The 124,456-nt window shown below is 46.1% G+C and overlaps 14 protein-coding genes across 17 annotated transcripts in view; 8 read left to right on the top strand and 6 right to left on the bottom strand.

Annotated features, from left to right (window-relative positions):
* Positions 1–9,094: 9,094 nt before the first annotated feature.
* On the bottom strand, positions 9,095–39,291 carry gcgra (glucagon receptor a). Of its 2 annotated transcripts, XM_076144148.1 has the most exons (14): positions 38,957–39,291; positions 17,838–17,970; positions 17,162–17,255; positions 16,458–16,565; positions 15,970–16,064; positions 15,655–15,749; positions 15,374–15,566; positions 14,804–14,963; positions 14,659–14,719; positions 14,099–14,168; positions 12,476–12,564; positions 12,202–12,346; positions 11,223–11,264; positions 9,095–11,126 (listed from the first exon to the last, which is right to left on the bottom strand). In XM_076144148.1, the coding sequence occupies exons 2-14, from the start codon at positions 17,889–17,891 to the stop codon at positions 10,770–10,772; spliced, it is 1,563 nt and encodes a 520-aa protein (XP_076000263.1). In that variant the 5' UTR covers positions 17,892–17,970; positions 38,957–39,291; the 3' UTR covers positions 9,095–10,769. The 2 variants fall into 2 exon arrangements, with proteins under 2 accessions (XP_076000263.1, XP_076000264.1); XM_076144149.1 differs by lacking the exon at positions 38,957–39,291 and having other exon boundaries at positions 17,838–18,570.
* LOC142993578 (G-protein coupled receptor 183-like) lies at positions 34,774–53,970 on the top strand. Its single transcript, XM_076144363.1, has 2 exons — positions 34,774–34,841; positions 52,686–53,970. Exons 1-2 carry the CDS (start codon positions 34,774–34,776, stop codon positions 53,605–53,607), a joined length of 990 nt encoding a protein of 329 aa, XP_076000478.1. The 3' UTR covers positions 53,608–53,970.
* A 67-nt stretch (positions 53,971–54,037) lies between these two features.
* On the bottom strand, positions 54,038–56,844 carry LOC142993589 (zinc-binding protein A33). The gene is made up of 6 exons (XM_076144386.1): positions 56,031–56,844; positions 55,628–55,723; positions 55,309–55,539; positions 55,197–55,219; positions 54,989–55,107; positions 54,038–54,893 (listed from the first exon to the last, which is right to left on the bottom strand). Exons 1-6 carry the CDS (start codon positions 56,481–56,483, stop codon positions 54,355–54,357), a joined length of 1,461 nt encoding a protein of 486 aa, XP_076000501.1. The 5' UTR covers positions 56,484–56,844; the 3' UTR covers positions 54,038–54,354.
* Positions 56,845–58,098: 1,254 nt separating this feature from the next.
* On the top strand, positions 58,099–60,768 carry tubb4bl (tubulin, beta 4B class IVb-like). The gene is made up of 4 exons (XM_076144181.1): positions 58,099–58,302; positions 58,931–59,039; positions 59,221–59,331; positions 59,447–60,768. The coding sequence occupies exons 1-4, from the start codon at positions 58,246–58,248 to the stop codon at positions 60,502–60,504; spliced, it is 1,335 nt and encodes a 444-aa protein (XP_076000296.1). The 5' UTR covers positions 58,099–58,245; the 3' UTR covers positions 60,505–60,768.
* A 193-nt stretch (positions 60,769–60,961) lies between these two features.
* Positions 60,962–65,415, bottom strand: crb3a (crumbs homolog 3a). 2 transcript variants are annotated; one of them, XM_076144180.1, is made up of 5 exons: positions 65,112–65,415; positions 64,807–64,907; positions 63,896–64,089; positions 62,031–62,077; positions 60,962–61,936 (listed from the first exon to the last, which is right to left on the bottom strand). In XM_076144180.1, the coding sequence occupies exons 3-5, from the start codon at positions 64,065–64,067 to the stop codon at positions 61,727–61,729; spliced, it is 429 nt and encodes a 142-aa protein (XP_076000295.1). In that variant the 5' UTR covers positions 64,068–64,089; positions 64,807–64,907; positions 65,112–65,415; the 3' UTR covers positions 60,962–61,726. The 2 variants fall into 2 exon arrangements, with proteins under 2 accessions (XP_076000295.1, XP_076000294.1); XM_076144179.1 differs by lacking the exon at positions 65,112–65,415 and having other exon boundaries at positions 64,807–65,105.
* Positions 65,416–66,032: 617 nt separating this feature from the next.
* asf1ba (anti-silencing function 1Ba histone chaperone) lies at positions 66,033–68,857 on the top strand. The gene is made up of 5 exons (XM_076144395.1): positions 66,033–66,201; positions 66,311–66,430; positions 66,990–67,105; positions 67,415–67,591; positions 68,065–68,857. Exons 2-5 carry the CDS (start codon positions 66,322–66,324, stop codon positions 68,254–68,256), a joined length of 594 nt encoding a protein of 197 aa, XP_076000510.1. The 5' UTR covers positions 66,033–66,201; positions 66,311–66,321; the 3' UTR covers positions 68,257–68,857.
* A 588-nt stretch (positions 68,858–69,445) lies between these two features.
* Positions 69,446–82,064, top strand: prkacaa (protein kinase, cAMP-dependent, catalytic, alpha, genome duplicate a). Of its 2 annotated transcripts, none has more exons than XM_076143972.1 (10): positions 69,446–70,217; positions 77,327–77,388; positions 77,695–77,823; positions 78,061–78,159; positions 78,250–78,332; positions 78,417–78,543; positions 78,654–78,749; positions 78,841–78,963; positions 79,077–79,241; positions 79,400–82,064. In XM_076143972.1, the coding sequence occupies exons 1-10, from the start codon at positions 70,172–70,174 to the stop codon at positions 79,523–79,525; spliced, it is 1,056 nt and encodes a 351-aa protein (XP_076000087.1). In that variant the 5' UTR covers positions 69,446–70,171; the 3' UTR covers positions 79,526–82,064. The 2 variants fall into 2 exon arrangements, with proteins under 2 accessions (XP_076000087.1, XP_076000086.1); XM_076143971.1 differs by lacking the exon at positions 69,446–70,217 and adding an exon at positions 74,284–74,675.
* A 1,529-nt stretch (positions 82,065–83,593) lies between these two features.
* On the top strand, positions 83,594–90,763 carry samd1a (sterile alpha motif domain containing 1a). The gene is made up of 7 exons (XM_076144324.1): positions 83,594–84,098; positions 86,711–87,077; positions 87,334–87,473; positions 87,591–87,651; positions 88,683–88,764; positions 88,872–88,986; positions 89,141–90,763. The coding sequence occupies exons 1-7, from the start codon at positions 83,724–83,726 to the stop codon at positions 89,285–89,287; spliced, it is 1,287 nt and encodes a 428-aa protein (XP_076000439.1). The 5' UTR covers positions 83,594–83,723; the 3' UTR covers positions 89,288–90,763.
* A 765-nt stretch (positions 90,764–91,528) lies between these two features.
* On the bottom strand, positions 91,529–95,746 carry tecra (trans-2,3-enoyl-CoA reductase a). Its single transcript, XM_076144276.1, has 11 exons — positions 95,579–95,746; positions 95,207–95,258; positions 95,061–95,105; positions 94,807–94,910; positions 93,090–93,205; positions 92,742–92,847; positions 92,518–92,590; positions 92,375–92,418; positions 92,185–92,242; positions 92,011–92,099; positions 91,529–91,702 (listed from the first exon to the last, which is right to left on the bottom strand). The coding sequence occupies exons 1-11, from the start codon at positions 95,744–95,746 to the stop codon at positions 91,529–91,531; spliced, it is 1,029 nt and encodes a 342-aa protein (XP_076000391.1).
* A 2,012-nt stretch (positions 95,747–97,758) lies between these two features.
* Positions 97,759–101,385, top strand: dnajb1a (DnaJ heat shock protein family (Hsp40) member B1a). Its single transcript, XM_076144224.1, has 3 exons — positions 97,759–98,289; positions 98,937–99,520; positions 99,605–101,385. The coding sequence occupies exons 1-3, from the start codon at positions 98,079–98,081 to the stop codon at positions 99,833–99,835; spliced, it is 1,026 nt and encodes a 341-aa protein (XP_076000339.1). The 5' UTR covers positions 97,759–98,078; the 3' UTR covers positions 99,836–101,385.
* Positions 101,386–102,422: 1,037 nt separating this feature from the next.
* gipc1 (GIPC PDZ domain containing family, member 1) lies at positions 102,423–105,516 on the top strand. The gene is made up of 7 exons (XM_076144059.1): positions 102,423–102,618; positions 102,994–103,521; positions 103,610–103,795; positions 103,884–104,064; positions 104,195–104,307; positions 104,400–104,481; positions 104,660–105,516. The coding sequence occupies exons 2-7, from the start codon at positions 103,222–103,224 to the stop codon at positions 104,809–104,811; spliced, it is 1,014 nt and encodes a 337-aa protein (XP_076000174.1). The 5' UTR covers positions 102,423–102,618; positions 102,994–103,221; the 3' UTR covers positions 104,812–105,516.
* A 1,294-nt stretch (positions 105,517–106,810) lies between these two features.
* Positions 106,811–109,435, top strand: LOC142993377 (E3 ubiquitin-protein ligase TRIM35-like). The gene is made up of 6 exons (XM_076144058.1): positions 106,811–107,341; positions 107,776–107,871; positions 108,030–108,260; positions 108,354–108,376; positions 108,463–108,581; positions 108,876–109,435. The coding sequence occupies exons 1-6, from the start codon at positions 106,811–106,813 to the stop codon at positions 109,433–109,435; spliced, it is 1,560 nt and encodes a 519-aa protein (XP_076000173.1).
* Positions 109,436–109,528: 93 nt separating this feature from the next.
* LOC142993380 (C-signal-like) lies at positions 109,529–111,436 on the bottom strand. The gene is made up of 6 exons (XM_076144060.1): positions 111,257–111,436; positions 111,132–111,183; positions 110,840–111,027; positions 110,579–110,734; positions 110,311–110,421; positions 109,529–109,712 (listed from the first exon to the last, which is right to left on the bottom strand). The coding sequence occupies exons 1-6, from the start codon at positions 111,398–111,400 to the stop codon at positions 109,599–109,601; spliced, it is 765 nt and encodes a 254-aa protein (XP_076000175.1). The 5' UTR covers positions 111,401–111,436; the 3' UTR covers positions 109,529–109,598.
* Positions 111,437–113,637: 2,201 nt separating this feature from the next.
* The window catches only part of kcnt2b (potassium sodium-activated channel subfamily T member 2b), a 34,542-nt gene continuing 23,723 nt past the window's right edge, over positions 113,638–124,456 (bottom strand). Inside the window, exons 14-29 of the mRNA XM_076144057.1 lie at positions 123,048–123,156; positions 121,796–121,948; positions 121,345–121,601; positions 120,905–120,957; positions 120,633–120,829; positions 120,279–120,384; positions 120,006–120,178; positions 119,494–119,565; positions 119,274–119,408; positions 119,067–119,178; positions 116,853–116,954; positions 116,665–116,748; positions 116,448–116,576; positions 115,525–115,873; positions 115,250–115,334; positions 113,638–115,090 (exon numbers count right to left, since the gene is read on the bottom strand). Of these exons, the coding sequence (XP_076000172.1) occupies positions 114,970–115,090; positions 115,250–115,334; positions 115,525–115,873; positions 116,448–116,576; positions 116,665–116,748; positions 116,853–116,954; positions 119,067–119,178; positions 119,274–119,408; positions 119,494–119,565; positions 120,006–120,178; positions 120,279–120,384; positions 120,633–120,829; positions 120,905–120,957; positions 121,345–121,601; positions 121,796–121,948; positions 123,048–123,156 (2,237 nt within the window). The 3' untranslated portion in view covers positions 113,638–114,969. The remainder of the gene's footprint in view (positions 115,091–115,249; positions 115,335–115,524; positions 115,874–116,447; positions 116,577–116,664; positions 116,749–116,852; positions 116,955–119,066; positions 119,179–119,273; positions 119,409–119,493; positions 119,566–120,005; positions 120,179–120,278; positions 120,385–120,632; positions 120,830–120,904; positions 120,958–121,344; positions 121,602–121,795; positions 121,949–123,047; positions 123,157–124,456) is intronic.

Below are 124,456 nucleotides of genomic sequence, written 5' to 3'. Positions count from 1 at the left end.
ACATTCCTTCATTGCGGCGACATAACGTCCGCTGGTAAATGATGGGCTGCGTGCCGTTGTAAATACGGTCTAATGGTGGCGTGATGTAAAAGATGAGAACGAAGTGCCGTTGGAGATTTAGCACGTTCTCTCTTCTGTCTGCCGACGATGGATGATCTCCTCCCTAAAAGTTATCACAATAACTCTGAGAGTCAGTGGCACGGCAAGATTCACTGTGAGCCCAGAGAATAAATAGATGTTAGTGGTTAAAGTGGATGTTGTAATGAAGAAGGTTGAGGAGTAGACGTGATGTTCTTCATGCTCCAGGCACCAAACCACGACTATCAGCATAACTTGTGCAGGACGCAGCCCACCTACTTTCCATCAGACTTCTCCTCCTCCTCCTCCCTCTCCTCTTCCTCCTCCTCCTCCTCCTCCAGCCACTCTGAGTCTGCGGTCGGTGTCTTTGCTTCGCTGCAGTCATAACCTGATCCTCCCTCGGATAAACACACAGATAAGTGCTGAGACGGAAATGAGTTTGTATTGATGGAGGTCATTAACAGATGTGGTTGTGCTGAGCTTTACAGCTGGTTTAACTTTGCTCTTCTACCTTGCTCGCTTACAGTTCCGTCCTCAGAGCCTCGATCGGTGACACAAAAGATTTTTGTTTTGAGGGTTTTTGCCTCTCCAGCTCATTTTTAGTGCTTTTTAAATCATAACATTGGCTCAACATCAACCATTAAGTGATGTCCAAACCCATTAACTCTTGATTTAACATTATCATTTGATTTCTTATTAAAAATGCAATCTCACACACACACACACTCTTTTCTCTGGCTACACGTTTAGCAACCAAAAACATGTTGTTGAGAATTAACTCTGGAGTGTAAATCCCCTTTGAGCAGACAGCAGTGAAAGGTCTGTTTGAAATACAACATGTATACGACCTCTGCCCTCTCAGAGCATCTCAGGCTATCGCTCCCTGCAGCTGTGAGCGCCGGCTAAAGTGGAGCAACCGGCACAGAGGATTTAATGCTCCCCTGAACTGACACATTTAGTGAGGATTAATGACCAGCGGGACATCAAAGCGGTCTTTTAACCCTAAAATACCATCTCCGGAGACGAGGAGACCATCCTAAACAAACGGCGCCACGGAAACGCTTTGAGGGTTGTGTTGTGGTTTGTTTACGTCTCCTCGTGGGGTTCGAGTCCTGCAACAAAGCCAATCGCCGTGTTATTCGCTCACCAGGCTGCCCAGTCAATGGGAGTTATTGAGCTCAGGGGAGAGCCTCAATCTCTACGCCGCAGACAAATCGGCTCCATCAGGCTCCTTCAGGCTCGAGCTGCTGCAGGTAACACAGCAGATTGATGCTGCTGCACTAACAGTCACACTGAGGCACACAGGCAGAAGACAGACATCACATAAATAAGATAACTTATGAAACAGCACCAGCACCTGACTTTCAGACTGCATTGTGTCACCTTTTGAGCTGAAAATATGCTTTGTACAGTTTCTATAAGAGTAATAGACTAGAAAATGTAAACAAATGACAGTAAATCACCACTAGAGGGCTAGAGGAAGTTGTTACTGTTTAACGTGTCAGTTAGGGCAGGACATGTTCCCTTGTTCAAACATGTTAGGACCCTCACACACCTGCTTTTTAACGCTGCAAACACCATGTACATGTACACATGTGTGTGACGTCACGCCTGGTGCGTGATTTCGTGAATTACCCCCATGGCGTGTCGTCTCATAATCTCCAGTCAGGCCATCAAAGCGGCCATGAAACCTTAAGCAGGAAGTTACAGTGGTACAGTCGGTCCTCCAGGCAAAAGGCTGGAACGGATGAGGAAGACTGAAAGGTCACCGTGTGGTCAGAGAATCCCTTTAAGAAGGTCACACAGGTGTTAAACTGTCCACTGCTGCTCACCAGGCTCATTGGCGGTGGCGAGAGAGAAAATCTATTCGAGTCACGGCGATGCTGTCGGCTTCTTTATTTTACTGTGATTTGTGCTTCCAAATGCAATTCAAAGCTCTTAATGACGTAACCCAGATAACAAGAAGCTGAGCAGTTTATTTTTGCTGACATACGAGTCTCCAAAAATTCAATACCGGACGGCTTGTGTCTCAACGCCACACAGTCGTGAGCGCCAGATAGCAGCCATCATTGACTTCTATCTGACAGTTTATTCAGACGTTCTATTGACAGTTCTCGTCCTTCTCTTCCATTTCCTGCATTTATCTTTGAACGTTTCTCATTCGCCGCCCAGGCTCGCCGTTTTTAAATGACACTTTTATTATCTCAGCAGGCTCAGAGTAGTTAAGCCTGTCTAAGGAGTCTGAGGAGGCAGATAACACATTCAAATAGTGAAATGGATTGATCTCTGGTACCTTTAACCCTCCCCCACATTTATCACAGGACGGCTTTGTCTCCTTTTTGTTAGGTTCACGTGGAACTTCAGGCTGTTTAAAAATAAATTAAATGCTTCATCTGGCAGTAATTAAGATTGTTCCCTGACAAACACTGAAGCACAGAGTCGCTTTCCTCTGTGCAGCTCAGTGAGAGACGTAGTGCTACATGTCCAGCCTTTAAAACAACCTTGACTTAAAGGATTCAATCTGATTCTATTGGACTGAGAGCTTCTGCTGTATGTATAATGTATGAAAGGAGGTTTACTTTCTAATGCAAACCTAATTGAATCAAAACTTTGCCTCATAGTGTCGTTGTAATCTTTCTTGCAAGTAAATATGATTTTGTGACGACGTAAAAACATCTCTGGCTCGATTGTCCCGGGAGTCTGAGGCAATATTTCAAATATGGAATTAGTTTTTTATGACGGGCGCCCTTTTGAAATGCGCAAACACAAACTTGTGCTTTAAAAAAAGTACTAATACAGTACTTTTAAAATCTAATTTAAATCCAACAGTTGGTGTTTGTATAGATGAATTCATAACAACTTTGATTAAATGCGTTATTGTTTCATTGTATTTCCCATCTGTAAAAATACGTGAATGTGACGTTTGACATTGGAAACATTTTAACTGCAAAATTCAAGATTAAATCCAGGAAAAAAGGCAAATTCTGACCAAAATTCTGTGTTTACATGACTGCAGCTCACACCTCCCTGTCCCTGTCTGGATCAAGAAAGTGGACTGGCAGCTGTAGAGTTGCCAGTTTGCCTCCAGGGCAGCACGGGTGGTGCACATGAGCAAGGCACCAAACCCCCAACTGCTCCAGAGCCATTACATTACATTACATTACAGCTATTAAAAGCATTACTGAATTACTGACTCTTATACAGATTTAACAGCCATTTATCACTATATGACGTAACTTTCAGCAGATAATCGAAATGAAGTGGAGTCTTTCAAACAGGGACCATGTCTAAAATTGCCTTTCTATCATTATCGTCTTTGATAATGGTGGTTTGAGGCCATTACAGCTGCTGCATCTCCAGCCATTGTTAGATTTGAACTCTAATCTTTGCTGCAATTTCATTATATTAAATCTATTTTAGCTCCTCAAATTAGCATTACTGCTGTCAGCTTAGAAGTTAAGTTAAGAATGTAAGTTAAGTGACCAGAACTACTTAGAAAACTTTATTACTCAAAAATGAAACGTTAATTTACTGTTAGGCAGAGACCTTTGCATCAGTTTGGAGCAACGCTGTCGAGCTCGGACCATAAGCTGTTGCCCTCCATCTCCTCCTAAAGCTTTGGCTCATCACGCTCCCATCCAGAGGCCGAGTCCATCACTCTGCCTCTGTGCTTCCGCTATCTGTAACTGCAGACACCATCACACTGTCCCGGGTATTAGATTTATTGAGCTTATTTTCTGATTGATGGCTCTAATCTGATTCTGCACACAGTTGATTTAATCTGCGATGTTAGCGGCCAGTCCATGCAGGGGTGTTGACAGAATATTAGGCTGAGATGAGAGGGATCACTTGAGGCTACACGTCGATGTGTCTGAGTGTGTGTGTGTCCCTGTGTGTGTGTGTGTGTGTCCATGTGTGTGTGAATGTGCTGAGAGGGTCTTCACATTACACACGAATGTAACATCGGTGGACTGGTTTGCTCTGACCCTAAGTGTGTGTGCCCAGGGGACTCTGCTCTGCCTGCCTTGCAGAGAAGATAACACACCTCTCAAACGCCGCTAATGAGCTCTAACAACGGCACTGATGACGCTCATGCATTAACCAGACCGATGAATGTCTTTGGCAGAAACGATGTGGCACTCGTCCCTCAGCCAAGACGAGTGTGACGTGAGAGGCGACACTATCATCCTCTGAGCGGAGTCTGCAGGGGGAGAATATGCAAATGTGATCACGTCTGCTTGTGGGGTTGCCAGGTTTCTTTGTAAATCTGAGAACAAACATCATTAGCAGAAGGTGAATTTAGAAATGAATGACCAGGCCACCAAACTGGTGTCAAACTTACACTGGCATCCAGGTGCTGAACTGAGCTGAACCTGAAAAAGCAGTCAAAAAGTGTTGCAGCATTTGAAGGTAGAAGTGGACACTTTTTTTTGCACATTTAAGCAAATGGATGTAAATGAGACACTGACATTAACAGCAATATTCTGTGTCATACCAAATATGCACTTCAGCAGTTGTAAACAATAATAGTGTTGTTCTCCGTTCCCACAAAAACTCGTTTGATCATAATTCACTCCCAGGTTTAAGTCATTTAGTGATATTCACAGAGGGCATTTAGCCATATGGGGGCTTAAAACAGTGTGTTGAGCTGAGATACAGGCATGTTAAATATTCATGTACAAATGCTCACCGTCTGTGCATGTGGCCTCTTCAGCTGTGCCGTGCAGTGCATGCTGGGAAGTGAGAACCGAGCTGCAGCACTGTGTCAGTGGCTTCACGATGCAGCCACGTGAAAATCCGTCTGTGGATATGAGGTGGTGAGCCTGGCTTAAAGGCTCGAGGCAGAACACACAATTACTGCATCCATTGACCTTTGACCCCAAACATTTACCCCCTCTGCAACATCCTCTCTCCTATCCTCCCTCTCATCCTTTCCATGTTCCCTCTCATCCTCCTCATGTTCCCTCTCATCCACCCCATGTTCCCTCCTATCCTCCCTCTCATCCTCCCCATGTTCCCTCCTATCCTCCCTCTCATCCTCCCCAGGTTCCCTCTTATCCTCCCTCTCATCCTCCCCATGTTCCCTCCTATCCTCCCTCTCATCCTCCTCATGTTCCCTCTAATCCTCCCCATGTTCCCTCTCATCCTCCTCATGTTCCCTCTCATCCTCCCCATGTTCCCTCCTATCCTCCCTCTCATCCTCCCCATATTACCTCCTATCGTCCCTCTCATCCTTCCCATGTTCCCTCCTATCCTCCTTCTCATCTTCCCCATGTTCCCTCCTATCCTCCCTCTCATCCTCCCCATGCTCCCTCCTATCCTCCCTCTCATCCTCCCCATGTTCCCTCCTATCGTCCCTCTCATCCTCCCCATGTTCCCTCTCATCCTCCCCATGTTCCCTCCTATCCTCCCTCTCATCCTCCCCATGTTCCCTCCTATCGTCCCTCTCATCCTCCCCATGTTCCCTCCTATCCTCCCTCTCATCCTCCTCATGTTCCCTCTCATCCCTCCCATGTTCCCTCCCATCCTCCTATGACCACTGGTGTTTCAACTGGTTCATACTGATATACAGTGGGATGCGAAAGTTTGGGCAGCTTTGTTAATTTTCATGATTTTCCTTTATAAATCATTGGTTGTTAGGATAAAAAAAATCAGTTAAATATATCATATAGGAGACAAACACAGTGATATTTGAGAAGTGAAATGAAGTTTATAGGATTTACAGAAAGTGTGCAATAATTGTTTAAACAAAATTAGGCAGGTGCATAAATTTGGGCACTGTTGTCCTTTTATTGATTTCAAAACCTTTAGAATTAATTATTGGAACTCAAAATTGGTTTGGTAAGCTCAGTGACCCTTGACCTCCATACACAGGTGAATCCAATTATGAAAAAGGGTATTTAAGGTTTAAGGTGTAAGGTTATTTAAGGCAATTGTAAGTTTCCCTCCTCTTTGAATCTTCTCTGAAGAGTAGCAACATGGGAGGCTCAAAACAACTCTCAAAAGACCTGAAAACAAAGATTCGAGGTTCGAGTCCCTGCCGAGGTGCCCCTGAGCAAGGCACCGAACCCTAAATTGCTCCCCCCTCTGCGAAGGGTGGTAATGTAATGTAAGTCGCTTTGGATAAAAGCGTCTTCCAAATGATCGTAATGTAATGTAATGTAATGTAATGGTTTAGGGGAAGGATACAGAAAGCTGTCTCAGAGATTTCAGCTGTCTGTTTCCACAGTTAGGAACATATTGAGGAAATGGAAGACCACAGGCACAGTTCAAGTTAAGGCTCGAAGTGGCAGACCAAGAAAAATCTCGGATAAACAGAAGCGAAGAATGGTGAGAACAGTCAGAGTCAACCCACAGACCAGCACCAAAGACCTACAACATCATCTTGCTGCAGATGGAGTCATTGTGCATCGTTCAACTATTCGGCGCACTTTACACAAGGAGATGCTGTATGCGAGAGTGATGCAGAGGAAGCCTTTTCTCCGCCCACATCACAAACAGAGCCGCTTGAGGTATGCTAAAGCACATTTGGACAAGCCAGCTTCATTTTGGAATAAGGTGCTGTGGACTGATGAAACTAGTTATTTGGGCATAACAAGGGGCGTTATGCATGGAGGAAAAAGAACACAGCATTCCAAGAAAAACACCTGCTACCTACAGTAAAATTTGGTGGTGGTTCCATCATGCTGTGGGGCTGTGTAACCAGTGCAGGGACTGGGAATCTTGTTAAAGTTGAGGGACGCATGGATTCCACTCAATATCAGCAGATTCTGGAGACCAATGTCCAGGAATCAGTGACAAAGCTGCAGCTGCGCTGGGGCTGGATCTTTCAACAAGACAACGACCCTAAACACTGCTCAAAATCTACTAAGGCATTCATGCAGAGGAACAAGTACAACGTTCTGGAATGGCCATCTCAGTCCCCAGACCTGAATATTATTGAAAATCTGTGGTGTGACTTAAAGAGAGCTGTCCATGCTCGGAAACCATCAAACCTGAATGAACTAGAGATGTTTTGTAAAGATGAATGGTCCAAAATACATTCAACCAGAATCCAGACTCTCATTAGCAGCTATAGGAAGCGTTTAGACGCTGTTATTTCTGCAGAAGGAGGATCTACTAAATATTGAGTTAATTTTTTTTGTGGTGCCCAAATTTATGCACCTGCCTAATTTTTTTTAAACAATTATTGCACACTTTCTGTAAATCCTATAAACTTCATTTCACTTCTCAAATATCACTGTGTTTGTCTCCTATATGATATATTTAACTGATTTTTTTTATCCTAACAACCAATGATTTATAAAGGAAAATCATGAAAATTGACAAGGCTGCCCAAACTTTCGCATCCCACTGTATGTCCCACTGTATGTCCAGCCATTCATGGGGATAGACTTCCTCTGGGTAAGGAGAGTAACTACCCCCCTTCCTAGTGCTACGGCGCCTTTCAGTGGACAGTCTGGGCTCTGCTCTTTACGTCAGCGAGCCTCAAAGTCCCCTTTGTTATCATTGATTTGGATTTTTTCAGTCATTTGTATTGTAGATGATGTTGACACAGCTAAATAAATCTCAGATATCCATCACATAATTGTGTTTACATGACGATTAATCAGAGCGAGATGGAAGTTTTAACGAGCATATAAATAAACTGAACGATGTAATGGACTGATAAAGTTAATAATAGCTTTTGAATGAGCAGATAAGCCATCTGGGTTTGTATGGGGTATGTATGGGTGTAGGGCTATACTGTATGTTCTCTACCGGCAGTGCAGCAGTGAACAAATGTCAGATGTCAGCAGCAGCAGCTTAAATTAAATAACTCGGGTGAAGGTCGGGGTGTTTCCAGCAGCAGCAGCAGCAGCAGAGGAGACAGGCACTTGGTGTGAATGTGTGTGTGTGCGGGGTGTGATGAGCAGCTATGGGGAGCTCTAACGATTCCAGGCTCCTAACAGAATTGGCACCTTTGGTCTGCTACCTTAACACTTAATTATGATCTTTTTGCTAAGTTTCTTTGCTGAGCTGTGCAAACCGAGGAGTTTAGAAAGGAACACTGTGTGCTAATGAACAGCAGCTGACATCAGGGTAGGATGGAAGACAATACACCCCGCACACGCTTTCTCTATTTTACTTTAACCTTGATAGATGTACAGGAAGACAAAAGACAGCAAATCAATGTAATTCACATACACAGTTATTTATTCTATCACCATTTGGACACATTTCAGTAGGCAGACACAAACACTGAATCCTATACAGCTCAACACAGTCAGTTTATGTCCCATGGTTCCTCACAGCAAATCCACTGTACACACCACCTGTGAGCGACTCAGGATCTGGGCCTCATGGAGAATACATTCAGACAGAACCACTTTGGTCCAGAGAGGGGAGTGACCCAAAGTTGCTGTTTTAAAAAGAACAAAACATACATGGTCGTGGTCACAGCTTAGAAATACACACATCATTTTGAAATATAACTAATCTACCAGTACACCAGTACTTTCCATTGCTTCTTAGTATGACAACGTTTCACCCTGATGTGCAAAACAAGAAAAACACTGAAATTCACACCCAGCAAAACAGCGGCGCCTCGAGCTCTCAGCACCATCCTGAGCACCTCCCCCATTACAATCCCAAGGATGAAAAACAGTCTTTACATGACGCAGCAGAGCAGAGCGCCTGGTTGAAGTGTAAATCTAAAGAGCAGAGGGGAGAAAAAACGGGAGCAATTTTCTGAGAAAACAACTCGGAGCTGCTTTGCTGTAATTTCACTCGGAGGAATCACGGCGGCGGCGGCTTTGGGAACCAGAGTGCCATATGTGGGCGCGTGTTACTGGAATGTCCCGTGGTATGATACAAGCTATGAAGGGAGCGACTCACCATGACCCCTGACCTCTGTGCACTGTGCCAAGCCACTTGTTTGGGTTTATATCAACTAATGATTCAACTCACTGTAACGCATCATCCACAAAACCTGCAATACTGAAAAAATACACACGTTCTTACACACATGCACAGACACACAGGCATGCATGACCATATTGACGGAAATCAAATAAATCACTTGTATAAACACACACACACATATATATGTATATATATATATATATATATACAGACAGTATTTACCAATTATAAATTAACAATGTGCAAATAGTCATACATACATACAAAGTCAAGTTAGTTCTGCCAATACTCAAAGGATTTCACATGAGCTTGCCCTTATTGAAAAACCAGTGAAACTAATGTACCACTGACTGTTTTGAGTTTCTTTGTCGCATTCCGGCATCGTTCGTCATCGTTTTGTGTATTTCTCGGAAATATCTGAGAGATTTTGTTCTTGGTTTAGTTCAGGATGTCTGCAGCCTGCGAGGACAGAATAACGCTGAATTTGGTGAGTCTGAGGGAGACACAGAGTCATTAGCGACATCTGTCTGACTCCCAGGGACTCGTGCAGAGAGAGAGAGGACACACGCATCTACGGCCAATGAATCAAACAACTTGAGCTAGATAAAGTCTGCTCAGCCTGCAGGCACAAAGCCAAAACAAGTTTATTTAAAGAGGCTGGAGCCAGAGGTGACAGAGGTTATTCTCAGTCACAGTGTTGGATTCATACTTAATGCATGTGCCTTTACAGCTCACGTCTATACGCTGCGTATTTATATCCTTGACTTAAGTGCAAAGTTTCCCCTATCAGCTCTGGGTTGAGTGGTCTGTTGTGTAGAAGTTCATACAACATATCCCGGTCAGACAACGCGTCAATGGGAAATGGGAAAAAAGGGAATTTAATGGCCGAACTGCAACCTTTCCGCTTGAAAACACACCCGGCACATTTACACGGTTACAGTTGGAGCACTGCGGTATTCAAGGTTTGCAGTCTGTGTTGAAAGGAACAGTGGTTATTGTGAAACATCTGAGTGGAGCGACGACCCTTTAGGTTATCTATCATTCATCCCATCCCACCTCTCGACCCTTGACCTCTCTGCATGTCCTTATGTAAGTCAGGAATGTCCTGGTGAGCAGCTGCCAGTTTCCCATGAGGCCTGATTGGGCCACTTCAACAACTTTACTATCTTTACTACGCCGTGTACAGTCAACACCAAGTATTCATTCCTATTCTGTACATTTTTGTCAAAACATCAGAGACAAGGAATCCCTTTACACACACCATCTTGTTTTATGCGACTTGATTGGTCTTTTTTTCTCTGAGTGTGTGTGTGTGTGTAGGCAAGATTGCTTCAGTGTCCAGTTTGTCTTTTTAGCTCCAGTACCACAAAACACACATTTGTATACACGGCACGAATCAAAGCAGAGGCTCAAGCAACATTTTGTTTTCTGCTGTTATTATTTGAGGTTTCCGGGGTTTTTCTTTTTCGGGTTGTCCTATTATTTTACATGGTTTATGAGGACTTGTGATGCGGTCACGGCACTGTTTTCCTACACAAATCCATTCCCAGCATGTTAGACGGCTCTGTGAGGACGTCTGCCGCATTGTTCTCCCTTCTCAGGCTGTGGAGAGGGCTGAGTGCTGCTCGTTCTCCCGGTGACGCCGATCCTGGGTGAAGACCTCTCTGACAGATGACTCCATCAGCCAAGCTCTTCACAGCCGCTCAGGGCAGTGTGTCGGAGCCAGACGAGAGCTGAAGGCCCTGCAAATATCCTCCCAGGGGGGTGTTTTCTTTTTGCAGTCGCTTTCAGAGGTGGCTCTCCACGCTCTCTCTTTGACGCTCGCAGCAACGCACCTTCTCCATCACACAGATATCCTCCACCAGGGTGCAGCTGCTGATGCTCCCCTCGTGCAGCAGGGAGGCGCACTGGTCGGCCCCTTTGATGCCGTTTTGGCAGTCGGCCACGAGCACGTGCCTCTCCTCGGGGCTGCAGGCCGGAGTGGAGTTTTTGGCAATGTCTGGGAGGTGCGGCAGTCGAGAGACGTGGTTCACAAGGCTGCCGCTCTTCACGTTGGGGGTGTTGCTGTAGGTGTGGCGGTACTCCTCCTCGATGTTCCTCCCCAGCTTCCAGCGCTTCCACTTTTTCAGGATCTCAGACTGCACCTGAAGACAGAAGGGGGCCGAGAGGAAACCACTCGAGAGATGTTCTTTTCATCAGGATTCCGCAGAAACGGGATATCGTGCGAATAAGAGCCTCACCTCTTTGTTGACAAAACAGTACAAGATGGCCACTAGCAAACCCTGTGGACACAACAAACTCTGAGTCCATTACAAGTCACATCTCCATCATGTGCCTCACTTCAGCTTAGTGTAATCAAAGTGTAGCAGAATGTGCAGAATGTGCAGAAAGGTCTCAACTTAAGTTAAGCATCCAAGTTTGTTCTCTTCTGTTTACATGCAGACACTGTTTACTTGCTGTGTTTACAAGCAATGCTTCATTTTCAAATTTGTGATTGTGTTTACGTGCTAGAATGCACTCATTGTTTTAAGCACTTCATATATTTATACCCAGAATTTTCTCAGTAACTGATAAACTGTTTACACACGAGAATCACAGAATATTCCAAAATATATAAACAGATGTTACAGAACTCCCTAAGTCCTTCGGCTGCGCTCTCTGTTTCGCTCTCCCCCTCTCTCTCTCTCTCTCTCTCTCTCTCTCTTCAAGGCAACCCCCCCTCCCCTTTAAACTCGACATATGTCAGCTGTGTCCCTTCAGCCCAAAGGTCAAAGTCATTATGTCACTGTCTGACACAGCCAGTTAGCTGTTTTGACAGCACGTTAGGTTAATGTTATCTGATCTGACACAGACGTAAATACAACACTTCTCTGTTGCCTGTAGAGGGTAAACTTAATATCCATACAACAGAATGTCTTGAACAAGCTGCTGCCTTCTGGAATGGCCCTTACTGTGTTTTCAGGCCTGAAGTTTGGTACTTTGTTCCAGTGGTTCAGTTTGATTATGGAAAATATATCAAAATATACATTATTATACCAGCTGGAGCCATGTGAGAATGGTTCCTCTGGGCAGTGGTTACCAGCAGTAAATGCCTCATTTACACCTCAAACCAATATGTGCGCTTGTTATCCGTATGTGTCATGCTGGTAGTGAGGTCTAGTGTTCATGCCAGGTGTAAGTGTTCACATGCATGTGGGAAAAGTCATTTTTGAGCCAAACCTGGAAGGAGGAGAAGAAAAGGTCGATGAAGAGCTTGGTGACGCGCAAAGGGATGGTGGTCATGGTTGACTCATCTGTCACGAAGATAAAGACAACGTGATGGATGCCCAGCAGAGGGATCAATGTCAGGGTGGACTTAGCCAACCTGAGAGAGAGAGAGAGAGAGAGAGAGAGAGAGAGAGAGAGAGAGAGAGAGTGAGAGAGAGAGAGAATCAGTGCATATAAAGAGGAAGACGTCACAAATGTAAGAAAGAGTCGTAACATTTGGCTTCACCTGAATTTGTAATCTGTGTATCTCATCTGATGTGCTCGCAGTTTTGACACGAGAATTTTAATGATGTGGATAAATATGAGGAAGTTGATCTGCGAAAGAGAGAGAGACACACACACACACACACACGCACACAAACACACACACACACGCACACACACACACACACACACACACACACACAGGTGTTGGTAATAATATCCCTGTTTCCATGACAAACTGAAAACAGATTATCGTAATGTGATTGCATGCAAACAGCAGCTCTTTGTTTTCGGGGGAACCCTGTCAGCGCCGCTGGCATTTCACTGAGCCGCAGGTGTTCACCTGACGAAGATTACTTATGATGTGACCTTTTTATATTCACATTGATATTGTTCATGTTCAGGTACCTGGAACCTTGTAAAGTACAGTTAGGACCTAAATGCACGTTTAATGAACATGTGCTTCAATACAAAATGTACTAGCATGATGCATATGTGATGAGAATGTATTACATTAACATTCCTTAAACTCAGCATCAACATACAAGATTTGATTGATAAGTTCTGAGCCCAACACAGAAGGAAGTGATGGCTTAAACAGGTTTCAATGAAGAGAAACATAAATTCTTTGGCGGAGATAATCTGCATTCATTTCATTTTAGTGGTTATTACTAGAAGGTTCCCAAGGCATCCGAGGGTCTGTGGTGGATATGGAGTGATTATGTAACTGCTGGCTGCCATCCATGACTGTAGCTTTGAACTATACACCCTGCTCGCCTCATTTGCCAAATCAGACTTCCATGCATTCCCAAAACATTGAAGCTAGCAAAATCCTCCTCAGCTGTGATGACGTTTCCCCAGCCAAGAAAAGGATGTCTGGGATAAAATCCCCCCGTACGCCATCAAGGTGTAACGTCAATTATGTTGAAGAATTACCAGCGACGCCATTCCATGCTTGGCTCAAAAGTTATCAATCAATTCTTGCAGCTATTACACTGTACGATGTCTAACTTGAACATAAGGGAAGTGGTGAAATGAGGCCATGCAGGAACCAACACTGCTGTCCCTGCAACAAATCAAACACAGGAATTCCTGTGAGGTGCAGGCCACTTAAGGGAACGCTTAACGCCTGGAAAATCCTGCCATGTCTGTGTAACCGGCCTGACATACGGGCGGTGACTAATTGGATTTTTACATAAGCTAAGGACTGACATTTACAGTGCACACCTACAACAAAGCCCCCCGGTCACAGTCAGGATAAAATTTCAATGCTCAGTATGACCTGTGTTTTACTGTGCACATGACCAATAAACTTGATACTTGAAACTTGACGGAGGGCAGGAGCCAAGAACCTTCAGAGTCCCTCACATGTGTCCTGATAGCCTCTTACGCCTCATGAATAAATCAGTCTTTTTAATATTTAACAGCGTATGGAAAGAGAAATAGAGGATGAAAGATAAGATCTGTCAGTGGAAGTGCAAAGCTGACAGGTTCACCTCCAGCTATTTTGGGCTGAAAGCATTTTTTTTTTTGCCTTTTGCACTGAAATTGTAAACACCTGACAGAGAACGTTGGCCTCAAGTGGAATAAAATTGAGACGTTTAGATAGAAAATGAGGCGGAGGGAGGAAGAGTGTGAGTGTTACCACGACTGCCAGCAGGATTGGAGAGCGGATGATCCACCAGTAATTCATGTTCATATTCTGCACCCAGCACCTTTGAGCAAAAACGCAGGAGAAAAAGCAGCGATCAGCTAAATAACAGAGTACAATCATCCAAAAATATATAGATATTCCAAATATTCCCTAATCTCCCTCTTTTCCCATGTGTGTATCACCTTGTTTTTGCAGAAGATGGGAATGACAAAATGAAAATTGGGAAATCAAAAGAAATAGTCATTCAAATTAGAGAATCTAAGTCAAACATTTGCTTTATTCCTTCAGTTCTGTGAGTTCTCTGTGTCCTTTACTTTGTCAAACTCTTCAGGTAATGTGTCACATGTGTTGCACCTTCAACCTGCAGCACCACTTTAAGGACTTTTATACACTAAAACAAGGTGCCAGTGGTTGGGAGAGTGTAGCTTTAGGTCCATTTGGCTCCACTCTGCTGCTGGAGTGACTCATTAGAGCGAAACAGGCTGCATATAGAAAGTTTGAGGACTTTGGAGGCATTTTGAGTTTTGAGAAATTGTACGACATATACTTACTCTTGATTTTCATATAAGTATTTTGTTATCACCCAGGGCACGAGGAATATTAATGGAGCACCTGTGAACAAACAAACAGCCATGGATGTAAAAGTAAATATCTGGTCTGACTTCATTTACACACACACACACGAGCGCGGCTCACCCCAGCCGATGCACAGGTAGATGTTGAAGTAGTTCCTCTCAGTGAACACAGTGATCACCAGCAGGTTATGGAGGTAGATGCCTTCCACCAGCAGCCAGTAGCTGTTGGCCATAATACTGTACTGCATCATCACAAAGGCGATGCGACAGCCGACCATGATCTACGACACACACACACACACACACACACACACAAACGATGAAATATATCAAATAGCTTCACGTCAAACTGTATTTAGTGGTGAGAGATGATGGACAGAGAGGTCAGAGGTCGCTGTGGCAGACTGGAGCGTCTCTCTAACTGCAGCCATCAAACACACAGACAGCTGTGACACCCTCCAACACACACACACACACTCTCGCTGTAGGATTACTCTTAGGGACATTATATTGACTAATACAACAGCTTCTTGTCTAAACCCCAAATCATTCTTAATTCTGATGGTGTGTTCAAGGCGTGTAGTAAATGAGAAAATTGTCTATCGTACAAGTTGGTTATTACAAGCAAAGTCGTACTAGAAAGATATAAACCTTTTGTGCTTTGTAAAAACCCTGACAGATTCCCACTGACCTCGTTGTTTACCATCATCTCTCCTGGAGACATGGAGGCCATGGGGAAGCCCGACTCCTCCTCGCTGCTCATGTCGTGCGTTGTGAAGTTGTTGGCCTCCATCAGAGCGTCTTTGATGAGGATGGACAGCGCTCGCAAGATGAAAGAGGCGAAGAGATTCATGTGGATGTTGTTCCTCATGCAGTGTAATTTCCTAAAGGATGAGGGGGTGACACGTTTTTGAATGATATACAGTATGTTTCATTCTGACACTGAAAAAGAGAAGAAAAGAAGAAGATTACCTGAAGAAGATTAGGATGCCAAGAGCCAAAACCAGAGCCACAAGTGATAAGGAATAACCCACTGTGTACATGATCCGGATCTGACCATAGTAGTGCTGCAAAGTCAAACACACACACACACACACACACACACACACACACACACACACGCACACACACGTTAAGATGTGTAACAGTGTGCATGAGATTCATACTTTCAGATTTCTTTAAAATTGAATACGGTTGAAAGCTCCTCAAACTGGGATCTTGTGTGTGTTTATTCTGTGATTTTTGTAAACTGCCACCCAAACACAACGTCCACATAAATATTCTTACCACACTTGAAACATTAGAGTCACACTCGCTGGTATTCTTCATCGTCACCCACTGCCCATTTGCGTCACATTCCCGATACACCATGCCGTGCTGAACTACAACACACACACACACACACACACACACACACACACATGCACACAAACTGTGATTTATTTCTAGAGTTATGGTAAATGCCAAATCAGGGTCAATCATGAACAAGCTGCAGGATATCACGAGCGATTTGGCATCAGTGAGACTCACACACTGTGTACACCACAATAATCTCCATCTAATGAACCTCAGCGTCTGTTACTGACAAATAGAATCCTAACAAAGTGTTCAAAAAGAAATCAAGAATTGAGCGTCGTTTTGTCGATCTGGGTCATTACACCACGTTTAAGATTAACCCCTTTTTTAAGGAAGCAACAGAGAAAATAACACTTTTGAGGCTTCAGTTATAGACATTATTCAGATGTTTCTATGGTGTTAAGGTACCAAACTCTCACCTTTGTGGTACCAGGGCAGGTACCACGGACACGCCACACTGACCGTGGTGTTCGGGAGCCCATCAGGCCAGCAGGCGTATCTGTTCGACGACCTGTTGCACACGAGACCTGAGGAAGGAAACACACATCTCAAGCTTTGACTCCTGAGCTGCAGGGGGATGATGTCATGTTTCACAGCGAGGTGACGGCTGCTGCACACATCGCCGCCTTTTATCTTCACTTCAGAGCAAGACAACGCGTTCTAATTAAAGCCCTGAATGACCTTCATCTTGTACCCGCTCTTTTATTTTCTCGACAGCAGATGTAAACACCATTAGTGTGTTAGGGCTAAGATACTGTACGTCTCTGTGAGAAGTTTTATCGCAGCTGGAGGGGCAGAAATTCACCGTGATGTTAAAATAGGCAGTGTTACATTAATGCACCAGTATGGAGCCAGAGTGCAAAGTGAGCAGGTGAGAGCAGTGATTACATGACGCTCTGAGCAGGCAGGGGCAATTACTGCACACACACTTACGCACACACACACACACTGGCCCACACACACACACACACTGACGAACACACACAAATGATGGTGATACGTCCATGTTTCATTATTCTTGGGACTCTTGTTTGCCGAAAACAGACTGACTAACTTTATTGCATCATATGCAGGGTGATGTCAGCGGTGAGAGGTCAGAGGAATGTTAGGTGCTGGGGCTCACCGGTGCTCGGGGGGTCCCGGCTGTTGTTGCTGCTGCACTCGTCCATGTAGAGCTCCCAGCTCTTCGTTAGCTCTTCCAGGGTTCCAGCAGCAGCCTGGAAGAGGAACAAACAGAAAGTACGTTTACTCCAAGTACTCAAGAACTTACTGCTGTGATAGTAAGAAACAAAGGGGCTAACACACACACACACACACACACACACGGCTGAATGAACCATACAGGAATTCATTTGTTTCACTTCACCTCACATACTGTTTATACACGACAGTGACACACACATCTATCCTCACGCTGTGGACAGAATCCATCAACACCACACCTCCACACACACTCTTATGCATTGTCAGTCCGGGGGGGGGAGGGGTGTGTGTGTGTGGGGGTGGGGGGGTTCGTGCTTCTGTATGGAGGAGCTGTCACATTGGCCTGAACACACTCATGTTGTTCACACACTGAAGTGAGACGTTTGTTTGGACGTTAACGCTGCGACTCTCTGGTTTGTTTCACGAGGCAGCAATGTGAAGGCCAGCGGGGTGTGTGTGTGTGTGTGTGTGTAGAGTGAAAAAAGGACCTTGTACTTTACTTGAGTACTTTTATTTTGGAATATTTTTGTGAGTCTAATACGTCTCCCACCTGTGTATTTGTGTGTGTGTGTGTGTGTGTGTTGGGGGGCACCTACCTGGATGCTGGAGGAGACGATGAGTACGGCCAGAAGGAGCAGCGCCCGTGACATCCCTTATACCTGCTGTTGGTGCTGGGAGGGGGAAGGGTTCTCACCTCATAAGGGGGCTTATCTACGCTCTGCACGCTGCCTGGGTGACACACAAACACACTGCCATCAAACCTCACCGCAAACACACACCGCATACACGCTACCTCAGTTCAACTTAGTCATATTACACACACACAGACACACACACACACACACACACACACACACACACACACACACACACACACACACACACACACACACACACACACACACACACACACACACACACTCTATCCATCTATCTATCTAGAGACGTGTCACCTGAACACAATGCATGCTGGGATGTATGCTGCTGATAATATCTGGTCTGAAAATAGAAACCACACTTTTGTGACCCGGCTTGACATTGGCGAAATCGCTCAGGTGACTTACATCACCTCCATCCTGCTGTGAGGGCCCATGTGATTCACGTGAACCCGTACATGTGTCGAGTAAAAGTTGTTTATCCGGTCAGTGAGACAGCTATTGGCTCACACTTGGATGCTGTCCATCTTCCTCCTCCAGCCTGTCTGTGTTCCATTAAGCATGAGTGGATGCGTGCCAGAGGTCACTCACCTGAGCATCGATCCAAAGACACACAACTCCACAAGGGATCTGATCGAAGTTGGAGAATGGAACGAAATCTGAAACGTTTCTGCAAAAAACACCTTGACCGTGGAAACATTTTTGGCTAAAACGTTTCAAATTCCATTCTGTTCTAGTCTCAATGCAGGCAGGAGGATATGCAGCAACGTGTGTGTTTACTGGTGTGAGTGTGTGTGAGAAGGAAAAGAGCACAATGCCTCCTGACAGATGTGTGTGCAGCATATGCTTTAAAAAGAGACGATTATCTGCCTGCACTCCGACGTGTCAACACGTCTGCTAGAGTCTGAAAGGTTCCAGTCTGGATGTAAATGTCCGTCCCAGATATCAACGAGCTTTTCTGGAAGTCAGAGTGATAACATCTGAAGCAAAGCTGCCTAAATGGCCCGTTCACTGTAATGACCACAGGATGCAGTTAGCATTAGCTCCAGCACAGACGGGCGCCCGAGGGGTCCCGGTCTGACCTGACGTCGGGTCGCTGGCGGCCTGGCTGAGGTCACAGCGGTGAGCAGGGTGACGCATGCTGACGCATGCTGAGGTCACTGGTGACTTTGAGTCTCTTTGTACGGCTGTTAGAGTTTAAACAGTGAGTCTGTAACAGCCTAGTGAGCCTGTGAGCAATACTGGACCTTTGATGCAATATCAATACTGTTGGAATATAACAAATAATGTCAACACACATATAAGTAAATGCAGTACCTGAGGTTAATATAGTTACAAGTAACCAAACGGCTGGCTCCGGGAAAGTCTGGTGATGGAGTTATACATACAAGCATTTACAGCTTCTCTATCCAGGAGGGCTAGATAACACATATCTGCCAATAAGTGAAGAGGTCACAGTATCACTTTATCAAAGCTTCAAACATCTGTGGTCAGGAAGAAGGAAGAGAGGGGGTTAGCATGGACGGGCAGTCAGGGGGAGCTTCTTCAGATCAAAGGGCTAATTACACTATACTGTTGTTCTTTAATTTACACAAAGAGAATTCTACTTTCCCCCACAGACATCTGTTCATCCCTCAGATTTGAATCTTAGCGCTGCCCCTCTTGAAGCTGGCTGACCAATAGATAACAGTTAAACTACATTCAGTCATCAGTGAATTAGAATATTATGTAAACGCCCTGTATATGCGGGATAAATAGGGAAGCACGGAGATATTTGATTGTCCTTCTTTGATGCATGCGAGAGTTGGAACCAGCGCTGTCCGAAGTCTTATTCCAGTAAAGCTCTTCTGAAGATTCCAGTTCATCTTTGCCTCATCTTTTCCTCTTGATTCACCACAAACGAACACGCAGAAGAATATCAGAACGATTCTTCAATAATACTCAAGAGGGAAATAATGGAGAGTCATTTCCAGGTCACATCAATGAATATGCATGTATGAATATGTATGTTGTTTAAGTTTTATTTTTTATTATAATTTGTTTTTTAACCCTACATCAGTTTGATGTAATCAGAAGTGCACAATAAATGTTTTACTACTACAATACTATAACAAAATCATCTAGAACTCGTCGGTCTGTGATAAAGCAGCATTTTCTGATCATCAGGCCCTAAGCGGCAGCTAGACGATGTCGTTCCCAGCAGACCCGGCGGTGAACTCCACCACGAGTTGTGTCGGTTCTTACCGTGTGGGAGCAGAGCAGCTGATATGCATGCGTGCGTGCGAGCACATGCTCTGGGTTACAGCGTACGTGATACGTTACTGTGTGACACTTTCACAGGGATTTCCCTCTTTCGCTCTCCACAGACACACTTACTGACCCGGGCTCCATCTTCTGCAGCCCGGCAGCGAGAGGCAGCAATGATTAACCCGACTCAGGCCGCATCCACGCCACGCTACACCTAAACACGCCGCTTTCAGCTCTTGCAGGATTCTGCAGTTCAGCAAGTGTGCATGACGTGTTGCGTAATGAGAGGTGACACACTTACACATACACGGCAAAATGGATTTATGATGAGTAACAATATTCAACCGAGCGTATTATGATTTATGCTGATTTCACAAACTAAATGTTGTCTTAGTGTGGTGGTGATGTCACTGCTCACTGCTCAGTCTGTTCTTGTTTCACCTTTTGGGAGATAATAACCAATCACCAAGTGGGCCAAGAGGGCAAACAGTCCCAGCCCGTGACTCCTGTGTTATGTTCCTCGCTCAAAGTTACATAGAAAAGCCATACAAGTTTTCTTTTATAGCAGTTCTCCCTGGAATTGGCCACATTTCAGCTCTAAAAGTCCTCAGCTCTTTATTCTGAATATTCTTATTAGGAGTGCCAAATATAATTATATAATGCAAATGAAAATAAGTAATAAAACACAATTTCCTGCCACGGGTGATGTCAGACACAGATGTTTAAGCATATTTTGATATGCCTCTGCCTCTCTCAGATGAACATTCCCCCTTCTGTCGCGCTCAAGAACGTGTCTTTCTAACAGATCCACCCTGAAGACATTCGCTCCAAACTCTCTCCGGCTTTGTTACATAATCCCGTCTGCTCGGATGCGGGATGACAGAAATCACTTCGGCCATTTGTTGGGAGCTAAAGTGGAACTAATGTGTGGCGGAGGTGTGAGGCTAATTAGGCCCGTCAGGCCGGCAGCTCCACGGATCCTGAACAGCCAAAGCCTTTGTGGAAACGTGTTGTTTGGCCCCGGCAGCTCTCACACACCTTCACACACCTTCACACTGTGTTTTTTTAAGCTGTTATTATGTCTCACCTCTGATTTCAGAGAGGTGGCCGAGGAGAGCCGGAGAGCTCTTAGCTGTCATTTTGTGTTACACATTTGTAAAGTAATCACCTCTCCTTTGTTTCATTGTTGGTGTATTTATTAAATCTGAAACATAACTCGCTGCTTTGCCCATAGATACAGTAAAGTTTCATTCTTTCGACCACATCTAAACTTCAGCCGCTTACATGACGGAAATGTTTGTCTTGATGATGGAGATTCTGTATTCTCTGTTCGTTTTCAACTGCAATCCCTGTTTCTCACATTACACAACTGTACCTTTAATATGAATCCTAATTGTCTGAAGTGAACAAAGTGTTGTGTTTGAATAGACTAATTTGCTCTCTCCGGCTTTATTGGAATGATGCCTGGTCATTTTTATTCATTTGTCCAACAACAAAAAAAACACGACACAATGGAATGAGTCAAACTCCCAGAACCACGCAGAATCCGCTCTGTGTTCAAGTAGACGCCGGCTGGCACAACGAACAATGACAATGTTGTTTGTTGGAGAGTACTTACCTCTCATTTGATTACAGCAGATAACAAATAAAATTACATGGGGGGGGGGGGGGCATGCGTGCGTGCGTGAATGCAGGCAGACGGGAGCGCTGAGATTTAAAAACAAACCTCTTGGAAAACACAATGACTGCTGCGGTACAGAAAATGCCCCCGAGCTGCGCCCTGTCGCACCGCTTTCCTAAGTATGGGCGCTGTTTTCTGAGACGGCCAGGCATCACCCTCAACGCTTACAGCTTCCTGCAATTTTCTCCTCCTCTGACGAGCCCAATGTGGATCCTTCATGGAGCTGCTTTGTGCCTCTGCTCTGTTTTGATGCAATACCAAATTAGGATTAGAGTAGCAGCAACGACATGATTGGATGATGGCTGCAGTGTACGCAGTCGAGCTCAAGTGCAATTACAGCCGGGCGCGTTGAAGCTGAGGCCTAGGCGTGTTATGCTGAGCATCATCGTCGTGCCGCATGAGAGAAGCCTATCGGTCCGATCACGGGGTGAGGCAGAGTTCAGTGGAGATGCTGCGACTTGTCCCAACACGAGAAGCAAGACGGGACATCGCTCACATCCAAGATGCCTCGACGGCGACTCAGATCACACAGTTTGCTTCGGCTTTTTGGCCTCTGCGACGTCTCAACCATGCAGGAGATGAACGATAGATTAAGTTCTGCTGAGATAAAGACCTGAACAAGCTCAGTGTCTCTCAGCAATGTTTTGAATTCAATAGCGTAACATAAATCATATCCTGGGATAATCCCTCCCTGGTATGCATCACCGCCGTGCGATGTGCGATGACCACCTGTCTGCTTCTGGCGAAACCTCACAGGTGCCACGAGCTGCTGACCTGGTTTCCACGAGAGGAAGATGACGCCAAGCAACAAACGTATCAGACGCCAAACAGGAAATCGATCTTGACAATGCAAGCGTCCTGTTTCTGTCCTAGTTCACTCAAATACATGTCAGTAAATACTAATTAAAAAGCAGAAATTACTAACCCTAACCCAAAGCGGAAATGATTTGATCTGAAGCTGCAGCTGCAGCCACAAGTGCAACTATTACAGGAAGCTTGAAGCTCAGACTGAGACTGGAGTTTCCCCTCAGACATCAGCGAAACAGACCAAAAATCCCCATATCGGATAAATACAATGACAAAGACTCAACCAACAGTCTGATGAAGATTTACAACTGGACTGTTTAAAGTTAAATAGACGTTCAAAGATTTCAGATTTGATGAAGTTTGACTCTGCTGATCAGTGTTATTGTAATTGAAGAGTTGTTGGGATCAAAGGTGTTCAAGGAGCTGGGTGATGAAGGGGCTGAATGTGTTTAGCTCATAGCACTGCGGCTACACACACAGATACACTCCCTCAGGTAGCAGGTAGCACTTGCAGCTGTGCATACAAAGTAATGAACCAATTAGCTTTCCAGGTTCCTGCAGTCTAAAGGAACGTAAACTGTCCTGTGGCGTCTCTGTATTTAATCTGAGTCTCAACTGGACCTGCTGCTCTGCTTGTATTCTGCTCACACAGCACCACACGGGCCTGCATGCAGATGAAAACATCTGATAGGTGATGTCATCAGCAGAACATCTGAGCTCAGAGGTTTACAAGGAAGAGTAAGCGAGAGTTAGAATGTGTCTGTTTGAGGGGAAATTCTGTCCAAATTACATCAGTGACATTGAAGGCATCGTGGAGATATTTGACTTTCAGTGTGCAGCCTGCAGGCCTTTGTTAGGACTCTTCTGGATGCCCCATGCAAGCACAAAGACATCCCGCCACAATAAAAGCCAAACATATCTTGTGGATTACTGAATAGAACTGCGCTGTGCTTACAATGGCTGTACCTCCCTGTAACATAAATCATCTCTGGCATCTCTTTTTCCTCATAATCCCCCTGCATGTGCTGTGTATCTCCGCCACATTCAAATGGGGGGGGGGGGGGGGGGGGGGGGTGGGGGGGGGCACGACTGCAGCCACCGGGAAGGAAGTAGAGTAACGTTTGGAACCGTTCCCGTGCGGTAGATGGTTGTGAGGGGCCGACCAGTGACCAGCAAAAAAAAAGGGAGGAATAATCCCCAGAAAACACATCTGGAGATGGTATTTCTCCCAGTATGGCCGCAATAAAGCAAAAGCTGCATCCAGAGATTCACAGTCAAACAGCAGATGCAGCTTCCTCAGCACATACTGTGTAATTCATGGCGTGACTGGAGGCTTCTGACCACCCGGCAGCATTCAAGCGGCGGTTTCCGAACAAAACCCAGCATCTGTCTCTTTCTACATAACCCAGAACATGTCTGTGCAGGGTAGCGTCCCTTTGGGAAGCGTGTTGCGTACACACGCTACAGCTGCGGACAAACCCAGTGGTCTTAGCCTAATTTGGTCAGCTTGTCTTTGGGACGCGTGCTGCCCGGCTAATCGTTTGCTAGCCTGCTGCTGTGTCTCTGCTGTGAAGTGTTTGGAAAAAATGTGGCAAGACAAAGCTTTGGCCCGTGAGCCTCCATCTGTGGCGTTAACATCACACACGTCACACACCCTCCTCACACGCACAGTTTGCCTTCTGTCCATCCGCCCTCGCGACCCTCGTCAGTATGGTCATTTGTTGATAAGAGTTGATGAGATGCTGCTCTTCATTTGAGTGTGCAAATCCATTTATTGTGTCATGTTATTGTGTATCCGCCTGTTTATCCCTGAGCGCTCGCTTTGCCTTCATTCTCCAGTTTCTGGAGATGTTTGCTCTGCAGGGAGGGGGAGGAGTTTACAGCCTGCAGTCAGGATGTAACGAGGCACCTCGCAGGAACAAACACCTCACATTACATCCGTCCACGTTAAGGTGACAGGAGCTTTGGCGTAAACAGCGCCGGTTGACATTTCAGTCGTCGGATCGCGGGGCTGACCTCTAAACCTGAGTGAAATGTTTGTCTCTGACCCGGTTATGGCGCAGATGTGGTGCGTGGCGTGAGGTTATTCGTATATTTTAGGAACAAATCGCGTTTTCCTGTTCGGAGGTCAGGTCACGTCTGTTAGATGCGAGCAGGAGTCTGTGACACACTTGGGTAACATCTGATGCACCTGTGTTGTGTGTGTGTGTGTGTGTTTGAGTGATTGTAGGAGTGTTTCATGTGGTGTTCATGACCTTGCGTGTGGGAAGGTGTTGTCTGAGTTCGGCATTGCGAGCATGAACAAAAGTCCTGACTCAGTTCAGCTCCAAAACACACGCACGCACGCACGCACGCACGCACGCACGCACGCACGCACGCACGCACGCACGCACGCACGCACGCAATTAGCACGCACGCACACACACACACACACACACACACACACACACACACACACACACACACACACACACACACACACACACACACACACACACACACACACACACACACACACACACACACACACACACACACACACAGCAGTTAGACCTACAGGGAGGCTCATCAGCGGCGCACCATCCTTCACCATTTCTGCTCCAATAGAAAGAAAGTAAACAAATAAATAAATAAATATGAGAGGTATTTCATCTAAAACCTGACTTGTAACTTGATTATGAGCAGAACTCGTAAAAAAGCCGGAGATACGATCACAGTCGCTGATTAATTGACCTCAGATCTGGACACAGCCACTAACACGTTGACTCTGCGGTTATATTATTTGTTTAATGATGGTGGCAGGCAGATGGAAGCACTTTGATCCAACAAAGTGGCGTTTGTTTCCCGCCTTTTCCCTCCGTGTGCCTGCAGTGTTTTGGCAACTGTTCAGGGTTTAGAGGCGAGACAATAAAACATGCAAGGCAATTTTGCTGGATTGGCAAAAACAAATGGCGTGTTGCCTCATACATCAGTGTTTCTTTCACCAAATCAAAGATTCTTCAAAATTCAATCAAATCCATCAAGGAATCAACGCAACAGCAGCTAACTTGTTGGTGGGCTTCACAATTTGAAGTCACAATCCAAATGGAAAGCAGAGATGCAGACGAGCTGATCGACCCACTGTTACCTCACTCATGTCTGCTGGCATCATGAAGACACATACAGACATGATCTTAATGAGGTGGGATGAGGAACGCAAGGTTATTGGCACGACATCATTAATGAACCCACTGACATGACTCCTTTGATCTCTGTTAACTCTTTAATAATTAATTATGCACAAAGCTGGAAATAGAAACACTCGTCTCCTCTGACTGCCGTCTCAGCTGAGATCATTCAACTCATTTCCCTCATGATTGGTTCTCAGCCGGTCCTCAAGCGTCACAGCGATACGTAGTTACAGTCCTCATACTTGATTAGATAGATTGCGTGTGTGTGTGTTCACATGATGAAGAGTCGGTGCTTCTCTGATCATAATTAATTAAATACATCTGGTATAACAAATCAAGTGTGTGTAGAACAGAGAGGGAGAAAGAGAGAAAGAGGCTGTTCAGGATTAAGAACCACTGTCCTACACACATAAACATGTCTGCTAGAATGTAAAGGAAATGTGTGTGTTCTCTGCATCAGCCTCCCTAAACTGCTCATTTAGGTTTCTGTACGTTCACATCAAACATGAAACACTTTCAGAGATTCTGCAGCTTCCTACTAAATGGCCCTTTTTTCCTCCCAGGAGAATGTTTGGTGGAGGAAGAGGCCTGAGCTGTCCCCTCATCACACAAGTCTCCAGACACAACACACACACACACACTGGAAACACAAGGCAGAGCTGCATAACTACAGAGCTGTGAGCTGAAAGCAACAAGTCTTATTTTCTGCAACAAATGCAGTACTGCAGTGGATCGATTTCAATCATCCCAAATGCAAATCAATGATTTTGAAGAATTGCCAATCATGTTCACTTATTCTTGTGCAGCAATCTGCTTTATTTGAATTTCTTCCATGCCTCTGAAGGGCATTTCTCTTAGAATGAGGTTAAACTCAATAAGACTTAGAATTAATTGTTCAGAGAATAAAAAGGTTTGAGTGTTCAATAGACAAAAACGACTTCTGGAGCTATAAAATAATATTTTTTGAAGTGTGGCATCACAGTTCCTGGCTGTGCTGTGAATACGGCTGAATATTAGCTGAATTTGACATGCTAACAGTGTCATTATAGAGAGCAATTATGGGCTTTTTCAGCGAGGAGCACGACCTGTTCTGCACATGGAGTCGGTGGTCTCACACTAGGAGGAAAAACCCGGGATGGACTTCACACAAACGCAGCTTTTAAATATTTCCTCTGTGTATACATGCTGAGATTCACTGACCCATCTGGCACAGAGAGAGAGCGACAGTTTATCTGCATCTCATCTGAAATGTTTCTAGCAGTGCATTCCATTCCCACGGCAATGACCGACGGAACCTGCACAGGGGTCTCAGGCAATTAATGCTTAAACAAAATGAGCATCAAGGGGGCAAAAGCAGAAACAGATGGTGAATGAACCTGTCAGTCAAAAGGGTTAACCTATCATGGGGGGCGTGCCAGCAGGTTAGGTGGGTGCCAAATCATAGCTTTGTTGGCTGGTCAGTTTGTCGGAATGCTGGAATCCCGTTAATTGCATCCATGCAACCCAAACTAGGACGGAACCCGAAGTCTCCTCCAGCACACAGCACGGCTTCATTAACATAATGACCAACTGAGTTTGGATAAAGAGCGGTGTCACGACGATAAGCCTCATCTTGCACCCTGAGCGGCGGTGACATTCATACTGCTCGCCTTTCAGAGATTTGGTGTAAACAAGCGAGCGACAGCAGGCGGTGAATGGAAACAGTCGTTACCGTGACATTTTACTGCTTTTAATGCCACAGTAAACACACAGTGGCCAAAGTGTTCCAACAAGTATGGAAAGGGACCGCAATATGACCTGATGTCATCCAGACTGACCTTTGCATCCTTTTCCAGGCGCTTCGGTTCACTTTCTCATTCTGCTCTGGCAATGGAGGCTTTCATTTAGTCCTAATAAGGGCCGGAGTTCAGGGATAGGAGTTGCTGTTATACAAACAAACAGCTTTATCAGAACCGAGTCTGCATGATAAACGACCTAATTAAGTCCAAAGAGGGACCGGACCAAAGGAAAAATAACTAAGTTGCGACCTGAAAGCATAACAACAACAAAAATTCCCCTTTCTGGTAACTGCTCTGACTCAGGACACAGATTGTCCTTCAGTAAAGAAAAATACAAAAACAGAATGAAACACATCAAAGAGACATGGAGTCACATGTGACCCAACAAAGCAGAGACACGCTGGACACAGATTGGCACCGAGCCATTATTTACACTAATGAGGCTCTGTATAGCGGCTGGTGTTTGATATCAATGAGACTGCAGGAAAACCACAACACAACCAGTGAAGTTGTAAATGAGGAAGAACAAAAACATGCATATGCAGATGGAAGAGAATACAAGGAAAACACACAAAAGGATTCCGCTTACGTGATATGCAGATACGGTTCACTCTCATCAGAAACGTGTGTGTATGGCGTCTGACATCGTTACATGGTGTTTAATGTATGACCGCAAACCAGAAGCTCCGCCCACAACAGTCTGTGTGATGTTTGTCATATGGACCTTTTTATTCTTACTTTTTAAATGTAAATTTCCAGAAATGCGTGGGAGACGTGTTTCTGTTTTGTAATAGTGTGGTTGCTGAAAAGTATGACAAAGATTGTTCCTTTATGAAAAGACGAAGAGGAATGAGTTTAACAGCAAACTCTGCTGAATACGAGATGTAAATGCCCGGATGAGTTTGGTATAAGTGTCTTTGCTTAGTGCAGGAAGTCACGTTAACTCCATCGCCCATATATGGATACAGTATGGAGGAAAATAAGACAAAACATGTGAAGTGATAATCGCTTCACTACTGTCAAAAATAATAACTTAAATATGGGAAAAGTTTGTAAATTTTGTTAAGTTACTTCAAACTTTCTTCTTCTTTTTCACTTTTGCTACATCAGACGACTATTTTTTTTTTTACTCCAGATACAGATTGGTAAGCAAGAAAGGCTATATGCAGGTCAGGAAGGTCTATAGCAAATATATAGTAGGGAGGAAAAGCTAATTCAAACTTTGTGGGTGCAATATCAGCACATCCTCAGATTTCACCCCTGAACATATTAAAAAGATGGAGCTGATTCATCTCCACGTCATTTGGCTCCCACAGTCCCAGTTCCTCATTTGTGTAATCTCACTCCATTTCCCCTTTCAGTATCTGTATCATCCTTAATCTAAATGAACTAAATTTCTACTACCACTTGGCAGAGAAAGCAAAGCAACTTATCAGCTCCTCCATCTACTCAGTTATACTGCATGTGTGTACACATTATGCTCTGCCGCACTCCCTATTACGTGAACATGAATGCATACAGGCAAACACACACAAACACACACACACACACACACACACACACACACACACACACACACACACACACACACACACATACATACATGCTTTGATGATGATTTGAGCCATCCAGTGCTCTGTAATGTTCCAGAAATAAGAGGTGTGTCATTAATGCAGACGTCAATTTATTTCATGCATAGATTTTCTCTCCGGCTGCTTGTTGGCAAAAGGAAAATGAATGCATCCTCCTCGTCTCTCATCTTATTATCCACCATGAAGCGGCTTGTTTCTGACACTATACCAACTGTAAACAGGCCAGGAGCGACACTGACTTTCCCATGAGGGGTGATTAGTTCACGTGTCAATGATGACCCCATTTATGGCTGAATTAACCACACAAACGTTCAAGATCAGAGGGAAGGACGTTATCTACAAACACAAATCACTGAGCTGAAGCTAAACAGAAAAGAAATCCATAAACATGCGCTGTGTTTCCAGGCCTGCTTTGTTTTGAACACTCTTGTTAGACAGCTTACACCAGCACTAATTAGCATTTCCCATGTCTGTATGTTTGGGTTTAGTTTTTTTGAACTGTAAAATAACACACTTCTGCACTCATTACAGGAGGACTGACACACACACACACACACACACACACAGAGCAGCATCAACATCCTTACTCAACGTCATTCATGAGAGAGTTGGCTGCGAGGCAAAGTAGATATTACAGCAACACGCAACAGTGAGCATCAGAAGAAGACAGGAAACAAAAGCTGCAGCATAAAGGAATATAGGTCAAGATGACGGCTGAAGCTGCAGTCTGCATGCTTCAGGCGTGCAGCCACGTCAGTGTGAGGACATTAGAGATCAGTGTGTCAGAGGACATTAGAGATCAGTATTTATTGTTAATTGTGTGAGGAAGAAAATCTACGAGTTGTTGTGAAAGATCCCTTTTTAAAAAAGCTCCTGGGTTTCATTAGACCTGCATTTGCATATTCTGATGAGTCATTAATGAAGAGATGAAGAGTTATTGGCCTAAAATCACATCTGCAGTTGTTAAGTTATTAATTTGGTGATTGATTATTGTCTGGATGCTTTGCAGCTCGACTAGGGGATTTTCATCATGAATTAAAGCACTAATTAGGCAAAACAAGTAATTTCTACTTGAGTCAAAAGGATGTTTGAGTCGAGATGCGATTCTGCATTTAAAAAACAAATTACCTTTGATATTACAAACATGAAGGGCCAGTTTAAGAGGTGAACATGAGGAGCCTGTGGAGCCGACGGTGAGGCATGTCACTGCCTGCCTGCCTGTTAGAAATGTGTTCCCACTGTGTTAATGCATGCAATTCAATCAGCAAACAGAGACTAATAAGACAGTGCAACAGATGTGAATCTACACACCTACACACTCACACACACACATACACACATACACACACACATTCTTGTATTCCTATCACTATGGGGACAATCTGCGCTCACATGTCTAAACTTGTTCTTGATCATAAATCTAAATGTTACTGTACCTGGTTTCTTGAAGAAGCACAGAAGAAGGGCTACACGCACACACACACACACACACACACACACACACACACACACACACACACACACACACACACACACACACACACAGAGAGAGAGGAAAGGAGAGAAGGCAATACCAAGTACTTTTTCAGACTCCTGCTTTTCTTCCCTTATTGGACTCAATTTAAATCTGTTCATTTTTCACATGTTTAGTGACATAAAAAGGCTACATTTGAATCTGATTTTCACACTGACAGTGAACGCCTCAGTCAGACGGATGCCGTTGGTTCAGACGGAGACAGACACTTAGCGATTCATAGCGAGTCCGCCGAGAGCATGAATAATAATCCATAACAACAGTGTGTTAGTGTGTGATGAATATTTGAGGTGTTTAGTTTGTGACAGCGCGGAGCAGCGGAGGGGAGGAGAGCGCACTTAACGGCAGCCGAGGAGCGAGGAGGTCTGAGGGGACGGCGATGAATCACTCCCAGGGATAAGAGGCAGGCCTCCAGGCAGTTACAGACAGGTGAGCGAGGTCGTAATAGAAAAGTAAATGGCCTCGCTCAGGGTTCTACGAGCGTCTGTGTGTCACGTCGTAAAGCACCAGCAGAGGGTACATCTTCCATCAGCTCTACGTGTCACTCTGCTGGGCTCTATGAAGCCCTGTAAACTCTATGTAAGTGTAAATCTGCTGGCAACAGCTTTTAGTTTTCTGTGCGATGGAAAAGCCAAAGACAGAAGCAATGAAATGTTGAGAATTTCAACCTATTTCAGCCAAAAACTCAAACTTCTGGAGCGATACTGTGTACCTAATTGTGTGTGTGTGTGTGTGTGTGTGTGTGTGTGTGTGTATGGGAGAACCCTGATATGCTTTGGGAAATTGATACAAAAGATTGAACATACACCTGCAGAGAAAATTGCTGGTAAGTCACAGGGGAAACAGGAGTGAGTTCCAAGATAAACACCTTGAATAACACAAATATAGGCCTGATTACTGAACACACTACAGTCACACACACGTCAGATTCTATGTCAGATTTCACTGTGTCACAGAAAAATGGATTTCCCAGAATTTCTGCATTTTCATGTGATTTTATTTTCCCAAGCATGTAAAAGTTGTTGTTTCCTGCCCTCACTAACGTCACGTTCAAATAGTTTAATAAACAAGGTCGTCTGTGGAGATCTGCAGGGAATAGAAAGCAAACAACAACAACATGCAGTCTATTTATCACTCTGACTCACGATAACCAATGTCAAGTATTTCCCCTCATTTTCCCCTCATTCTTAACATTCAAAGTAAAGTCAGACACAGGCATCGCGCTGGTTGTTGTAGTGTGAGGATCATATTTTTAAGTGTGTGTGGATGGAGGTCAACGTCTCCGGCTGTGTACACAGCATCTGGAGGCCCAGGTCCAGCCCTCACGGGTCACAGACACACTGACATCAGCAGTGTGTCTGTGACGCAGGTGGACAAGTTGTTTTTCAACTCCCATTAACAATCAGTGGAAAGTGAACAGAAAGGCCCCATTCACCAACAGGTAACACACATACAAACACACACACACACACACACACACAACCTCTGGAAGTGTGACTTATTAGTCAAATTAAATCTTTTCACATCCCCAACCTTCTGGTCAGTTTGACATCAGTGAAACATTTACATAAACCAACTAATGAAGCTCATTTTTAAGGCTGAAACGTTGTATTGTACATTAATCATACATGTTTGACTTAATGTAACTTTGATGATGTCGGTCTTGGACTTGTATCACCAACATGGGATGCTGGATGGATGAAGAGCTTCACTGACAAATCATTTACCACAACAAGTGAACTGTCATGGATTTCTCTGGTTTGTGTTTCATCAAATTTTGTAAATTCTTTAATCAGTTAGTCTGGTTTTATTATTGCAGTTTTAGCCATTTTTGCATTTTTTGTCTTTGTCCATTTTCTCTTAATCATTTTTCTATGAATCACTTGCTGACGCTGTCCACGTCTATCTTCAGGTGTTTTGCTCTTTCGGTCATCTTTGAATAATTTTTACTCAATGTGACCGAACAATCAAAATTTGCTTGGATGACCAAATGTGCCCAAGAGTTCCTAAGGTCCATACACATGAAGGACAACAAAGGGTTAACTGTTTGTGTTCATGTATGGCAGAGGAATGGCTGCAGCGCTTTCCAGTTGAGCAGTCATGGAGATAAAGCGAGTGTTGTTTGTGCTCTGTGCTGTGATAATAGGCTGCGTCGGGAAGCAAAAGGACCCACACTTGACCCTCGACCCACACATGTTGCAAGGGAGGAGCGTATTTTTAGTGGCTCACCAATGTGGATCTGAGCAAACATGAAACAGCTCGATACGTTTATCTCCTCCAGGGTTTACAAAGCAGATCAGAGAAAAAGCAAAACCCTGTTGTGTGTGTGTGTTTTTTTTAAATCTCCCCGGACTTTTTCCGCTCGCTCAGGCTCCTATCGATTCTTCTGTGATCTCTCTCTGTCAGCTTCCATCTCCACACGGCCAGGAAACGCCTCAGAGCAACGCAGGGATAACGTCTCGTAGGAATAACAGCGCCGTCGCGTTAAATCTCTATCAAATCCGCCTCGCGCCATGACCAACAGTAACCTTAGAGGAGTCACATGGCCCCCGTGGAGGTTCAGGTGTAGGTGTCTATTAGTGCATAATCACATAAACCATGTGGAGACTCATCAAGTCATTAATGCCGCGGCCACGCTGGAGTGAGTGATGCCTTTCCATCACGGCAGCCCACTGCTTCTCTTAAGCCAACATGACTTATCTGTGTCTACATAGATTACGGCAGTCGTGACCTTCTGAGTACACACGCATAACTCAGTCCATGTACAACACCCCAAGCTCTAATAAAATGCAAATGACACTTTAAATGTCTGCACAGTGTCATACATCGCATACCAGGCATTCTTAGAAGGTAACTTATCTAAGTATGAACATATGGGAGGGAGGAGGAAAAGATTACCACTTCACATCTGTTCAGGTCAAGTATCAAAGAGGGTTTGTTGGTTTTTTCACTCTCACTCCCAGGCTTTCTTCATTTCATCATCACTCAGGGTTTAGATGTTTTAATATAAGCCGGTGCCAGGTTGTGTTTGGGGATTTGATTTAGTCGTAATGTATCATTTTAGATTGAATGATAAAGGAAAAAGGGGTTGAATGGTTTTTCCCCAAATCTGATTCGAGGCGCTACTCAGACACGATTTCTACAGAGAATTCCATTTATAGACATAAGAAGGATTTCAAATTCAAGAAAAACTTTTAAATTGAATACTGTGGCTTGAATGTGCACACACGTTGGATCCCCCGCTGCTTGAGTGACAGCAAGCTATTTTAGGTACTGTCTCTTTAAGAATGAGTGTGAAACGCTTCCCAGATGCTTCGACAGTGTGTCTAACCAGGTGTGTGTGGGCCAGCACATTTAAACACCTTACACGTCGGTGTGTTACGCAAGTCAGGGACCAAGAATATGAAGCTTTCAGCACAGCTCAGCACCTGGCTCAAGACAAAGGCTACAAGGCAGTGTCAAATATGATACAATCTTAAATAATGAATCTATGAAGTGTCAAAGCTTGCCTTCAACAGATTGGTTGAAGAATCATCAAAGCACGTATTGATTAAAGATAACAAATGAATAAATGACCCCTAGAGTGTCAGTAAGCGCGCTAAGATGCTCTACAGTCCCGAGACGTTTCCCTGTGGGACTTTAGTTGGCTATAGACAGGAAGGATATAATTTAAGAGCTTTCAGTGTCTGGCGGATACCCAGAGGCCATGTGGGGAATCTTCGTGCTGAAAGGCAGAAATAGTGAAGCCCTGACAGAACCAAGTGTTACATAAACCGGCGCACTGGGCCGAGATTTCAAATCGGCCTCTCGGCTTTGCGGCTTTGCGTTTGCCAGGAAAAGAAACGTTGTAATTGTTATATATGTACAAAAGCTCGTCCGTGTACACTTAGAACACAAACTGAGAGTTCATTATGAGAATCCACAAAGACCTGATGTTCTAATCTCCAACGTGATGACAGCAAAGTTTTCACACCCTCAGGCTTGTCCTCCACTGCGGGGACTTACTGCTCCTTTACCAAGTCAGACTGATTAATCGCCGCATTTTTATTTTTCCTACGGCGGGCAACATGAAAACGGGGTCTGGATTGGTTCACAGCGGCAAGAAGGTAAAGACGCTGGCAGCCACCCAGACACGGTGAGTGAAGGAATGTGCTGCGGCTCATATCTGATGCTGGGGTCATGTAATAGGGGGAGAACAAGGAGTAAAAAGGCAGCAGACACAAGCCAGAGACCTCACAGCACCCAGAAACCCCAGAGACCCCAGAGAGCCAGGACACGGCCTCAGACAGGCAGAGAGGACATATGATGATGTCACAACCTCTCAGAAGGCCCAAATATGGCTCAAATTTCAGATGTACACACTGTTCGGACATTGTTTCTTGATGTTTGGTGTGTGTATTATCTGTACCTGTTCTCCCTTCAACCAGTGTTTTGTTCTGTTGCTATAGCGTTCTGTTTATGACCCTATTAAAAGAAAATAATTTAATTTCCCTCTTCAAAGAAGTTTCATTAAGGGAGCTGACAGTTGCTGTGCGACTCACACACTCGGGTCAGGTGCACTTGGGAAGATTTAATAAACTCTTAACTTATCCGTTTAAGGCTGCACGTGCCTGAGAGGTGGACGGCACAATCGGCTATCAAAGTGTGGGCAGCAGCTACATAGGAATCGATGTGTATTCAATAAGAAGTACATGTTTCCTACCACTGACAGGAAGGGGTTGGATCTGATCCTTCCTGTTCAATTGTGCAGAATAAACATTGTGGTTGCGTGTGTGTGTGTGTGTGTGTTTGTGTGTGTGTGTGTATGTGTACGTGTGTGAGGGAGAGCCGCTCACACAGACTTGGATTTTCTACCTCAGTCATCATTTGTGACCTTGTGTTTGATGACCTGCTTCTCCCTCAGTCCTTGTTCTCCCTGTTCTGTTGATCGTGACCTCAGTGTTTATTGCATTTCAGCGTCCTGCAATGTTTGATGCTTGTTACAAACATTGCCTATATGAAAGATAATTGCCAGTGTGTTCATGTTTCTGCGTGTGTATAAAAGTGTGCATACCTACTGTGCAATGTGTGTGTGTGTGTGCGTGTGTGTTAGTCTGCGTGTGTGTGCCTGACATGCTGCTCTATGGGAGCCCAGCAGCAGCATCAGATCCTCTTTGTGTGTGTGTTAAAATCCACAGTGACAGCTCATTGTAGTGTGAACTATTCTTAGCTTTGGTGTGTGTGCATGTGTGCGCGTGTCTGTGTGCGTGTCTACGTGCGTGTCTACGTGCGTGTCCATTGCGTTTGAACGAAGGTCTGCAGAGCCACACGGAGGCCAAACGTGCTCACTTGATGGGCGGTGACACCATCATTGCTCCTCACACCTGCTCTGTCTCTTTCTCTCTCTTTCTCTCTCTCTCTGTCTTCTTCGCTCTTCCATCTTTCACTACCTTTCTCCCTCTCGCCCTCCTTGTCTCTCTTCCTCTCTCTCTTCTTTCCTCGCACCTCTCTTGTGTCCTCTGCCTCTCTCATTGTCCCTCTCTCATTCTTTGAAAACGTCTCCATATCTCTGTGTTCTGTCTTCATCCGTCTGCATGAAACCACACAGAGGCAGGGATAAGTGCGGCTCTTATTCTCTCAAGCACACAGTCTGTGTTCACCTCACCTCTCTTTAACCTCAGAGAGCCTGCAGAGCTGAATGCTTGCAACCACACGTAAAGCCCACACAGCCATTTGACTGAGGTTGCATCATCACTTTGACCTCAATTTGAATGTGTGACCTTATTTCAACATCTCCACCTACAATTATCACTTAAATAATTCAATTACTGCCTCTTAAAATCATGTTTTGTGTAAAAAAGAGGCTTAAAGCTGCTAATTGGGTGGTTTCATTCTTTCTTTTTTTATAGAGTAAGACAGCAGTTTTCTTTGGTGAACAGCCTTGATTTCTTGTCACAGAGGCACAAGCTGCTGTTTCTGTGGCGATATTCAGACTGTAATGACAGCTGAGAGGTGAGATGTGACCAGACCACAACATGACCACATCATCACATCACATCTAAAGACAGACAACCCTTTTCTTACGAGAACTCTCATAAAAATCTTCAAGCAATACTGATGAATTCCTGAGGCATGCACACACACACACACACACCCACACACACACACACACATATATAAAAGATATTTGTATGGTGGAGCTGCTTTGCCTCAGATGGCTCACAGCGCTGTCATACAGGCCTCTGGAGGTTTGTGGAGATCAGAAGGCGCCCAGTGCTCTCCATTTTTGTACCCTGAGGCTAGATTCCATTGTGAGTCTTTTACCCTGAGGGCCTTTTCGAAATGTGTGCATCATGCATATAAGGGTCAAGCCGTAATCTATTAACAAATACATCCTCTAACCCTGAATTATCATTTTGCGTTTCCTTCCGCATACAAAATGCAACTTCTCCAATCCCCTGGTGGCTGTGTAACGTTCACCCTACTGATCGCTGCAGTACTTAGAGAGCAAAAAAAACACTTCATGCATTACCAAACCACTCTAATGTACATCATGTATGCATTAAAGCAACTGCACTCCTTGTTAATTTGTGCTAATGACTACTAAAGACGACACACGGCGACTCATCACTCATTCACGCTGTGTGCACCTGGTAGCACGGCGCTAATACAGCGCTAATACGGCGCAGACAGCGGGGACGTCCGTCTCTTACATCACAGCAACAGATGTGTTGTCGCAGCAATGAATATGTTTGCTTAGTTATGTTTGCATGGGGTTTACTGAACAATACGCTCCTTCATTAGCGCCACTCTGCGCAGTGGAATAAGCACAAGGGACCGGGGGACCACATGTTGTTCTCCTCCCTGTCGTGATCCTGCACAACTGGGTTGAATTAGGATCGAATCACTTTCAGACAATTCATCCCTCTAATGATTTAATTTGTATGTATACAGAGTTATGATAAGTATCCAAACAGGTGAACTCATTTGACTTGCAAGTAAAGAGATTAGATGGGAAATTGGAGCATCTCTTTCTGTCAACCTGCTGTGGCTTTGAGAACAAACTGCCGCTGCACTAAAACTGCCTCCATTCCAACAACACTGCATTCTGAATATCCTGCATTCTAACCTCGAGCTGGAACTGTTGACCATGATTGGTTTCCACAAATCATGTGTGTGTGTGTGTGTGTGTGTGTGTGTGTGTGTGTGTGTGTGTGTGTGTGTGTGTGTGTGTGTGTGTGTTATGGTCCTGAACATAGTAGTGTGGCTCAGCTGAGATGGGCTGTCAAGGCAGCAGGTGGACAGAAAAAAGAGAAAATCCCCCACATTGTTGTCTACAAACACACTGTTTTGCCCAGATGTTCTTGTTCTTGTGTTCGCTCCTCACACAGTTCTCTGACCTCTTCTTTGCTCAATCTTTGCTCAATCAAAATCCAATCATTAAAAGCCTGGATCATTCATTTACCCTCCCAGACTCCTGACTTTGCCCTTAAATTTCCTCTGAAATTGAGCAAAAACACTTCTTCCCTCCTACATCTCTCCCTCCAGAACACCTGCTCGTCATGAAACATCCCAGCCTTCAACCTGGACTGAACCGTTCCATCACCACAAAGGAGATGAGATGATAAAAAAGATAATAATAATAATAATAATAATAATAAAGATGAGAATGGTAAAGATGTTATTATAAAAATGTACATAATTTTTAGCTTCACATAATTGGGATCTTTTGGACATTTTTCTCATCTTAACTATCTATTTAGTCAGAAACACAAATATACTGCATGTGTATGATGGGACGCAGACACAGGACACAGATTTATACAAACAATTATGAGAGTTATGGGTTTGCTTTAAGCTTTAACATTGGAGGTTTAACCAGCACACACACGTCACATTCACACTCATAAACACACACACTTGCGATAAGTTTCTGTTTGCTCTCTGAGGTGACTGAGGAGTGAGCACAGGAGGAAACACAGGAGTGAATATAGGAGTGAACACAGGAGTGAACTCCGTCGTCACTCTGCTTCTTGTCACTCTGACCACTTTTCCTCTCTCTGTGTATAATAATAATATTCCTCCTGGAGTTTGCTACAGTTGTGCGCGTCTCGTTGTGTCACATTGTGGTGGAGCGGCTCACAAACACACGCACATACACGCACACACACACACACACACACACACACACACACACACACACACACACACACACACACACACACACACGCACAGCTGATGGTGTAAACACAAATGCAGATGAAGATTTACCAGCTTTACGTCCCGCTGATCGCCGGTCGCCTCCTCGCTGCGGCTCATCTTCATCTGGCTCACACACACACACTCCCAGTGGCTCCTCCGCACTCGAGTGTGTCCGCCGCGAGTAATCCAACTTTCAACATTCAGCGCGTAACGCTGTGTGCGTAAAGCGGCGCGTCCTCCTGTCTGTCTTAACGGTAAAAGGGAAAAAAATGTAAAAACGAAACAAAACGCCTTTGCTCCTCTCTCTTCCTTCTCTTACTCTCTCTATATCTCTCGGTGTGTGTGTGTGTGTGTGTGTGTGAGTTGTTGGCAGTGAGAGCGGAGCCCACCGCCCCTAGTTGCGCTCCTTGTACCCGCATGACGTCACTGGCAGCAGGAGGGTGTGTGTGTGTGTGCGTGTGTGTGTGTGCGTGTGTGTGTGTGTGTGTGTGTGTGGTGGTGGTGCTGGTGGTGGTGGTGGTGGGGGGGGTGGTTGATCCCTGACCTCAAACCCTAAACTCACCATCTTACTTATCACTCTGGAATGTTCCAACAACTGGACTTGAGTATGTTTTTTTTATATGCATTTGGGTCGTGACCTTTGCTTCCAGCCGCTTGGCCGCATGGTGGCGCTCTAATATACATTTTTATTTAACATTTTGTCATGTCTCGCCATGTTATAGTTTGGTTCATGTGTTTAATATCTCGTCCTTGTCTCACATTATGTTAAGTATGTCTTGTGATCGTCTGCCTCGCCCTTGATTGTTGTCACCTGTGTCTCATTACCTCATGTATAAGTAGTCCATGTCTCCCCTTGTCCTATGCCAGTTTGTCTTGCAACGCCATGTTAAGTTGAGTGTCAAGTCCAAGTATCAACGTCAAGTCTAGTTTTTGGCCTCATGCATATTTTTGTAAAGTCTAATGATTTTGGAGTAAAGGATATTTTGCTATTTGAACCTCGTCTTGGAGTCGTGCATTTGGATCCAGTGTTTTTGTGCCATGGCTCCCTAACACATTTCTAAGGTTATAATTTGTCAACCAAATGTCAGATTTAGGATTCTTCCTATCCGTGATCGATATCCATAATACAGGCTGCATTTTGAATTTAGCTGAATTGTCACAAAATGTTAACATGTGAACCTTTTTACCACAATTTATTGCCATGGGTGATGAGTGTTGTGCACGTTTTCGCTCACTTATGTCTTATATGCATGACAATAGAAACATGGGCCGACCTGATGGTGGCGCTGCAGGCACATCAGCAGGTGCAGCGTCTCTTTCTCATCTGTAGTCATTCATGTATTTGACGGTCTGTTTACATTATTTTTAACACTATGTTGTCACCTACATGGCTGCTGACGTGTGTGTGTGTGTGTGTGTGTGTGTGTGTGTGTGTGTGTGTGTGTGTGTGTGTGTGTGTGTGTGTGTGTGTGTGTGTGTGTGTGTGTGTGTGTGTGTGTGTGTGTGTGTGTGAGAGAGAGAAAGAGACGAACAAAAAGTCAATGTGATATTGATTTTTGGGGATTAATAATGTCTAATCTCTTGGCTTTACTTCATAGTTTTATGTATCACTGACTTGTGCTGTGTGTGTGCGCGCGCATGTGTGTGTGTGTTCTGGGTGGTATAGGAAGTTCAGTCCGTCTATCCAAACTCTGTCCTTTTTCATTAGTACTTCATTAGTTGAGTGAACTTTGTTCTTGTCCCTCTGGAGCTCTTATGTGTCCGACGTGCTCACAGTTGTGATGTTGTAACTCTATGAAACGTCCGTGTCCTTGGCAGCAATTTTTCATTTTCTGAAGTGAGCGCAAAAGATGATTTTATTACGCCGTACGAGGCAGGAATAGCCTCCCACCGCAGATGAGGCTTGGATTTAGTATGATTGCTCCCAAAAGTGCCGAGATGTAATAATTCCAGTCTGAATCATGATTTATGTTTTAAGAGCAGACACTCAATGTAGTTGTTGTGGCGTAAGGTCAGATTCAAGCTTTAACAAAGGATTCGTCTTAGCAAGTCATTGGAAACACACTAAAAAATGCCAGTCAGCATTTTCAGAACAGACGGGCGACTTTTACACAAACACACACACACATACACTCTCCTTAAAACGAACTTTGCCCTTAAACAGGATTCAAGGCCTTTCTGGGGTGAGTCAATACAAACTGTTTTGTTTGGAGCAGAAGAAATCAACAGAATCCTCCAATATCCTGACGTTTACTGCACCACTGAGTATCTGAGGTTTATCTGGATTCTTCTGCATGAACAATAGATTTCACACATATGTGTTCTTGTAACCACGCAAGGATTATACCATTATTGCACATGAGGAATAACCTTTGACCTGTTCAGCCCTTTTGCTTTTTAGAGCCGTTTTTAAACAGTGGCGGCCTTTATTTGCTGACCAGAATAGCCGCAAATGCCCAACAGCAATGGATTGTGTCAGCAGCTTTACACTCACCGCATATTAGAGCACCCCACTCCTCCTCCTCCTCCTCCTCCTCCTCCTCCTCCTCCTCCAAGCTGTCTGAAGCTACAGTATCACACATAATGTTACCGCAGCATTACTGTTCTAAATCTGGAAGAAAAGATACAAAGTTCAATCAGGAATTGGTTATATTTCCATTAGCCTCCAGGCACGGTGCATTTAATAGGGTTACATCTGAATCCACATAACAATGACCTCCTGCCTAAGAAATCCTGGATCGTAGCACCATCTGTATCTTCTTTTCACGCTCTATAAGCTGTTAAATAACAAGAAGAAATGACTGATAATTTAATACCAACAGCACAGACGTCTTCCTCCCTCTTTGTAACGTTCCCTCAGGGTGTAGGATGGAAAACACATTAAGTCTATTCACATATGCAAGAGTTCTGGCTGAAAATAGCAAAAGCCTTATAGTATCAACAAAATGACTGCGTGTGTGAGTGTGTGTGGGTGTGTGTGTGTGTGTGTATGTGTAGGAAGAGGAGAGGACAGGGGAGGAGAGGAGATCTTCAAAACATCCAACAGGGGGAGACAGCAAAACATACACACCTCTGATCCTTATACTGAGAACTATACTCTTAAATATAAAATTTGGAATATCGATAGAAGTAACACACACACATTGTTTCTGCAGGCTATTATCTCTTTTATTCTGGTAACAAGAAATGCACACACACACACACACACACACACACACGCGCACACACACACACACACACACACACACATTTGAGACCGTCAGCAAATGCATACAAAGTAAATATTGGATTAGAGTTCAGTGATTTAAACAGCTGAGACATAAACATAATGTTGACAGCTTTAGGAATATGTGTAGCTATACAGAGCAAACCTAAATATAAGAAGTGAGGGATTTTCCAGGGTGATGGTTCTATGGTCAACCAGAGCTTCACTGTTCCTCTGAGATTATGTATCATTCAAGCTCCAAAGTGATTGGATGGACGGACAGACGGACGGACGAATGGATGGAACACATCTCTCCCTTACAAATTTTGAGATTCTGAATAGAGCAATTCTACTCTGCAAGCAGTGTGTAGATGTAGCACAAGGTCAAATCTGGCAAAACTCCATCATCCATCTAAATCCAAATCAGAATCAGAATCGCTTTAATCACCAGTTAAATTAACACTTAAGAGGAATATGCTCTGGTCCTTAGTGCGTACAAATAACATAAAGAGACAACACAAAACAACATTTAAAACAATATAAATATACACATATAAATCTGTAGTTTTGCAGCTTTAAGAGGGACTCTAATGACAAAACTCCCATTTATACATTTCTATTGGCATAAGCAGAACTAGCCAAGATGAAAGGCCAAAAACTGGGCCTCCATGGAGCTCATTTATATCTAAAATAAGTCATCATTTTCTTAAAAGCAACTTTGTGCTGCTGTTGTTGGAACGTCAGGAACAACTGTGGCATTTAAATGTAATTATGAAATCATTTTCCCGTCCATGTTTGGATTAGAATGAATTTGGTGTGACTAATGCAGCGCTGCAGACACAAACCCAAACAGTCAGTTCAGTCATGTCACAGTGAGATCCAAGCAGTGTGTTGAGCCCCCGGGTCCCTCGGGGGCCAGTGAGATCAGTGAGCTGCAGTGCCACATCACAAACATAAAATGCCCTCAGAGTTTTGAAGATGATTAGATGGTTCTGATAATGTGACTCTGTTCTGTTCCTAATCCACAGATTGGCAGAACCTGACGGGTTTATGCTCTAATTGATGTAAAGTCGACTGCTACTGTGATGAAATATGAAGCAAAGGACACTAAAGAATCACAGCCTACAGCATTTTCATGGTTCCCTTCATCTTTAATCGCCTCATTAGAATCTATTCAACCAATTAATCATTCATGTTTGATCTGAGCCCAAACACACCAGGCAGAGCAGCAGGAAGTATATTTCCTTTATCTATGCTTGAGCTATGATTTAAAGAGTCAAGAATAGCTTTGCAAAGTCAGGAATTATTCTCTAATTATTATGATTCATGTGATTTGAAATTCTGGGCTATTGACAATTTTAAGGGGTTATTTAGACTTTCGGTGGTCATTTCCGACTTATACCTGTTTTTCCTTTTAAAGCTTAACTTTGTAGTTATTCCAGATTTGAGTAATTTTCAGGAATTTTCTGAAATTTGTAAACATTCCAAATTCTTCCCAGTTATTCCCAATTTATACTCTTTTAAAGGCTTTTTAACAGTCTTGCCCATTCAGAGGCAACTTGAGACTAAATTGACTTTGACCAGTTGACCAGTTTGAAAAGTATTGGAGCCCAAACTGGAGGTACTTGAGCGACAGTGAAATGACACGAGTGGTGCAGCAACACGTTGTGGAACATCACACACGCATTCCTGCACCAGCTAACTTTAGGCAACATATGACCAGCCATCAGTGTGTGTGTGTGTGTGTTGCAGTGTGATCCACGTTCTGCTGCCAGGTCTCCATCAGCGAGCGGTGCAGCGTGTTCAGAGAGGAGCTGATGGATGTACAGTCATGCTGAAATGCTATTAGCTCCGTTCTCACCTCTGCAATCTGTGACAGCACAGCTCCCCCAGAGAAACGCCGCCGTGACTGATGTGGGCTGGACATCTTATCAGACGTCAGCTCTGCCTGCAAGGGGTTGAGTAAAGCTCAGCATGTGTTCATAGCTAGTGACATTCGAAGAGCTCTGGGGACGGACGAAGAGGCTCCAGCAGAGCTTTTGATAGTTTCACTTTGCACTTTGCACACTTCAATTTCCCGCTCAAGAGCCCATTGCTTATCGATGCATAGGTGCAGTCCCAGACCTTTTTGTGGGCATAGGTGTACCTATTGGTAGGGGGTTGCACAGTTTAAATTACATTTGCTGTAAATGGTGCAACACAAACTGAAACTAAGGGCTACAGCTCCAATAACAGTGTGTGCTTCAAGAGGCATGACACTATTGGCATCTATTTTTGGTGACCTTTGACATGGTGCATTGGGTTTACGACATCTTGCTTTGTTGGCCATGATCTCATGAAGCCACACACTGAGTGATAACTTCAAATTTCTGACATTAACGTTCCCTTATGATCTGTTCTCATATTACATGAGTTTTCGTGCCTTTGCTTGACAGAAAGTGTGCGTTCACTGACTCAAACAGGAGTGTGTATTTATTCTAAAAACAGTGGCAGGTGCGTTCTCGTGTGGACCGCTGATGCACAATAGAGACCAGCAGCTCATGTCACAGACCCAAACCACGTCCCTGAGTGTAAAAATAGCCTGTTGGCCAGAGGTGTTATCGCCCCATACACACTATGCTGTGTACTTAAAGCTCTGGTATACAGTAGATCTGTGAATCTAGAAGCAATATGGCAGTCAGAGCTCTTAATATAAGAACTGGCAATATGTCAAGACTAAATATATGGAAAATGACTGAAGTGTTTCATTTTCTTTTGAGCTTTTACATTTGCCAACATCCAAAGCTATGAAACACTTCCAGCACAGCAGAGTCCACAGGCAAACCTTTCCCAAGTGTCCATAGATTTCCCATCACGGGGTCCACCCAGTCTCTTTCCAGTCCATTACAGGCCATCCAGCATGGAGTTTGACATTTCGAGCCAGAGTGAGTAACTAGAGAGCAAGCAACTGTAAAGGAATTCTTTAGTAACATAGTGTACACTTCAGTGGGAAATATGAGGCATGAAAGGACAAATAGAGGTTTTAGGTTCTAAACCCTGCAAGATCTTCCAGGAGCTGTAGTTTTTCATGACTAGAGTTTATCATATTTATATGCAGGATGACCCAAAGCCCCACTGGTACAACAGAGAAAACAGCTAAACTCCTTCATGAGCAGCAGTTTTACACAAATGCAAAAACATTCCATCTGGGCCAAAAGGTGAACACGGACTCAAAGGTCACAGAGCAACCAGGGTTGTAAAACTAACACGTTGGCAAGTCAAATGGTTTACATTCATTGCATTGAATTCTTGAGTCAAATACAGTTTAATACATCTAATATAGAAGAGTTTATTGCTGTGATAACTTACTTTCACCATCTTAAACGTTTTAATTCTACATTCATTGTTTGGGTCTCAGTTAAATCACTTCCTGAATTTGTGATGTAAAGTGAGTGTGTACAGCGTATGTTAGGTCAGAAGGTTTGCAGGACGATGCAGTAAAAACCAGTTCACTCCCAGCAGGATCTGAACCTGGTTCTTCCATGGAGCTGATGCATGTGCTGCCATATTACAGCATAGGAGTTTGAGAGGTTACTACTACAGCGCCCCACAGTGAAGACATGACTGGTTGGATCGACATTAGTTTGTCTAAGACTATCGGGCGGACTGATGCTGAACTCAAAATGAGAGAATGTGAAAGATACTAACAGGCTGTAGACAATGACGTCATTTGTTAAAGACGAGCCTAATCTGTGCTAAATTTAACTACTTGGATGAAAATAATTTGACTTGTGGGGACACAAATCAAATTGTTGCAATTTTAATGTTCATTAAAAGTCAAGCGCACATGTAACTCGTGTTTGACCAGAGCCCCGTTAGCCAGCTCCTCTCCAGCTAAGTCCAGACAGCTTTGTCAGGCTCAGCCAGCAGAGCTAGCCGTCATCATCCTGTCTGGGCTCAGCTGGACTCGGTCTGTTTCCACTTCCCACGGCGAGGACGAGGGGTTGGATATCTGGGAGGCCCCGACTCTACTCTACTCTACTCTACTCTACTCCACCATTACCAGAGGGTTAGGGTTAAGGTTAGGGTAAGGGTTATCTTATGGCCGCCGGTATATTGCGCACACACTGCTGATAATATAAATCCCTGCGGTAGTGCACTGCGGTAGCTTCTTGATACTTTCTGGTACATAAACCATTGCAGAAACATTTTTCCAGGCACTTCACGCGCATTGGCAAAGAAACAAGAGAATGGAGTTCAAATAAAATGGCAATGGTTTCAGTGGTTGTTTATGTTAAACCCTGGACAACTACTACTTTATGGGGGAATAGCATCAGCATCAGCAATCATACGTTCCCTTGTTCTGTGTGTCTCTGAATGGATCTATAATTGTATAAATTGTGCCAATTCTGTTCATATTTCTATTCCCACCTGCAGCTGAAAAACAATAACACTAAAACAGTTTTGAAACCGCCGCTGCACATCCTGTCATCAGAGCAAACCAAGCAATCGGCACATCAAGCAGCAGTCATATTCTATATTAGTGCAATATGTTTTTATATTTTTGCTCCAGAAGTACCACACAGATCGAATTGCTGAGAAGAATAAAATGGAATTCATTCAGAGCTGTTGTTGTTGTTTGGGTCGGATCATATAAGGGAAGTATCTGACACGTCTGAGACTATGAGTATGCTAAATAAATGAATAACTGAATGATTATCTGCCCTTAAATGGCAAACAGAGCAGAGGAAAAGGCACAAACAGCAGCAGATTGTGAGCAGTCATGGCGACCATAAAAGATTACCTTTGGTGCATATGATGATAGATTTTTAGATATTGATGTATTTTAGATAAACCAGTTGTGGCTCTGGGGTCATTATCGCGTCTACTGAGCTCTATGGCGACGATCAGAAACACATTTAGCCGCGTTATTTGCGAATAAGCACACGGCTCTGCCTGAGGCGGAATACAGCCAACACACATGGTCTGACCCCACCGACCTTCTTTCTTATTGCATTGGTGTTTCCCCCGTCTTCATAATTTATCACCAAAGAGCATCGTCTCATTACTATTCTACAGGTGTTCATGTATGAATGAATCCATGTTTCCTTTATACCTGAGGATCAAAGCGGCACACTGACTCCGTGGGGGGGTTACACGATGGTGTCAGGTGCTTTTTTTTCCGCATCAGTTTTCTGATATTGAAGAGTTTATGCATGAATGTGATGGTTGTGTTTGAAGCTCTCTAGCTGCTCATTGGCTGGGTCGCCGTCTTGTTATATTGCATGGTTCTCTCCTATTAAATGAAGCGTGTCATTCCATGTCCCACACTACTAGTGAATGGAAGCAACAACCATTTTATTATTATGACTGCACTTCTCAGCATCAGGCATAGAGACGCTGGTTACTGTGGATACGACAGGGAGGGAGGGATCGTAGCTGTGCTGTTGTTGAATTATATCTTAAACTACGTCTAAAAATGACCTTTTACTCACATGATTTGGCTGCAGTAATAGTTTAAAGTCACATAGTTACTGTGTGTATCCATCAATCAAGGGTCCAAGACAAATTCGCTTTGATTGGATCTTTATTATGTCAACTCACATCTCTCAGCTGAACATAGTCGTTTAGTTTTCTCATCATAAGATTCTGTTCTGGAGCTCGGTTGTTCTTCTCTAAGGTCAAACCCAGGTCAAACCCTGTACAATCTATATGTGCAGCAATCACAATTGACAAGTGACAATAGTTTTATTAGTTATTTTGATCTGAATGTCACAGGTGAGTAATACTACAAACACGAGGCTCTGCTCTCATTAATACCTGCCAGAAATTTATTAACTCCTGTAAAGAAACATCTGTAAATATTTAAATCTTTGCTGAGAAAAATGTGACAGGGGTGCTGCAGGAACACACTGGTAACATAATTCACACGGCCAGGATGACACATACTTCATCAACCCGACGTGTTTTATGTGTGGATCCTGCTCTGCTTTTCATGAGGCAGCTTGGATTCTCTTTATTACTGAGCATTGTTACCCAGGGACGCATTTATTTGTCCTCCTTTTTTTCTCTACCGCTGCCTTGTCAAGTGTGGCTGACCTCATTGAATTCATTTTGACTGTTGTGTGGACGCTTGTATCCTCATCTGACACTTTGCCTCTTCTTCTTAGTCGTGATCAATTGATTATGAACACAAAGTTCCCACTTTTGTGCACATTAACACTTGAAACATCTTTCAACACATCTTATTGTTTTTATCTATAAATAACTCAATAGAACTGTTTGCTAAATGAAACCGAGCCGCTGGTTTGTTTGTTTGGTTGTTTGTTAGCCGTCCACGGGCCTAAACAGCCTTAATTACAGTAATTACTGCATGTTTGGATCTGCATAATTGTAATAAGTGGTGCAAAGCTTACAAGCGGCTCATTGTGCATCATCTTGGCCAAAGGCTAGACAGTTAGTTCCACTGTACGCTGCATGATCCCATTAAATTAGCGCTCAGATGGTTTTCAATAAGTAACTTCTTTCCAATAAACACGTCGCCCTTTGGGATTTTTAATGATCAAAACCCTTTTTGTTTGTTGGTTTGTTTGTTTGTTCTTCCTTGAGAATATCTATACTATCCATCAACAGCTCACTCATAATCGCCCTTCTGACTTGATTCTCTTTCATTTTACTGTGATTCTTTGTCCATTCACCTCTTTTCTTCTTCCTCTCTTTGCTCCTGTGTCATGTTTTCTTCTTTCACATGTGTCTGAGTCGACACTCTTTTTGATTGATGATGTTTTCTTCCATGGCTTTTGCTTTTACAGTAATGTTTCTGTCTGTCTAATTCCAGCTGCGATGACGCATTTAGGATTCTGTAAGAGTCAATTTCATCTCTCACTACCGTTACGCAGACCGACAGGAGGAAAAAAAGCTTTCAAAACAGGGCACACTTGTGTTATAATTTTTCGGATTCGACCTCTGTGACTGCAGGAGAGTGGCAGCGCTCCACTTCCTGTTCGGCTGTTTGAATTTCTTTTCACTTTCACTCAAATTAATTCAACAATGGGCTACAAAGAATACAACACCAGTGAGTCAACAGCAGAGCTCTGGTTTAAGCTGATTCCGTCACTGCCTCACAGTATGTGGGGGTGCAGATTGACTCTGGACGCAGTGGGAAAATTGTGGCCAGTGGGAGAATTCAGCATATTTTTGTACTGTGGCGTCAATCTCCACATATAGACTTGTGAATTGCTTTAAAAGTAATTGAACAATCTAGATTCTTGACTGTGGCTGTGCGCAGCCTGTGTGAGTCTTCAGTCCAGCGTCCTCAGCCTGTTCTCTGAGCTTTACAATCAGCTGTTTATGTCAGCGAGGTCGCTTCCCTACGGTCACGCTGCCATGGTGACCAACATCTGCCATGATGAAAAGTCCAGGAGCAAGAAAGTGAACCTCCACAACCTCCTACATCCTACATCCTGGTAGGAAACAAGACAAATAGAGTGTAACGCCTCCTACTGACAGAATCTGATTTGGGGCAGAATCACTGTTTCTATTGTTACATTTGAGTCAGTGAAGTGAAGAAAGCTTTTTTTTGACAGGACACAATCAGCAAAAACACAAAGTCATTTCAACTCTATGCTGAATGCACCATAAGTGTGAACATTCAAAATCTTTCTCATGTTGCTTCTATCTAAAAGGGCAAGAAAATCCAAGCAAAAGCATTAAATTGATGTCATCTCGAGTGAAACGCTCTGCCAGAAGGTGGACCCAGGAGACAAAAGCAAGTGTGAATAGGAAACCGAATGAGATGCCCAGTTTGTGGGAATTTTAAAACAGTTTATTGAATGAGAGAAAGGAGCGCTGACAGCTCTCAGACTGTGCTGGAGAATCCAATATCATACAAACAACATGTCAGGTCTGCAAAAGCTTCAGGTTCTTCATCATCCAACAGTTCAGAGTGAAATACAGGCCGCTACTGCCCCCCTTGACCAAGCAGAAGCACTGCAGCCCTCTCTCCACTCTCTCTGCAGTTAGTGAACACATCAGTAAGACATGGATCAGTGTTTATCTTTGTGTTCACATGGGAACAGAACATTGGGTTCTCCTCATCCCACCAGAGGCTTAAATGCAATTAACCGGCCTGTGTGATGATCACTCCTGATCCATCCTGACGCATACTCACACATGGGTTGTGCAGCTCAGAAGCACTTTTCCCTCTCCGATCCCTAAGTAATGTTGTTACATAGCTGGGTCTCACGTGTGCCATTTCATTTAGTGAACACAAAACATTTCATGTGTGAAAGTGATTGAAACTGTACCTTAGATAGCGGTGACATGAATGTTCATCTGGGCTGGTGCTGTTGTTATCATACGCCTGCGTTCAGTGTCTCCGATGACGGGAGGACGGGATGAAGAGCTGGGTGAGGGCGACACATATCGCTCCAGGAAAGCAGAGCCGATCCATCAGATGCTCACTGATCCAGACGTCAAACCTAGAGTGAAGCAGTTGACGGACGGGCAAACACACCAGGTCTCTGTGTCAAATCCCACATAGGAGATATATGTCCCCTTTTGCTTCATCTTTGGTGGAAAGAAGTATTGATGCATGTATAAATGTGTCCTTGAAGTCAAGACGTGTGTTTTTGACCCTTTTCTTTGAGGCGTTTGATGGAGGTCACTGTTTCCACCAGAAGTTCCTCCCTCACCATCAAATCCCAAAGGCTTCCGAGAACTTATAAATCCGAGCAGACACACACACACTTGTGTCTAACACACACTGCATGGCCCTCTACAAAAACAACTGAAGGACATTACACTTTGGTAAGTATGTAAACATTTATCCATTTGGATCAATATACAAAGAAAATACAATTTAGAAAGCATTGTGGGTAACTTCCAGTGTGTCAAGTGGTTATACTTTGTTTAAAGCGTTCTAAAGAAGATGTTACAATGAAGTCGTGACCCGGCGATGCTGCGACAAATGTGACGCAGTGTTTGTGACTAGATTATCTGGAATTTTAGGATTATTCTTAAAGGGATTAATCCTGTTTATCAAACATGCAAATTAAAATAGTTTATGGAATTTGTCGTTTTAAAATGATCTGTGTAAAGTAAATGGTAATAAAAGATTTGTAATTTGACATGGAATAATCCAGGAAAGTCTAACTTTAGTCAAGTAGTATATAAAATAGAATAAGATAAAATAAGATGTTTTAGTGAAAGACAGACTTTCACTAATAACAGATACAGTATATTAATTTTATGACATTATATCATTATTATTATTACGTATTGTATATTATATGTCTTAAAAGTTGAATTGTGCTTAATCTGATATTTCCCAGAATAACTATTACATATAACACTTCTTACACTTTATCTACTTAAATGTAATAAATATTACAAAATATTCTGTTTGGTCTGTTCCATTTATAGCAGAAATGCCCGAGGAAAAACATAATTGATTTAAGTCTGACATCTCTGGACGAGCGTCCCCCTGTGTGTGTGATTAGTCCTGCGGGAGTGTGTGTGTGCCCTGAGGTAGAGCCAGTAGCAGAGGGAGGTAAGAGAGGTAATCCACAGGGGAGGGGAGAGGGAGGAGAGGTCCACTTTGATCAAGAACAGGCCCTTTGATGGCTCCGCAGGGGCCGAGCGTAGCCTCCGGCGGTCGTCCGTCTGTATACTGGAGGGAGCTCAGGTGCGCTGGATGTGAGGAATCTGGTATTTTCAGATGAGGAGGTCACGCAAAATCAGAGCCACTCTAAAACGTCCCAGAGCCCAGAACAAAGCTTAGACATTATGGGCCCACATTAGAGAGATACTGCATCCATTTGTGCTCCTTCTTTGAGGGCCCGTATGGAGACACAGAGGGCAGCTGAGGAGGTCTTACTTCATGTCTGACTCCTTGGCAATTTATATTCCATCAGTGCAGCCATTATTACATTAATTTTCCAGGTTATAGTCCTTTCTTTTCGTCATATGATAGCTTTAGGAAATGCACAATGTCAGAAAAAGACATTTAAAAGCACAAAACTGCAGACTTTCCACTGGCTGACCTGACTCACAAACATCTCCAGCTACATCGTCTAGATGCAGAATGCCAAATTTGCCATTTTAATTTTGCGGCTGCCCTTTTATTCTGCCATAAAGAGGGTGGGGCTGTTATCATGAGTCCCTTAAGTGGATAAGATGCCCGCTGGTACACGAAGTCAAGGATCCCTGAGGAAAGTCTACACAGACAGAATAACAGAAAAACAGCCTGAGGAGAGGCCCGGACAGTGTTTGTACTCTTCTCTCGCCCTCCAAATGTCTCATTGTAACTCTGCCGAGACTGCAGCTGATTAGAAATACGGACTCTAATGAACAACAATGCGTATGGCGTATTTACGCCAGCTAGAAAACAAGCTCACGACACGCAGAGAACATGAAACTAATGGAGAGAATAATGTTTATTCCAAGAGTCAGTCCATCAAATTCAGACAAAACAGGTTTCACTTTACGCGGTGCAATAACCCTTTGAATTGCATATTTGCAGTTATATTGTCATTCAAATAGTAGTTGGTTAGATGAGGGAGTGAATGACTGAGTGCTGTCATGACGATAAATCTGTGTTTTTGCTCCAATCAGATCCATGGCGGAAAACTCGACCTCCATCCTCAACGGCACGTCTGACATCAATGCCACAGTCAAACCCTTCAGCGTGATCGACGGCTGTGATCACATGCTGGAGGGCGTTCACTTTGACCTGACCATCCAGTGCTTTAACGTGATCGTGGGGATCCCCGCCAACTTGCTTGTCATTGCCATCCTCATTCAAAATCGCAAAGAGCCCTCCACGTCTGACCTGTTCCTGGGCTGCCTTGCCTTCTTGGACGCCTACTTCGGCGTCATGGTGCCCCTCAGTTACCTCAACCTCTACGTCTGGCAGAGTAAGAGGGTCTGGTCCTCCATTAAGTTCTCGTACGGCGTGAAAGACACAAGCGGCCCCCTGTTCCTGTCCTGCGTCTGCCTGGACCGTTTCGTGGCTGTCGTCTTCCCTATTGCGTTCGGGCAGCTCAAACACATGAAGTATAGGTTAGGCCTCACGCTGCTGGTGTTTTGCCTCACTTTTGCCTACTCTGCAGCCAAGACCGTGGGGGGTCTCCCCAACTTTGAGAAAGTGTTCACCGGTGAGATCCTGGTAACTTTCTCATGGATGCTCGTGTGTAACCTAAGCATCCTGTGGGCCCTGAAGAAGTCCCGTGGAGCAGGGAAAGATGAGATGCACCCCATGAAGAAGAAGGCATTCAAGGTGGTGCTTTCCATGACTGGTATCGTTGTGTGCAACTACCTGCCACCCGTAGCACTGTTTCCCTTTGAAGACCACTACAACCCTGAAGTGTTCCGCTGCTACGTGCAGCCTGTGGGCTTCGCCTTCCTCAACATCAGCAGCACCATCCAGCCGCTGGTCTACCTGTCGCGCTTGGAGAAGATTCCTTTCCTCCCTGATGCCTGGGTCAAGAGTTGCTGCAACAACAGAAACCCACCAACACAAAATCCACCTGCATAGCTTTATTACAGAATACATAAAAGAGCATATTGAGCCCTGTGGATACCATGTGTGTCATTTATGGCAAAACAGGTGTGAGAGTAGAAACTGGATCATATGAATACTGAATACTTTGCTGCAATAGGAAACACATATATAATTTTTTATTCAAATATGCATAAAAAAATGGAAGATTTGAATTGCACTTCCTCCTTAAAGTGTGTTGTGATATTTCCTCTTGTAGCTGTGCTGAGGTTAAACGCTCCCGAATTAGTTTGACTTTGGCGCCCTCATGTGTACAAAGAGAGAAATTAAGTCTAACCCCTCTGTTTTAAACTTGCTGTTCTTTGGTTTCTTTGCTGGAAAATTGCACTTCTTCTTTTTAGAAATTGCACTTCTTTACACTTCAAATTTCATTTCTCCTTCTTTTCTCCCCTTTTTCCCCCCAAAGCAGCTCAGGTCACATGTCAAACATCATTACACAAAATGTTAAATTAAAAAGCAATTACAAAGGTTTACACATTGTACATGTGTGCGTTTGACATACTGTGTGTGTGTGTGTGTGTGTGTGTGTGTGTGTGTGTGTGTGCGCGCGCGTGCGTGCGTGCGTGCGTGCGTGCGCGCGTGCGTGCGTGCGTGCGTGCGTGCGTGTGTGTGTGTGTGTGGCAGAGTTCCAGTGCAGTAGCTTATTGGTAATTTAATACAATGAAAGGTTTCATAGAGGAATGGATGAGGAGCCAGAGTAACTGGGGATGAAGAGCTTTCATCTCATTGGCGCAGCATTGTGCTAAATACCTTTTCTGGTAAGATCCTGATCGGACTGTTGCTTTGTGTATAAAAATATGGAAGCAGTGTTTCTTTGAATGTGTGTGTAAACTTAAACAGGAGTGTGTCATCAGCATGATCAAAAAAAGACACACTCCCCTTGTCGTAGTCCAGCTGCACTTTGACCTGGTTGAGTTTTCTTGGCACTGTCAGTGGGGTGGGTGGGGAGGTCATGGCCCTGAATTCGCTTTCACGGAAACACAATGTCCAGAAGCCATTTTCAGGCCGAGCGGCAACCTCTGCATTCCGGGGTATGGACACGGAGGCCACGCCCAGGAGCCAGTCCTGATTATTTCCCGTTTCCACCACCCAGCGGTGACTTCCTGAGCCCAGAGCACTCATGCCGACCACCTCAGCGCTGATGTGGAAGCGCTCCGGGTTGTCTGGGCAACAGCTGGGCTGCTTCGAGTAATGGAGGGAAGTGAGGTCGTCGGACAGGATGAGGCGGGGGTGAGCTGTGTTTGGGTCCAAAGTCACAGGAGCTAACAGACAGAAAATTATAGACCATTTAGAAAGTTGTCGACGTTGGACATGGTTTGGATTTGTACTCACTTGCATAACGCTTCAGTGTACTCACTGTACTCAATATGGTCCAGCATTTTCTCCCAGATTCGATGCTTGAGGTTGCAGAGATGTTTGGACACATCGATTAGACCTCCACACATGTAGTCTGAACCAAGTTGTGTGCTGTTGCATCTGTGGTCACAACAGATTCTACACTGATCATTGGTCTCACTCATGCTCACATGAATGCAGCCATAAAGTCCATGGTGGTGCCAACATACCTGTCCTGAGTGGCTTTGAAATTCTGGAGAAGTAGAAACAACAAGTCAAGGTTGGAAGGTTTTGATTCAATCACAGTGATGAAAAGGTTTGAGTGAAGTGCACAGAACAAACCTCCAGCAAGACCATGTTGTCTTCTTTCAGGTCCTCCTGGATCACTGAGATGGTCTCTGAGATCGACAGCATCTCTGCTGAAAGCTCTTTGATCTTATCCTTCATTCCAGCCATCTTCTCGTCTTCTTCTTTCCTCACAGCTGCTAATCTGGCTGACTCTTCTTCGTAGAGGACCTGATGCAGCTGCTCAAACTGGTTCTTGATCTGTTTCTGTGTTTCCAGGGCCTGATTCTGAGGGGAGATCATTGCAAAGTGGTTTCAGTTGAACTCATTTACATTGAAAAGTGAAGAAAGGTTTGTCCTCCTCTCGGTTGGTTACCTTGATGTGATTGAACAGGTCTGCAGAGGTCCTGTGAATTCTTTTGAGGTTGTCCAGTTTATCCTGCAAGCTCTTGAGGGACAGCGAGAGTTCATCCTGCAGGTCACAGGTCGCACACACACGCACACACACAGACAAAAACACAACCACACCTATCAGACAGCATTGTGGAATAATGTTTTCATATCCTCTGTATATTTATAGGCTGTTACTCATCGCTACAAGAAAACAGTGTCAAGCACAGTCAGGACAAACCTGAGGAGCAGCATTCTACCAGGACAGGAAGAATCCAGTCAACCGACCTCATGAAAACGTATGTTTTAAAAACAAAATTACACCCTGTCAGCGCAGCAGGCTCATGTTAAAGTCTAATAGATGGCCGTGTTATGTTCGTCTCTCTCACCTTGCAGTCCAGCACTGCCTCCTCTACAGGGGAGCAGTCGTGGGTCTTGTGTTGTTTGGACGACTGGCACACCACACAGATGGGCTGTTTGTCCACCAGACAGAAGAGTTTCATCCTCTCGCCGTGGAGGTCGCACTTTGCCTTCTCTTCCACCTGCATGGAACTCTGACTCCTGGCTTGCAGAAGAGCTTCACACAGATTCTTCAAAGCTAAATTGCATGGCGGAGTGGACTTGGTGGCTTTCTTCCTGCATATGGGACATTCGCGCTGCCCTGTTTCCCAGCAGCGCTTCAGACACTCCTTGCAGAAACTGTGGCTGCATGACAGCAGCACGGGGTGGGTGAAGATGTCACAGCACACAGGGCACGTCAGGTCCTCTTCTGGGAGCGACATGTTCATAAGCTTTCCATGCAGATGAGAAAAACTCCACAGTCCTCCGGTGTTAATGCTCATAAATCATTCCACCAGCAAAATCATGACTCAGCCGTCTGGACTTCTCCCTCCTCAGAGCTTCAGAGCGCACTGACCGCTTTCCTATTGTTCTTGATCTGAAGCAGTGCCCCTGGTTTCCCTGTGCCCTCTGTGGGAGTCACTAAGATCATGAAGCAATGTGAAACTGCACTGTATGTGGAAGTGCTGAGAAACAGGAAGTAAATCCCCATTGGCCAGTGTTGGGTAAGCTTAAAACTGGTTAGTAACTAACGCTACAGGTTTGGAACGTAATAGTTCAGGATGTTGATGTGTACATGACACCGAGGCAACCAAATGATTCTTCTGTGGTTTGCCGCATGAGCGTCTTGATAAGATATTTTGATCCCTGACATGAAGCAAGACGACACAGGAAGTCGTATCAAGGGTGATTCCAATACTGCGTCTTTAATCGTTGTATTCAATGACTTTGGCTTTGTTGCCCAACCCTCTCAAACAGGCTGAACCAGCTCAGAGCACCCCGGCAATTACACTGTTTTACTACTCTAACCAGTCTCTCTCCAAGATACAGAGAATGTGGTTTGTCTCTTTATTTCCTTATTTTTTGGCATATCTTTTCATTAAAAAACTTTTTTTGCAGAATTTTTAATAATATGGGACGTGACATGCGGGATCGATAGTTTTTGTATCTCTGTTTAACATGGACACACTTTGCAAATACAAATTAATTGACTCAAAGTTGTCATTTATTCTAGTATGTGGATGCATGATTGCTTTCATGAAGAGAAAATAACACAATATGCAGAATAAACATGATTAATCAGTTACATTTATGCATGAAAAGACTTTACACTCCTACAAACCCCCCACACGATGAAATATGACCCTGATTAGTTTTCCAGATCTCATGGCAATAATTATGTTCATGATTGATCTGTGGATGTTGTGTTCTGCTTCACCTTTTGTTATTGTGTTGTTGCTGTGTTGATTGATATGAGCAGCCTGGTGGAACACAAAGGATTCCATAAACATAACGAGTCCTGTGCCGTGATAATAACAATCTCATGGCACAGAGCTTCTTTGGAAGGGAAAAACACGGTGATGCATTTTATGAGGATGTTTTTTTAGTGTGGCAAATAAATTGTTCCTGTTCATTTTTATACACATTAGAAGGTTTCATCTTAACATTTCGGGGATGAAATACCAACAGCTTTCTCATTTTGTGTACAAAATATATCAAGTAGTTTCCTGCTTTTGTCAAGAGAATATATAGATTTAGTGGCACAGAGCTCATATCTTATATCTGATGTGTGTTTGTCCTTTGTTCTGTCTCAGTTCTGCAGAGATCAGGGACCCCAAACTTCAAATTCTGGGTGATGCGTTCAATGTCGTGCCGAGACTGTAGTTTTCCCAAACTTTTAGGGGAACGCATCATGAGCCACGATGCGTCACAATCAGTGTGTAGCTACAGGCCCTCTGTGTGTGCATGTGTGTGTGCATGTGTGTGCGTGTGTGTGCTCCTTTCCTGATGATCGACGCTGCTCCCCGGCATCCTATCCGCCATTTCCACGGCTCTTGGTTCCTCCCTCTCTCCTCCGGTCTTTGGTTGCCATGGCGATGACGTCAGGTTGCACCACCGCCTCTGCCCAGTAGACGCTCTCAGAGGCGGCGCAACGATCCCGGACACTTTTTTTGACTGCAGGGGAGCCGCCGTCGTCCCGTGAATCTCCAGGCCGCATCACTTTGTACCAGCAACCCTCGACTCTCATCTCGTCCATCCCGAAAAATGCGCGAAATTGTGCATTTGCAGGCCGGTCAATGCGGAAACCAGATCGGAGCCAAGGTACCTCACTCTGCCCTCTGCACGCCGTACACAGGCCGCTCACACCCGCACACAGGGAGCTTCAGGGGCGCCTCTCATCTCATCCGTCATCCGATCAACAAATCTTCATATTTTCACAATTTTTGATACATTTACCTTTGCGCGATGTAACGTTACTGAAATGTAAAACCCGCAGCCTGTTTCTCTCCAGATTAACACGCGAGGACAGATTTGCATGCGATTACGCAACAGCCCGGACAATAGCTGTGTACCGTGCAGCTGCGGGGTCATCTGGATACGTGGTGACCTTTGGGGTTTCTGCGTTGTTGCGTCGAGTTTTCCACGAAGTTAAATGCTCGATTGTGTATCATGATAACATTAATCTGCATTCATTGTGTATTTTCCTCCCCTCCCCCCTACCACACACACACACACACACTGTCCCGACCTACTCCCCCCCTTGCTGCCAGCTTGATTCCTCCTGGGACTCCTGTGTCTCTGACTAATGGACTCCTGTTATGACCCGGATTCAAGCCGACAATAAATAATCTGACAGGCCTAATTCATATTTGATCAGTTGTGGAGATGTCCTGTGTATTATGGCTCATTCTGTCTTTGTCTGTGTCTCCCTCCCTCCTGTTTGTCTCAGTTCTGGGAGGTGATCAGCGATGAACACGGCATCGATCCCACCGGCGCCTACCATGGAGACAGTGACCTGCAGCTAGACAGGATCAGTGTCTATTACAATGAGGCCACAGGTGAGCTACACTCTCAGCAGGACAAATGCAACACGCTGTTTCCCTCCCCCGCCTTTCTAGTGCTGCTGCTTTGCAAAATGATTTCCATAGCGAGTATTTACATCAGAAGCACCGCGCTAAAGAAGCTCCTTAGATTTACAAGTTCTTTGAAGCTATTGTTGGTGTCTTTGCCTGATTTCAGGTGGAAAGTATGTGCCCAGGGCCATACTGGTGGACCTGGAGCCTGGAACGATGGACTCAGTCAGGTCTGGGCCCTTCGGACAGATTTTCAGACCCGACAACTTTGTCTTTGGTAAGAATGTTGAGCAGACACACTTACCTGTCATCACATTAGAGCTGACGTCATAGATTTGTATGGTTAATGGTGCTTCCATCAGCTCAATGAACTGTGACTTCTTTGACCACAGGCCAGAGCGGAGCTGGAAACAACTGGGCCAAGGGCCACTACACAGAGGGAGCTGAGCTGGTGGACTCTGTCCTGGATGTGGTCAGGAAAGAGGCCGAGAGCTGCGATTGCCTCCAGGGCTTCCAGCTGACTCACTCCCTGGGTGGTGGCACCGGCTCCGGCATGGGCACCCTCCTCATCAGCAAGATCCGTGAGGAGTATCCAGACCGCATCATGAACACCTTCAGCGTGGTGCCTTCACCCAAGGTGTCCGACACTGTGGTGGAGCCCTACAACGCCACGCTCTCTGTGCACCAGCTGGTAGAGAACACAGATGAAACCTACTGCATCGACAATGAAGCTCTCTACGATATCTGCTTCCGCACGCTGAAACTTACCACGCCCACCTACGGAGATCTCAACCACTTGGTGTCTGCCACCATGAGCGGGGTGACCACCTGTCTCCGCTTCCCAGGCCAGCTCAATGCTGACCTCCGTAAACTAGCTGTCAACATGGTGCCCTTCCCCCGCCTGCACTTCTTCATGCCCGGCTTCGCCCCCCTCACCAGCAGGGGCAGCCAGCAGTATCGCGCCCTGTCTGTGCCCGAGCTCACCCAGCAGATGTTCGACTCTAAGAACATGATGGCTGCCTGCGACCCACGTCACGGCCGCTACCTCACCGTGGCTGCGGTGTTCAGGGGCCGCATGTCCATGAAGGAGGTGGACGAGCAGATGTTGAATGTGCAGAACAAGAACAGCAGCTACTTCGTGGAGTGGATCCCGAACAATGTGAAGACCGCCGTATGCGACATCCCGCCCCGCGGCCTCAAAATGGCAGCCACCTTCATCGGCAACAGCACAGCCATCCAGGAGCTGTTCAAGCGTATCTCCGAGCAGTTCACCGCCATGTTCCGCCGCAAGGCCTTCCTCCACTGGTACACCGGCGAGGGCATGGACGAGATGGAGTTCACTGAGGCGGAGAGCAACATGAACGACCTCGTGTCCGAGTACCAGCAATACCAGGACGCCACGGCTGAGGAGGGCGAGTTTGAGGAAGAGGGAGAGGAGGAAGTTGCCTAAACTTCAGCCTGTCCACCTGCCAAATCATGTTTTACCCCTGAAATCATCCCTTAGATTCCTCCTCATCTCACACTGAAGGGTCACGGTCATCTAGATCGCTGTTGTTTTAGTTCTAGACATTGGTAACTGATGCTAGTGATGCTTTTTGGTTTAACTGTTTTTGTGTTGTGAATGCACTGAATCATGTCCATCCTTACATCCATCCCATCATTGCCTTGCCAAGCTAAACAGCAAATGTAACTGTGAAGCCTTGAAATTGGAGAATGATTCAAATCAAGTATCTGATTAAAAGGCTAAGTAACTTACCTGTGTGTTTGCATTGATTCATTTTATTTTGGTTCTCAACCTGTGGGATGCTGCAAAGGGAACAGTAGAAACATGTTGTTCAGTAGATAAATGTACTTTTAGGAATAATGAGAAATTTAAGGTTTTAAATACCAGCAATGTCATTACGATATACAGTACAAAGTTTAATATCTTATCTATCTACAAATATTTCATTTGACAAAAGCATAGATTGTGTGCCACTGTAAAACATAATTACAATTACCAGTTGATCTGACAGGAAATGAGAAATTGCAAATACATCACTTAAATTAGCATAATCATATGTTTTTAAGACCTTCAAGTGTAAACAATGATTTCATTTAGCTTGATCAAATTTCCCGGTGTAACCTCATTTGAACAGCAGGTCTTGGTTGATGGTTTGAACAGACTCTTCATCTGCTTTCCCTTCAAATGCAGCGGACACATCCTCAGTCTCAGTGGTAATAGTAGTTGGTTTAGCTTGTGAAAGTAATTGATACAATAGCAGCTGGAGTCTACACAGGATGAGGCTGCAGTGAAGTACAGCACAAATATGGTAAATCAAATGGTATATTAGGCAGCTGAAAATGAAAACATTTCTAAATCAGACATCAGTGAAGGTAAAATACTGTAGCTTCTGTTTCATTTGAGCAGAATAATTCTCTGTGGGATATATAATTGTTAGAAATCCATTTGTTGCTTGAGGATTCAGCCCATCCAGTTTCATGCAGGAACCTTTGCTTGTTGAAATGCAGTGGTGAGTAAGTGAATGCATCACGATGTGTCCAGGAAATGTTTTTTTTTTCAGTTCAACAGTCAGCTGAACCTCGTCATACAGGAATGCAACCCTGCACGTGTTTACATCCCAGGTCCTCACAATATCTAATGTATAACGTGAACATAGAAGTCCAGAGGTTCAAATGAGTCTTTCTTCCTTTGGTAACTTGAGCGCATCTGGTGCTGCAACACTGTGCGTCCCCGACTGTTCCTCAGCACTGGGTCTGTACGTCCCCTCGGTCTGCCTCTTCTTCTTCACCACGAGGAAGAGCCAGGCGAGAACAGCCAAGACGATGGCCAGGACACCCAGCGTGACAGTAGGCGCGACAATGGCAGCAATGTTGTCTTCCTGCAAAAAGAGAAATTGTAAACTTTGATCCATTTGCCGACACTGGAACTACCTGATCTTACTTACTGAACGGAGCGTGAGCATGTTCACTTACATTGGTGCTGTTAGAGCGGGTGCTGCTTGTAGGAATGGTGGAATTTCCTGTGAACAAAGCAGAAACATCAGTAACGTAGTCACAATTACAAACACTGTCTCAAACGTGCCTCTCCATAGTTGGCTGAATGCCTTTGGCTGTATGTCTCTGCAGGTACAGGATATGAGTTTTCAAAGCATGGAGAAATGTATACAGCTCCAAGGAAGCCAAAGCTGTGCTAAGAGTGCTAAATGGTATGCAGTATATATAAACATATGCTACGTGTATAGATAGTATAGATCATGCCAACATTAAACATAGACTTTCTTTCTCAATTGACTTAGACCAAATTGACCAACTAATGAACTAAAGAATGGTGCAACTGGTAATTTTAAAGTAAAGTTGTTGTCCATTCAACTCCTGTACACATGTCAAGTAACTAACTATTCACTAGAGGCAGATTCTAACTAGTTAACTAGTATATTTCTAGGGAGCAAAGTAAAGCATTTACTGCTGTGCCATTCCAGTGCTTTCCCCACCCATGTTACCCATGGCCACCCATGTGAGTATTCAGTGACATAATGAAACTACATAGTAACTACTTGACCAGGAGGAGGAGGAGGAGCAGAGGCTCAGGAATGCAGCTTGTAACGCACTACACACAGTCAGCAGGGTCAATCAACGTGACCTACAGTACTTAATACTGACAAATTAACTTTTGCTATGTTATTCAATGTTATTTCACTACATTTGTTTCATTTGAATGTTTTATATTTGAAAACTGGAAACTCAACTGTGCCGTGTTTCAACTCTGTCAATGATTCACTAAGGTAAATAATAAACACAAGGACAAAAGTACACGTTGATAACACAAAGTGGGGGTTGGTGTTTCTGGTCAAAAAGGAGACGTTTACGTAAACTTTGTAGCACAGCAAGACACACACACAAGGGCACCTACAAAACGTTTCAAAGATAGAGCACAAATGACTTTCTCACTGCTTTGTGAGAGTTCACCTGGTGAATTTGATACGGTGAGATGGAATTCCTTTGTACATGAGATGAGTGATAAGTCGGAGACTGGATATAAATATACCTCTTTGTCATATGAATGGGAGCATAACCTTTAATGCCCTGGCTAGTACAATGTTCTTACAACATGCCGGCAAGCCTGTGCATGGTTCAGATTCTTTGAGTTAAGTTTGTGGTGGCAATTTCTTTATCAACACCTCTTAGTACCAACAATACTTCATTCTTAGTCTGCCGATGACTTTATTAAGCAATGGCCCATACCAAAGGCAGATCCCTGAGGTATGAGCCTGTACACCTGTTTGAGCACTCTTTTACACACTTAACAAACAAAAACAAAGCGATGTCATTGCATTAGTACAATGATGTCAGAATAAAAAGTGGACGTCAAACTAATAAGGTGTCGTCCTCGAACCAACAAAATAAAGTCATCTTCTAATATACAAAAAGTAATGTCAGACCAAAACCTGTGACTTCATTTCACATCATGACATGAAGGATGTTTGTCATTCACTTATAATCTCATTATGAAAGGTGTCATTGACAACATAAGGACACATAAGTTCATTTAAGCAACAACATAGCCTTATACATGCTTTATCAGAACATGTCTTACTTTTATATTTGTCCTTGCATCATGAAAGCAGCTGAGGAGTATATGTGTGTGTGTGTTTGTGTGTGTGTGTGTGTGTGTGTGTGTGTGTGTGTGTGTGTGTGTGTGTGTGTGTGTGTGTGTGTGTGTTCGAGTGAGTGAGTGTGCGTGAGTGTGTGCGTGCGTCACTCTGCCTGAATTTGAGTAGTCTTAAGGATGGTTTGTTTTGTGTGGGAGGGTGAGCATGAAGGGTTGGCGACTGACTCACCCCAGGCAGGATTACTGCCCAGTATCAGCAGTAAAACTCTCCCAACCAAGGTACCAGGCATGGCCGGCACGTCCCGAAGCATCTCTACCCTGGACCAGCAGGGCCGAGCGAGGCCAGACTGGCAGTGGGTCTGCGGGGCATCAGCTTGGGTCCATTTCACCAGGTCCAACATTCATTGTGTGGATTCATCAACCCTTTGATCAAATTATGATACAACTTCCTCAGATAAGCAGCAGATAATGTGGAGGCACGTACGGCCCGGTACAAGAGGACTAGAACATCTTTGACCATGCTGAAACTCATAATGCCTCCTTTCAAGCTGAGGTGGAGTTGGTCAGATAACAACAAATACAGTCACTGAGTCAAACAATCTGCCTGATGTTGAATCACCATTTCCTTTATTGTAGAGTTAAACCTGCTGAGGAGTCATAAGCTATTGATAGAACTAAATACAGATACTTTGTTTGTTTGGTTATTGAATTTTTTATTGTTTGCCTCTATATATTTTGATGTAATAAGAGACCCCTTAAAACTGTATATTTGACAATCATGTGTGAGAGACTTAAAGTATTTGTGTTGATTGTAGCAGTGATCTGTTGTTGTCATGTTCTTGCCATATGTCAATTTCGAATACAGGAGCAGGTGGATTGAAATTATTCACATGTAAAAATCCAAAAGCCACAGTTAAAACAGCAAACATTCAGTCTGTACTTTGATATTTTACTGTCCACTTAGTTATGACAGATCATTTATATTTAAAATATGAGCAGTCGGTTATCAACAGCGGCCACTGTGACACCTGGGAATAGAGCAGGGATTTCATAACGTCTCCACTTCTGTATTACAATGATAAACTAGTCCTCCTAAGTACATAATCGAGTAATGCATTATTCTGTAAAGTGTCTACATACCTCTGATCAGGCTGTGTGCATGTGATCCAAGCAAAAAGGAGGAATATCGAGCAGCTTAATTTCTCACGAATGAACGTTGCTTCCGGCTCACCTTGTCAAAACTGAAAAAAAGTGTTTGTTCCGTTGAATTGAGCAACGATCATCTCCGCACACTGAATGTTTGGCGTCTTATCTGCCGAAAGGAATCCGCTGCTGTGCGAGAGGCAACATCCCACACTGAGCCAGTCGCTGTTCCATGTAAAGCAGTTTTTTGTCTACTCTTCACATCGCCATTGGTCACATGATTGAGTCTCGTGTTACATTACCTGAGCGCAGTTATCCACCTGCAGCGCAGCACACAGATCCTCCTTTGTGCTGCGCCTTTACGCACCAAAGTCCAGGGAAAACGCGGCACTTTAGTAAAGCAGTGGACCAGACTCCATTCCTCCTATTACCGTTATAAACACTAAAAAGAGCACCTTGTGTTTTAAAGAATAACTCATTCGTTTTAGCAGTGTTTGCACATATTTAGTATTGGATCAATAATCTAAACTAAAATGTTCTAATAGTCCATCTGATGTTAGTTTGTGCTCTGTCCTGCTGAGAGGGCAGCGCTGTGTTTGTAATCTGTGGCCAGCGTTTACCTAGCAACCTGTTTGACGGTGGCATGAAATAGCGCCTCCGTTAGGTTTCATGTTTCTCAGCATGAGAGAGGAAATCAACATTCCTGAGATATTTGAAGGATGAATTCAGGCAGCCAGCTGGTCCACTGAGTTCTAATCCAAACCTAATCTCCCTCTCTGAGACGCACAGAAGGGGAACTTCGAGGTGATTTCGAGCCTCAGAAAGTTCACATTTATGCTGCGTAAGAGTGAGGAATTTTTATTATTTATTTCAGTCAGGGATTCATTTTTGTCGACATCATAACATCCATTTTAATACAGATACACGTTCCTAACTAACATCCCAACTATGAATTTGAACTACATATATTTAAATGTTTACCTGCCCCAAAATGGTTCAAGTAAATGTACCCAGAAAGTTAACAAACAATTCTCGTTCCTAGGTTGGGCATGACATTTTTTTAAGTCTTAAAAGTAGGACTGGCAAAAGGAATAGCATTAATATCCAACATAAACTGAATATATGGGATCGACAGAATGTAGAAATACTTCACAGTGCCACTAGGGGAAGCAAAGAGCAAATTTGCAATGTCGTCACTTTCGCTTGCCGTAGGCGCGGTGGATTGTGGGTAGGTGTAACAAAGCGGCGGGAGAGCGTTGTGTCGATACTGTACTAGACACTAACAGCTCCGGAAAGTGATTATAAATTCAGCGCAGCGTTTGTTTATTATCATTGAAGGAAAGCTGGAATTCCGCCTACGTGTGTTTTGCTTAAATAATAACGCTAACGCCGGTAATAAACACACCCCGTTCCTTGTTTTAGCGCCGCTTTTAAAGCGTTTCCCGGGAAATTGTTTTGAACCATTTTTGCTTTCGGCGAATCGTTTTTTCCTCTTCTACAGCGTCCGCAACAATGGCGAAGGTTCAGGTGCTGAATGTGGCGGTGCTGGATAACCCGAGTCCATTTGGAAACCCCTTTCAGTTCGAGATCACCTTTGAATGTATGGAAGCCCTGCCCGAAGGTAGGTCCAGTGCAGCGGCGCAGCGGCTGCTGTCATTTTGTGCCCCTGAGCCTTCTGTTGTTTCCGTCAACATATTGGAAATAGCTAACGGCTAAGTTAGCCACAGGGAGACAACTTTGATTGGGAAAGTCAACAAATGAATTAAAGTAAATGTGTCCACACGCTAAAATTCGCATCACATTCACCATCACATTCAAGGAGTTTCGAGTGCATTTTAAACGCCACTACACTCGACTCTAAAATTGCCATAGATGTTGAAAATGTTTCCAATATAAGCCACTTGGAAGAGATCAAAGAGATTGATTTGCTGTTGGTACCAAAATGTGCTTCTTATTCTTACCATAAGCCAGAAAAGGGTAAATTATTTTACCTGAGTCAGTTTATGTGTTTGAGATGATGGCATTTGAATAAATTAATAAATAAAACTTAAAAAAAAAAATTAAGCTTGGTCTTACTGGTATTATAATTTTCTGCTTTATCAACAAGCCTGTTGCATGTTCCATTTTATGTGGAAACATGGACTGAATTTATTTTCCTTCCTTTTGCTTTGTTTTTCTAGACCTGGAATGGAAGATCATCTACGTTGGCTCAGCAGAGAGTGAGGAGTACGACCAAGTCCTCGATTCTGTTCTGGTAGGCCCAGTACCAGCTGGGAGGCACATGTTCGTGTTTCAGGTGAGCTTATTTTTTTGAGTCACTAAGAGAAAGCCGGTCTCTGGCACTCATGTAGGCTCAGTGTTGGAGCTTAGTTCACAAATATCTCAGGTTGGTGATGGTTTAGTATGATGGAATGTGGGTCAATGACTGAAACTGTTGCTTGTCAACAGTAAAGTCCATCCAGGTAGGCAGACACACCTCACTAAGATGATATTCGATAACATAGCCCTCTGTGCTTTGTCATATAATCAATCATATCTGACAGTGTTCATTTATCCAAGAACTGAATGAATATCTTCATAAGTGGTCTGCTTTTTCTTTCAACAGGCCGATGCACCTAACACCGGCTTGATTCCTGAAAGTGATGCTGTTGGTGTGACTGTGGTGCTGATAACCTGCACATACCGTGGCCAAGAATTCATCCGGATTGGCTACTATGTGAACAATGAATACACAGAGCCAGAGCTGCGAGAGAATCCACCAGTCAAACCAGACTACACCCAGGTGAGATGTTGGTAGATCTCTGGATGTCCTAATGGAAACATGATGAGAATGAGGAAACATATTTTCAGGAGTTCTGAGTAAGATTCTGGTAATACTTCATGAGTTTTAATTGACAAAGCATTGGTCACACTCTTTTAAGAACAATGATCGTCATTGAACTGCATGTTCCAACACATTTTGAATTTTTTATACATACTTTATGCAGAGAAATAATCAATCAATTGTTAGTTTTATCGTGATGTCATAAAGGATCTTAGCTGTTTATGCCATATACACGTGCGTTGTTTGAGATAATAAAACGTACTAAAATATTGAGTTAGTGCTTGAATGATTTAAATAGCTTAGTTGATTAATATCCTTTAAAGATCTGAGTTATATATCACAGTATAAACTAAATATAAAAGGTGAGAGGCACGGAAGTTCCCTGATGAGTACATTTACTTTAATTTAAAATTTTTGTTTTTCACTTTCAGCTCCAGAGAAATATTTTGGCATCAAACCCGCGTGTTACCAGATTCCATATACACTGGGAAGGCAGCGCAGAGCGAATGGAAGACTGTGAAAATGTGGATCCTGCCTCAAACTCCATGCTCCCTCCATCCTGTCTCCCAGGCAAGGCCCCGCCCATGGGTCTGCTCCCAGATAACTCCATGGACTGCTTATAGGGACACCGTCTGCCTGAATGGTGATGACTCACAGCACAATCCCGACTTTTTGAAGAATGCCTGTGGACATTCTAGCGTTGATGTACAGAGGGCATTGCCTTACAACTGCCCCCATTTACCTGAAGCTCATTGTCAGACATAAACCCTCAGTTTGGGATTCATTTGGTTTTTGGTTCCAAGGAAGACGGAGCATCTGACTGGAATAGTAATCTGAATGGGAGGGGAGTTCTTTGTCATGACATTACGAGCAATACTGGAGTAGTGTGTTAACTCAACTGAAGTCCGTGGAAGGGAAAGTGGCGAATAAGAAACAGCGGCTGAACTGATCAACCAAACTGAACAAAAAAGCTGTGGTGTGATTACCTTCCTTCCTTTGGTTGATGCAGAATTGCTGTGTATCCATCTAATAGGGTTTCAGCACTTAAGCAATAGGCAAATAAATTACAACATTTTGCTGCCCAAGAATTTCATCACCTGCCCTTATATTTCTGTTTATCCTTTGGCACTTAAAACTTTTCCCATTTAGGTTGTGGATTTTTGATTTTATTATTTCACTTCTTTTGTCTGCTGTTTTGTGCTCAGAATAAAAAACATGGTATTTGTTAAAGTGTGTATAACTTTGTGATATTGGGGATTATGTTTTAGCAAACAGAATGGTTAATTGTTTTAGCTTTACTTGTTTGATAACATCAATTACAAAATCTAGATAATTTCTCTGAACACTATATGCACGCATTTAAATCTTAATCCAGGGCCAGATTAAACATCACAGAGTGGTACCACTGTATATCAAGTCTCTGTGAGTAGCCCCATATATTTTCACATTTTTACTAAAAATAGCCCTTGTTAACGTCACAGCCAATCACTGATCGGCAGGGTAGGAGGGGTGGCTAAGCTACAGGACTGACATCAAAAATGCTGCGCTGCAAACGGAAAGATGCTTAAAGATCCGCTCCTCTGAGCCGCTCCGTGCTCCAGGCGGGACGGGCTGCTAAACACAAACACTCAGTCAATTACGGCGAAAAGAGAAATAACTAATAGTTCTGGGCGTATTGGCGAGTGGCCAGCGTGAGGGGCGGGACAAAGGCCTCTGACTGACAGGTCACATCACCGTGCTGATTGGATAAACGTGTGAACAGCCAATCATCGGATGATTCGGTGTTTCGTCCTGCGTGTTCGCGGCCAATCAGCGTCGGCTGGGGGCGGGAGCCGCTGGATGGATGACTGGAGTTTCCCTTGCGGTCTGAAGATTAATGGAAGGGGGCTGTTGATTTTAGGAATCGACTATCAGATGGTCACTTCCAAGAAAGCGCCGCAATTGACGTCTGGTATTTGGAACGAATGGCCTCGTGTCTTTTTGATATAATCTACAGCGCCGCGAACATCAGCGTGTAACAGCAGCGCCACTGTCCGGGTCTCAGCTGAGGGGCCTGCTGGACTCACGGAGCACCTGGTTAGCTCGGGCCAGGAGGCGCTGGAAGCTAACGGCGACCTGCTCGTTTAACGCACGGAAAACCAGCGTTCGGACATAGTTCCTGCTCTGGATTTGGAATAAACACACACACTCCCGTAAGTGAAGGATAAGCAGCTGGCTTGTCGATTTTCCAGCGCTGGCTCGTAGATCGACGAGCTAACGCTTTCTAAGCTAACACCCCCCCCCCTCCCCTCCTAGCTGTCATTGCTAGTCCGGTTAGCCTAGCTGAGAGCAGAACGTTAGTCTGAACCGCAGACTGGCTGCACACTTAGGGAAAGCAGCGGAGAACCATATTTGCACACGAGTAAATAATGGTAGCTGTTAGCTAGGAGCTAGCTGTCAGCTTTCAACGGCCCGGAGTGACAGCGAGACCGCGCTGCCATCACCCAGAGACACAGAGGCAAAGAAGCTCGCCCAGGGACCCGCGATCAAGCTGCCATCATGGGCAACACGCCCACCGCCAAGAAGGGCAACGAGATGGAGAGCGGTGAGTAACACACACACACACACACACACACACACACACACACACACACACACACACACACACACACACACACACACACACACACACACACACTGTTTACTCTACGGCTCTGTGGGCTTTATTACGAGCTCATTTCCTGTTTCCCAGCGCAAAAAGTCACCAAACCCAGAGAGCACAGACACGGAAACACACCCAGCCTCTGTGTTCAGTAATGGAGGTGATAAGTGGTGAACATTTTGAACTTCTTCTGCCACACTGAGCTGTAATCCAGCTTCCCAACAGAGGAGCGCGTTGTGCCCAGCTCGTGATGAGGCCCCGGGCTGCTGTGTGAGGAGGACAGCAGCCTCACACTGCACTCAGGCTCCTCTGTGGCTCAGAAGCTTCTGAAAAGCCTCGACGAGCTGCAGTGAGATCAACAACTGAATGATGATGTTGGCTGCTGTCGAGTTATTTAGAGTTTTTGCACTTATTAAGAACACAAGAGTTGAGAGTTCCAGAGGAGGAGACGTATATAAACAACATGACTCCCTCCCGTCTCTGTTAGAGAGAGCGGAGGTCTGGCCTTGTTTTGCTTCTGGATGTTGTTGTAAACTGTGCGATGCTTGTAATGCACGGTGAATCCAAACCTGGAGTCCCACAGACTGTGTTTGACAGTAAGTGAGTTAGTTATCCAGAGTAGGAAGCCTGAGCCACCCGTGTGGGGTCATATGATGAGGTTGTGTGATCCTCTCCAGCAAGAAGTTGGGAGTTGAGGAGTCTCCTGAACATCATGTGATGAGCCGCCTTCATAACCAGAGCGTTTGTGTGTGTGTGTGTGTGTGTGTGTGTGTGTGTGTGTGTGTGTGTGTGTGTGTGTGTGTGTGTGTGTGTGCCTCTCACAGAGAAAGAGATGCCCAGCCTCCCTGTTAACGTGGACCAGATCATACAATTATCTTTAAATATTAGGCAAAAAATATTACCACATTTACTGCAGATTGTTTTTTTTTAATGTTATGTTTCTTAATAAATGTTGGTAAACTCAGTCGGGTCTCTTCTGTAGCAGTCAGGGATCACTGGTGTAGAGAAGGACTCCAGAGGACACTGTGTAGTGTTTTCATCCATAACACACCGTAACGTTCAAATGTCCACAGTCTGAACAGGTATTTGTGAGCCGAGCATCAGGTTCTTGTTGATGTTTGAGAGTGGGTGTGAAGAGCGGCCTCCAGGCCCTCTGTGATGGTAACCACTGGCTTGGACCCACCTTTTTTTTAACTCTCAAAAATGTATGGAAATGGAGTTATTAGTAGTTTAGTAGTAGGAGGTTTGCACAAATGTCACAGTTCACATCCTCATCAGCTTGATAACTGTGGACCCTCCCCGGTCACCAGAGATAGGTCTGCACACCGCGGCTCTAGAAGCCCCACACCAAGGAACAATATTCTCCACACAGCGGCCCAGAGTGTTATGGACAAACGTGGCAGCTCAGTTTGAGGTTGGCAGTGAGTGCTTTAGGTTTGATTCAGGTGCGCAGAGATGATTTCTCCTGACATTCGCAGCTTGGAGAAGTGGAGCGGAGAGCAGTGGCAGTAATATGCACAGTTAAGTTCAGGCCCACAGGAAGAAGCAGGGCGGACGGACAGGCTGAGCTGCAGCAGGAAGTGGAGGAGCAAGGAAGGTCCAGCCCAGCCGAGGCTCCGCACAGTTCATCATCGCCACTGCACTGTAAACTAAACACAATCGACTTGGAGTCTTCGCAGTTAAGACTCGGGTTGACGTCACTTTCTGGATTTTCCCACCGGCTCCAACCTCTTTGGACGGACTGTGGTGTTGAGACTCGACACAGGCGCTCGACTGCCTGCCTGCCTGCCTGCCTGCCGCCTGGCACCATGTCTGTCCTGCACAGGCTGGCGGGGCGGCTGCTTCACCGTGCGGGCCCCTGTGTGGCAGAGGAGGGCAGACGCTGGCAAACCCAGGAGGAGCTGGAGGCCTGCAGCTGGAGTGAGTTTGGCTTAGGGGTGGAGCCCGGGGCCACACTGGGCCCGACCTCGAGGCTTTAGGGTGTGATTGTTATAGATTCGACAGATATCAGGTATTATTTTTAGAAGTGTGTGTGTGTGTTACTAAATTTATCTCCTGACCTGATGAGTGATCTTTCATCCTGGCGGACTTTGGTTGTATTGGTATTTATGGCCTGCAGCCCAGAGTTGCGTGTCTGTACACACACGCACACATGCAGGACACACACACACACTCTTGTTCAGCCCGCTGCTCCTCCGTAATCTCCTGTTTATTGTATACCAGCATTGTTGAAGGTCCAAGGCAGATATTTATCAGCGACTTTGGAAGGTGCACAGCTCAACATTATCAGCACCAAACTGTTCCAAAGTTTGTTTGAACAAGCTCCTCGTGTCACCGTCCCTCTCTGCTGTACAGCTTTAGGAGCTTAGTGAGTCTTAAGAGGTGCAAGGCCGTACTCTTCATACTCTTCATACTCGTTTGTATCCCGTCTGTTTAAATTGGCAAACGTAAAAGTGTGACCCTGTCAAAGTGCAGCTCACTCCGACTGTTTGTTTGGTTCATGTTTTGCTTCCTTCCACATGTGTTGCTATGGTTCCCTAAAGGATCACGAGTGTCAGCCCTGTGATTGGCTTCATGAAGGCTTGTATATGTGGGATAGATAGTGTTCAGTTTGGGTAAAGGCTCCATGCTGGAGTGAGGATTGGGGCATAATTCCTTTTTGCCCCCATAACTAAAATCCTCAGACATGCTTATGAGGCTGAGGTGGGAGGTTGTGCTGACACGCCGGCTGACAACAGATTTGAAATGCAAAATAAATCGTGTGTGTGTGTGTGTGTGTGTGTGTGTGTGTGTGTGTGTGTGTGTGTGTGTGTGTGTGTGTGTGTGTGTGTGTGTGTGTGTGTGTGTGTGTGTGTGTGTGTGTGTGTGTGTGTGTGTGTGTGTGTGTGTGTGTGTGTGTGTGTGTGTGTGTTCCCCATTATTAATAATCATCTTTATGAATTATAATATGATTTGTGTTATTGTATTTGGGTCCTATTGGCTTCAAACTCAGTGGGCAAAGGTGTTTCTACCTGCCGAGGGACCTCACAGGGTTTTCCTATCCACGTTTGAACCAGGGGTCACTGGTGGAAAGTGTCAGAGTCCAAACAGATGAGGGAAGATATTTAACAGAATAGATCCTGGTTACTGTAAGATAAAGAGTCCATCCTGAGATCATACAGCAGCCACACAGAGGATTTCTGTGGCCAGTGTGTAGTAATGATAGCACACACAAACACGCGTCCTGAACTCACACGGCTATTTAAAACAGAGGCAGACGGCAGAACGGCCTTGATGACAGTTCACCCGATCCTTCACTGAATGGGTTTGTAATGTAACACGGCAGGATTCACACTAACTTCCCTGTTGTGGTTGCAGCTGTGTGTGTGCGCTCTCTCTGATTGACAGCACAGGGTTGTAAACTCGTAGGCAGTCTGAAAAAGGGCCCTGTGTGGCCTGGGACCTGGTTTGGTGCGACATGTCGGTCAGCAAACCTGAATATAACCCCGCTGTTCCCTCGTCTGACCGGGCCATCGACGCCCAGGGGAGAGATGTAGCATTGATTTCTGCCGTATCGATCCAGGGCGCTGGCGTGACACACCGGGGTGTGTTCGGGCTCTGCTAGAATCTCCAGGCAGCCACTTTTCTGTCTACCAACACCCAAATCCACTCCAAAGTTTGAGCTGCAGTTGTGACGGCTGTTAAGTTCAGCTAATAACAGAAAGTCTTGGTTGCTTCTATATTTCTGTTTCATCTGGAGGGCCATTGCTGAGGCCTAGTTTTTCATAGGACTTCCTCTTTGGCTTAGATAATTATAGCGTCCAGTGTTGTAAGCCCCTCCCCCTGGTGATCTTCCCCCTGTTTAGATCAATAGAGTGTGTGTGTGTGTGTGTGTGTGTGTGTGTGTGTGTGTGTGTGTGTGTGTGTGTGTGTGTGTGTGTGTGTGTGTGTGTGTGTGTGTGTTTTGACATGAGAGGGAACAGCAGCGAGAACTTTGTGTGCAAAATAAATATTGATACAAAGCAGGCAAGAGTCCAATTGATCTGCGAGCGTAACGGGCGCTGCACTCTGTCAGGCTGCCTGCTGGACATGGACACTGCTGTCTCACAGTGACCGACACAGGAAAGACTGGAGGACACTACGCTGCCGCCCAAAGACCCAGGACTTGATTTCTGTGGATAAGTGGGGCTGCTGATGTGATCGGATTGCTCTCAGGGGGGAACAGGTCATGAGTCAGTGGCTGTGAGGAAGAGGCCGAGGAGGAAGAAGAAGAAAAGGAGGGAGACTTTGCAGGGCCAATGTGTGACAGGAAGAGTTCCAGAAGGCATGCAGGGAAGAGGGAGTCGTCCTCGCGCTCTAGTGACCCGGGGTCACGCCCGGCGGAGGCCTCGGCAGCAGAGGGGCCCGCGATCGTCCCGGATGGTAAGAATATGGGGCTAGAGAGAGAGAGAGAGAAAGAGAGAACCTGCAGCCGCTGTTCATTTAGCTGCTGAACCTCCGTCTCATCCACCTCCTTCCCCTAGACAGACTCGGATCATGATCATGTTCCCGTCATAAGTTCCACATGTGGATCTCGCTCGGGTTGGAAGTGGGAGTTGCGCAACTTTCATGGGAAATGTTTTCTCCCCGGTGAGCGCTCTGGTTCTGCTGCTCTCTGTGGGAGCAGCAGAACCCTCGACATGTTTATGTGAACTTTGCTCTCTGGCGCTGCTGCTGGCTCTCTCTCATCCTATTGTTGAAACCTCTGCTGCTCTTTAGAGAATTGGCAGGAAACTGCAGTGGTTGGAGCTCTGTGCTGCAGCTCTATGCTACAGCTCTGTGCTGCAGCTCTGTGCTGCAGCTCTGCTCTAGTTGTGAGCGTATGTGTGTGAGGCGGGTTGAGCACACTCCATTTGAGTGGCAAGTTAAGATGCAGTATTCATTCAGTTCTTCAATATTTTATCAACTAGAATAGTTAAAAACATATTTTTAAGAATTTATGCCTTTTATTTAAAGATTTCAGTCAGTTCAATTTTTTTTAATCATTTCCTCCAAATCTGAATGATCCAGTAATCTGGCCTCTGATGTTTGCTGCTTGAGCCTCACGTTTCACTATTTGATCCTCATATTCCAGCTGCTTGATCAGATTAGATCCTAAACCCCTCCCTTTTTCTGACGTGTCCATTCCAACAATCGAAGCGGGCAAAATCTTACCAATACATAAAACAGCACTTTATTGAGCAGCAGTTGTGCGTTTGTAACCTTGAGCCACACTGACAGAAGCCATAATGGCAGAACACCGCTAGGAAGAGGAATGAGGAAGGGTTGATTATCTGCATGTTCCCACAGAGCGCCGTGATTAGCTCCATAAAGATAAGAGCTGAAACATGACACACACACACACACACACACACACACACACACACACACACACACACACACACACACACACACACACACACACACACACACACACACACACACACACACACCTACCTGGAGGGGAGAGTGTGAGTTGAGTCCGGTCCCAGGTGCTGTGATCTAAACATTACCACCTGTCCGTTCAAACCTGGAGGATCTGTGGCTGTGTGTCATAAAAAAAATCACAGATCAAACAAGCGAACAAGTCCACTGGGCGGACGCGCTCCATTTTAATACGCGTGTTACTTTGAAATGTTGTGCGTGTCCCCGGAGGCAGCGTGAGCATGCGTGTGTCACCGCAGGAAACGCTGCTTTGCACATCGGGGCTGATTTGCATCAGGTGCAGTTCCAGCGTCAGGGGGAAACGTTAGACGAGCAGCCGACCGCGGGACTTTCAGTTAGCGTCAACACACGTGAGGTCACGCCCGTGGACGTCTGCGTCACTCTATTGTCAGGACGTTTGAAAGAAACACAAGCCCTCGGGGGGGGGGGGGGGGGGGGAGAGAAGGATGTTTGTTTATGTTTTGAGACCGCCATTTTCCCTTCATTTTGGTGGACTCATTGATTCAAGACAAATCTGTTTCCCCCCTCCCGTTCCCATCCTCTTTCATCAGCTTTAGTTGTTAATGTGTTTTTAATAGCCAGCTTGCAGGCGTCTGCACGTCCTCCTGCGTCCCAGACGGCTTCTCGGCCTGAAGTGTGTGTGTGGGCTGATGTGCAGCAGGTGTGAGATCCACCTGCTCCACTCAAAGTCACCTTGCACTTGGCTCCTGTCCAGGGTTTGTCATGTATTTCCACGCAGCCCCAGTAATGTAACTCCCCGCAGAAGCACGCACACGCACAACCCTGTTAGTTTGACACAATGCATTCTAAAACAAGGTGCAATTAAATAAGATTATTGTTCACATCCTTAATCTGATCTGGCAGTACAGCAGCGTGTTGTCTCTGGCTTTGTTCCTCGCAGATATAGAGGCCTGTGTGGTCCATGTTGTGTTTGTGTGTGTGTGTGTGTGTGTGTGTGTGTGTATATATTACTCCAGCATAGTGGTGTGACATCACATCAGGTTACACGGCGTCGGGCGGCTGGAGTCCATAACTGCAGGGTTGAATTACAGCGCTGGAAAAAGGTGTTCAGGGGTGGAAGGGAGAAACGGTTTCTCATGACCCCATCAACTCCTAAGTTTATGATTGAACTTTAGTATTGGTGTTGTTCTCATGACCACCACTAGGCCTTCATCCTCCATGTTTGCCACCGTGTGTCTGGATGCAAATGAAGAGGACATGTGACTCCATCTTTACTCGAGTGTGTTGGTAAACAGTCGTGACGTGATGGATTCATTGATAAGACTCGGATTCGTTTGGAGTTAACAGTTTGAGCTTATTGATTATCTGTCCATTGATTTACACGCCCCTCCCTCCCCCCCATGTTAAACCCCTCCCACGCGGGGGAAAGAGGTCAGTCCATGCTAAGGTCACGCTCACAGAGGGCTGCTGTGCACTCAGACGTTACCTTCTCCATTTCATGCCTCCGAGTTCTCCTCACTCGTGGAGTCATGTGAAGTCTCTGGACGCGCTCCTCTGTGACAAACGTCCCTCTTTCTTTGTCTTCTCCAATTTGCAGCCGTTGAGACTGTTTCACTGTCTAACCCCTGTTCATGTTTGTCTCCTTACAGTGAAGGAGTTTCTTGCCAAAGCCAAAGAGGATTTCCTCAAGAAATGGGAGAATCCAGCACAGGTGAGAGCAAAAGGAAGGCATGAATCCAGCTGCTTCAGGTGTTCACTCATGTGGGGGGGTCACGCCCAAGAACAACTCATTCCCCTCCTCTTCTACAGGGGGTGCTGCGCCCTCTGCTGGACAAGTGGGGAATGAGTTTTATGTCATCATTAGCCAAAGGCCTTTTTGAACATAGACGCAATGAACAAACGCCTGGTTTGACATTGTGGCTTAATTGAGCTAATATGTTTTGAAGTGTGTGTATATTTAGGCCCCTTTGTGGTCGATGTTGCGGTTGTCTGACTCAGATGTTCTTCTCCCCTTCAGCAAACTGCGGCGTTGGACCACTTTGAGCGTTTAAAGACCCTAGGCACCGGTTCGTTTGGTAGAGTCATGCTGGTTAAGCACAAAGAATCGGGCCAGCATTACGCCATGAAAATACTTGACAAACAGAAGGTACAGTACTCCCAGTCTTTACTGCCTGTTGATAGGTCGCATCAGGTCGGTCAAGGTTGAATTTTGCTTGAGGACAAAGGTCTTTACACACTCAAAGGACCTGAACAGCCCCGGGACCTCTGACTAAGACACACACTGTTTACTAGCAGTCCTCCATTTTCCTGTGTCTGATGTATGTGAAAGTCATTTACCCAACCCCGGCTCACCTGACTGAGCTCCTGCCCCGCTCTCTTCCAGGTGGTGAAGCTGAAGCAGATAGAACACACACTGAATGAGAAACGTATCCTGCAGGCTGTCAGCTTTCCCTTCTTGGTGCGTCTGGAGCACTCCTTCAAGGTGACGCAGTCAGACACACACTCTCCGTCTCCTCCGCACGCTCAAGTCACCTCCCGCCTGTGCTGACTGAATCCCTCTTCTTCTCTACAGGACAACACAAATCTCTATATGATAATGGAGTATGTACCAGGCGGAGAAATGTTCTCACATTTAAGGAGAATTGGTAGATTCAGGTAAGTGACTTTGGCTGCTTGCTGGTGGACGGTGACAGTGACGCGCCCTGACTGAGGTATTGACCCGCTGACCTGTTTTTGCAGTGAACCGCACGCCCGTTTCTACGCAGCCCAGATTGTACTGACCTTTGAATACCTTCACTCGCTGGATCTCATTTACCGAGATCTGAAGCCGGAGAACTTGCTCATTGACCAGCAAGGTTACATACAAGTGAGAAAAGTGCACATCATCACTATTTGATTGGGCTTCAAAGCTTCAAAGCTTCAAAGCTGCTTGTCAGTCTCTGGTCAGCGCTCACAGCCATGTACTCTCGTCTCTAGGTAACAGATTTTGGATTCGCAAAAAGGGTGAAGGGCCGAACCTGGACACTCTGCGGGACTCCGGAGTACCTGGCGCCAGAGATCATCCTCAGTAAAGTACGTGTTCAGCTCAACCTCGCCACAACGTTGTACACCTGTGAGTTTGTCCTCAGGTGCTGGTCTGAGCGTCTTCCCTCTCTGTCCGCAGGGTTATAATAAAGCGGTGGACTGGTGGGCGCTGGGCGTGCTGATATACGAGATGGCTGCCGGCTACCCCCCTTTCTTTGCTGACCAGCCGATTCAGATTTACGAGAAGATTGTATCGGGGAAGGTGGGTGCACCCGAGGCTTTGCTTAAGTAGTCCGGGATTGATTCCGGAGATTAGTACGACACGGCGTTTAGCGTTTTCCATCTCACTCAGCTACTGTACCCCCCCCCCCGCAGGTTCGCTTCCCCTCCCACTTCAGCTCCGACCTGAAGGATCTGTTGAGAAATCTGCTGCAGGTGGACCTGACCAAGCGCTTCGGCAACCTCAGGAACGGAGTCAACGACATCAAGGGCCACAAGTGGTTTGCCACCACTGATTGGATCGCCATCTACCAGAGGAAGGTAAGGAGGCCTGGAGGGGTTTGATCACGGAAGACAGTCGCTGTTTGGTGATTCAATCAACTCTCTGACGTTCATTGTACCCAAACTTAATCCCTTCAAATGCAAATATCCATCTTTTAATCTCCTCACACACGCTTTGCTTGTCCCGTGTGTTCCAGGTGGAGGCTCCCTTTATTCCCAAGTGTAAAGGCCCCGGCGACACGAGCAACTTTGACGACTACGAGGAAGAGGAGATCAGAGTCTCCTTCAACGAGAAGTGCGCGAGGGAGTTCGCTGAGTTCTAGACGCCGACCGGGAGTGGTGGCGAGAGACGGGGATTTAGAGAGGAAACGGGGGTCCGAAGGGAGGAGGAGTTAGGGTGGACTGCTCACGTGCTTATTTGTAATGACGACAACAATGTAAAATTAACCCCCGCACCCCCCACAACCACCACACACACAACCCCCCCCCCCCCCAAGCGGAGAGACAGGCAAAGTGACGAATGATCCAACAGAACCAGCAGTGTTGCCTTTTCTGATTGTTTCTCAACTGTTACCTTTTCATTTGATTTATCCCTCTATGCGTGTGCGGCGGGGGCTCGAGGGGAGAGAGAGAGAGAGAGAGAGAGAGAGGGCCAGAGGGCGAGAGAGGGCGGGTGGGTGCGGGGTCATGGCCGTTCAGATAGTTTTGTATCTTTCTGAAGGCGTAATGACACGTTTTCAGCCTCTCCCAGGTTGAGGCATCGATTTTCCGCTGAAGGTACGGAAGCCGCTAAGCTCCTTTTCTGTTATGTTTGTGTGTGTGTGTGTGTGTGTGCGCGCGCGCGTGTTTGTGCTTTTTTTTTCGAACAGGCCCTCTTCAAAGCCACAAGCAAAAGAGCGACCGTTGTTAACTTGGCGCCCCCTCGAGTCCCCCCCCCCCACAGCCTCCATCCATCTTCTCCATCCAGAATCTGTCCAAGCAATACCAAGTCTAACAGACGTGCCTGTCATAACGCCAACTGGTTTTTGCGAAACGCCGCGTGGAGCAGCATGGGTGCAGAGGTTTAGGCTCCTCCCCTCACCGCCCTCCTGCCCCCCCCCCCCCCCCCCCCCCTCCACTCCCCCCTCGCGGCTCAGAGCTCCACTCTCTCTGCACCCGCCTGCGTTCCCGGGCTAGACGATGCATTCGCCGCTTGCTTGCAGCTGGAGCAGCAGCGGCGGCGGGCGACCTACCGACCGACCGACCGACCGCTTTGATTGGAAGCGAAAGCGATTTATCACGGCAAAAGTCATCTAGGTCTTAACTCTTCTTTGGAACCCTGTGAGAAAATGGTATACATGAGCTCTGCATTTAAGTCTGTCTTTCTCTTAGCTGAATTTATTAAGAGTGTTTTAAGAATCCTATTGGTGATCATTTTGTCCTTTTTATGTCGATCTCTGTGCTTGTGTGTTATTTAGTGCCGATGAGTGGGTTTAAACAGCTGTGACTCAGCAGCGACTAACATTGTGGTCACACTCCTGACTATTGTTTATTTAATTCATAGTACATTTATACATGTATATTGATATATATATATATAAATATATATATGATAGAAAACGTGAACTACCCATCTTTTCCATCGCTCTCTCTCTCATGGCTGTGAAGCTGAACTAAGAATTCATTGACTATACATTTACCAAATTTGCAAAACTGACAACACTGCAAAGTTTTCTGTATGTAACTATGATGGTGGTGGATTTTAATACGCAAAAAAAGTAGCAAAATGTTTCAACAAATTGTGCATGTTATTTTTGTACAATATCACTTTTAAAGAGACGGCAGACGACGGGGTTCATGTGTGTGGAGGTACCTGAGGTCGTGGAGGACGTATGTGTGTGTGCGCGCGTCTGTGTGTGTGCGCGTTTGTGTGCGTGTGTTCTATTGGAACAGGCTCAGCAGCTCCGTTTGGAAGCTGGAACCAGATGCAGTGGGACATCTTGGGCTCCTCTGGGCTCCGTTCATGTTTCACTTACAGGGCGGCTGTTTGCCCATAATTGTCACACGTCATCAGTTCTCACCTTAGTCCCCCTCCCCTCCCCCCTCCTCCCCTCTCTTGTACATACCCTTACCTTCTGAGAGATTCGCAGTCTTACCGAATTTTTGGAGACTGTTGGAGTGTTTTGTTTCCCATTTTCCAGCTTTGTGTATAACAAATTAAACTAAGGAAGCTCTCTCAATCTCAAGCTGTCCCCTTGACTTCCCTTTTTGCCAAGTTTATTTCTGTGGATGCAAGACAATCGCAGTCCCAAATCCTTCCGCTGGTTTGCCGACTGAATACATTGTTTTGGTTTGATGAAGGATGTATGCTTTCGCCCCCCCTCCCCTCCCTCCTTCCATAGGCCCTAGGTGCTAGACTCTGTCCATCTCACTAAATGCTTTCTGTGAATTGTTTGATGTGCATCAATCTGTCATAAAGTCTTGTAACATAACTGATTTTTGAGAATGTTTGAGTCAAAAATGATACCGGTGAGCTTCAGTAATTACTTTTGGCAGTGTCTTGATGTAATTGAGATAAAAATGCAGGATGACTTTGAATGTCTTGAATTGTCTGGAGATGTTTCACTGCTGTTTGGAAACATGATGTGTATTTTCTAGGATACCTGTTTCTCTAATGAGCTTGGTTTTTCTTGCATGTAGTAAAGCAAAGCGATGGCGAGAGACACACACACACACACACACACACACACACCCCCAGACCTGTGGCACGCGCCAGAAACCGCCCGCGTTTCTACAGCCGACAGTGTGATTGCTATTTATCCTTTTTGGTTTGTTAGAGCGTCACATTGGACAGTGGAGTGGATCACCAACCGACTCGTCCAGTCTTTCGCAAAAAACAGAAGCACACGCCACAAAGTTTCAAAAGTCCCACTTAAAAGTTATCTGTGCTAGTTTGTATTAAGTGGAACATTTAAAAATGCAATGTGATGTTTTGAAGAGAGCACATGTAATATTCTGGGTCTAAACGGCTAAATCATGAGTTGGCAGGGTGGAAGGCGAAGCCGCTTGATCCATTTGGGACACGGAGGACATCAGTGTCTTTGTCAGTCGTCTTTCATTCTCCTGTCAGCTAAACACTATTAACCTCTCTGTGCTCATTGACTTGTTCTCCCGTTTGTCTTCACTTTTCTTTCACTTTCCACACACTCTTCATTCAGACATCACACTTTTTACATCTGAGATGTTTTGCGTTCATATTTTCTAATTGTATTTTCAGAAAAATACAAAAACACAAAAACAAAACATTACTCTTCCTCATGACCTGGGTACAGTGATTGTGTAGTCTATTGTACCTTTTGGGAAACAATACTGTATATCCCTGCCTTTGACAGTCTTAACTATCTTACCCTCTGGAGAACTTGACAGATACCCTTAGAACACAATGAGTATGATTAAAAAATATATACATAAAGTAATATTTTGCAAGATGTATCATTCCAATAAAGTTTTACTTGTTAAGACAAACATCTCTGGGTTATATGTTAGCTCTTGTTTATCTTGTACAAGGACACAAGATTAGAGAAGGAAATTAATGTTTTTATGAACTGAAATCCAAGGAAGATCTTCTCTTATGGCGATTTGACGGCTACATTGCGGGCTCAGCTGGTGGACCATAAGGTTTGGTAGGTGATGGTGGATGTCAGCTTAAATAGGAACATGTGGCAAGCAGGAGTGACTCAATGCTGTAGTATTTTGTTCACACTGTCACAGTTGCACATCAAACCCGGTTCCCTTCACTACTTTTGTATCAGTATCAGACATGTGGAGGACCAAGAGGAGCCAACACAAAAGGCCTGAAACAGCTTACAAATAAGTAAATCACACTATAAATGGTATAATAATAATGAAAAACCCACACAATTGAGGCTTATTTAGTAATTTTTTACCATAATAGTCTGAAGAACAAGCATATTGTGTGTTTCTTGCCTCATCCTAATTGAAAATACAGGCTTATTTTGGGGGCAAACAATCATTACTGATACAGATGATTCTGTAACAGCTCCTAATTGACTTGACCTACTTAGAAGTGTGTTTCCTTTTCGAAGCATGGATTCATTTTTTTTTTTTAAACTTAAACGTGGATTGAACAACAACTTTTATTGTTCCATCTACGTGTTGGTGGCGCTATTGATCTGATTTACGTTGTTTGACTTAGGCTCCGACTCGTACTTAATGTTCAATAGCTGCTTAACTATGTTTACATTGAATTCGGTTCAGAGGCCCGACCACCTTCACGCACATGGGAGATGCGTGAGCTCGTTTCGGGGCAGCAGCGAAATTCCACCTTAAATCCCTCTTGTGGTGAAACTTTTCCTCCTAACTTGGCCGGTCCACCTTAAGCGCACAAGCAAACGCAGGCAGACGTACAGCGAGGTTTCCGCTTCTCGGGCTCGGACCGCGGCTCACGAAAAACACCGTGTAACGTACAAGGTTGACGCACCAAGGTATAAGAGAAAAGCAGCCGAACCGACCGAGCGGAACATGTCTGAACCCAAGTACCGAGAGTGGATTCTGGATACCATCGACTCGCTCCGGTCGAGAAAAGCCAGACCGGACTTGGAGAGGATTTGTCGGATGGTCCGGAGACGACACGGGTCCGAGCCCGACCGAACCTGCGCAGAACTGGAGAAACTGATCCAGGAGCAAACCGTGTTGAAAGTTAACTACAAGGGCTCCATTTCGTACCGAAACGCCGCTAAGGTCCAGAGGAGAAGCAGGAAAAAAGACGATGTGACGTTAGCGGCGGCGGCGACGAGAAGGAGCGCAGTGGAAGAAGCCACGCATTCGGACTTGAGCAACGGGGGGGACAGCGCTCTTGGTCCCGCTGACCAAGACGAGGAGGCGGAAGACCTGGAGGTACGTGGTTACTGATGCTGGCGGGGAGCTCGAGCTCTCGGCTGCCCGCCTCATTGTCACAGTCAGCTCGGTATATCAAACTAACAGGTGGGAAAGAGAAGCTACATGGCGTGTGTGTGCTTTCTGTGTGAATGTATCTCGGTGTGGACGCGGGGAGTGGTGAGGGGAGTGATTTGCAAGTGCACTCCAAACTGCCGCAGACGAGACGGGGAGCGGCGGTGAGACCTCGCCGGAGCGCTGCCGAGGCGGAGGGAGAAAAACAGCCGCGTCCGACACTGCGTGCAGTCGCGGCGTTTGATATTTCACATGCTAGCGGGGGGGAAACAACTGAAACGGAGGGCGCCGACCGCCCGGCGGGACACGGGAAAAGTTCCGTCGTCCCGTCCGTCTGCAACAACGTGAGCCTCCATTATCGGCAGAAAGCGCTTTTCAAGCCCAAAACTCGGCGTTGAGCGGAGGGGGTAGGGGGGTGGGGGTATGTGAAGCTAGCACGGGACGGCGATAGCGAAACCGGAAGCGACACTGTTGTGCTTTTCAAAATACACTAACCGACGCCCCTCCGCATGAGTCACCCATCCACCCTCATCGCTCGTGGTTTTATTTCGAAAAGTCACAACCCGGAAATGTAATTTTATTCTCGGTTAATTTGTAGATGTGGGAGTGGATGAAGGGGGGAAAAAGTATGTGAAACACCGCGGATGTGCGAGCCCGATGGGGGAAGCTGGGACATCCTTGGTCCGGCTCTTTTTAAGTGAAGAACAACCGCAGCCGTAGCAAAGACACAGAATCTACCTGCCGCCGCCGCTGACATGTCCACATATACCTGACGACATATCACCCCCCCCCCACCCCCCCTCTCCACTTTAACATCCGCCAATCAGTATTTTTCCTCCCGTATCACCGCTACCATCTCCGCTTATCACCGCCAAAGTACATTTTACACACGTGTCACATTTCCACGGGCGTAAATCGCATCTATTGTTTCGTGTGATGGACGCGGCGACCGACGCAATGCATAAAGTCGGAGCCCTGCATCCGTTCTCGGACACGCTGCCCGGTCATGTCTAACGCTCGATGGTGGCTGTTGTTTTCTGGCCTTTCCCGGCCTGTAAAACAATGGCACCAGCTTATTTGCAGCCATTTGTTGTGTGTGTGCGTGTGTGTGATGATATGGCTCCCTTCATTGTGAACTAATGAAAGATTCAGGAGCCGGACAAGTGAAGTAAGCAGCCGCCGCAAACTGTTCGTCGAAGCGCCATAGCTGCTGATGCGCCTGTCCGACTTGGGTTAGGCGGCGATCACGTTCACTTTGTTCTACCAGACGCGTGTGTGTGCGTGTCGATACTAAAATGAACGCGCTCGACTGGGTTTTCGCGTCGTCGTCCAGGTTTGACGGGGGGATTAAAGGCGAGGACGTGTCCGGTAACGGGCGCATGTGCATCACTCTGTTCTCGTGTCGCTTTGAAACCGTTGACCCGGTGCCAAGTCAAAGTGGGCCGAGTGGCGGAGGCGGCCGAGACTCGCCGGGATCCGATCAGAGCGATCGGCCCGTAGATAAGCAGCGGGGTTTGTGACTGTGTGTGTGTGCTGCTTCCGCGGCTCGGCCCCGGGAAGCGCTCCGCTCCGTTCCGTTACAGACCGGAGACACAATGGCGAGTTGCTCACCGCGGCTCCACAAACTCCATGCGCACTTTAGAGGGAATTTGAGGAGAAAACAAACAACGCCACTCCGCTCCCCCTGAATGTGTGTGTGTGTTGAGAAGATGATCAATCACTAAGGCCTGCGGACGAGCCGAGCTGTCGGTGTGCGAACGCGGATCGAACTCGTTCACTCGGTCCGGCTGCAGTTTTAGGATTCGGCGGCGCCGCGTCTCGCTGTGAAAGTTGTGTGTGTGTGTGTGTGTGTGTGTGTGCGCGCGTGCGTGCGTGCGTGCGTGCGCGCGCGCGCGCGCGTGCGGTCCGATGGCTTACGGCCACCGAGCGGCTCTGTGCTCGGCGGGGCGGGCGGAGTTGCGCTCTCGCTCTCTCTCGTCTCACTCGGCTGGCTGCTGGTTCCTCGGACACGCAGTCGCACATCAGCCATCGACAAGACTCCCCCCCCCCTCTCACAGACACACACACCCTCCAGCGAAACGAAAACGAGCGTTTGTGTTGCAATTAATTCCAACACATCGTTTGTTGTTCCCGTGTTACTCAAACGCTCGTGTGTCTCGCTCTCTCCCGCCGTATGTGAACGCCGCACCGCCCGGCCGGGACGGAGGCGTCGAAGAGGCGTTCAGGGGCAAATCATTTACCAGCACAGCGGTCAAATTGCGACATCTGTACGAGCGTGTTTCCACGTGACGCGCTCAGCCTGTAATTAGTCCTCATACATGACAACAACCCCCTATAACCCAGCAGGCATTCCTCCTTTAAGGCCCAACGGTTTTCAACAACATCCAAGTTTCATACGCCCACAAATAAAGCTGCAGACTGACACATGAGACATGGAATGATCCTTGTTTGCTTTTTTTTCTTATAATGAACCAGCTTTCTGTGATGGCTGACTCGCTATCATAGGTTACCAGTGTTTGTTGTTATTTGGTGGGAAACTCATGTCGGTCCTCTTCCAGGCTGACACCTCCATGACCATGGACACAGACAGTAACGCAGATGAGGAGGGGGCCGAGGAGAGCCGGGACGGGCAGGAAGAGTCATCTCTTGGCACGCACACACTGGCTGTCGTCACCGCCGCCACCACCGCCGTGCAGCGAGGCCCCGTACGAGCTGTCTCGGCCCCCTGCTCTCCCTCGGGGTCCCGCCTCGGCCTCGTCCCGGGCCACGGCCCCGGTCTGGACAGCGTCTCCAGTCAGAGGACCGGGGAAAGACCCAGCTCCTTGCCCCCCTCCAGCCCCAGGGCCGCCGCGCACAATGACTGGGCTTATGATGCCGCCGTCGGCTCAGCCGCGCACCAGAACCCAGGAATGCAGAGAGACAAAGGTACACACACTCTAATACACACACCCTTCATATAGTCCAGTGGAGCACACGGTGTTGTTTCAGCATTTGAGCTTTGTCCTGATGAAATGGGGATGGAAGCTTCGTGCCATTTAGATGATTAATTGCATGGAAGTGGACACGCTCAGCTTACTGTCTTCTACAGAGTTGCAGGAAATAAGTTTGAATGTCTAATCAATGTCATCCTCTGGTTTGTTTGTTTGCGGATTACATCATTTGGCTTCCATTCTTTTACCAGGAGCCGTGAAGCCGGCGGTCCCGTCTGTGACCGCCAGCCCGAGTGCTTTGAAGAACAACGTGAAGAAAGAGAGCGGATTGAAAGCAGAGGACAGCGGCCTCTCACCGGACCAGCTGGTGCCGGACTTTGGAGCGCGCCTGGTAAGTGGCCTGCATCCTCCCGTGACCAACCTGTCTGTCGCCGGCTTCTGTCTTCCCCTCTGCTTCCCGCATCCTCATGGCGCTTTTCTCTGTCTTCTTGTCTCGTCGGGCCGACAGGAGGAGATCAGGAGCGTTTGTGACGGAGGACCGCAGTCTCTGCCTCTACAAGCCGACCACAGTGAGTAACAGTTCACATTTAGTTTGAAAAGCTGCTGTGTCAATACCGTGATGCTGACCTTGTTGTTGTCTGGCTTAATTGAAATGAACGGACAGATTGATCACAAGTGGACGTGGGTGCGTGCTAGTATCAGATAGAGACAGATGGTTTCCATGCGTCTCCTGGCTGTTGTTGCCCTCAAGCCGTGCGTCACTGCCTTCAGGGCCCTGCTGGGATGTTTGGAATGCCTCTCTACCTTCAAACTGGTTGTGCTCACTCCGATTGCCTCGGGTTGAAAATATTCCGTCCTGTAACGTCTTCAGACAGACGGCATCATGTCTTGTTAAACGTCGATGTCCGAAGCGTCATGATTGGCAACTCGGCGGACCTTGAATTTGTTTCTCCACTCAATGGCCACAAAGTAAACATGCAACCACAGGAGTGTAAAGCGCTACTGGCGTGCAGCAGCAGAGCCTCACAGAGGTGATGATGTCGTCTGCAGAGGCTTTCTGAAGGGTTTACACGTGTTGGTGTGTAGAAAACCTTTAAGTCAGAAAGTTTACATGGTTCTGATTGATGTGTGAATGTCGTGATCGGTAATCAACCCAGTTGGGTTTTTGTTTGGTTTTCACTCATTGTAATGCTGCGTTTAGAGCTGTCGGGTGCCCGTTTATATTACTTTAACTTAAAGTCTATAATGCAAATGAGCCAGCCCTCGTTAAGCTCGCTCATAAGGTTTGTTTACATCAGTTTGGAACCCAAACATGATCCTTCTAACTAACTTTTAACTGGTAAAGTAATACACAAACACACACATTGAGCCACGACAGTAAGACCTCAGGAAAACAATCTGCCGCTGTTTGTTCAACATTGATTATTGAATTTCGATGGTTTAAAGTTTCATATTGAAAATGTCTCAAAGTGGATGGATGGAGTCTTAGTGGGGCTGCAGGAATATTCAATGATGAGGCAGATAACTGAGTTGTTTCCTTTCTTAAAGTCCGAATAAAGACAAAGATTTAATGATGTGTTCATGTCCGTGTTGGTCACAGGTTCTCCATTGAAGAAGATGGACATGTCCCCTTTCACCGCAGCCGAGGACATTTTGGTGAACGGTGATAAGAGCAATGAAGTGTGAGTCTCCTGTTGTCTATGACCTGCTCCTCCTCCTCCTCTCCGCACGCTACAGTAACACGTTTTCCATCCGCAACACTCGCTCATTCCCTCTGTTCCTCTTCCAGCTCCGTGAAAAGGGAGAAGATGAGCCAGAACCTGTTGCAGTGGTCCGTGGCGGACGTGGCCAGCTACTTCTCTGCTGCAGGCTTCCCAGAGCAGGCGGTGGCCTTCAGAACACAGGTCAGTTGCACCGCCTCAAACTTGCCACAGGGAGCGCTACATGTGCACCTCTGACCTACTGTTCTGCTCTCAGGGGGGCCTTGTGTGTAGAGCGAGTCTGCGGTCTCCTTGTTTACTAACGTGGCGCCATCGTTTACTCGTCCCCCCCAAACAGGAAATCGACGGGAAGTCCCTCCTCCTCATGCAGCGCAGCGACGTGTTAACCGGCATGTCCATCCGGCTGGGCCCCGCCCTCAAGATCTACGAGCGTCACATCAAGGTGCTGCAGAGGACCCACTTCCTGGAGTACGAGGACCTCTGAGGGGGTGGGGCTTAGGACTCACAGGACAGACAGAGAGACAGACAGACAGAAGGACGGCGCTGCATTGACCGGACGTGCATGCAGCGACCTCTGCGTCCTGACGTCACACCTTTGCACACATGAAAAAGGCACGCGGGGGGCAAAACAGTTTCACTGTGAGATGAACCTGCAGACTGACATCATCCTACCTCTCATTGTGCTCTAAGACAAATGCTTCTCATCTCACCCATGGTCGGCCACATGCTGGCATTGTCAAGGCAACAGACTTCTTCTTCTTCTTCTTCTTCTTCTATGGTTTATGAGTTTGTTTTAAAGCGGAGCAGCCGGAAGACTCGGGAGAAAGAGGACTCGGCTTTGCACCAAGTAGACCAACTGACCGGAGCCGCAGAGACTGACGGCGCCGTCACAGGTGAGGCGACTCCTTGCGTCTCTGAAAATACGAAACATCGCCTCCTGTGGCCCTCTGCGGTACTGCACCTTCTGTTTGTTTGTTCAGAGTTACACAGCAAGTCGATTCAAGTGTTGGGTGAGTTTAAAACATTTTTTTCGATTAAATCCTTAATCGGATGGGATAAATATTTTATAACACACACCGACATTCCTCTGGTTTTATAGTAGCAGATAGGCAGCATGCACGTGTTTTGAATGGTGCCCTGACAGATGATTACGTCACTCACAGCTCTTCTATGAAGTTAACAGAAAGAGGAACGAGCAGCACAATGTTCGACCCCCATCCAAGGTCTCGATCTAATGGCGTCTCGGTGTTAACGAGGCGTCTGTCGCGTCAGCAGAAAGTCGACCCACTTCCGCCGCCGCCGTTGTAACACGGAATCAACATCAGCAACGTCACACGATCAGAGCAAGAGTAATAGATAGATAATCAAAATCACCGAACCCGCCCGCGCATAGAGGAATCGATCCCACCCCCAAATGTATCCGTGTGTTCACGTTCAAGAGTCAATCGTGTTTGATTGCTGACTTTCTCATCACAGCTGCTGATATTGGCTCGAATCCTCTTTAGTGTCTTTGTAACGCTGCGATCGAACTTCTACTTCCACCCGCTGGGAAGGAAACGTGGGTTTGTTTGTCCGTCTTAGTCGGAAATACGGTTCGATTTAACATTGGTGAATTTGATCGATGAGACGAGTTAAAAAAAAATAAAAATAGAAATGAGCCTGTTGAAATTCACTCTCATTCGTTAAGCAACACAAAGTAATAACTTTGGAAATGTTCTTGTGATAATCAGTGTGTTACTCTTAGAGCTCATGCAGCTGCTCGGTTCCTATTTTAAGAGCAGAGATCAAATGCAATATTTTATGTTGTTACCAATTAATAATCTGTTGAGTTTGTGTGTTTTGTGTTGGTTTATGCGCCATCCATCTGAAATGTAACATTCCATACGATGTACTCCACATTGCCAGTGTATCATATTTTATGTGACTGATTCCAGAGTTGAAATTAAAGCTCTTGTCTCTCTATTCACGCATGTGTTTGTTTATTAGTCAGCTTCAGTGGGTCAGTGTCTCAAATCCAGCAGAGGGCTCGTGATCGCCCCCTGCAGACTCGAGTCAATACTGCAAACATACATGAACTACCACAGATGAAATTCCTCTTGGACACAGATTCAAGGTGAGAACAGAGGGACACTTTACTCGGTGAAGATGAAAAAGCATTTAACAGATTGAAAATATGTCAGACGGGTTTTTAGCCATGATGCCTAATGCAAAAAAAAGAAAGGTTTTGCCTCAGCCAAGGCGGAAAACATATGAGCGTACAATGTCTAACCCGGAAGGAAGTAACAGTGCTTTGAGATCATAAAGTACACTTGGATGGGAAAGCTGCGATTACTGCATGAGACCACAGAGTCTGCTGGCAGCTCCAGGCTGCACGCTAATTTGATCTGCAGATTAGAGAGCCGCTTCTCTGGTTTCATCTTCGTCAAAAAGTTGTTTATGTTCACTGATTGGGCTGCCAGACACGATGGGGAATAATGTGAAATCTTAAACTGGACGACAACTCTCCAACTCTCCGTCCTGTTGCTCTGCGCGATCAAGTACGACATTAAATTAAGACTTTGCTGCGTTCAACTCTGAAGGCCTCCTTCAGCAGTAACAGTCGAACATGACCAAGATCCTCATGTACTATAACTCCAGCACATGCATCCTGATTGCCAAGCTGCCTTAAAGGACTACAACGGTGAGGATGAGGGGTGGGCAGGGCAGAGGGGTGGGGGGGGGCTGTCTACAGGACGAAGGGCAGTATGGATGAACGCAGCGTCGGGTAATTTCTGAATTCCTTCAAGTAGCTGCGGTGTTTGCCTTTGGCCCATACAGCCATCTGGATGAAGCCCACGATGGTGAAGAAGGCCACAGGCACACACTGGGTCATCACTGTGAAGCCGACCCAGGACCCCACCTGTGAACACACATGTTCCACACACCCACACACGTGATTGAGATTTATGAGGCCCATTAGAAGAAAGGACAAGTAAGTGAGACGGTGCCAGCTGTAACCAGTAGATGGCAGCAATAGGCAAAGTGCAGGAGACTGAGTTTGACAGCAAAGCAAAACTGACAATCCAGTGAAACATAATCTTAGAGAGAAAGTCCCCCCTCCCCACCATGACATATTTGTTTTTCTGCACACTTTTATTACAAGTTTGACTTATTTGTGTACTCGTATTGATCTGTGAGTGAGCATGTGAGTGAGCATGTATTGCTTACCTCATATGTGTAGTTTGGACAGGAAACCAGGAAAAAAATCCACGTGAATGGATTTTTAGTTGGATATGGAATCTTCCTGACCTTTGAACCTGTGATCATGGATACACAGCAATTAGACTGTATCTTCCTGAATTCATATTAAAGTGCAACGCTGTAAAATAAAAAAAAGCTCACCTTGGGCTTTGAGATTCCGCAGTGTAACATGGATGGAGAAATTCCCGACTTGACAGAACTGTGGGGACACAATCATCCAAATTTGACTGTCTGCTTAGAAAATGAATTTACGGAACCAATCTTCCCATTTAAGCTCTATGGAATCTGCTTTCCTCCACTCAGACCGACAAACCCCCTGAGTCAGACTCACCAGGAAGACGTAAAGTGCTGGATTCACCTGCTGCTGCCCATAATCTGTTGACGTGTGTCACAGAGAGATGGATTAAGGTGACACCAAGAGTCAATGTAGACGGATGAGTGGAGGTGAGATTTACAGGGAGGGTCAGCACTTACAGGGAGTGGTGTAGAGAGGGTGGTTAATGTAGTAAGCCATCCAAGCGGCAGAGCACCAGTAATAGCCACAGTTCTGGAATAGAAGGTGAGGCTACATGGAGTCAGACTGAACAGATAGAGTTCCACACAGACTCGGTCCAGATTCTGAGAATAACAACAGGTCGGTCCGTCACGGTACAAAATAGGTACAAATCTCCCATTCAAAGGGTACCAGGCTCACACACCTTAAATATGTTTCGGAGAGGCATGGTCCCGTGGGAGATACGATGGACAAACAGCGTCTCCAGAATCCTCTTGATGTAGTGGAAGGAGTGACACATGCAAGCCAGGCTGCAGCAGGACACACACACACACACACACACACACACAAACACACAAACACACAAACACACACACACACACTTACATGTTTATCTTTGATTAATACATCACACGTCACAGTCGTCTGCACTTGGCCGTGACTCAGTGTCAACATGCCTCGGCACAGTTTGCTATATTAAAAGGTCAAAGCCTGGGATTGTGTAATGAACCACAGCAACATCAGTGCAGATCCCTGAAAACACGACACTCACTGTACCACCCAGTGTTTGCTGCTGGTGAAGTCATATTTGGGAGCGTAGATGAATGGGAGGCGGAAGTAGAACATTAAGTAGATAAGCAGCGGACCCACACACTCTGTCAGGAACACCTGGAAGCAAACACAAAATAGAGGAAAGAGGAGAGGCTTTGATACAGCAGAAGAATACTTTACACATACACAACCTGCTAGGCACCAGTTACATTGCAGAATAAGATTGAACCGAACATAATATAAATCTGTGAGGCGTCTTAACCTTGTTTCAGGTTGGTTACACAACAGGTTTTTCACACTTTACAAAGGAAAAGAGCTTAAAAATGTACTATGAAAACTGTATTGTTTCAATCCGAAGTAGTGTAAAAAAAACAAAAGTAATGTGATGACACTAATAAAACCCTGACAGGCTCTTACTTTTTACAACACAGTCCATTTTAATGCTTCTATCTGTTTACAGATACAGTACTTAGGTGAATGCAGGACTTTTCTTTGCAGTATGGAAACTTTCCCTTGAGCAAATACTTTGAGAACTTCTTTCAGTGCTGGACTTGTCCTGAGCCAGTCTAAACCTGCTGCCAGAGGGAGCAAATGAACTCCCACTCCACCGGCTCTGTATTACACTCATGTCATGTCAAGTCCAAGCCTCAGACGGTCCGTGCATGTCTCCAGATCCCTGACAACCATTCAGTGTAACAATGATGATATTCACCATGCGCCAAGAGCAAATGAGACAGCGTGTAATACCAGCTTTCTGTGAATTACAAGAACAAGCGCGGCGGCGCAGCTGACGTGAAGCAGATCTCTGAATCAGCACCTGGAGCAGAGCCCTGACCCCCGCGGCTACTGCTGATCTCTGTGCCACGCCGCTGTTTTACGCTCCAGCACCCACACTGGTATCATGCTGAAGGCTGGCAGAGCGGGGTTTTGGAAGGGGGTTGGTTTGCGGTGGTGGGTAAGGACATTGAACGCGGCGGCTGAGCGAGTAACGAGCCGCTGCCAGTGTAAGGCGAGTGAGAGGTCAGGGGGATAAACACCTTTGGGGAAAATGGGGCCATGAGATTATATGTCCTCATACAGAGGACAGGCTAGCAGGAGATGAGAGATAAATGGCGGCAGTAGAGCACCTCTATCTGTCACTGTGAGCTGATATTTATATTCAAAACAACTTACTGGGTTACTGTGGGTGAGGGAGTATGTGTGGATCCATACCCGCGGCTTTGGTTTGGTTGTAGTTTGACATTACTGCTGGTGATTTGCCAAAGGGAAAGCTTGCACTCTGCATATATCAGCTGCATGCAGCATGAGGTCAAATCAAAACCCGCAAGACAAACAAGCAAACACAGACGCAGACACAACGACGTGATTGACAATGTGGGGTCTCAAATTTTGCACTGGGAGTGTTGTCAAAATATCCCCTGTGCAGAACGGCATGACTGTACAACAATAACACAACCTTGGCACACATATAAAGGCGATGAAATGTTTGCCGTGATGGATCACCTGCCTCTCAAACAACTTTGCACAGCTCTACCAGTGAGCTTTCATGTCAAGCTGACACCAATGGAAAGACACTGTGGATTATAGGAAATCAATCTAAAACTGCCACAGTAATGCAACATTTCTTGGCTAAAACCTACAACTACAGATATGATACTCTACTATGCGTGTGTGTGTATGTGTGTCACATGAATGCAAGGGTGCGCATTTACACTTACGTTTCCCCATGTGACCTGAGCCCCGAGGTCGCTGAAGTAGAAGCTGGCTGTGGTGCCCACCGGGAGCGTCTGGAGAACATCCTCATCTCGGAGACACTTGCCCTCTGAGGAAACAAACCACAACCGTCATCCAAGACACAACCAGACACCACACACACTTCATCTCCCATTTATATCACAACACAACCACCATCATTCAAATGAATAGCAAGGATGCAGAATATAGTGTTCATAGAATACACAAGCAGGCGTACTTGGATCCAAACGCAAAGATTGTCTGGCTGGATACCAGTTTGGATCTGCCAAAAGAGAAGAGGAGGGGAGGGTGGAGATGCAGCATGACATGACAAAGAAATCCAAGAATATCACAATTTTGTCTCTATTTCGTAAACGTACTCACTTGATTTGTGAAACAATGCCTTAATATCCAAAATAGTGGCAGTTGGTTCTACCTACGATCAGAATGTACAGACAGAACCTTCACGCTGGGCAGTAGTACAGAGTGCAGAGAGCATTAGCATGGAGACATGTTGACATTTATCACTGAAGCTCAAATACACAGACAGAACTCAGCAGGTGTCTTTTCACCTCCTAACTGCAAACCAACTCGAGGTAATCCAAAGGATATGACAGAGCTCTGAGAACCTAATATCTGTGAATGCAATGCATCGTGTAGTAAGTGTGCTAAACATCATGTCTCCTCTAAAATCATTACTGTCAGCATGAAGGGTGCAAGCAATCAGAAACCGTCCTCCAGCACGCAGACACTCACCTTGTCCAACAGAAGGAGTTTCTCCTTTGTCTTTGAGTCCAAGATCTCCACCTCAAAGTAAACTATCCTTTTAGCTTTCTTGGCTGGCTTCGGCTTCGGCCTCTGCCCAGACTTTTTCTCAGAGTCTGCACCATTTACATTCTTAGCCTCTAAGGCGAGGACGTCCATGACACTGTTTGATCCCCGACCTCAGTAGCCTAAGATATAACTATGTCCAGAAATGCTCCACTGGTGTGGGGTGCACCTCAAACAATCACCCTCAGCAGAACTGTTAGTCCAATCTGCTGCGTCTTCCTCCCAGTCTTTTGGGTTCTGAATAGCTTTCAGGAGAAGAGTAGCATACAAATGAGACCATAAACACTTTTGGCAAGACTGAGTGTGCATGAAAGCTGAGCAATCTTGTCTTCAAACCGGTCTGGAGTAGAGAATGAGAGGTCAACCTGCTCCTCACCTGAATAGCTGCCGCCTCATGGTCAAGAGCCCCCCTTCATGCTGCAAAACGCACTGAAGACGAAACTGGAGAGCCCTAAGACATAATCCACAGCACGCCATTTGCAAGGCTAAATATAAGTTGCCTGATTTGCTCTGGACCAGCTTGGTAACCTTGGGAAGCGACGTACAAGCCTACCCGTTGACAGATGCCAGTGTGCTCTCAGTAGACCTATAAGACGCATCTCCAGCGTGTACTGCTGCTCACTTGGTTACACACTAAAGCGCGATCACAGGAGGACATTCAGCCACATGTCAACATGTTGCCTTCCCCCACACCACCTGTGTTGCGGGTATTCTGGTCCCCTTCTGACCCCCAAAACTAAGACAAATGCGTTTCAGCACTTGTGTGTCTCTGAACAGAAATCATGACCCAGTTACAGCTTGAATTAGATTTATGGTGAGAGGAAACTGATGAAAATGATGATCAAGAATGCTTTTCATTGCAAACAGTCAGGTCATCATCACGCTGAGCCAACTGCATATATATCTATATTTTCTGCTCTATTTATAACCAGTAGCGACAGCCCAGCAGCCAGCAAGCTGTGGTGTCATTGTTTGCATTCCGATAATTCCGAGTCTTGGATGGGAGAGAATTCCTCCAGCAAAAACTGAAACTTTTCTGTAAATTGATCTGAATATGCAACTCCAGGTCATTCCAGTCTCCTCCTTGATCATATTCCTGAACATTTGCCAACTTGTTTCAAACTGTCAATGACTAATTTTCTGTTAATTCAATCATTAATCAGTTGTTTCAGAAGCGGACGGAATGAAGGATATAGGAATATGAAGTTATCTAGAGGAGATTTTCTGAAGAAACTTTTTATTTAAATGGAATTCCCTGTGGACAATCAAAAGAAACAATAGAGAGAGAAACAACAGACAACAATAGCTGACATCTGATGAGACATTAACATAGACAAGAAGTAGAAAGGTGACATAGGTTAACAAGTCAAAGAAGAGCACATGTTGAGACTGGATAGATAGGCGGTCCGTAATAGAGTTGCTGGGGTCACAACTGGCTATTTATTGATAATTTGTTTTCCCAATTTACCATATATTGGATAAGATGTGGGTCACAAACATATTGACAATGCTCATCATCAGAGTCTAGAGGCCAAAGTGGCGTCTACATGTTGTTTGGATTCTTTAAACAAAAGATATACAGTGGGTTAGCGGTGTGGTTTGATTAAAAAAGCAACAAATACACTACATGTGCATCTTGTTATGAGGGTTGACGCATCGAAAACAGGCCCAGTGCGCTCCCTGGTGTCCATTATAAATACAGCAATATATGATATGAATTCTGAAAACGTTTCACAGTTCACTTATTTCTCTTCGTAAAAATCCAATTTTGGTTTTACTTGTTTGAATTTACGTTTCTTCAATAAAGAGATTTTAATACAATTGTTTTGTATCAAACTTTCATTTACTTTGGACCCCCATAAGAGCTTCCCCCAATCTAATCAAAGATGTCAGTCGGTCTTTATATTTCATTTACACGAGAAAACGCTCCGTCAACTTCTAATCCCCGTGAACTAAAGTGAGCGCGGACGTGACGAATCTCGCCGCATACCATCGTCTTCCTCACGCTGTTATGCACAACCTACTCCTGCAACCACTACGTCATCGCCTGCGGGAATTCTATCCAGAGATGACGGTGGGAGCGGAACCTCTCGCGAGATGTGCATACGACACGCCACACATCAGCAGCAGCAGCGCGAGCCAGCCAGCCGGGTCACGCAGACGCTTCCAGAAGTTTCCCAGCGAGCCTCTTTACGCATATAGCGACGCGCACTTAGCCGGAGTTATGCGGTGTTTGGCGCTGTCTCGCTGTGTTTAGGACACGTTCACTCCCCCCGGGAAGTGTGGAGCAGCGGTGCCAGTGTGTGTGACTGCGGGGGGTTGACGTTGCGAGCCAGCGGGCCGATGTGACAGCCGCAGCGGGACGCGTTAACCTGGATGTACGGCGCAGAGACGTCCATGAGAAGCGAGAGAAGAGAACGTCGCCATGGGTAAAGATTACTATAAGGTGCTGGGGATCGCTAAGGGGGCCACCGAGGAGGAGATCAAGAAGGCGTACCGGAAGCAGGCCCTGCGCTACCACCCGGACAAGAACAAGTCTGCCGGTGCCGAGGACAAATTTAAAGAAATCGCCGAGGCCTACGACGTCCTGAGCGACGCCAAGAAGAAAGACATTTATGATCGATTTGGAGAAGAAGGTAGGTTGGTCATGACCTTCCACCTGTGTTTGTGTGTGTTTGTGTGTGTGTGTGACCTGCAGTGGGGGGCTGCACTTCACTTCACTACTTCCACGTGTACACTGTGCGTTTATACTTAAATGTTCAGTAAAGGCTTTAGATTTGACGAATTTAATCGATTATTCGTCATTCCAGCGTCTTAATGCAGCGGCTGCAAGTGTGTCGCTTACAATAGGTGCAGGGCTGTAGAATGTGCTGGAAACAACATGAGCCGCGCTGTTACCACACTGTGAGTGGATGATAACACGGGCGCGACCTGTCAAACATTCTGACACGCACAGCTACAACTACTCGATTAACAATTCAGCAGGAACTGACTATTTATTTATTTTTTGCATTTTTTTGTTTTAAGTTAAGAAATGCGTTTTTCTATCAGACACCTTGTAAAAGCCACCGGGCTAACTATTAAGAAAATACTAGATAATGAGAACACAGATGTGACTGAACACACAAACTGCTTGTTTAGATCTTTTTTGTTGCTAAATAAACTGTTCAAACGTCCTGGTAAATTACGTCATGTTTTGCAACGATCTTTGGTTGCTCCTTTCAGAGGCAGAAGCATGTGATCCCAGAACTTTAATGTTCACTTGTGTCTTAATTTTCATCAGGACTTAAGGGCTCAACTGGTGGTGGAGGTGGAGGACACTGTGGTCATAACTACAACTACACCTTCCATGGAGACCCTCACGCAATGTTTGCAGAGTTCTTTGGCGGCCGCAGCCCCTTCGATCATTTCTTCTCACAAAATGGGGATGACGACATGGACATCGACGACCCCTTTGCAGCATTTGGTATGAGAGGAATGGGCGGCATGGGCGGGTTTCAAAGGTCCTTTAAATCCCATCCCGGAGGCCCCCGAAGGCCACACGAGAAGAAGAAGGACCCGCCTGTGATGCACGAGCTGAAGGTGAGCTTGGAGGAGGTCTACTCAGGCTGCACCAAGAAGATGAAGATCTCCCGCAAGCGTCTGAACCCGGACGGCCGCACTGTGCGCAACGAGGACAAGATTTTGACAGTTGACATTAAACGTGGCTGGAAGGAGGGGACAAAGATTACTTTTCCACGGGAAGGAGATGAAACTGCCACCAACATTCCTGCAGATGTGGTGTTTGTGGTTAAAGACAAACCCCACCCAGTGTTCCGAAGGGAGGGCTCGGATATAATTTACCCCGCAAAGATATCCCTCAGAGATGTAAGTGATACCTCCATGAGCATCACCCAGGCTTTGTTCACTCTTTTCCCTGAGTAATTCTTCCTCTTCCTTTGTCTCTCCCAGGCATTGTGTGGATGCACAGTCAGCGCCCCGACTCTGGACGGCCGGACCATCACCGTTTCCTCCAGGGACGTCGTCAAACCCGGAATGAAGAAGCGCATTGCTGGAGAGGGGCTGCCGCTCTCCAAATGTCCCGAGAACAGGGGCGATATGGTTTTGGACTTCACAGTAAAGTTTCCCGAGAAGTTGGGCCAAACTACCCGCGACGCCCTGCGGCAGATCCTCCCGCCGTGATTCAGCTGAAAGTCTGAGTTTGAGCCTCTGGACAGACTTGTGTTGGTCCCAGCTGAGTTTAGTTGCACTCTCTCAAGACGAACCTCTGTTTTTACGTAGTATGGAGTCTGGTGAACAGAGTGACTTAGGACACTGACACTATTCCCTTTTTTTGCGTGCATTCTGCTTGGGTTTTGTCACAGTATTAAGTTAGCAGCCTGTTGCGGTGTCAGTTTCAGGTCAGGAAACGTATACAGGTGTGTTTGGGTGCTGCAGCCACGCAGCAGGTGTTGGGTGATTTGTTTTGCTGCGAGAAGGACTTCACCCCACATAGCAAAGGGTTTTTCACTAAAGCAAAGCTCACTGAAGTTTACTCTGCGACATTTAATTCAGGAAGTGAGGTTTGTTTCTCTCTTGTTTTTCTAAGTGCTTCCAGATGGCACAGTGACCGCTTATTAACTATACCTCAGGTGCAGTGACACATGCTGGAATGTAGCTACACCTACTTGTGTTTTACTTACATTGTTACTATGCAGTTAGACGTTAGGCTCAAATACTGTGAAAACAGGAGGATTACGTTTACTTCCACTCTCTCACGTACATAAATATCACAGGAGTGATTAGATAAACTGCTTACTTATGTAAAAATGATGAAAGATTCATGTGCCAAATTCCTATTTCTGTATGTTATTCTATAATGTGTGTGTGTGTGTGTGTGTGGGTGTCTTTGTTGGGAGCATGTGTGTAACCCGCTGTGTGTGTGACTGACAAACTTGAAAAATATTGTATATTTACTTGTGGTAACCTTTACTTTGAAAGGAGAATGCACTTCTGTGTATGATAGATTTAATTCCTACTCATTTGTTAAAGTTTGTTAAATGTAATGATAGGGAGGCGTAGTGTAAGCTGGAGAGGTTCAGACTGATGTGGCAGATCGCCACATTTCTTCTGAAGCTATGAGACGGAGTTGCATCCCTGACTTGTGTTTGATACATTTATAATTATTTCCTATATGAGCTCTCAGCTTACAGTGACATAAAGGAACATCTCTAAAGTAAGAATCATGTTTTAGTGACCACTCGGTCCGTGCACCTTTGACTCTAGTGAGGATGGAAGTTTTGTTTATCTGTTGGTTTATTTGAAAATTAAGTGTTTGTATTTTACCCTGACTTATGTTTCATGTGTAATACATCCAGATTTTATCCTGTACCATCAGAAGACCTTGCTGATGGTTATTTACTCCTCACCAAGCTTGTGCTGGAGTTATGAAGACACAAACATGTGGTTTAACATGAGTGTAGAGATGTGTAATCTCTTGTTTTACTTTTTTGTTTAAAAAAAGATATTTGCTTTCTTGCAAATGTTTTCCTTTTAAAGGAAAAAAGTGTAAGCATTATTTTGTTTTACCTATTGTTTGTTATCTTGAAATTATTCAGTATTTGGAGATCAGGAAATTTAGTTTTGAACATAACCAGTTAAACTGATGTGACAAAACAGTTTTTAATATGCTGTGATGAGTTGCATTTCCACACTATTCAGTCGACTGCAAATAAATAATCAATTAAGCTTCATCAGTGTCCAATCCTTTATTGTTTCAGTGATTTTAGTTTTCAGTAAAATGTTGGTGTGACCTCCATGTATGTATCCTCTCAGTGTCATACAGGAAACCTTCAACAACACATTAATATTTTCTCTCTGCATCAGTAAACAATGGGATAAGATAAAACTTTAATATCCTGAGGGAAATTGCTGTGCAACAGTTACAGCACAGTGGAGAATGAAACAAAAGAATCACCTCTAGTGCAAATAAAACGTGCAAGAATGCATGGAAGATAATACAACTACACACAACAAGGGTACAAGACAGAAACTTACGTCCTACTGAAAGTTATGTTAATCATAATCCACATTAAAGTATTCGACATTCACAACCACACCGGAGATTCAGCTAAAGTTAAAGCAAACGTGTGAATGAGCCCAGAGAGGCCATGAGGTCACTGTAACTGTTACATATGTGGACAGTCGCTATTTTGGCCACATGGCGGCGCTAAAGCTCCCTCACAGATTCCAGACCATAAGAGGCGCAAATCACTGCAAACCACAGGGCGTCAGCTGTCAACAATAAATTAAGAAATATATTTTGTGAATATATTTTGTAATCTGCGCTTCTAAAATATGGAGCACTAATATGCAATACTTTTTTGGGTTATACACTTACTGCTGACAGTAATAGACTAATTATCATAATATTTAATAATGTTAAAGCTGTTTGGTCGAGTCAAGTCCCTAATATCCTCCTCAGTTTAACACGTGTTTTTATTGTTATTATGATTATGATTATTATTCTGCTTGCGTCATTTTACAGCGATTTAATGGATCAACATTTGGAAGCTACTGTGTTCAGTTATGCATAATGATCCCTGGGTCGAGACTTATTTTGACATATTTTACTAAGATTATGAAAGCCTTTCCTTGAACTGAATCAAAAATATCAACCAAACAACACAAATATATACAAAATACATAAACACCCTGAAATGCACAATTATGGGTTTATGAAGCATTTTCGCCGAGGTGCTTGGTATTTACGAGGCGAACCTGAAGGCGTCACAGTTCCACTCGGGGCGGTGGATGTAACGCTGCATTCCCGCACACACAAATGAGCGCTACATTCACTACAACTACGCTACTTTTGACTTTGTTTCCTCGCTGGACGTCATGTTGGACTCATAAAGTTCCAGCAGCGATATTAGCAGGCTAAAGTAGCGGGCAGAGCTAACGACACTAACTGAACTCCTGCTCCGGTAAGACGGGCTGGCCTGCCGTGTCCCCCCTTTTCTTTTAGCTACTTAAAGCTAACTAACCCGCTACTATCGCTTCAAGCGGGATTAACATTCACAGGTTTATCTTTAGTTATGAGCGTAAATCGAGTAGCTGCTTGCTAAACGCTGACATATGCCTCTGTGTGTGTTGTGCTGACATGACAGAGCGCTGTATCCTGCAGTTAAGCTAGCAGTTAGCATTAGCGCTGTCTTGTACTTGTTATTGTTCTTCTGAGTTACCAAACTACTTAATGTGTCTTCTTTGGTGTATTTAAGCTGTTTTACTTTTCCAACTTAACTGCCATTCTTGTAATAAATATGCTGACAGCTCTGTTATGTCTGTATTCCCTCTGTAAGCTACTGGAGTTCACTTCTCGCTATGTGAGCTGCTTGGATCTGTAAACCCATAAAGACTCATAAACCCATAAACCCATAAACCTCCAGCACAGCTACACCTGATGGGGTGTCAGCAGGTGTGAAGGTGCATGTTAGACTTGATCAAACCATAACTCCTCAGAGCAGTGGACCTCCTCCTCTTCATCCTCCTCCTCCTGCTTCCCCCTGTGGTGCTCCAGCAGGACCACTATGCCTCTGGGTCTGGGAAGAAGAAAGAAGGCGTCCCCGTTAGTTGAGAACGAGGAAGCCGAGCCCATCCGTGGTGGTCTCAATGTCGCTGGCATGGACGGGCTGGATGGAGGTGTGGTCGGGCTGGGAGAGGGTGCCACCCCCGAGGGTCTGCCACCCCCACCCAGCAACATGCGACCTCGCCTCATCTTCCACACCCAGCTGGCCCACGGCAGCCCCACAGGCCGCATAGAGGGCTTCAGTAACGTACGGGAGCTCTACGCTAAGATCGGTGAGGCCTTTGGGATCCCGCCGTCTGAGGTGAGCGATGCTGATGTGTGTGGGGCGGTGGAGACAACAGAAGGGACAGCAGCATTGATTTGTTTTGTGTGTGTTTGTTGCTCCCCAGGTTATGTTTTGCACATTGAACACTCATAAGGTGGACATGGACAAATTGTTGGGGGGTCAGATCGGGCTGGAGGACTTTATTTTTGCCCACATTAAAGGCCAGCGGAAGGAAATCGAGGTGTTCAAAGGGGAGGACGCACTCGGGCTGACCATCACAGATAATGGCGCCGGTTACGCTTTCATCAAGGTGAGAACGGTTCAAAGCGCTTTAAATCCAGAATCAGAACAACACAGCCATGACACAGAATTGATAACGTGTGTGTTTGCGTCTCCAGAGGATCCGTGAGGGCAGCGTCATCCATCAGATCCAGGTCATCAACGTGGGCGACATGATCGAGTCCATCAATGGCCATCGCCTGATCGGCTGTCGACACTACGAGGTGGCCAAGATGCTGAAAGAGCTGCCCAAGGGGAAGGAGTTCACCATCAAGCTGGTGGAGCCGCTCAAGGCTTTTGGTGTGTGTGTGTGTGCGCGTGTGTGAGCAGGAAACACACACTCATCATCTTGCTCATGTTGTTCGTTTGCATCTGCAGCAGAGTCAATGTGCTTTGGCTGTAATATAAAAGTCTCTTGTGTCTCTTGTAGACATGATCGGCCAGCGGTCAGGAGGGTCCAGATCAGCATCAGGGGTTCAGCTGGGCACAGGCAGGGGCACCCTACGCCTCCGCTCCAAAGGTCCTGCTACCGTGGAGGAACTGGTGAGTGTGTCAGACAGACAGACATACAGACAGACGGATAAGACGAGTCGATAACTGTCCTTAAACAAAACTCTGCTGTGTCTTTGCTGCAGCCGTCTGCGTTTGAGGAAAAGGCCATTGAGAAAGTGGACGACCTGCTTGAGAGCTACATGGGCATCAGAGACAGTGAGCTGGGTGAGTGTGTGTGTGTGTGTGTGTGTGTGTGAGAGAGAGAGAGAGAGACAGAGAGAGACAGACCGACCGACCCTGGATCTACGTTTTTCCTGAGTAATTGTTGTTTTGTGCTCAGTAAATGTTGTCTGACCTCATGTCTCTCCCTCTATGTTCCTCATTCTGTCCCCCCACCCTCCAGCTGCTACCATGGTGGAGCTGGGAAAGGACAAAAAGAACCCTGACGAGTTTGCGGAGGCTTTAGATGAATCCCTGGGAGACTTCGCCTTCCCCGATGAATTTGTGTTTGACGTCTGGGGGGCCATCGGCGATGCCAAAGTCGGACGGGTGTAACCATGGGAACCGAGCGAGCGGCCTCTGTGCGCGTGGCACCCGCAACGCTCGGCACCGCTAGGAAGCACACTACCCTCATGAGTTTGCGTTTGTTCCCGTGTCCACACTTTTCTGTTTGTAACGTAGCGCGTCAGACTCTGAGGAAGAGGACGCTGCCGAGCCAGGCGACTTCCCGAGCGCTTTCATTCGTCTTCCAGCCCCCCCCCCCAAACCTGCAAAAAAAAGGCAGATTGCACTGCGGCACAGTTACAGTCACGCACAACACACAGGCCTCAGCCTCAACTCCCCTGAAGTGTGTGTCTGTGTGTGTTACTGATGTGGATCATGAGTTTTTACAAGCACGTGCTGTTATATTTTTATCCTCTGCTGGTTCTATGTGGATATCGGTAAGTATTGTGTTTGCAAAAAGGGGTTGTCGGTAAATTGTAGCTCGCTATTAAAACACTCCATGCTGTCATGTAGCGATGTGTCCACAGTGGAAGCAGTGTTACGTTCCGTGTATTAAACTGATATCCCGTGGCTAAACGAGAGCGAGAAGCAGATCGACTTCCCCCCCCGGATCGGTGGATTGTCCTGATTGTTTGTTTTTATAGTTTTGCGTCTCCTGAAGGTTTTTATATGAAGTGATTTGATGTGATGTGTCTGTTTTGAAACCAGGCGGGCAGAGTTAGTGTTACAGACCGGGACCAGGATCTTGTTTCATGTTTTTAAAGCGTCGTCACACAGCAGATGATTTTTTCCAATTTGTTTTCTGCATTTTATTCATTCTGCCGGAGGTTTGCGTTGAAGGATTTGTGGCACGTGTTGAAGAATGAGCCGCTCAGGCTTTATGCTGCGTACACAGTGTGTCACGGTGAATTATGTCCTACATTATTGGAAACAAACAGGCAAAGTTGCCACACTAACATCACTACACACAGGTCAAGACATTTGTTAGTATTACTTTGTCCTCACAATACATCTAAACCTGTGAAGCTACTTTATGGTAAATCGATTTCTTTTTTTGTTTTTTGTTTTCTTTCTTTAGGATTAATTGATATGGAAGTCATAAACTGATGCTAAATCACTGTAACACTAAAGTAAACAGGATTTTGATGGCTTTTTATTTACACTGTTGTCCATGTTGAAATATATTGCAATAACATCCTCATCATCTCCCTCTGGTCTTTACTGCACACTCGATCACACTGAGTGTACACACAACGCACCACACTGAGAGAAAGCCTGGTTTTCTCTAATTTCAAGATCTATTTTCATTATGTTGACGTCAAATCAACTTTCCCTCAGACCTACTAAGCTTAACACCTCCTGCACATAAGAGGAGGAGACAAACAAAGGTGTGATGTTTTGTCTGTTTTCCTGCGCCAACAGTACAGACCGTGGAGGGTGAGAGTGTGTGTGTGTTTGTGTGTGTTCTTGCTCCTTCGTCCTCCTGAAATATGTATGACATTTAACTACACAGTTAAATCTCTTGTGGTGTAATCAGATAGACGGCGGTAAACTTGATCGCTCTTGTCAGGCTCAGTCGGGGGGGTCGGTCACCTCCAGGGCTCGTGTTTAAAGTGACAAAGGTGACAAATGGATCCGCACAATAACACCACAGTGATCTGAACGTGCAGCAAAACTTAGATTAGATTTGTCAGATGTGTTTGTGATGTTTGAATAACTTTGACATCATGCAGAATGTTGGTTCCATCATGGAGGAAACCATCAACGTGTGCCTCTGCTAGAGTTGACGCAGCCCAGATTTGTAGTGTTGCTGCATCAGGCGGGTGAGGGGCGGTGTCATCTCCTCTATTTACTAGGAATGAAGTAAACCTGTTCTGCAAGTCCCTGCTGGTCCGTAACTCTTCTCCCTCACACACAAGGTCCAGATCGCCGTAAACCCAAACAGCACTCAGTCACTCAGCAACAGTCTCTCTGCACCGAGCACAGCCGAGGACGCTTTTCTCCCTGCACGGCTTCAACACAGCCCCCTCGCCGCTCACAGGAACCAGCCATGGCCCTGCGCCCTCGTGCTTCCTCCCAGCCGGGGAAATTATCTTTTCTCCACAATCCCAAGGTGGTGTCGGCCTTGCGGCCTCGGGCGGTTTCCTCGCGCTCGGGCTCCATGCTGGAAGCCGAACTGTCCTGCGCCATCTGCTGCGAGATCTTCAAGGACCCCGTGGTGCTGAAGTGCAGCCACACCTTCTGCCGGGCCTGTGTGCAGCAGTTCTGGAACAAGAAGAAGACCAGGCGCGAGTGTCCCGTCTGCAGGAGTAAGTGCTCGCTGACGGAGCCCACCGTCAGTTTGGCCCTGAAGAATGTAGCCGACACCTTCCTGAGGGAGCAGGAGCGGCAGGCTGGCTCGGGGGCCGGCGGCTCAGAGGACCAGGGGCAGAGGATGGAGGTGATGTGCGACACACACGGGGAAGTTCTCAAGCTCTTCTGTGTGGACGACTCAGAGGCTCTCTGCTGTGTGTGTCAGACCTCTAAGAAGCACCAGGGCCACCAGGTGTGTCCGCTGGAGGAGGGAGCTCAGGACCTGAAGGTAAGGTGCTCACTTTATGACCTTTTGACCTCCACCAAGGAGGTTGTTTGTTTTGGGGTCAGTCACTCTGTCTGTGTGTCTGTTAGGAGGACGGTTGACAGATATCAATCAAACATGTTGGGCAGGCTGGACATGATCAGCCAGATGGTGGCCACTTTTACGTTTTGGCCTTTAACTTTTAAAAGAAAAAATCTATTTCCTCTTGATATTTTTCACTGCTTTGCTATAATTAGCTGCCAAATTTGAGTGGGCGTGGCTCATTCTTCAAACAGAACTAGATCTCATGGATGTAGAAAGACAGACAGACATGTGGAATCAACACCCGCACTGAAAGTATAAAAGTAATCAATCATTAATGGTGAATAATAATTTCAATCAGTGGTGGAAATGCACAGAATGAAGAATCCCCCCTCCTCCTCCTCCCTCCTCCCCAGGCAGAGCTGCAGAAAGAGCTGATACCACTGAAGAAGAGCCTGCGTCGCCTGTATGAAGCCAAGCAGGAGTGTGATGACACAACTGTGCACATCAAGGTATCAATAAACACACAGGAGACCAGCATGACCCGGTATGGAAGTGAGGTTCATGTGTAAACACACCAAAGCCAACATGTTTGGAAGGAAATTCTCAGAATGTTAGAGGAGATATTCGTCATTATGTTATGATTTGAACTTGACCCCATGTGTGCCAGAGCCAGAGCCAGGCCACAGAGAAGCAGATCAGAGAGGAGTTTGGGCAGCTCCGCCTCTTCCTGGAGAAGGAGGAGGCGGCTCGACTGTCAGCCCTGCAGGAGGAGGACGAGGAGAAGAAGGAGCTGGTGAAGAAGAAATCGGACAGCATCACCAGAGACATCCTCACCCTGTCTCACGCCGTCATTGCCGTGGAGAACGAGCTCGCATCCGGCGACGCCCTATTCCTTCAGGCGAGTGTGAATTCACCCGTTTCTCCTCCCGATTCCAATCGGAGCACGCGGACACCAGTAACACACAGATGTTTGTTTCTCTTCTCATTTCAGAATTATAGCAAAACAAAGAAAAGGTAGGAGCTTCATCATGTCAGACTCTGCTGTAGACCACATTCTGCTCACGTGTTGCTTGACCTTTTCCTCCTTTATCCTCTTGCAGAGCTCAAATCACACAGAAGGATCCGGAAAAAGTGTCTGGTGCTCTGATAAATGTGGCCAAACATGTCAGCTCTCTCAAGTTCCATGTGTGGGAGAAGATGATGACGCTGGTTCAGTACAGTAAGCGTTCACTTTAGGGGACCATGTTGGGGTAAAGGTGTTAATAGTGACATTGCTTTTGAGATGTTTGCCATTCACTCTTCAGGCTGCAGGAGTCCTATAGATGGAATGGACCTGAAGAAAAGTGAAGTTAGATACAGATTTGCTCACAGTTGTCTCAGAAAGGGTTTTCCTGTGACATTTAACCCTGAAATGTCTGTATTTTTCATGCATGGCTATCCTCTAAAAACAATATATATAGTGTAATCTTGAATTTTGTGTCGCCCCCTCCCTCTCTCTCTCCCCCTTCTTTAGCACCGATTACCCTGGACCCCAACACTGGCTACTGCTGGTTGTCTATTTCTAAAGATCTGACCTCTGTGGCCAACAGCGGTCAGATGCAGCAGCTCCCTGACAACCCCGAGCGATTCGGCCACTTTGTGTTTGTTCTCGGCTCGGAGGGGTTCACATCCGGGCGACACGCCTGGGAGGTGGATGTGGGCGACAAGGTGGACTGGATGCTCGGTGTGGTCAAAGAGTCAATCGACAGGAAAGGCCGCATCTCGGGCTGTCCGGAGGGCGGCTTCTGGATGATCTCGCATTACGACAGCCAGTATGCGGCCATGACGAGGCCCAGCACCCCGCTGGAGCCCAAAGGGGAGCTCACCCGGGTCAGAGTGCAGATGGATTACGAGGCGGGAGAGGTGAGCTTCTCTAACCCCATCAGCATGACACCCCTCTACACCTTCCATGACTTTTTCACCGAGCGAATGTTCCCCTTCTTCTGCCCCGGAGCAAACATCAATGGGAACAACCCCGATCCCCTGAAGATCTGCCCCGCTAACGTGGCTGTGTGGAACAGTGCGTCATGGTGATAGGGGAGCATCAGGGTACACCGCTGGGATTCAACACTTTAGGTGAATGATTGAGCCAAATTTTAATTTGTAAAGAAAATAGAACTTGCCACCTTTAGTCCATTGAACCATTTTATTGAAGGTAAAGTTCAGTTTTTAAAGTAGAGAGGCTGTTTGGTCGCGTCTACCAAGGGAGGGTCTGTCCCTTATAGTCCAGGAAGGCTCCATTGTGCTTCTCAGTCAGGGAGTCCATCACACTCAGCAGCCCCCTCACACTCTCCTGAGCATCAATGTCCGCCTGGTGGTCACAAACATACATTAAATATGAAGAGTCACAGGTCACAGCCACTTCCACATGCGATTGTAAATCTGTGACGTGATCTCAGTGCTATGGAAACACTTGACTGTGTCTAAATCTCTCCTCCAGCAAACACGGAGGCAAGCTGGGAACTATTCAAAGAGGTTTTATTCTTTGAAGCAAACTGAGTCCAGGAGGTCATAGAGCGACGGAGCCACAATGACAATGAATGCAGCAGAGAGACCATAATGTGGGGGTTTTAACATTGAGCTGGAGTTATTTTTCGAAAGTCAGAATCCCTCATGATCGACCTCTAAAACCAAAAATGTGGGTTTAGGGAATATTTCACTCAGATATGTGGGTTGGTAATCTAACTGTGAAATGAACCTGATGATCCCACTTTGTGCAGCAGCCATCAATGGATACAGTCAGACTATGATCCTATCACCTACTGGTCAGGTGTGTGAAGTCAGTGTGTCCGTCTGTTTCCGTCTTAATATTCTGCCTCTCCATTAATAAACTTTATTTTGATTCAGACTTTTAGTGTTTGGGTGTTCCGTCTGTTATGGGTGAAGTGAGTGAAAACCAGCCGACCCACCGCTTCTCCGCCCATGTCTGTGCGCACCCAGCCAGGGTGCAGGGACGCAACCAAAATCCCGTCCTCCCCGAGCCCCACGGCGGCGCAGCGGGTCAGCATGTTCAGCCCTGCCTGGGGAGAGAGGAGAAGAAAGGGGGGGGGGGGGGGGAGAGAACGAGGAGCGCACAGGGGAAAGAGGGAAGAGGTGTTGAGATTATTGCAGAGAACAATGACCCCCCATTGTTCTCTGCAATAATCTCAATGGTGGACTAAGCGAGTTGCTGGTCACTTTGCTGATGCGGTAGGAGACGGCAGGCATGATGGGAGATTTGACCAGTTCCATTGACGCCATAATTGTGGACATGTTAATGATGGCCGCTTTGCTGCAGGACATCCCCGTCTTCTCACTGGCCTTCGCCGCTGCCCGAAGAAGAGGGAGGAATTCCTAATGGGGGGGGGCAGCAGGAGAAACACAACAAGTCACACAACTTCCACTAAAAGAGTCAGAGTGAGACATCAAATCTATCTGAGCTCCTTCCTCTTTCCTTACTTGAATCATGGTGAGGGGGCTTATAACGTTGGTGCTGAAGGTGGTCTGCATGTCCTCCGGTCTGGTGGTCTCCATGTCTCCGTGGATCCCGATCCCTGCGTTGTTAACCAGCAGGTTGAGACCCCCCGTCCCCATGAGAGAGCTCACCTGCTGGACGGACTGTTTAATGGCCAGAGGCTCGGTGACGTCTGACAGAGAGAGAACAACATTACTGTGCCGGCAGAGGTCAAAGTCTGGATGTGTGGAATGAGGCACACACACTACAGAGCGGTTCTCAGCAGAGAGGTCGTACCCAGACGGATGATGGTGATGTTCGGGTGCTTCTCTGCCAGGTTCCTCAAAGCCTGGAACACAGAGAGGAAGGTTGCATCAGCAGGGAGGCGGACAGGGAGGCGGTTAGATATTTGTGGAGCTCACCTCAGCTTTGGCTCCATCTGGGTCCCTGCAGCAGGCAAACACTCTCTGTGTCGCACGGGGGACCTGGACCAGTTGCTGGACCATCTCCAGGCCCAGGCCTCGGCTAGCTCCTGTGACCAACACACTGCCCAGCTGAAACGCCATTTTCTCTCCGCGTGCAAACAGTAGCTGCGGGTGGTTTAACCTTTATACTCTCTCTCTCTCTCTCTCTCTCTCTCTCTCTCTCTCTCTCTCTCTCTCTCTCTCTCTCTCTCTCTCTCTCTCTCTCTCTCTCTCTCTCTCTCTCTCTCTCTCTGTGTTTGCTCAGACTCAGTCATGCGGGGCCTCCGGTTCCAAACATTAACATAACTACTCAATGAGTACACGAATAAGTAGGCTCGCAAACACACGAGACAGCAAACGCTAACAGGTTATGATGAGAAGAAGACTTGCAAGTAACAGGAAAGGCGACAAACAAAGCGAGAGTTTAATGCGCATGCTTCGTAGTGAATCGGAAGAGCCGATGCCCATCGAGTGAGAGCCGGCTCCCCACTTTGTTTTCCTTTCGCTGCTCAGCTGTCACTCTCAGTGGCTCAGCTCTGTGTGGCGGCCATGTGGCTTTACCAGCTGATCTGCAGCGATCGGTTGAGTCTCTGCGGCGCCGAATTGTGTAAAAACCTTCACATTTGCCGGTTAAAGAAAAAAAGGGCAAAACCGTTCCTCGAGGAATGTGAGGATATAGGATCATACCACAATGAGGAAGAAGAGAGGGGGACAGGTCGGGCGTCTGTCCCGTCCCCCCTCAGTCAGTGAGTGAGACAGCAGCGGTCGGAAAAACACGTAAATATGAGTGACACCCGTAAACGAAGCAGCATCTGGCTGTAGTTTAAAAATATAGAAAAAAGCAGAGCAGAGTGCCTTCACTATAAAATGAAAATAACAGTAAGAGCAGGTTCCACCACAAACCTGCACAGACACATCAGAACTGTCCATCCCACAGTGCAGTTGGAGGATAGAGGGCAAGCTGGCTCAACGTCTACTAACCCTGGTGTGTCTGGTCCCAAACCAACAACAACTGCTGTAGCACTAGTAGTGCAAGTATAACCCCTCCTACTGCAACTCCAAGCAAAATAAGTCACTTTATATTAAAGCAGATGACCCCAGCCAAACAGCATTGTGTTGATGAGGAGTTTTGTTAAAGCCTTAAATCCCACGTACACTGTCCCAAACAATGATCTCAAAACTATATGACACAGAACATGCATTATGGCAAGACAGGGTGAAAAAAGCTCCATCAGTTTGCCTGACAACTGACTGCTGGACCTGCAGAACCACCTGCTCTTTCATGTCTGTCACTGGCCACTTTATTGAAAATGACAAGATGACATCTTGTCTGCTGGACTGTTTTGAGTGCACCTACAGACACACTGCAGAAAACTTGGCAGAGGAGCTATTGAGAGTGGCAAATGAGTGGCAAGTACAGGACAAAGTGGTGTGCTGTGTGAGTGATAATGCTGCAAACATCACCAAAGCCATAACAATTCTGAAGTGTACCCATGCACCACCCATGTCTGGCGCATACATTAAACCTGATGATTAGAGATGCATTGAAGGTGGGGAAAACAAGTTAAAGGCTATTGTGGAGTTTTTCCACAGAAGCACAGTTGTTGTTGTTCATTTGTGTTAAATTAAAATAAAAGTTTGATTTAAATATTAAACAAAAGTAAGAATGCCTGCTTTTGTAACAGAACAAATGCACAAAATTAGGCAATTATAAGGCTTCTAAAAAAAATGAGCACTGAATGCAAAGGGTTTATCAACACACAAACCATTCATATTTGCCAAGTTAGGCTAAAATATGAGGCTACAGATGATGATAAATTTGGGAGCCGTTTGGGAGCCGAAAGAGCCAAACTTCCCATCACTAAGAGTTTGCATACAGACACAACCTATATGGTCCAAACCCACCTACTTAACAGCTTACATAACTGAACTCAGTCCTCTTCATATGGCTGAATACAGGAGCTTTGTGTCAGCGTGTTATGAGTTCTGCTCTCTCTTCTGTCTGAGCTGCTTCGTGAATGTGACAACACGGTGACTCATGCACACGGCGTCGATGTATTGAAGCAAAAATATCTCCAGAATATAAGCAGAACAAAGAGGAGATAAAGGCGCATTGTGTCAGATAATGAATGATTCATTTTGAATTGTAAATAATGGGAGCGCATTGCTGCCGGGTGCCTTATATCTGACTCAGTGTGTGTCTGTGTGTGTGTGTGTGTGTGTGTGTGTGTATAATATGTGAATCTGCAGAAATCCACACCAAAATAATGAGGGAGCAAAGAGGAGCTACATGGACTGACTGGCTTTAATTTGTACATGTCTTCATCTTGTTGAAATGGCACTGAAGCTACAGCAGGTAGAGTTTGGCGGGAATGCCGGTCGGCGTTCCCGACCACATGGCTGCACCGTTTCCATCTGAAACTTAGAATTCCAGACTCAATGATGAACAGAGGCTTGCAAATCCTTGGTAAACAAAAAAGCAAAAAAAAAATACCATGGTAGCAACGTAATTACTGCAGTGTCACCTTTCAAAATCTGTTTTTTTCTCCTTTAAATAACTGAAAAGAAATGAAATAAGGCAGAACAGCCCGACACAATTACCCCCTTGGCAGATAATTGCCAGTTATTGACTGCAGCTGCAGATGTTTGACTAGTTGAGAGAAAATTCAGCTGGTAACTATAAATTACCAAACCCATTTCTTGTCCAGGTGGATATTGACTGCAGCGAGCGATAAATACATGCATGAACGTGTTGTCAAGCTTATAATTTGGCTTTATAACTGAGCACAGGCAGCAATTTGACACATTATAAGCTTAACAAAGGTATTTAGTATTTATTGCAGCGCTGTTGTAACATTTATTGTCCCAGTTCTTTTGTCCGTCCAGTTTCTCTAACATGCATCAGCAAACGGCTCAGACTGACTGACAGAAGCGGAGAGGTGGACAAGGACGACATGGTGGACATGGAGGAGGAGGAGGAAGAGGCAGGACTGCTCCTCCTCCTCCGCTGCTGCTGGTGAGCATAACATAAACGTAAGCTGCAGGTAAAAACTGCACGAGAGGCCAGAAATGTGTGTGTGTGTGTGTGTGTGTGTGTGGGTGTGTGTGTGTGTGTGTGTGTGTGTGTGTGTGTGTTTGCGTGCGTGTGTGTGTGTGTGTGTGTGTGAGAGAGAGTCAAATTCGATTCAAATACGTCAAACAACATTAAGTACAATGAAACACACCTACAACACAGAAAGACACAAAAACACGTCCGTCCCCTTCCTGTAGTCGTTCACGGGGACACGAGCAGCGCCTTGCCTCTGATCAATAACCACACACACACACATACACACACACACACTGCACAAACAGGGGGCAGCACAGAACATGCACGTACACGGATGCCAATACACACTTGTTAAATGCACTTTTGTGTCCTCAACTGTCCTCTTTGAAAATAGGAAGGTGCATAAATAAAACATTCCTCATCATCGTAGAAAAGGTCCATGCAGGTCTGACACCTCCGAGTCCAGAAGACATGAGGGGAGCAGACAGAGTCCTGGGCCGCCTCGCCTCTCTGTCCCAATCGCCGCCCCCCCCGCCGCCTCTCCATTCCTCAGAGGGTCTTGTTGTCTTGCCCCCTTCCTGTCTGGCAGTGTTAAGTCCTGTTATGTCCCCTGTTGTCCCTCTCACAGATGGGTGCTGTCCTGTGAGTCGAACCTGTGGCTCTCCGCTCCTCGCCCGGCACTGCACTTCCTGCTGCCGCCCTGATTGGGCACGACGGAGAGGGGGTCTGGCCTGATCAGGTACCTGCAGAGACACACACACACACACACACACACACACACACACACACACACACACACACACACACACACACACACACACACACACACACGGAGGTTCATTCTGTGTTCACGTCTCATTTGTTTAATGGTGCTCTGGATCTTGTGGGGGCCGTTTACTCACACCACGTCGTGCAGCTCCAGCCGGGTGTCTGGTGACGGGTTGATGAGGATGTAGGAGAGCCTGTTTCCCTGGTCTGTCATCCCGTCTGACACAGGAAGACAAGAGGTGAGTCAGTATAACAGCTGCAGGAAGTACAGCAGGAAGTACAGTGACACATCCTGGATAGGAACTATAGTGAGACGAAGAAGTGGACGAAATGGGATTCATAGAGAGTGAGAGAGACACACACATACACACGTACACACACATAGTCTATCCTCCATTTCCTGACTTACTGAATCCAGTGGGTGACAGACCCAAGTGCTTCATCCGGGTCCGCACCAGGGCATTGAGCTCCTGCCTCTCCGACCGCCTGAACAGGGTAAGCCTCTGCTGGCTGATCCTCTCGGCCGCGCTGCCCGGTCCCCCTTTGGCCCCACTGGAGCCCCGGCCCCCCTTCCTGCTCAGCCGCCGCGCCCACTGCATGCTCTTTCTCCGGAGCAGTGGGTGGTCTGAGCAGTGTGAGGAGGAGGAGGAGATGGGCTCAGAGGAAGTGGAGTTACGATGGACGCCGGCCCGGGACAACAGCGGCTCCCTGGGTTCTCTGGTGTCCTCGTAGTCCTCCACTGTGATGGACACCTGGGACTGAAACACACACACACACACACACACACACACACACACACACACACACACACACACACACACACACACACACACACACACACACACACACACACACACACATAAACCTTTCATTTCCTTATGCAGTGTGATCAATCTCCTATCGCTCAGACTTTATTAAATGAACTCTTCTGATTTCTCAAATTAGACAAAGATGAGTTTTTCTCATCAGTTTAGAAAATGACCATCCACAAGGTGAATACACATAATGAATACTCAAGATTCTCCTGTATAATTCATGTGTCGTGGGAAAACGTAAATCATCAGCAGGCAAAGATAAAAACAACACGAGCAAAGTGGCTAAGATGGATCGAAGCCAAGCTGTGACAAGTGAAGTCAAACATTAAAATGAAGGAAGTGCCCGTGAGCAAACTGTGTATTTAGGGACATAAACCCAGCTGACACTCATCAGAGCTCCTTCAAGTGTGTGTGAGGTGGTTTTACATGTGGTTGTGACGCTCAAACTCAAATCTATTTTGAATGTGTAGCTCTGCAGGGACATGATTGCAGGGGGCGGGGGGCCAGGGACGCTCACCTCAGAGACGGGCAGCTTGTGGGCCTCGGTCCTGTAGATGCCTATGGGGATGTCTCCTGTGGACGAGCAGAGCTTCTGGTAAAGTCGGCCGTACGTGCGGATCCACAGGTCGTCCTCTGTGATTCTCATCTAGGAAAAAAGCAAACCACACGGTCATCCCACACGTGGAGACGGGTGCTGGTATTTGGTGGTCTCTGGGTGCTGTTTGGAAACTTACAGCGCAGAGGAAGCCTGAGCCCGGCATGGAGTCCAGACCAAGCAGGAGCCTGGTGATGGAGATCATGTAGTCTTTCACAAAGGACTGAGAACGGATGAGATCAAGGGTCATTCTGCTGCATGGAGCCGGCCTGGTGCTGTCCAAAGAGTCAGTGTGTGTGTGTGTGTGTGTGTGTGTGTGTGTGTTACCTGGTAGAGGAGTGTGTCCAGCATGCTGACACTGAACACCTTCCCTGCAGCAAAGGGTAAGCGGAACATGAACACCAGATTGGATCCTTTCTCTCTCTCCTTCTGAAACACACGCACACACAAACATACAGGCGCACACACACACATTACAGGGCTATAGAAATGGACGCTCTAACCATCTCTCCATACTTATAGGTGCTTTGGAGATCCCTCCGTCTTGGAAATGAGTTTGTGTCTCAGATTCTAAACTGTAAAGCACCAATAACTCTGAGAGCACCTGGGTCCAGAGTCCCTGGAGGTCTCCCTCGACCAAGATGGCGACGCGTGTACATCGCGATGCTCAGCGTCTGACCTAGTTTTCTCCTGTGTGTTCGCTCGATTCAGCGGGGCGAACCATTCATACAGCAGACAGTCACTTCTGGATATCTACTACCGAAGCAATAACGTAGTTTTGAACCAGCCATTCAACTTCGACAAGCTCCCACCGTAGTTGGTAAAGTCACCTAAGAGTCAAGGAGTCATCCAGCCGACCGGAAACTCTCGCCCTCTCCCCCGTCATTGCCGGGGGTGAGCCTCTCAAGTGCTTTGAGAGGCTGCTCCTCTCACACTTAAAACCCTGTCTCTCTGCTACTTTGGACCCTCACCAGTTTGTCTATCGCCACAACAGGTCAACTGAGGACGCCATCTCCACGGCACTTCACTCCACACTGACACACCTGGACACCCTCCAAGTTGAACTCCAATTATAGCCAGCTTGGTATCAACACATCCCTCTGCAATTGGACTCTGGACTTTACGACTAACAGACCCCAGATAGATAACCAGCAGTCATTCATGGAGGCTCTCCACGTGCAATGTTTGTTTGAGCTGATTTAGTTGTCATGCTGGTGATTCCCTTTGATTCCAGGTGACTCCCTTGCCTCCGTATCGACTCACCTTATGCCAATGGGCTCATTTGTAAACCTGTGTGTGTGTTTGTTTGTGAGAGTCTCATATTTCTCAGATGGAGGTTGAGTGCTGGTTAAGGAGTCTCTGTCCTGTTAGACATACAGGCGAAATCACTGCTTTGAGTTTCATTGGACTGGTTGTTTTTGTAGTGTTGGGGTGAACGTGGTAAGAAATAAAGCTCTTTGTCTACACTTTGTATTTTATCTTTCATGTTTGATGTCACATGTATACGACTTTTGTTTCTATTCCACTCATTTCTATTCTGTTCTTCATTTAAGTGAGGGAGGAGGAGGGAGAACTCACCGGACCTTCCCTTTGGGTCAAGATTATAAATAAATAAGCATATGAAAAGACTCTTATTTTGATGACTTCTTTGCATCTCTGTCGGAGGACTAGATAGATGTGTACACAAAAGAGCAGAAACTAGAGCTTCCAAATAAGTATGAAATAGAAATGGGTGAGAAATGACCTAAAGGAAATGTGAAATCTATTTTGAAAGCAAATTAAGTTTAAAAAACGACATCATGACTGCAAACTGGCTGATGTTTAATCTGGTGCTGCTGTCGCCTCTTCAGAATTCACTTTTTCTTCCTTTGAACAGCAGAAAGTTCCTGCTGCTTCACATGGGGCATTAAAGCTTGGATAACTGGAGAAATAAACATTTTGAAGTGTTAAGAGCTTTGGAAGAAATAAAAAATGAAACTGAGCATTGATAACATCAGGATGGAACATGATGCTCAGATGGGGCTCAGCTCTGGCTTCAGCCCCAATGATCTCATCTTCTGACTCTGTTTGTGGTCTCCTCACTGTCTTTCATGATGGTCGCCAGACCGTGAACCGCCAAGAAACCTGACTGACTTTGTAAATCATCAACCACTGTGTATCCTTGATCTAGCATCTGATAATCAAGTAACTCCCTCTGTATCACAAACCAGCTGTGTATTCATGACAGCAGATGGATGATTGTATTGATCTGGTGTGATCTGCAACATCTGTGAGCTGATTGGATTTGTTGAAAGGATCCTCGCACATGTGCTGTCTGTTTGCCCAGGAGGTCGCTGCCTTTGTTTCTCCTTCAGGACTGGGCCCCTAATTATCTAAATGTATGAATATGTTGTTTTTGTTGTGACTGTGGCTCCCCTTGGGTCTCCATCTTTAAGTGGCAGTGTGTGAAGGCCCTGTGGCCTCTGTGTTTGCATGTAGTCGGTCTGTTTCAGGTGATTTGTTGTGACGAAACACAGAAGGCTCTTGGTGCAAAGCTCCTACCTTCTCCAGCTTTGACAGAGCCAGGGAGTAGTGGTCTTTGACTTTAAACTGCATGAAGCGCATGTTGGCCGGGTGTGTGAGCTCTGTGATGATGCTGAGAGCTGGAAACAGTCTGGAAGGGAGGAAGAGGAGGGAGAGATCACACACAGATGGAGGGATAAACACTCGCTTTGAGATAGTGAGTTTTTTTGGGGGACGTAGGCAGACCTGAAGAGGGTCTGGACGTTGACGATGGTCTTGGCGTCGGCCATGTAGTCCTCCTCAGCGATCATGGAGCTCTCCTTGTCCACCACCACCATGGTGTCAGCGAACGTCACCCCACACCGCAGCAGACTGTCCAGACTGAGAGGAGAGAGCGACAGGGATTAGAGAGGCAGGAAGCACAAGTGGGTTGTGAGGAGGAGGAGGAGGGTAGAAGAAGTCTTACTTGTCAATGGAGCCCACTGTGTAGAACACCATGGGGAACCAACAGATGGCCTCCAGGAAATCTGCCTCAGGTCTGAAGCAATCAAAACACGACAAAACGGCTTAGAAAGATTTCTAACAGTGGTGATTTATGCAGCCATGATGAATCTCCCACTGAGAGTCTGGAAATAACTGCACTGCCACCATGACTCAGCATCTCATTGTCTTCTTTATTTGATTCTATTGGATTCCGCTCTCATTTAGCTGTGTGTGTTCGCGTGTGTGTGTGTGTGTGTGTGTGTGTGTCTGTACCACTGGATTGTAACATAACTGGAGCCTATTGTCCTAGAAGCATTCAGTGTTTGACAATGACCTTAAATAGCTTTTTGCTGCTTTCTGCCAGTGGGTGTCTGAAGGAAAACACCCTTCCTGACCCCCTGCGTTGCGACCTAGATTTGTGGCGCAGTGGGCAATTTACGGCCAACATGTGACCCGCTGCGGCTTCAGTGTTTGGGTATAGCTGTCGGGGCTCACATGCTCTCCAGCAGCAGCACGATGGGGTTGAGCTCCTTCCGCGGTCGGTAGTAGGCTCGCAGAGGCACGATGAAGTTGTACAGGCCGTTCCCGGCGCTCTCTGCTGAAACGATGATCAGCTTGTTCTTGAAGCCGTACGAGCGGGCGTCCTCGAAAGGGATGTGGTGACAGGCCTGAGAGGGGCGAAGGACAGGGCGGTTATGGAGGATGAGCGGCGTGGAGGAGGAGGAGGAGGAGAGTTTAATGGGCGTAAACGGGTGTCATGTTGGTCACCTTGTCCATGCGCAGGCAGCAGAAAGGCATCTTCTCCTGCAGCAGGTGGCACAGTGCAGGGGAGCTGCCGATGTAGGGCGAGTTCAGAGGGTACCCCTTCACCCACCTACACACACACACACACACACACACACACTTTATGGATGGAGCTGATTGCATACTGGAAATTGGGCCACAAAACCTAATTTCTTCCCCCCTGAAGATTGAGATAATTGCAGTTCTGAGAAAATGAGAAAAACAGTTATGAGAGAGAGAGAGAGAGAGAGAGGGAGAGGGAGAGGGAGAGGGAGAGGGAGAGAAAGAGAGGTTTCTATAACCATACCGGTGCTCTACAGTCTCTTCTTCTGCACTTACTCGCAGTGTCGTCCCCACCAGTGGGCGCTCTCGTCTCTGTCGCTGTCCTCCTTGCCCTCCTCTCCACCCTCGTCCTCCGACTGGTCCCCCAGCAGGTCAAAGGTGGGGTGGCTGACACCGTCCACCAGCTCCAGCACAGGGGCGATGCTGTGCCTCCTCTCCTCCGCCGAATCTCCCATGACGGGCAGGGACAAAGTGTTGGCCCCGCCCATCTCCGTCCTGGAGCTGCTCCTGCTGCCCCGCCCACTGCCCAGCCCCGCGCTGCCCGGGTCCTGACCTTCTGGGCTGCTGTCGCTGGAGTCCTGCAGGTCGATGGCCACCGTGCCTGGAAACACAGCAGCACTGATTACCGACACACACACACAGAGCTGATGGAGTGCTGTGTGTGTGGTTAATAGCAGCCCTGCTGTCCACCAGATGGTGTGTTTGCTCCCTTTGAGATTCAATCCACAGGAGTAAACGTTTGACATTTCAGATGGGTTGGCAGTTGCCTTTTTCAAGACTGACTTCAAATCAGATAAACTCCTTTGCCGAGGGATGAATATTATTCAACCCGACAGCTTTTTAAATGGGAGAGCTGCATAATTCCCCCGGCTGCGCCTGTGCTGCTCTCAATCTGGTTAACAAGACGGCTCCATGTTTGACCAATTCAAGAAGAAGCAAACAGAAGGTCAGTGTGTAAATGTTACAAGAGCGCCGCGGTGTGACTCACCCATGCTGGCGATGATGCTGTGGACGGGCAGGCGGGTGAGACCGTGGTAGATGCTCTGGTGGACCCCCCGGCCGTTTCCTCCCACGCCCCCGCCCCACGCCGGCTCCCTGTGGCCCCTGACGAAGGCTGAGTTCTCCTCTTTGGAGATGTTGATGTAGAAGCAGATGTCCGAGGCCCCCATGATGTGGCAGGGCCCCGGGTTCAGCAGGATGTTGGTGGTGTCCAGTCTGCGCACGCCGATCAAACACACGCCGTACCTGCAGCAGTCACAGAGGCCAAGGCTTGGACCAAATTCTGAACGGTTGCCATGTAGACAAGGGGCTCTACTTTCCAGAGTGAGTGAGTGAGTGAGTGAGTGAGTGAGTGAGTCAGACAGTGTGTTTGTGTGTGTGTGTGTGTGTGTGTGTGTGTGTGTGTGTGTGTCTTAGCTTCTACAAACTGAATCTCTTACTTTTTGTGAGCATGAAAGGAGGCAAAGGTGAAGCTCTTCCCCTGATATTCCCCAAAGAATTTACTTTCCTCCAGACGGATGTGATGCACCTCATTGGCCGAGCAGCGGCGGTAGGTTCGGTGCCATTGGTCCGGCGAGCAGGCTCCGCCCTCCCTGAGATGACAAAAATCACAGGATTGATTGGCCATAAGGGGAAAGGTTGACCTTTGAAAGTCACAAACACAAAAGGCATCCAGCTCGGCATCGGGGGCGGCTCCTCCTCTCAAGGCTGCACGGGAAACATCTTACATCTCCATCACAGCCGCCGATCAATACTTCAATCAACACACACACACACACACACAGATGCAGGCAAGGACGGCCAGCCAGGTCTGAACAATGGCTCCCAGATGCACACCGTCGCTCACACGGTTACGTGGACAGCAGTTTGCTCTGGGGGGATACGGCTCGAGATGTGGAGGCTAAGAGGTGATAACAGGAAGTAAGGATGTGGGGGCAGGAAGTGTGAACGTGGGTGGCCTGCGACAAAGACTGCATTATATAAACAAGTGTTATAGAGAATTGTGCGCTTTTTACAGCGAGCTGAGAAAGCTTCATCGCTTCATCGCTTCATCTCTTCAACGCTCTTCAACCCGAGCGGAGGACAAGCGGAGAGATCCGGGTTCCGGCTGGTTGAGCTTGTGACAGTCCAGTCCTAATTGGATCCTGATGACAGTGTTGAACACCTCGGCTGGGACCATTTACAGGTCCATTTGTTATTTCCTGAACATTAGAGACAGCTTGCGTTTGGCAGAATCCAAGCATAACCGATTTACCACGTTTGTTAACCTGACAGCTGTTTGCTTGACTACAGTTTGGTAATCTGCTGCCATCCGAAAGGCTGAGGACGGATCCACAAAAATCTATAATCAAACTACCCGGAAGAGTATTGGGAACAAATGTGCCACAGAAGCCCAAAGGGTGGATTCAGATAAAAGCTGTCTACCTGTTGAGGGCCTAAAAGGCTCCTGCACGCTGCTTAAAGGCCTGTTGGGGCGCCGTTCTGAAAAAAGACAAGTAGTCGTGAGGCAACAGGATGCAGCTCACCTCCGTCTGTCTGTCTGCATGGAATCATCCCCAATGCAATAAACCTCTTTCGTCTACACATTTGCATTTGCTCTGTCATGTTTTCGACTACTGCTTCTATTCCATACCTATTCTATTCTATTCTACAGGGAGAGGAGACGAGGGAGGCGGAGGAAGGAGAACTCACTGTCCTCTGGAGGAGTGGATCAATAGCGTGATGAGAGTGGAGGTACCGGGGCAGACGCAGTTTAAGGCCAGCATGGCGTACTTAAACTCTTCTTCACACACCACATGATCTGCAGGGACAGGAAACAAGAGGGACAAGGAGGAAGCAAGGTCAGATCAAAAGGCCACGCATTAAAATAGAATCTCTCAGTGAACAAGACAACACTGAAATATAAAAAAGACTTTGCTGGGCTTTGTGAGTGTGTTAATGTGTGTGTATATGTGTGTGTGTGTGTGTGTGTGTGTGTGTGTGTGTGTGTGTGTGTGTGTGTGTGTGTGTGTGTGTATGTGTGTGTGTGTGTGTGTGTGTGTGTGTGTGTGTGTGTGTGTGTGTGTGTGTGTGTGTATGTGTGTGTGTGTGTGTGTGTGTGTGTGTGTGTGTGCAGCTAAGTTAATGGTTTATTCAATCCTAGCGAGGACCCTCATTACTCCAGAGGTTACACATGGTCGAGGTCAGAGAGTTATTTGATTTGAAATCCTTTTCATTTTCAGCTTCCATTCCCCCTCTGTGCATTTCTCTGATTGGGCTCAATGCGACTTGACGCGTGCAAACAAACGTTCTTTCAACATTTACTCAGTCCAGCTCGGGACAGGATCAGGATGAGAGGAGCGAGGAGCTTGGGCCAAATCCTCCAACTCCTCCCCCAGGAATCCGGGCCTGTACTGGGACAGACCACAGAGGGGCACCTAGAGCTCCCTATGTGTCCCTCTAGATGAGCTGCAGCGCCCCTTTATGTTGAAGAAAGACTCTGAATCCATTTTTGTAGAACTTTCAACAGCAGTCGGTTCAGTTTCTGTGTCGCCATGACGATTTGTTTGCTGACCTTATTGACCCGGCACGCAACACTAATCACGACCTGCTGACTGAACAAACACAGATAACAAACCGCCTTCCTCCGTTTACCTGTCAAGCAACAGAGCGATTAACATGTTTTTTTTTTTTTGTAATTTGCCGATCCAATCAGAGAGTGAAGGGAGAGAGAGACAGTGCCCCCCCCCCCGCTGTGCAAAGCTTGATTGCATTATCTTGGGGAGACGAGGATACGGGCACATTAAGGTCGACTTGTTTACCATGCGTGTCGTGTTTGGTCTTGAAAGCACAACGGTGACAAACACCAGAGCTACATTAACATGCAGAGTTCAGATCAGTTCAGTACCAGTGTTCTGTTCAGCTCAATACATCACAATGCAGGTCACACACACAGACAAACACACACACACGCTCCTCAGTTTCTGCGTTTTACTCTAGTCAGAAGTCTGAATCCTGCAAACATCTCTTGAAGCACAACTGAGACGTCTCCAAATATCCAATTTCCACTGTCCTCCTTCCATCACTCTTCACCACTGAGCTCCCCTCACCTCACCTCACAT

This window comes from Genypterus blacodes, unplaced genomic scaffold (assembly GCF_046128005.1).
Source record: "Genypterus blacodes isolate CSIRO-AG114 ecotype Tasmania unplaced genomic scaffold, CSIRO-AGI_Gbla_v1 ptg000028l_1, whole genome shotgun sequence".
Classification (NCBI taxonomy): domain Eukaryota; kingdom Metazoa; phylum Chordata; class Actinopteri; order Ophidiiformes; family Ophidiidae; genus Genypterus; species Genypterus blacodes.
Note: the sequence above shows the minus strand (reverse complement) of the source record. Positions and strands in the feature narration are given on the sequence as shown.

What these genes read in the sequence shown, in the direction of transcription:
- LOC142993578 (XM_076144363.1), top strand. Translation starts at nt 34,774, where the DNA reads ATGAAAACGGGGTCTGGATTGGTTCACAGCGGCAAGAAGGTAAAGACG. An exon ending in CTGGCAGCCACCCAGACACG is followed by an intron (nt 34,842 to 52,685) that starts GTGAGTGAAGGA and finishes TGCTCCAATCAG; the next exon opens with ATCCATGGCGGAAAACTCGA.
- LOC142993380 (XM_076144060.1), bottom strand. Translation starts at nt 111,400, where the DNA reads ATGGCGTTTCAGCTGGGCAGTGTGTTGGTCACAGGAGCTAGCCGAGGC. An exon ending in CAGATGGAGCCAAAGCTGAG is followed by an intron (nt 111,184 to 111,256) that starts GTGAGCTCCACA and finishes TCTGTGTTCCAG; the next exon opens with GCTTTGAGGAACCTGGCAGA. An exon ending in TCTCCTACCGCATCAGCAAA is followed by an intron (nt 110,422 to 110,578) that starts GTGACCAGCAAC and finishes CTCTCTCCCCAG; the next exon opens with GCAGGGCTGAACATGCTGAC.
- asf1ba (XM_076144395.1), top strand. Translation starts at nt 66,322, where the DNA reads ATGGCGAAGGTTCAGGTGCTGAATGTGGCGGTGCTGGATAACCCGAGT. An exon ending in GGCACATGTTCGTGTTTCAG is followed by an intron (nt 67,106 to 67,414) that starts GTGAGCTTATTT and finishes TTCTTTCAACAG; the next exon opens with GCCGATGCACCTAACACCGG. An exon ending in TCAAACCAGACTACACCCAG is followed by an intron (nt 67,592 to 68,064) that starts GTGAGATGTTGG and finishes TTTCACTTTCAG; the next exon opens with CTCCAGAGAAATATTTTGGC.
- LOC142993377 (XM_076144058.1), top strand. Translation starts at nt 106,811, where the DNA reads ATGGCCCTGCGCCCTCGTGCTTCCTCCCAGCCGGGGAAATTATCTTTT. An exon ending in AGGGAGCTCAGGACCTGAAG is followed by an intron (nt 107,342 to 107,775) that starts GTAAGGTGCTCA and finishes CCTCCTCCCCAG; the next exon opens with GCAGAGCTGCAGAAAGAGCT. An exon ending in GATGACGCTGGTTCAGTACA is followed by an intron (nt 108,582 to 108,875) that starts GTAAGCGTTCAC and finishes CCCCTTCTTTAG; the next exon opens with CACCGATTACCCTGGACCCC.
- LOC142993589 (XM_076144386.1), bottom strand. Translation starts at nt 56,483, where the DNA reads ATGAGCATTAACACCGGAGGACTGTGGAGTTTTTCTCATCTGCATGGA. An exon ending in AGGCAGTGCTGGACTGCAAG is followed by an intron (nt 55,724 to 56,030) that starts GTGAGAGAGACG and finishes TGTGACCTGCAG; the next exon opens with GATGAACTCTCGCTGTCCCT. An exon ending in TTCAAAGCCACTCAGGACAG is followed by an intron (nt 55,108 to 55,196) that starts GTATGTTGGCAC and finishes TTGTGACCACAG; the next exon opens with ATGCAACAGCACACAACTTG.
- gipc1 (XM_076144059.1), top strand. Translation starts at nt 103,222, where the DNA reads ATGCCTCTGGGTCTGGGAAGAAGAAAGAAGGCGTCCCCGTTAGTTGAG. An exon ending in CCGGTTACGCTTTCATCAAG is followed by an intron (nt 103,796 to 103,883) that starts GTGAGAACGGTT and finishes TTGCGTCTCCAG; the next exon opens with AGGATCCGTGAGGGCAGCGT. An exon ending in GGAGCCGCTCAAGGCTTTTG is followed by an intron (nt 104,065 to 104,194) that starts GTGTGTGTGTGT and finishes TGTCTCTTGTAG; the next exon opens with ACATGATCGGCCAGCGGTCA.
- crb3a (XM_076144180.1), bottom strand. Translation starts at nt 64,067, where the DNA reads ATGTTGGACCTGGTGAAATGGACCCAAGCTGATGCCCCGCAGACCCAC. An exon ending in GGGCAGTAATCCTGCCTGGG is followed by an intron (nt 62,078 to 63,895) that starts GTGAGTCAGTCG and finishes CTTTGTTCACAG; the next exon opens with GAAATTCCACCATTCCTACA. An exon ending in CCCGCTCTAACAGCACCAAT is followed by an intron (nt 61,937 to 62,030) that starts GTAAGTGAACAT and finishes CTCTTTTTGCAG; the next exon opens with GAAGACAACATTGCTGCCAT.
- tubb4bl (XM_076144181.1), top strand. Translation starts at nt 58,246, where the DNA reads ATGCGCGAAATTGTGCATTTGCAGGCCGGTCAATGCGGAAACCAGATC. An exon ending in CTATTACAATGAGGCCACAG is followed by an intron (nt 59,040 to 59,220) that starts GTGAGCTACACT and finishes GCCTGATTTCAG; the next exon opens with GTGGAAAGTATGTGCCCAGG. An exon ending in ACCCGACAACTTTGTCTTTG is followed by an intron (nt 59,332 to 59,446) that starts GTAAGAATGTTG and finishes CTTTGACCACAG; the next exon opens with GCCAGAGCGGAGCTGGAAAC.
- tecra (XM_076144276.1), bottom strand. Translation starts at nt 95,746, where the DNA reads ATGGACGTCCTCGCCTTAGAGGCTAAGAATGTAAATGGTGCAGACTCT. An exon ending in CTCTCCGAAACATATTTAAG is followed by an intron (nt 92,591 to 92,741) that starts GTGTGTGAGCCT and finishes CTTCTATTCCAG; the next exon opens with AACTGTGGCTATTACTGGTG. An exon ending in GCGGAATCTCAAAGCCCAAG is followed by an intron (nt 92,100 to 92,184) that starts GTGAGCTTTTTT and finishes CCATGATCACAG; the next exon opens with GTTCAAAGGTCAGGAAGATT.
- samd1a (XM_076144324.1), top strand. Translation starts at nt 83,724, where the DNA reads ATGTCTGAACCCAAGTACCGAGAGTGGATTCTGGATACCATCGACTCG. An exon ending in AGGAGGCGGAAGACCTGGAG is followed by an intron (nt 84,099 to 86,710) that starts GTACGTGGTTAC and finishes GTCCTCTTCCAG; the next exon opens with GCTGACACCTCCATGACCAT. An exon ending in AGGAATGCAGAGAGACAAAG is followed by an intron (nt 87,078 to 87,333) that starts GTACACACACTC and finishes TTCTTTTACCAG; the next exon opens with GAGCCGTGAAGCCGGCGGTC.
- dnajb1a (XM_076144224.1), top strand. Translation starts at nt 98,079, where the DNA reads ATGGGTAAAGATTACTATAAGGTGCTGGGGATCGCTAAGGGGGCCACC. An exon ending in TGATCGATTTGGAGAAGAAG is followed by an intron (nt 98,290 to 98,936) that starts GTAGGTTGGTCA and finishes AATTTTCATCAG; the next exon opens with GACTTAAGGGCTCAACTGGT. An exon ending in CAAAGATATCCCTCAGAGAT is followed by an intron (nt 99,521 to 99,604) that starts GTAAGTGATACC and finishes TGTCTCTCCCAG; the next exon opens with GCATTGTGTGGATGCACAGT.
- prkacaa (XM_076143971.1), top strand. Translation starts at nt 74,552, where the DNA reads ATGTGTGACAGGAAGAGTTCCAGAAGGCATGCAGGGAAGAGGGAGTCG. An exon ending in GCCCGCGATCGTCCCGGATG is followed by an intron (nt 74,676 to 77,326) that starts GTAAGAATATGG and finishes GTCTCCTTACAG; the next exon opens with TGAAGGAGTTTCTTGCCAAA. An exon ending in TCGCCATCTACCAGAGGAAG is followed by an intron (nt 79,242 to 79,399) that starts GTAAGGAGGCCT and finishes CGTGTGTTCCAG; the next exon opens with GTGGAGGCTCCCTTTATTCC.
- gcgra (XM_076144148.1), bottom strand. Translation starts at nt 17,891, where the DNA reads ATGTCACGGGCGCTGCTCCTTCTGGCCGTACTCATCGTCTCCTCCAGC. An exon ending in TACACAGATTACAAATTCAG is followed by an intron (nt 12,347 to 12,475) that starts GTGAAGCCAAAT and finishes TCTCTCTCTCAG; the next exon opens with GTTGGCTAAGTCCACCCTGA. An exon ending in TTTTCTTCTCCTCCTTCCAG is followed by an intron (nt 11,265 to 12,201) that starts GTTTGGCTCAAA and finishes TTGTGTCCACAG; the next exon opens with GGTTTGCTAGTGGCCATCTT.